The 113,698-nt window shown below is 38.7% G+C and overlaps 2 protein-coding genes across 10 annotated transcripts in view; one reads left to right on the top strand and one right to left on the bottom strand.

Annotated features, from left to right (window-relative positions):
• Positions 1–19,598: 19,598 nt before the first annotated feature.
• On the bottom strand, positions 19,599–58,412 carry CD36 (CD36 molecule (thrombospondin receptor)). Of its 9 annotated transcripts, none has more exons than XM_014963801.1 (14): positions 58,269–58,412; positions 45,358–45,595; positions 36,948–37,108; positions 34,779–34,923; positions 31,908–32,087; positions 31,671–31,762; positions 31,214–31,260; positions 28,762–28,831; positions 26,608–26,795; positions 25,673–25,791; positions 24,078–24,151; positions 23,250–23,304; positions 22,885–23,049; positions 19,599–22,139 (listed from the first exon to the last, which is right to left on the bottom strand). In XM_014963801.1, the coding sequence occupies exons 2-13, from the start codon at positions 45,475–45,477 to the stop codon at positions 22,885–22,887; spliced, it is 1,416 nt and encodes a 471-aa protein (XP_014819287.1). In that variant the 5' UTR covers positions 45,478–45,595; positions 58,269–58,412; the 3' UTR covers positions 19,599–22,139. The 9 variants fall into 9 exon arrangements, with proteins under 9 accessions (XP_014819287.1, XP_014819291.1, XP_014819288.1 ...); XM_014963805.1 differs by having other exon boundaries at positions 45,358–45,592; positions 58,269–58,405; XM_014963802.1 differs by lacking the exon at positions 58,269–58,412 and adding an exon at positions 57,109–57,249.
• Positions 58,413–110,110: 51,698 nt separating this feature from the next.
• The window catches only part of LOC106901112 (guanine nucleotide-binding protein G(t) subunit alpha-3-like), a 28,408-nt gene continuing 24,820 nt past the window's right edge, over positions 110,111–113,698 (top strand). Inside the window, exon 1 of the mRNA XM_014963475.1 lies at positions 110,111–110,228. Coding sequence (XP_014818961.1) covers positions 110,111–110,228 — 118 coding nt within the window. The remainder of the gene's footprint in view (positions 110,229–113,698) is intronic.

Here is a 113,698-nt window from a genome sequence, read left to right as displayed (position 1 = left end):
TACAGAACAGTGTTGATATTGAGTGGAAACTGATCTTTGGAATATTCATTGAATCAAATGTTACTCAGCTAATATTATCAAAGTGATCAATTTAAGGGAAAGTATAGATTTGGACTGGTTTTTAATTTTTTTTTCCTTTTTTTTTTTTTTTTTTTTTTTTTTTTCTATCTAGGAGCTACTGCTTTTTATAAGGTCTCTCTTTTGGTGACAAAACCTTTCTAAGGTCTCTCTTCAAGAGAAAGCGGGATGCAAACTTACAGAGTCTGTTGCAATGCATGTGCCCATGCAGGATCCCTGTGGGTCAGAGCAGTGTCAAGTGCAGGCTCGTCTATGCTGACGCAGAAGCCTTTGGGGGGGGCCACCAAAAAGTGTTGCTTGCTCAGGAGGCCCCGCTGACAACAAGGTGGCTCCCAATGTTACGGGACGGTTGTTGCCTCTGGAATTAATTGTTGCCTCCAGAATTAAGTCTGCAGCTGTAATTCTGTGGGGCAGGCCATAAAAGCAGGTTGAGGCATTGTGGCTTTTGCCTAAAGCAGCAGACTAGGTCGCAGGAGAACAATACTTCTTTATTGTTTGCACTCCAGCCGGCTTGCTAAGCCCTTCTCATGCACCCCAAGGTGGGCTGGGCAGAAGTGACTTCATGCGATATGAGCCCAAGTAAAACAACACACAGATACTCACCAGCAGGTTCCAGATAGATGTGTACACACAACTACATGCATACAGAAAAGCTTTTCTTTCCATGCAGTATTTGCTGATCCATTTAGCTTATTTTAACATTAATTTTTGTCCTTTTACTGTTTCAACATGGGCAGAATCAGACCTCAGGGTCCCAAGACATGAGTAGCTTTTGGGTAGAGCAGTTATCATCTCTGAGAGTGTTATGAAAGACAAGTAGTTTGTCCACAAAAGTCTGTTATTTTAATCACTCCCATTTCTAACTTACCTTTTTCTGTACTATCTCAAAAACAATTTCTTTTTAGTATCAGGAGTGAGTAGCACAGTGTAAGAAATAAAAAATGTGCTGTCATTTAACATGTCTAATCTAAACTAAAGACTGAGATTTAAAGATGCTTTGGCATTCGGAACACTCCAAGATGCAAATTCAACACAGCTGGCTCAGCAGTCAACAAATAATTACTTTACAGTGATAGAGTGTCCCGTATCCCAGGACTCATTATTGGATTCTATATACAGCTTTACAGAGCAAACAACATTCACATATTCTTAACACTGTATCAGCTTCATTACTCCTGATTTGAATGCCAGCCTTATAAACGAACCCGAATGTTTGCTGAGCTCTGTATTCAAGGCGGTTTAGGCCACAGGATTTCAAAATATCCAGCATTTTTAAAGTCCTAGAACTTTTACAAAGGATTTTAGAAAAAGCAAATTAAAAAATAGCCAATGTTGTTGTCAATATGACAATCAGTAATGTCAGTATGAGGATCAGTAAGAAAGACTGTTTTCTAGCTGAGAAGCTTGTACAGCAACATGTACATTGGGGAAAGAGTAAGAAAAAATACATTTACTTAACCTTAGGTTCACAACTCTTTTGGATAGTTGTTCTTTGGCTTTTTGCAGTAGTTCTATTTCCAGTATCTGCGCTCTCTGTCTCTATTTCAAAGTTCTTTAAGAGACTTAAGTTTCATTTCATTTCTCCATTTTAAAGTTCCTTAAGGTTTATACTTGCTTTCAAGTTGACATCTTAGGACATGATGTCCAGGGCATTCTTTCAGGCTTCTTGTCTAAGACCTCAGTAAAAATAGTATTACTTACTGTATTATCTAATGATACCTGCCTAAATTGTTTCAGAAAATGATATAATATTTGGAAAAAAAGCTTACAATATTTTTAAGACTTTGCTTAAAATGACAGAGAGAGAGGAACAGGACCCCAGAAGAAAACAGAGCAGAGCAATGTGCTGTGATCTTTACATGAACACTGTGAGCATTGACTTGCTATGGCGTGTTGTTATATGATGGAAAAGTACAATTATTTCAGTCTTGAAGGTTCAGTTCACCCATAAGTCAAAGTTCACCAAGACTAATGTTATTTCAACTGCTGACAATGAGAATTCGGTGGGGCCCTTTCAAGAGCTTTTCTGCCCCACTCAATTTTTGTTAAAAATTCAACCATTTCATCTTTCAAAAGCTCTTCTTCCTGTACGGTTCTACTCCATCTTTTCTGTGTGGACTCCTCTTTATTCCCTTTCCTTTCCTCGGATGAACTGAGGCTAGTAGTCCCAGAGGGGTTACTTTAATTTAGCTCTTTTAATTACAAACCCCATTCACTTCAATACTCTGAAATATATTACCTATTATAATCTTCAAAAGATGTCACACATTATTGGCTTCATCAATCTGGTCTGTTCCATAGTGTCAATTAACAAACAAAATAAGAAATACTTCCAAGATGTTTGCAGCCTTTTGAGCTTAAGAACAGACATCAGAACCAGATTACTTAGTTGGATGTATGTGTTCACACTCCAAAGATGTTTGGGTAATATTTTGTTCTGGGTATTTTTCAGCACTATATTTATATTGCAGACTCTTCTTGATTTCATGCCTGACAATAAAAATACCCTGACCCAAGGACTTTATTTTGAGGAACTTGTGACAAAGGATGGAGAGAAAAATATCAATAGATTATACTATACAGATCTATTTGACAGATTGCCAGTCACAAATACATTCTGTTAAATTAGCTGTAGGAGAAATCATTTTGTAACTCAGAAAGGTCAATAATAAAAAGAATTACTCCAAGCTATCCAAAACAATGAGCACAAAAAAGTGTTCCTAAGATTGTTTTCTTTAGGGGGAAAGATCAAAGGCCTTTGCCATGGAAGAGAAAAATCACCTTTGTTATCACAGCAACAAACCCAGATGGCTCCTTTACATATATGAGACAAAAGGAGCTCATGAGTTTTCTTCCCTTTTCTAGACTTCTAAGGATTAGAAAGATTTATATTTACCTATATATGGATTTGTCCTATATATGGATCTGTCCTGTGCTGTGTCCTCCACCTAGCAATGTCTGGAGCTGTCTATCAGGAAATGGTTAAAGCAGAGAATAATATGCCTGGTGGATTATTCAGGACTCCAGAAGTAGGGAATAATATCTGCTGCCATTTGGTAACCACCTGGCCCTCTGGAGCACGCTAGTCGTCTCCCGGCACGGGGACTGTTGTGGTACAGTACACACTGGCCAAGGAGCCCTAAATGGAGTTAGAGACAGTTCATTTTCTAGTGTCGTTGGAGACCAGTTAGAGATTAACAAAGAAAGAATTGCTTTGCCAGTTTATTCATTCCTGTCAAGAAGGCAAGCTGTTATTTTGAAAGGAGCTAACGACACGATGGCGAAAACCATATAAGCTGAACAGAAACTTCCCCTGCATCCTCCAGCCAACTGTAAAGTCAGCCAGCAGAAATCTTGGAAATGGTACAAGTCTTCCTGCATTGAGAGCACTCAGGTTTGGATGCCAAGAATAAATCTCACTCTGAGGGAAACCTCTGAAGTAACTGCTGTTGACTGAGCTGTTACTGGCTGTTAAGGCAGAGCTGAGTGTGGCAGACCACGCATGCCATACCAAATGCTCCATGCCCACCCCGGCCCCTTTTACACCAGTTTTTGCCTTACTTGTCCATGTGGGAAGAGAAGGAGATGGTGCAGTCCCCCTTCCTTTGCCTCAGACTGGCAACTCTGGGCCTCTCCTTTGCTTCGCTCCAGCTACTCTGTGCTGTCCCAGAAAGCTGAAACAGTCATAAACACCATTTCACTGGTTGATTAAGTCAGTTCACAGCTGCTCTTCATCACCAGAATTTTGCAAAGCAACCATAGGATCTAGGCCATTATTTTAAGTCCCTTTACCAGGACAAAGCACTAAGTTGCACAAAGGCAGCTTTGGGACTTATTGGCATACTAAAGAAGTAGCATTGCTGGTGGTGAAATAGGTTGAAGGTTGGTGCAATAACCAGGAGAGCTCCAATTTGCAAATAATGCTTGGTAGTGACCTATTTCAGCTGTAAGATGGGAGAACAACTTCTGTAATGCTTTCTGCATGCTGCACACCTGTATTTCAATAAACAAGGCAGTCCTTAAGATACATCATACCTTGAACTTGTAATTTAGCTACTGGAAAAGAGCAGGAAATATATAATTCATGAAAGAACCAGAATTCAAGTCAAGACTTGCTAAACTACCCTGAGTCTCGTGCAATGTCATGAACTCCTTGGCTAACACAGGCATCATCTAACAATTCCCATCCACAGATCCTAGCAAAGACTGGGCAAGCATTTCCTTAAAGACACATTAAACTGCAGCCCAGTCCAACGTACTAGCTTTCTCAGTTCCTTAAGCCAGGTTCCTAGTCAAAACTCCTACTGACATTAGTTACTCAGTTTGGATGAGTGAGGGCTGAATAAGGCCGGTGGGATTTAGCTTTCTGAGAATCGTGCTCAGCCTCCTTTTTCCTGTGTCCAGGGTCTTCTGCATTTGGATTTTTTCTCACCACCTGATCGTGGGTTCTCTATATCCCCTGTTCATAAATGCATTCCAAGTCACTGAGAAGAACACTTATTCTCTGTTATTTGTTTTAGATTTCTATGGCCATAGTAACCATATACAAAGTCAGAATATCACAAACATAAAGTAGTGATAAATTATTCAGAAGGTATATTTAAAAAAAATAACCAGAGAAAAAAATGAGTTCTGTAGTATATAGAAAAAATCAAAACCAAAATCAGAATTAAATAATCCTGTAAAGATTCTGTCATTATCCAGTAAAAGAGAAACTAAAATGCACCCTGTTGTTGAGTTAATTTGACAAATCTCAGTCACACTGTGACAATTTTATCCCTCTCCATCTTCTCTATGGCCCAAACCACTGATATCCCCAAATAACTGGATTATTTCCTCCACAGTGAGTAAAAAGTAAAATAGCTAAACATTTTCTTCACTGGAGGTTCTCTCTTACAGAGAGGGCGACAGTTTTTCAGAAACAGATGCAGCCTTGAACCAAACTGGGGGACGTGCATGACTTTGCAACCCTGGCTGTCCTGTAACTGTGCTGTTTAGTCCACCAACTATACTGACACGGTCAATTGACAGTTTGATGACATGTGACAGTCAGGGCCTATTTGCTGAGTTGAAGTTGCCTTTGAAGTTGGCTAGATGGTGCTAGAACATGTTTCTGCATCGCATTAACAAGCATATGGCTCATATTCTCCTTACTGTTGATCAGAGAGTACTTAAACTTGGTTTTGCAGTGTGCCTCTCCACACTTAAAAACTGTAAAATGAGTCAGTTCTACAGTTCAGCTCTGGACCAGAAACTATCAACAGTGCCTCATTAACTAAATATTGAGTTGATTTTAAGGACAGAAATTAAAAAAAAATATATTAAAAATATTTTCCATGCCATAGGGTACAGCTGCTTGGCAATATACTAATGCTTTGTATCTCTGAAGGTTTTTTTGTCTTCTTTGATGTAGGAATTCGTGCCAGTTGTGCAGTTTAGTTTTTCTTGCTGCCACAAATCTTGACCCTTGGTCTCTCTTCTGTCTTTGCAGGGCGGTTCTGTGTTTTTCTTTGTTTGTTTGTAACTCACTTGGGTCCCCCGATTCAAAGAAACATGTGATGTAATTAATATGGGAGAGCTGTGGGGACAGTGGAGCACAGCCTGAATTTATATTTTCATTTGGCTGGTCAGAAAATTGGTTGCAATTCAAAATGAATGTGTCATCGCAGATCTCACACTCTATTCTGTGGACAGCTACACATGCACAGCAACAGCTGAAATGAAAATGTAAGTCTCACAGGACATTCAACCTCCAATATTTTCAACTTCTCTTATCACCACTGACCCCAAATTGCATACTGGCCTTTTTACGAAGATAAAAAAAAAGGGGTTGAACTGCTGAAAAATGAGTTATAACAAATAATCGCAATGTGTACCAATACAGTCCTTATATTCTGCCTGTAAATAAAGAGTTGCTGGTATTTTATAACTAGTTTTTGGGAAGATGAGTTGGATGTTTGTTGATATGTGCTAGCTGAGTGCTGTAAAGCCTGCAGGAGCAGCAAGCCTACCACTGCATGGTGACTTCCAGCAACACAAGAAAGTTGATCAGACATCAGACATTGCCATGGATGTGGTTGCCTGTTTGAAAAATACCAGGAAGTTCCCTTTTCCCCCCAATCTGAAAACTGAAGAAACAGAGATGGTTTTTTGCAGCCCATGAGCTGTAAAAAATAAAACAAACAAACACACAAACAAAAAAACTAAAAACAGAAAATGAAGGGAACTGATACAAAGAAAAGGCTTTTCTGTTAAGGTAAATATTGATGCAGCTGTTTATTGCCCTGTCTCCCGAGAAAACCAATACCTTTATAAGATCAAAGTGTTTTCAAATAAACATTAACTCCCTTTCTGGAGGAGTAAGTTTCGAATTATTGAGAAGGACCTGTCACATGAATGCAGAACTTGTTGATTCATTTGTGTAGGATTTGCTGCTCTCAGTCCTCCCCCTTGAGCAAGAGAGATGTTGAGCAAGTTCCAGGCCACAGCGTTGGGCTGTTCCATGATGGAGGCTCTGGGCTGGATTTTCAGTGCAACCTGTACAAAAGGGAGGTTTCAATTCTCAAAGAGAGCACAGTGAGATTCCTTTTTGTCCTTTCTTCCGTTTTTCATGCAAAGCCAACCAACATCAGCAAGAGAGACTTAGATACCCATGCCCAAGTTGCAACAAGGGGGCTAGCCTCAAGTTGGTTGAGAGAAGCAGACTAAAATCTCTTCTGATTGAGCAAGGATTGAATTGGCATTTGAGTTAGCCCCATGACCTGTGTTTGAAAAGGGAGGAGGGAAGGAGTCTGTCTCTGGATGTGTTTAACTGGGGTTGCATGTAGTCTGAGAACAACTACAGGCTCATGCTTTGTAATCAGAATAATATCTGCTGTGGAAATCCTCAAAACTCCCAAGAGCTTAGCTAACTGGTGTGCTCACATGTGGGCAGATGAAGCTTAGCTGATTGCGGACAGGAAGTGTCACTGACATGAGGTGGGAGTTCTGCTTTATATGTCCAGAGACAGATGTGACACATTGAAAAGACAGTGCTCCTGAGGCTGGATACCATGGCATACTTAGCAACTTGAAAGATTAATTCCAAAATAAAACCCCAAACCTTCTCTGTAGTGCTGGGTCGCCCTAAACACACCAAATATCATGAGGGAAGACATTCATATGAACTACTTCTTTCAAAGGCTTAGAAATAAGCCTTTGTCATTTGTGGTATATCTAAAGACAAGCCTTACGCTTAGAGGAATCATGACTCACAAGTCCCTCTTTTTGTCCATTAAGTATAAAAGGGTGTAATGTGCTGGTCTAATACCTGTGGTAAGGACATGTAATGCTAGGTGAGATAAGCCTCAGCATAGCTAACCCTTGTGATGACTGAAGAGTCAGGCACTGGAAGGGAGGAAGAGCAGTGACACCAACACCATGGATAAGCTGAAAGACCTCATACGTGCCAGCTCACTTAAGGGCATGCACTGGGACACATGCACAGCAAGTGTCTTGGGTTCACTCCCCTCTTCCCGCAGCTTTGGGTGAAAGGCAATGTACTCTAACTGAAGAGTATCAACCTCCTCCATATTGCACTGTGACAGCACTTAGAGGTCCCAGGCCAGAACAGGCCTGATAGCCTCCATGTAGGTCAGCAAGGCAGGTAAGAGGCAGAAGGAGTCACAGGGCAGGACAGCTGAAAGGCTGCAGTGAGGACCAGGTTGCTTCACTCCAGTGGGTATGCCTGGATGATCATTGACCTCTCTATGCTGCTGGGGAGCTGCTCCCAGGAGCTGCCTCCTCCGCCCTTTCCAGCTCCCAGACCACTACAAACAGAAGAGAACTGAAACCTTAGTGTTAATTCTGACAAAGTAACTCGCATTACCCAGCACACCTCTATGACCACAGATGCCTACCTGATCCAACTTGATTTCAAATTTTCTAATTTAATTGCAGGAAGTGGCCTTTGGTCTTGTGCCTCTGCTTTTAAAAGGATTGCTTCAGCTCCAGTCATTATATGAATGCATGAACCACCCACTTTGATATGGAAATTGTTGCAGCCCAAGGGGATTTCATTAAGTAATTAGGGAGGAGGGCACACAATATCATTTGCTGTAACTGGATCTACAGCACTAATCAATAAGTGACCATATGTGCATAAGCCAGCAGCACTTCAATACCCTTAACATCCCTGTGAAAAAAACAATGCAAGAGGGAGCTCCTTTATCTGTGACACAATCTTGTGGTCTCGGGCATATTTTCATTGCTTAAAAGGATCGCACGAGCCATGCTGTCATATCAAACTGCACAAAGCAGGCAGATTTATCATCTGCCTGTAAAAGCATGGCAACCAAAGAGCTTTGCAGTTCCAAGCCAAGGGCTTGACAAGCACTGTAAGAATAAAACCTGCTTTATATCAGAGCTTTCATAATCAGGCCATGTTTTGCATTTATAGTCCAAGTTCGCTACTCTTAAAGGTCAGTTTTGTTCTGAGTCTGAAAGAAATTCATGGTATTAAGTGCTAATGCAGCTGTAAATACATCTTCCTAGGTTTTTTATTTTATTTTATTTTTTTCCTCCTGTTCTGTTGGCTAAAACCCTAAACAGCTGGTGTTTGCTAGATTGCATTCTTAGGGTGAAGAGTTTGTCCTACACACACAGAATGTGTTCATTCCTCAGGAATCAAGTGACCACACCAGAGCTAAACAATATGTAAAGCATACAATTTATTTTGGACTATGATTTCTCCAGATGCTGAAAGCTGGTGCGTCTATTAACTTTTGACTACAAACCATTGATTTTCAGTAGAAAAATGCATTCAAGAAAGAGCAAAAACTTTTACTGAGAGGCGTTATTTGGAACTTTGCTAAATGCTAATAGCAGCTAAATGCTGCTTTCATACTTTCTGGTTTGCAACCCTCAGCCTCTCAACACAGAAACGAGACAAAGCAGACAAGTATTTAATTGCAAGAAACCTTTCATTAGGGCAAAATGTCTTGAACCAACACTGACTGCACTAATGGAAAAATTTCCATAGAATTTGTGGGAGCTGGACAGGGCCACCTATTTGAAGGCAGACCAGGTCATCATTTGCAGTAGTTCATGCATGGTTTGCAATCCAAACCTGTGCTATTTAAATGACAATCATTATAGTCTAGCTTTGGGTTATACTCATCAGTCACTCTTTTGGTTAGCTGGGTACCAGTAGGCCTCATGATTGATCACCCTGGGGTCACATTTTCAGGGCTCTTTACAACCAGAGCAACCTGAGCCTTGGGCCCAAGATGCAAGGGCAGCTGACTAGTTGTTGTTTAAGACCCACTAAGATTAACAGGAATCATAGGTGTAAGCAGTACTTCAGTGACCACAGCTCTTTAAACATTTGGGGTTTAAATGCCCCATATGTGCAGTTTTAAGCCCTGCCTGAGGGAATTACAGGTCTGAGGCCCACCTGTGAGCACCAAGGCCTGGGGCCATAGCCTGGAAAATGAGTAAAATCTTTTTATCCTGTGATATTACAGTTATTAAAAGGCTTCAATCCTGCCAAGAGATCTGTGACTCTTTCAAAATCCTTTTCCTAATCCTGTAAAGCTCAGAAATCAATGTCACCTGAAAATGCCCGTGCCCTACCCCAGCTGAGGGCTGGGCCCCTTCAGGCTGCCGACACGCCATGGCCACCCAGCCTCAGGCTCTGCAGCTCTCTGCACTGATGTGCCGCCCCGTCCTTTGACCAAACTGTTGGCACATACTGAGTAAATCACTAATACCCCTTCTGGAAAAGCTCTGGACACACATTTTTTGCACTGAAGCATGGAGTTCTTCAAGCAAAGGGGTTGGTGGGTACTTAAAGACGTTATCAGTTGAGTATATGGGGCTGAGTTATGATGGTAAAGTTGGTCAAGAGTGTGATGCCATGCCCAGATGAAGGGCCATGGTATGTGTTGTCTTCTCAAATGCATTTCTGTTGCCTCACTGCCAGTTGTCTGACTTTACCACACCAAGTAGTGAAGGGTTTCAGATAGGGCTGTGCTCGGAGTTGGAAAACAGTCGTTATCAATTCAATGGGTAGTTATCAAGGCAGAAGAAATGGGTGAGGAGGGTGTGACGAAGTACACACTGTCATGGGTGTGTTTGCAGATGATGTAATGGAGAACCCCAGCCTTATCAGGTGGTGCAATTTTACTTTTTGTTCTTATTTATGTGGGTACATGGTAATGATATCACGTGTGCAGCAACTGTCCCCTTTGCAATGTGGCTTTTCGTGTGTTTGCTAATTGTCAAGGCCTGTCTGGAGGAACTGTCAGCAGCCACTGCCGAGGGCTGGAGGAAGCAAACCGATGGGGACAGGAGTAGCAAAAGGCAGGATTTTATATATCAGCAGCTGTGTGTGCTCCCTGGTGAGTCAGCAGCTGGAGATGAATTCATGAGATGGCAGCTGCCTATGAAATTTCCTTTGGCAAAGCCAATAATGGAGAAAGTTTAGTACACATTGCATATCTGTCATTTTAACACGCTTCCACCACCTACTCAGACCTGGAAATGCTCTCCCTGCCCTTCAGGCACTCTGTGTGAAGGCTTAGTCTTCAGCAGGGACACCAAGCTACCACATGCCGAGCTTCAATCAGGCAAGACTTGCTGCAAAACTCATTTGCAGAGCTAATTTGGATAATGGATACAAGTTTCTAACTTATTTAAAATGCAGCAGCACAAAAGCCTTCACTATGGTATCAGCTCCCTGCAGGATCATGTCCATGTCAAGTTCAGTTTGTATGGATAAAACTATTTAAAACTCATTTTTCTTCAGTGAAAGGCAGGTGTGCCAAAAACTAACTTTAGTCAGTAGTCAAAGGTAGAGGTTTCTTGCTTGAAATATGTGAAAAGACCAATGTGGTAATTACATATATATGAAAAGACCGTAAGAGAAACTTTATATTAAATTACTGTAAAAATTAGGATTAAATCCTCACCCTAAAATTGTTACCAGAAACTTCCATAACATACAGTCTCAAGTGGACACACTTACATTCAGTTTCCTTATCATACCAGATGCAGGCCAGTAGACTGAAACCATACCTTCAGGACACCCACACATGCCTGTTACAAATAGAAACAGAGAGGGAAGCTTCAACAAGCCCAGCATTTGGCACCTTGTCTGTTTAGCCACAGAGATAACTTCTGGTATAACATCTTGGTCCTTATTTCTCTGAGCAATAACTTAGAGTCTAGTTCTGACTCTGTCCATGTAATTCAAGCTGTTTGATTTTCAAAAATAAACTGATCATCCATCATTATAAAGGATCTCTTGAGTGTTACAAGAATTGCTTTCACCTAGGTATTAGGATGTCATCTCACTGGGAAGAAAGATCACAGCCCATCACTTGTCAGGCACAGACTCCAACATTTCTCTTTTGGTCAGTAACTATATATAAAAGCAAACATAGTAGTGTACATATCACCCCTCCCACACATCCATGGATAATAATTTCTGGAAATCAGGGTGATCAAACCCAACAAAACTTTATTTTTCCTTCTTTGATGATATATTCAATTTTAATGTGAATTTCAGGGGGGACTCAAAATTTCTCATCTCTTCCCTGAATTACATAAATACCAAAAAAATATTGCAAACAATTATTAAAAAAATTATTATTTTGAGGGAAACTTACTTTTGAGAAATCATTTCAATAGTCTTCTCAAAGAACTTTTATATTTTTAATATTTTTAGCTTTACACAAGATTATGTAAGGAAAAGCATATAATGTGGTGGTTTCTTAATAACCTTGATTTTCTAAATAAAAGAGAGACTGCTATCCAGTCTTCCTAACTCCAGGAAGTATACATGCATTATGATTAAAGACAATAAATACACACAGATGGATAAATAATTTGTTTCCATAAATAATGAACACAGGTGAATAGTGATCTAACCATAATTTCTGCCAGACCTGACCAGCTTGCTGAGGTGCTGGTTCTCAGCAGGTTTTGTATTATTAGCTTGACAATGGGGTTCAGAAATGGCTCATGTCCTGCTCACTCAGAAAATCCTACTGAACACTGTGTAGACACATTTTTGAAGGTAGGCTACAAAGTCAAGTCAGCAGTTTACATTACTTTTTTAGTTCATGTCATTCAGGACTGCTATCATGGGCCCCCTGTTAATTAGATATTAGTGGTGCAAACATGTTATCTCAACTTAAAACTGTCTATCTAGCCACTTATATTGCAATGTGTGTATTCTTCCCAGATAAAACAAAACAAAAACAACCTACTTTCTCTACAACCAAAACATGTGCTGCAAAGAAGGTAGTATATCATTTCATGGTGAGAGCCTTGATTTAGAACAGAAAATCTGGGAGAGAAGATGTAGTCATACTTAAGCAAGTATTTTAAATAAAAAATGACACAAATATATACAGAGCCAATACATTGTAAGTAAAAGTGAGATCAAATGTGCAAGGAGGTCATGGTCAGATGTCCTTATAGCCACAGGAAGTAGAGAGAATCAAGGGTGGTGAGTTTTCTGGATGAAGAACGGGGATATTAAAAAGGAGGACTCTGAGAAGGTGGGAGTTGCTGTGCCTGATGGTATGGTGAGGGGCAGCAATTGGGTTTGCTGAGCACGAAGGTTTGAATACTTTCTTGTGTCCTTCATCAGAGGAGGCCAGCCTTGGTCTCTGAACTGGCACCAGAGTCTGCAGCAGCTGGCAAACATCAAGTGGAGCATCTTTACATTGTTTGCAGGCCTGGGAGTATGTGATCTCTCTGAGTTCAAGCATTTCACCATTTTTTCACATGCTGAAAAGCAACTGTAAAAAACCTACTCTCTATAGAATCTATTTCGTGTGGAAAACACACACTAACATCTATGAACGAATTAGGTAACTGTTGCAACGTTACCAAGCTGTGTGAGGCGGTGACGCAATGCTTATTTAATGCTCCCAGATTAAGGCAAAAAAAAAGAGGCCCCAGCTGAAGTTTCACCGCGTCCAAGTGGATCCACCCAAACCCCGGCGCGGCGGGAGGATGCGGGAGTCAGCCTAGAGATTGCACTGCCATCTAGTGCGCACCGCAGGAACTGCGGGGCCAGGGCTGGAAATTGGGATGCACAGCACTAAACCTGCCTAGAAGTAAGGAAGGTTTTCAGAAATGTTCGATTGGGTTCGTATGTCGTGGCAGTAGGAAATTCTTAATAGGAATCTCCAGTCTCCTTCCTTCTTTTGCTAAAGGAGAAGGAATCAACGTTGCGAGGGAACAGCAAGAGAAATTTGAAAGTCTCACCCCTTCCATTATCCTTTCTTGGGTGTAGGAGAACCCAGGGAAGAGCCCTGGGTAACCCCACCCTGTAAACAGAGAAAGGACAAGCTGCAGGCAAGTCTTGCACAGCTCTTTCAGCTAAATATTTGCTTGCAGATAGAATGCAAATATGGAACTCTTATTTCTCATTCAAAATTGTTCACTGATTGCTCCATGGTTTGCACATCACTCCCACGCTGCGAACAGTGACTCAAGGAGTTGTAAAGCATTGATCTCCGATGCTTCTGGCAGGTGTGTTGCACTCCCAAGTTTTGCGGCGTGGGTGCATGTGGACCAAAATAATCAATATTGTCCAAACTGTAAACATGCATTTTTATATCTAAACATGCCATTCAGGGTTTCAGGCTGCAAGAGAGCATTTCTTCCTGAACACCGTTTCGGAACATACAATAAGTGGCTGTAAAAAAAAAGACAGAAGAGATTAGCAAGAGAAGTTAATAGAAAGCTGCTCCTGAATTATTTAGCTGGGTATTCTTTTCATCCATTTCTCTCTTCTGCCTATGAAAAAGTTTAGGGGAAGTTCCATACAAGGACTCAGGTGTGAAGCAAGAACAGCAAAGTTTTCAAGTACCTGGTCCAAATCTGTGAAGAAGGTAAGTTGGCTGCTCAGCAAGGGAGGATTGTATGCCTGAGATGTGGATATGCAAAGGCTAACTGTCTCAGAGGGATTCTGCCAAAGCCAGACAAAACGTCTTGGTGACCAGCCTGCTACATGTCTTATGTGGCCTCCTGTACTCATCACCTATCTTGATGCTCTGTTTTCAGGCCAGCAACTGTGTTAAAGAGCCCAGTCTCAAAAAATGCAGATATGGAAAGAGATTATAGAATGATCTAACAAGACTCACATGACATGCTCCATCATAATTGAGATTTCCATGAATGATGAGTTGTACGATATGGACTCTATGGGGGTCAAACCTTGCTAAACTAGCAACTAATAAAAAATCAGGTGTCTTGAGAGATATTTATACAGTTAGGCAACTCAGACTGTTCACAGCATCCCTGCTTTCTGAGGTTTGCTTGCTTATACGTGGCACACACCCACACTTGGTAGGGTGTCAGCAGTGAACAGTTTAGTGGCTGGTGTGCAACAAACTCTCTAGTGATATGATGCTCCTGGTGTCCCAACCTGTGCAATGCCCAGAGCTGTGTTCAGCTTTGTAATCCTTCTTGTGGAGCACCGCAGCCATTGACCTGGACACCCCTACCTGCATCTGCAGCTGTTCTCCCTGTCCTGCTTTTCCAGAGCACTCTTACCTTCATTTTTTTTTGCATGGGGGCACTCAAAAATTGCTGTTACGGCTGTTCAGTTGGGTTTTGTCAAAAGTCATTGCCATCATCATGTGAATTCCCTTCCTTCCTTCCTTCCTCTCTCTACATTTCATTCCCCACTTCATAATTTTTACTATAAAGCCATATATTAGGGAGCAAGTAGAGCATAGTAGATAAGAGTTTTTCAGATAGACAATTAACGTTTCCCAGTAATGTAGACACACAAGGCCTCAGCAGCCAATTAGAGCTGCAAAATCTGTTCCCGATTGAAGAATGTGTCAACTCTATTAGCGCATTGAGGGAGGGAAAGCAATGGCAAGATCAGGATGCAACTGCAGCTACTTTAAAAATCGTATTTGGAGGAATGGTTCTCTGGCAAGCAGGCCCTGGAGAGGGTGCTCATCTAGAAGACGCATGTCACTTGTCATCCAAGTTGGCCACTTGGGAACACATTCCCCCTTCTTTTTTCCTTCTCTTTTTTCCCCTTACTCCCCTTGTATATTTGCTCGGGTTTTTTCTGCCCAAATGGAAAAGTTACTGTTGCAGTTGCCGCATACGCCTCAAATAAATCTTTGTGTCTGTAAAACTATTTCATCATCCTTTGTGCAATAGTGAGAACTTCAACAAGTTCAGCAAGACTAAGCACAAGGTCTTGCACATAGGTCAGGGAATCCTAAGAACAAATACAGGTTGGGCAAAAAATGGATTGAGAATAGCCCTGAAGAAAGGACTTGGTGGTGTTGGTTGACGAGCTTAATGTGAGCTGGCAATGTGCGTTTGCAGCCCAGGAAGCCAACTGCATCCCAAGCTGCATCAAAAGAAGTGTGGCAGCAGGTGGAGGGAGGTTATTCTGCCCCTCTACTCTCATGAGACCCCTCCTGGAGTACTGCATCCAGCTCTTAGGTCCCCAACATAAGAAGGACATGGACCTGTTGGAGCAAGCCTAGAGGAGGGCCATGAAGATGACCAGAGGGCTGGAGCACGTCTCCCAAGAAGACAAGCTGAGAGATTTGGGGTTGTTCAGCCTGGAGAAGAGAAGGCTCTGGGGAGACCTTATAGAGGTCTTCCACTACTTAAGTGGGGCCTACAGAAAAGATGAGGAGGGACTCTTTATCAGGGAGTGTAGCAATAGGATGAGGAATAACAGGTTCAGACTGAAAGAGGGAAGATTTAGACCAGGTATTAGGAAGAAATTATTTACTGTGAGGGTGATACGGCACTGGAACAGGTTGCCCAGAGAAGCTGTGGCTGCCTCATCCCTGGAAGTGTTCAAGGCCAGGCTGGATGGGGCTTTGAGCAACCTGCTCTAGTGGGAGGTGTCCCTGCCCATGGCAGGGGTTCTGGAACCAGATGATCTTTAAGATCCCTTCCAACCCAAACCATTCTATGATTCTATGATTTTGCTCTCTTTCGGATGAAGACCAAATATGTGAAAGATCTTGTCAAAGATTTAAACATTCCTAAAAGCATTTAACAGTTCTCAGCTCAGATCTGATCAATCAGAGTTAGTTGCTTAAACCATTTCCTGTGTGTGATACAACAGAGAGATTGAGATGCAAAGTCACATGTATTAGTTTAAGGTAATACCACCATGATTGTTTTAAATTCATTTGTTTGATTTGTTCTAAGTCAAATGTGAGAATTTTAATAAGATGCAATTTTCAGCTATTAGTGAATAATCAGCTATTAGTGAATAAACAGATATTAGATAGTACTGAATAACAGCTATTACCAGCTACCTGGGGGGTTTTGACATGGTGTGATCTATCACCATAGCCCGGGCCACTGACCACTCTAGTGTTTGGGAGCCATGAAGCACAGATTGCAGGACTGGCACTCTTAGCAGATGACTTTGAGCTGAACACACTCTTGAAAGTTTTCCACAGGGATATGAGGCATCGCCATGCTAAACCATCTGTGCAGACTTGCCTTTCTTTATCTTTCTGTAAAACTTGGCCAGACTTCAGGGACCTACAGCGTCTTCACTCATGTAGCCCAGACAAAGCAGCCCCTTTGGGGGCAAAGCAGCATTAATCAGAACTACTTAAATGTTATGACAGTTGGTGCTGCGATGTCTAAAGGGTGCTTGGCCACAGGAAGGAATTTAGGTAAAACAAAGGATTGGCTCTTCACCTGGATTCATAAAATCTGGTAAGCTAAGAAAGAGATCATCTAAATTCCAAAAACTGATTCCATCTTTCTGCTTCCATAAGGAGAAAAAGTATATAGTACTTGTGTTACCATTCCTGCACCTAACTAGAAAAGGAGATCAAGAGTTTCCGCTCCTTGATTTTTTGACTACTTCTGGTTTTAACCCAGTAAGAATTAAAACCAACATAAAGAGTCATCTGTCTCTCAACTAGTATCCAAAGTAGAGCCAAGATCCCCTTCATCTACGTGTATTAGCAATCATCTTCTGCTAGGACTTTAAGTTCATTTGAACGAGTAACCTGAATCAGAACATACTCTCTTCATCTGAATTTGTGTAATCTAAATGGATTCACATAAAAATAGAAGCTTTTGGAACCCCCATATTCCTCATTCTGGCTGATACCTCTAGTCACTAACTTGTTTTTGCTGGAAACGTTGAGTACATCTGTCCGATATGGCTCCTTCAGAATTGTACTAAGTGCCAAATGATCTTATGCAGGAGACACACGTGTACATCCGTTCAGCAAAGCAGGTGATGCTCCTGGGTGCTCAGGGAAGTCTCTGTCAGCTGTCCAGGTTTGATGGCGGTTGAAATAGATTTCCTGAATTAATGTCTTAACTGCACTAACTTGTCATTGAATTAAGGTATATGCTTTGCCAAAAGTTCTTTCTTAGTTCTTTTCCCCATTGCTTGTAGGAAAAAATAGAAATAATTAGAGGGTTCTGGTTCCCCTTTTGTCCTTGTTTTCTGTCAGCGTAAATCCATGAATGTCAGTAGTGTTCTTCAATTTATCCCACTGAAGACAACCAGGCTGAGGCTGTCAAGGCTGCAGAATAAAACGCAGCTGCTACCACATCACAGTCAGCCTACGTATGTGTGTCCCCATGTGCATTAGTTGTAAGGATAACTTCCAATTTCACAAAGCAGACCTGGTGTTTAACCAGTGCAAAGATAAATAGTTGCACTTGTAGCGTGAATGCACAGAGAAGGATATGCTTCCACCTCAGTGGTAAAAACACAGAAAACGTCTGTATTTATATGTCAGTACCCAAAAGTACCCCTACATCTAGCACGTTTTTACCTTTCACTGCTGGTTTCAGGTGCCAATCATGTTTTAGCTTCTATCATGGATAAAACTATCAGTGAAGACATTTATGTTTAGAAGCTTTCACATGTGTGGGCTTTCCATTTAGAAAAATAAGGGAGGAAAAACTGAGGGCAAAAACGAGACTTTCCCAGTGCTACATGCAAATATTCTGTTAGGGCTGAAATTGCAAATTTGTATAAAGTGCATCCAAAACCTAAGTCACATCAAAGAGCACACACACGGCTATATGTAAGTCCTGATTTGTCCACAAATCCTTGGTGTTACACAACTGATGCTGGGCAAGAAATAGGGTCCTGATAAATATGGGTGTGCCTGGTTATATCAAGTACATGTTTTGTAAAACACCAATTCACAGAACTCAGGGGAAACCCCAGCCGTTGCAAAACACTGCAGAATATTAATGGGTATCAAAATCTCTGTCTTAGTGCTGCATCTGAAAACCTGTGATTCAGCAGACACTTAGGATGTGTTTTTTCTCATGCTGCTTTTGAAGTGATGCAGTTATTTCTGGTGATGTCAACTGGGAGTGGAAGCAATAATGAATTTTAGCCAGCAATATTTTTGACTGCCTAAACTGAAATGAAGCAGGAGAACTTGTGAAAAACTGTATGCCCTTTGGGTGGCGCCTACTGCAAAGCATTTGGTTTCTTTTCTTACAGAGTAGAACTGAGAAAGGTCCCAGCCTGGCGCTGGCTGGGTGACCTTTAAGCCCCTGGCTCCTTTGGGTACTGCTGGGAGAGGGTGTCACCACAGACCATCAGGGATATCTGGTATGCAAACAGTAGACAGAGAGGAAAATGAATAGCATCTATTTATAAATGTAGTTTGCATTTGGTAAGCATGAGTCATTTGCCTATTTGAGTTTTAGTTTTATATGGTTACTGGAAAAAAAAGCTGTAAGCATATTTTATTAGTTATTAAATTTATTGGTTTTTTAAATACTGTTGATGTGTACACCCATCAATAAAACAAGTCTTTGCCTAGTCTCACAGTTAAAACATCAGAGAAAACACCGATTTTCTTTCTTTTTCAAGGTGTAGTAGCATGTTTACATTACCTTAACAGACACTGGTAGGTTAGGTGAGAAGAACAGGTTTTAAGAAAGGCTTTGAAAGCATAATTACAGTTAGAGATCAAGAGCTGGCACACCTGCTCCAGGGTGTAAGCATGTGGGCTGTTAGATCTTGGGTCAGATCTGATTTTCACCAGAGATTTTCACCCATAAGGGCCTGGAGTCATTATGGAACGTGAGGTGTGATCATAGCTGGGCTCGCGTCCTGCCTGACCTGCCAGGCCAGCAGAGCCAGCAAAGGATGTTGTAATGTGCTGCTGGATGTGCTAATGCCATCCTGCCAGCACCTCCAGCTGAAGGGAGCTGAAGGCAGGTCTGTCTGAGCTTGGTTTTCTTGGATTGTTTTAGAATTGCTTTGCTGTGGACGTGCTGGTGCTCAGCTCTGGCCACAAAGTCTCCTCCTTTTTGTAATCCAGAGCATAGATGTTGTGTGTCACTGGTATTTATAATACATCACGAGGCAACATGAAACGTGATACACACTTCTAAGCAGCTGTGATGTGCCAGACTACAATGACATAACAAGGTTAGCCGTTAAGATTGGTTATTCATCAGTTCATAAAATCAATCTCTGAGAAAAGAAAACAGGCTCAAAATACCAAGAAAAGAAACACAAGGAGTTCATTATCCAACACAGAAGACTTTATTTACAATTAGACATAAGGATCTCAGAAAGAAGAGTTTGAGCTTTATTTTATTTGTATTGAGTTAATTAACATTTTAAAAAAATGTTTATCCTGCACTTTTTGAACAAGTCTAAATACTTAACATAGCCTTAATAACATGAATTAACAATAACTGCAACCAATGCTTTGGACAAAATAGCTACTAATTGTAATTCAAGCACAGTCTAGATGCTGAACATAGTTTAAAAGTCCAAACCTACATTGAGATCAATGAGATTATACATATGAACAAACATATTCATGTGTATGGAAAATTGGGCCCTGAGACATTTAAAATCATGGCCTGACTTGCTGGATCACTGCTGCTGGAGCACCACTTAGCACTAAACACCACCAGTAGGGCAAATGGTAACTTGCTGACAACGGATTTGAAGCCAAAGAAAATTAAGCTGAAATGCTAGTGTGTCAAAACGGAGAGGAGCATTGCTGTTGCTCCTTTGGTGAAAAGATCTCACATTTACGTTCTGGCACAAAAGAATAGTTTTAGTATAAAAACTTAGTGTCAGATCTTGAACCACAGCAGAGCTGTGCATGCTTCAGAGGAGAGGGTGAATTAATGACTTTAGTGGTCCTCATACTTTTTTGACCAGGCCATAGGACTCTAGGGATGCCTTCAATTTTGTCAAACTGTCCACAGACTAATATGAACACAGAGCATCACATACAACACCAGCAATAATGTAGGCACGAGAGGTCTCTAAAATAATTAATATTTTATTTTATTATATTACATTTTATTTTATTTTATTTTATTTTAATAACTAGCAAGCACTGTGAGTAATCAAATGCATTGGCTCTCTAAGTGAGAGCAGAGCTTCCCTTGGGTGCCCTGCCTTCTTCACATCTCCTGTCCTGTTACTTTGCATTCCCAGCTCATGGCTGGAAAAAGAGAATGTACATGGACCTTGCCTTCTAGAACAATCTCTTGGGTTTTCTGTGACTCATCAGTTCTATTGATAGCTACAAAACTTTTTTCCACAAGGAACAGGGGATTAATAAACCAGCATTTTAGTCTGTTGGGGTTTTCCCTTTATTTCCAAAGGATGAAAACACCTTACTAAAGATACCCAGAGAAAGATATTGTCCTTTACTAGCAAGATAAACCTTCCTGGTTTAAAGTCCATTGTAGCACTATTTCCAAACACGAGGCTATGAGAGGCTGGCAATTTTTGATCTTCCTTTGTCTTTACAGCTGTTTTTTAAGGGGACAAAAGATCCAGGAAGAAGTCTTAAAAATGCTGAATTTAGGCTCTTGTTCTGAATTCAGTGAGTCCACGGGAAAAGGAGAGATCCCACGGCACTCAATATCTGCCCCATTGACTCTCATTTCTATGATATAGCATTCAGATTAAATGAAAAAGTAAGCCATTTATGCAGATGGTAGTGTTTGCTACCTGTCTACAGGCTGATACACCTCATTAAACAAATGGTTGCACAAATTTCTTCGTGGCAGATGGTTTATCAGCAAGGAATTAGGGCTACCTGTTTTCATTTATGTTCTTCAACAGCAAGAAAGTAGAACCTTCTGATGTTTGATCAAAATCATTATCTCAGGCCTTCCTGTGTCTGGAGCATTCTGGAATATTTTCTCTTGACCCTAAAGGGGATGTATGAGATCATTCCCTAAGGGAGGTCTTGGGCAAAGTGAGGTTAGGGCAGAGCAGAGGCTGGTGTTCAAGCAACAGCCAGAAAGCAAAGCACACAGGAGGCAACCGTAAGAGCAGTGGAGCAGGCTGGGAGTTAGGGAGTAAGTTAGGGAGAAGCTCAGATTGATAAACAGCTGTAGAGCCAAGTGTTGATGAGCTCCATTAACACACGAATGACTGTGGTGTATCTATGAGCCATCTCCATATAAAATGTATAAAACACGTATTTTAGTAAGTCTTTTATTAACTTCATGTATTACAGTTAGTAACTTTACATAATAAACTTCACATTCAACACAGTTCACATCCCTGAATAGAGGACAGAGAGCAGTTCTATTGCAGCAGCTTCTATTCCCTGAAGGAACAGAAAGAAACATCGCAATGAGGGCATCTAGAGCACAGCATGAGTTCAAAGGTGTTGTCATTCCCAGTCTGTGCTCAGAGACAGAACATCAGCAAACAGCTTTCATTTGTCTCGCAAATCCCAGAAGAAAAAAAGTAGCAAGTTGCATAAACGTCAGAAAGTGGACTAAAATCCAACTGCATCTCAACTTCAGTCTGCTTGAATGTCATTTAAAATTTGTAACAAGGTTCAAATAATCAAGCATAATTTCCATGGTGGCCTCTTCAGTGATGTCAGAAGTGTGGACCTTTGGAAACATCAGCTTATTTGGGTTAGTGAGTTGGTCTTCTCGAAATGGAAAAGCATGTTGAATTCCATAGCATGTGGACTGCTGTGCCTTGAATCATACCTTTCGTCTCTGAATTTTGACATGCTGCTTGGCTGAAATTTCAATGAAACATTGCCTACCTCTGAAGTCTTTTGTACCTGTAGTGAAATAAGATCAGAATTCAGCTTGTGATAAGGTAAGTCTTCTTAAAAATGTCTCTTTACTACAGCATACTTTTCACCATAACATTCATGTATCTGCACTTCTTTTAAATCACTCCAAAAAAGCATGTGTGGTTTTTTTTCCTTAGATGTCAGTGCATTAATCCACCACTTGGTTATTCTACCCATGATGGGAGTATATTTAGTCCCAGTGGGCTAGGTATGTCCAGGAGATGTTTAGACTAACATGACAGTGATACATGAGAGAGAGAAAGAAGAGAGAAACCCTGTCCAACACTCAATAAAATATGTCATTTACAGTGGGTTCTCTGAACCCCAGGCAGGGGTATGCCCTGGAAGAGCACATAATCTGCAGCTGTGTGGCCTCTGTCAAGGAGAAGTACTAGAGGGCACTTCTAAGCAGTTTCGCAGTCTTTGATAAAATGACTGTTTTCATAAACCCACAACAATCATGTGTTCTGGAACAACAAAAAAAAATGTTGTTCTTCTGATATAGTTCCCAATACTCTCACCTGGGTGCATTAAGAGCATCCTGAAAGATTAAGGTTGGGAAGAGAATTTGAAAACATTAGATAAGTTATCTGGATGATTTCCCACAGAACAAATGCTGAATTTACTAGCACTTGAAAAATAAGAACAGCTAAATATGCAATGATTCTGAACTTCTTGAAACCCTGAGGAAAAGTTACTGTTGAGAACTGAGCGATTAGTGTTTACTTACTTATTTTAATTTCTTTGATCTGCATATGAAATAGGAACCCATGAATGCGATGAACAGCACAGAACCTGCGATTATTAACACCATCTGCAGCACACCCAGCATCTGGACCCGACCGGTGACTTTATTTCTGAACATTTCTGCTTTCTCGTCCCCAATAACAGCAGACTGAAACAGTGAAAGAAAAATGTCAGTGAAAGGGAAGATACAAGCCCTCACTTGCTGAATATATTCTTGGTGTGTGCAAATCACAGCATGAGTTTAATTGCCCAATTTTCAGGGCACCAAGACTGAAAAAGCTATGTCAGGGGTTTTTTTTTTGTTTGTTTTTTAAACAATGAAGATTAATAGACAGAAAATATACTAACCTCATTTAGCCAAAGAAGAGGAAAAATATAAGGGTTTTTAACTTTTGATAAAGCTCTGAAATGAGAAAAAAGAAATACAGTATGTTACCTTTAGTTTGGTGCATAAGCCTAGTCTCTATTTAAACATTTTTCTTGTGTTCTAACTACATTTTAACCTTCCAGATCTACTGTTTTAGTATAGATTTGGACTGGGGAAAAAAAATAAGCCTACAGTTAATAACAGCCATTTTACATATAATGCAACAATCTCTTTCTTTCTAGTTTTCCATACGTGAGTAGTCAGAAAGAAGAAAGCTTGGACACAGCTTGGTGCTGGTGAGAGGGTCTGAAGATCTGTGTGGTGTTCACCTGACAGATTACAGGATCCCCAAATGCTGTCTGTACAACTACATTTTGGCCAATGAAGAGAAAAGAAACAGCTAGAGACCTATCAACCCTTGTGATAAAATCCATCTAGTGACAGAGCACACATGAATTCTCTCTCTCATTGGATTTATTACAGAGAACACATTTTGCCTTCCAGTTCATCCTCATGGCCCCCATTTGGGTTTTGTAAGAGTGTTATTTTTAAGAACATGTTGCCTTGTAAGCTTCTGTGGGGAAATCAAATGTGTGTTAAAATACTGCCTTGCTCAAGAAGGCTTGCTCTTTTGCTGAAATTTATGTTCTCTGAAAAGCTATGTCCTAAATTTTTGCAAGAAAGACAAAAAGGCTTTGGGAAGGTATTTTTCTTCCTTCTTTTCCCAGCCATTTCTACTGACAGTCTCATAGACCAATCAGCCCTCTTGAAAAAACTTTTTTAAAACAAAATATTCAAGTAGTACTTACTCAATCTTTGGCGCAGGCTTCACAAGGAGGTTTACTTGTAACCTTTTCGCAAATTGTAGTGTAAAACCAGTGGTCTAAAACCAGGAAAAAAAAAACCCAACAAACTAAATCCCAACACATTAATTTAAATTTCTGAATTGGATGCCTATGCCTAGAATATAGAACGTGTCATAAAGCACTTTGGTAGTATTTTATCCTTATGTTTTGAAGGATTGCATTATTATGAAACTTTTGTTTCTAAGGGTCTCTCATTTCTCATAAAAGTTCTAATTTTGTGTTCTGATTTTGTGGTTTTACTGTAGTTACTTTTGTTTTCTGAATTGGATGCCTATGCCTAGAATATAGAACGTGTCATAAAGCACTTTGGTAGTATTTTATCCTTATGTTTTGAAGGATTACATTTTTATGAAACTTTTGTTTCCAAGGGTCTCTCATTTCTCATAAAAGTTCTAATTTTGTGTTCTGATTTTGTGGTTTTACCGTAGTTACTTTTGTAATTTGCAATTAAAAAGGGTTAAAAAAAAAGGTTAAAAATACTAAGTCATGAAATGTTTCGTATAGAAATATTTTTAGGTTTTTTTTTTTTACCAGAAATTAGCTAAATTTTCTTTTTTCAATGGAAAGGATGTTTAATTTGCACAGGGCCAGACTCAAACATTTCATATCCGAACAAATACATCAAAACAAAGGTCACGTCTTTTCTTGATCTCTTTCTTTTCCCCTCTGTCCTCCGTTAAAAACAAGATAAGGACTGATCCTTGAAAATATCATATCAGATATAGGAAATTCTGGTGGATATCTCTTTTCCAAATAATGTGAAACAAAGATCTAACTTTAGATCTCCTGCTGAAGTTACATAGCTTAACTGTCAAATTATATGTCTAAAAATATTTTAGTGCAAAATTCTGAATTTTACCTTTTCATCCAAATTCAAATCTAAATAAAATTTTGAAACCTTAGAATTCATCACACAATTCAGAAAAAATTGGTAAATACACTTAAAGTTAAGAATCTGAATCACTGGAACAGAGGTAGAGGTAAAATCAGAGGCAATCAAAATCAAAGTTGTCATAAATTCATTCAGTTTCGGAGTTCTGTTAGACAACCCAAGTCACAAAGACTATATTAGATCTGCTCGAGTCTAGTCTGGTCGGACTTCTAGCATTTTTCTTGGAAATAAACTAATCTATACTTATTTAATTTCAATTGAGATAGTAATTATACAAAAATAGCTAATTATAGAAAATGAAAAAAAATATAGAGGGAACGGACAAACTTCCATAGAAAAGAATTTTCAAAGTACTTGATTGTCATGGAAAAGCTATAGCATACTTCAAAGTTTGCATTTAATACCACATTACCAAAAAGGAAAAATCAAAACTTATTTTCCCGACTTTGAAGGTCAAAGTGAGACAAAGTTCTGCTCTAATATTCCCCTGCTAAAACTGTAACACTTATGTGAGCAGATCTTGCAAAAGGAAGCATGAAAATATTGTATCTTCTGCTCGTCCCTCTGGTAAAAGACCTACTGTACTATAATTAAATTTAAACATGGCAAGTTTAGTGAGTTACAATTATTAAATATTTGGACTTACAGGCTCTACATCTAGAAACGTCTCATGCTCCTTCTCATTTGGGCTCATGCCTTCAACATCATGCAATACAGAATCACTTGCGTGAAGAAAATGCGGGAGAGAGATATATACAGGTTTTCCTATTTGAAAAAAAAAAAACAAACACGTTTGAATCATTGAGCCTGGTTTCAGTGCTCATCTTCTCAGGCCATTTTCCATGCAAATATAGTTTTTTTTATGTAGACACACGGTCCTGATAAAATTGCTAATAGTCCCACCACCCCAAAAAAGCTGATCATTTCTGTAATTCTGCTGCCTAGGAAAATTTGCACAGTGAATTAATTTGTAGTTATAAATCCTGTTTGTCTTCATCCACACTGTGGAGCTGACAGTGCTCCCAGTTTCACAGTGAGGTGAGGACCTAATTGTTGCTGTTTGTCTGCACCATTATAATCTTGTTTTAGTAGAAACCAAGCCTGAAGGGAACCCATGCAGTCCACTCTGCACCAAACGCAGACTCTGTATATATTTATTTTGTTAAACCAATGCTGACCTTAGGCAATGGTGTTTCTCAATCTCTGCATGTGTATATAGTTGTGTACACAAACACACACAGAGTGTGCATGGATTATCACAAATACGAGGACAGGGACTATCTCCTTTTTTAATACAGTGCCTGTAGAATCCTCTTCTTTCCTTTCTATACATACATTCCTGCAGTTTCAGTGTACAATCTGTAAAGCCATGACTTTGCATAGCACTATACAAAATACAGAAATACTATAGTCCTCGTTTTGGGAAATGATGCTATAGAAAAGTGAAAGGTCTCACAGGCAATCTGTGGAAGAATTCACACACATGAACATCCTGGATCTTAGAGTAACACCTGAGCTACAGCATGCGTGTTTTCTCCCCAGGTAAACAGCTTGTTTGGCAGTACCATGTCACTATTATACCTGATTTGCAGGCACTAATGTCTAGGACTCCAGCTACTGTGCAGTTCTTTGATATGACTTGATCTTTACAGAAGCAATAATTATCGCTGACTTCAGCAGGTGATGCAAATGCCTCACGAGGAACTGTGAAACGATAGAGTGGGATTCCCTTCACATTCTGCGTGCCCTGGAAAACTCCGTAGATTGATCTGAATACAAAAGAGGAGAAAAATGTTTGAGTCATTTGGATTAAAAAGCTGAACTCATGGCAATACTCCTTAAGCTTCCCCCAACTGTCTGTCTCTTAAAAGAAACAGATACTCCAGGGAGGCAATGTCCAGGCTCCCTTCATACTGTTGAATAGTTTGTAGGGGTGGTCCTCTGTAATGGAGGATATTCCACACTTTCACAAAAGGATTTGCACAAAAAGGCAGACAAAAATACACAAAACTAACAAATTAATTAAGAACTCTTTTCCCTACACACTTCTGCACTCACTGATATGAAATTTTTGAAAGTTTTTGGACTACAGTACGGATAATTATCAGTATAACTCAGCTCTGCTATAGGTTTTTGCTGAGCTGATGATACTAATCTAAGCTTTATGATGCAGGCAACATTCTGCATACAACCGTGTTCCATTGCATATGAATCAGAATACCACTAAGCTGCGTCTTGCTGATACATTATCAACTGATAGGGAGCTATGGTTGTAACACAATAACGCAGCCAGGGTGGCAGCACTTTAGAATCATAGAATCATAGAATCGTCTAGGTTGGAAGGGACCTTAAAGATCATCTAGTCCAACCATCAACCTAACTCTGACAAAAAAATAAATCAGAAATAGGAAATAAAAATCACTAAACCATATTCCTGAGGACCATGTCAACCCGTCTTTTGAACACCTCCAGGGATGGTGCCTCAACCACTTCCCTGGGCAGCCTATTCCAATGCTTGATAACCCTTTTGGTGAAGAAATGTTTCCTAATATCCAATCTAAACCTCCCCTTTTGTACTGTAGCCAAAGTGCAGTACCACTTTGCACTGCAGCCAAACCAAAGAAAGGTTCTGGGTTTAGCAACATGGACAGAACTATTTTCCGTGATCCTATTTCAGCATGATTTTTGGGTGATTGCTACTGTCCTTCTTCACAGTTCATTGATTGTGGCAATTAAATGGCAGAAACAATCTCTCAAACTGTGTGCAATCGTTCCAAAGAATTTTATCATTTCTCATCTTCATAGAATTCCCTTTTCCATGACTTGTGAAATGCTTTCCACTTGGGGGATACAATTACTTCTTCACAAAAAAAAAAAAAAAAAAAAAAAAAAAAAAAAAAAAAAAAAAAAAAAAAAAAAAAAAAAAAAAAAAAGAAAAAAAAAAAGAACTTTAAGTTCATGTAAAAACACTGATCTTTAAAAACAAACAGTCTGCAAAGCAAATGCCCCTCTTTAAGCCCAGTCAAAAGGAAGCAGCTGTTTCCAGGCAGCAAAATAAATATGAGGATCGAACCACCCAAAGTAAATACACTGTGATGCACTTTAAATCTTTTAACATTGCTTTCAGCGATCCCACTGGAGAACTCAGGGACACTGGATAGCCACAGCAGAAGAAGCAGGCTGAAAAGCCATCAGTTTAGGATGCCTTAAGCAGGTTTGTTTGTTTATAAATACATAAAAATAAAATATATTAAAATATCCTGTGAGAAAACAATTTCAAGTACCTAGTGGAAGACAGTAATTTCTGTTCTGCATAGGGGATGTTCTGTAGAAATGCCAAAGATGGGCCTAACTGGCCCCTTCTGTATCTATGCCTTCTTAGACCAAATAAGGCAGGTTATAGGCTGGGTCCTGGTCTTAGAAGAGGTTCAAGACTTCAAATCCTATGGCCCTCAATGTCTTTCATAGATCTACAACAGCTTACAACAGTGTCAAATATTCCTGAATAATACATCTGCAACTGGCTGAAATAAAATACACATAAATAGACTGCCATTTGACATAAATAAAAATAGAGAATCAGGTTCAAAGTCATGAGCACGGATCATGAATTTATTTATGCTTAGGTGAAACGTTTACGTTGAACTTCCTCAGTGACCTAAGCCCAGGCAGAGCCACTGCAGCTGCCCTCTGAAAACAAAGACCATGTGGGTAGCACACGTGGGACCAGCCTACCTGCAAATGTCAGAGGAGAAGAAGCGCAGTACCTGACTCTTCTTAACAAATGGTGGGAATGATGCCCCATCTGTGAATAAAATAAGAGCTTGAAAGCAATTCCACTTAGAAGACATGATTTCATTTCTAGCTCAGTACTCAGCTGTTACTTTGTTATAAAGCTGCAAACAAAGTAAACCAAATGAGTTATTTATGGGGAAAATATTTATGGAAACTATTGCACAATGACAGGTACTCCACAGATAAGATTGTATTGTTTTTGAAAGCAAGCCAAATTACAGCAGCTATTTTTTTTTTCCCAGATGTGAAGCTGGATGATCAAGCTTATTAAAAGCAGAGGATACAAAAACCAATTCTGTTTAATATGAACCCAAACACCTATTGCTGTTGCTTCAAGGTTTATGACGTTTAAAGACCTAGACCTTTCCAGGGATGCTTGGTTCAACTGCAGTTATGGCACTCAGCGCTTACGTGAAACACAGCTTTAAGCTTCAAAACTGCCTATTTAATAACAGTGCTAAACCTCTTTTTTACCAGAGATTGCTCAACCGGATCTCTTCTTTGTAAGCTGAGATCCTGAGATCGTCTCTATAGATAATGGCAAGAAAGAAACACTTCTAGGGCACAAGCCATCTCACCCCATGGTAGACATGCAGAAGAGGTCAGAGGAGTACCACTTTGGTGATGACTTTTTCTCCACTCATTTTAAAAAGAACACAGAGAGCCAGTTCTGATGCATATTTCTGCATTGCAAACACCCAGAGTTAAGTAAGAGGACTCTCTGCCATTTTCCCAGACAAGGTGGTGTAACAAACCTTTAACCAGAACATTTGTTACTTCTTGCTACAATTTATGTTTAGTTTCTTAGTCAGCTGCCATAACCAAGGGATTGAAAACATCTGTGATATCTTTGAATCTAGTTGGCAAAAGAGAGAAAGCTAAATTGCATACTGCCACTTGCCCACTGCTGACAGAAGCACTTTTTCTTAAAGAAGATCCAAGATCGTCCTAGACACACTATTTCTAAATCTTGGCAGTCTTGGAGAGTTTGCAAACATGAACTCATTTCAAGCCCCATACAAGAACACTGCTTAACATTTTTATCTAGATATTCACTTGGGCTATACATGTTGTGCTTTGGTGTAAAAGCTTACCAGATAAAAGGAATTCTCACACTTACAAGACTTTTTTTAAACCTGCTGCTTCTCTGAACACATGGTCTCTCCTGAGCATTCACACTGAATACTCTTGAAAATCGTGTGGCAACCTTTGCTAACAATGAAAATCTCCACATTTTCACTGTCCTGGAGCACTTAGGCTTGCTAGCTGAGTATGCTTATTCCACCAACTGTGAAAGAATTAAAATTAAATCTGAGAACTGAAAAAGCTGACCCTGGCAAAAAAAGGGTTCAGGCTCCATAAGAAAGAAGGAAAGTCCCAGAACCTAAGAAAATATTGCCTCTTATAAAATTAATTACATAGTTTAAAAAGGAACTAATCCTTCCCGATTCACGAATTTTGCAGTCAGATTCTTGTGATGTATTTGAAATACTTCAAAATACCTTCAATATGCACTGTGTTATAAGTCAAATGATCTATGCCATATAAAGCAGCACAAAAAAGGAAAAAAAGAGATTTTTTAAAAAAAAAAAAAGAGATAACAAACACAACCCAAAAAACTTCCTGTTTTGATAATGGCTGACTAGAAGCCAATAGCTCTTTGCAGATGCCTCTGCCATGACATCTGCCAGCCTCAGCTCAACAGATTTCTGGTGTCCTAACAGCTACATTTTCACCCGCCAGAAGAAAAATATCACCTTGAACAAAAGTATCCTAAAACAACTCATGTGTTTTCTTATGCATTCCAAAAGCAAATTCAAAAATATTCCTCTAGTTTATCCATCCCAAGCTAAACTACTTCTCCATCCGTTTTCACCTGCTAGCTGCCTCCACTTCTCTGAGAGCCTTCCTCCTTACCACCTGAATTTCTTTTCATATATCAGTAAAAAATCTTTTTTGTCCATTCTGGTGCATTTAATTTTATTTTTCAACAATATAAATGAATGTACATTATTAGAATGTAAAGAAAATTTTTCAGCTTCTATAGCAAAGAAAAAGAATATTAGTTACATTGCACCATAAAGACAATCAGTAGAAAGAGAGAGATGGATTCTCTTCTTGTGTCTCTTACACATCTACTCTAGCTGAAGAGGGTGCATATACATCTATATATAAAATACTGTACAATACTGTATAATATATATTATAAAAGACACACATTTAGTCATGTATAGTAGTAGCAGTATGTATGCATTCATATTTATATAGACATCAAATATACAGAATACAGAACTCTCAAAGCCCAGGGGAATTAACTTTAAAATATTATCACATTACTCCCTTACAATATAAAGAAATGTGCTGAAGTTTTAAAAAGCTTTAATAGGCTCACCTGTGCCATTAACCAAATCGCAGTGACCTTCCCAGTATGAAAGATTCCTTTAAAACAAACAAAAAAAATTCACACTCCATGTAGTATAGCATAACCTGTACTGCTAAATATAACTGCTCCAGTATAATCCTGATTCATTAGCAAAATCAGAGGGTAGAAATGTTCATGCATTTATTCAGATAAACTATATGAAGCATTAAAATAGGACAAAAGGGATCTAGCTACTTGAGCATGCAAAACAGAAGTAACTACTTGCATCAAAAAATAATTGTCTTAAATCCATAACAGAATCATGAATAGCTGAAAGACAGAGGCAGTTTTGCTAAGTCCAGTGCTTGATCCAGCTTTCCTTTAATTCCTGAAGATTTTCCATTTATCTATAGTTCTTAGTTAATCATGCCTTAAAATTTGTACCTTGAAAATATGTATGGTCTTTAATTATACAATGCTGTGATACCTTTTGTTTTTATAGCTTTCAATTATTGCTGTTTTTTTAATATCATCTGCCCCAGTATAGACGTTGTAAAGTCCATCCAATGTCTCATTATACTGTAACAGACACAAGAAGAAGGGATAACAGTTAGAAGTACTGAACTAGATTATAGCATTGTCAGATTCTTCTTCCTCACAGCAGCTTAGTTTTCACTCACAGAATGATAACTGAAGGCTTTGCCTCCTCGTTGGGTTCACTTACCGGGTAGAACACTCCCACAACTGGGTCCAAGGGGAAGGGGATCTTGTTTAAGAAGGGATCTTTGTATCCCCACAGTAATTCTTTCACTGTTCTGTTCTGCAGCATCTGTGACTTAGAGGATTTAATCCAAGTGTTTAACAGTAGTTGCATAAAGCCACTTGTATACACAGCGGGTGCAGCCTGCAACAGCAATAAAATTAATGTTTAGCATAAAATTCTGCATGTTCTTTTTATTGAGATCTTATCTTTATCTTTTGACCCCAAGAAGGCTGGTTTCTAGAGTTGCAGCTCAATGTAAGTTAAGTTCTTACTTAAAACTGACAGTCCTTAACAAAACAACTACTGGACATAACTTATACAAAAGCAGATAATTTGTCTTTACTGCTTACATGAGTTTGCTAGATCATCCCTAATCACAGAATCACAGAACAGCTGAGGTTGGAAGGGACCTCTGGAGGACATCTGGTCCAACCTCCCTGCGCAAGCAGGACCAGCAAGAGCCAGTTGCCCAGGACCATGGCCAGACAGCTTTTTAAGATCTCCAAGTAATAGTCTCAACCCCCATCTGTATAACACGGGTTGTACCATTTCTGGTTTTCTACCTCTTTTCTGTCATCTCCATATGTCACATGCTTCAGACTCACTCACACTATAAACATCTAAGTAAATATGTACAAGCCTTGTTACTTATTGGCTTAGATAAGTGGTTTAGATTTGCTGTTAAGCTAACATCAAAACAACTGTACCCTGCACAGACTGGCCAACTGCTCAGTCTCCATTATTTTATTACTTAGAAAGAATATATATTCGCAACAAACAAGTCCTTCTTTCTGAGCAGCTTTAATTCTAAATAATGGATATAATTTCCCAATTCAATGAAGAATAATGTAGCTTTACCAGCAGTAATTGTAATGAGTTTTCCCAGAGGCATAAACACAAAGTCGAGTCCCTAAAGGCAATGAGTAGCTTGTGGAAAGCAAACAGAAATTATCTATGTTGAAGCAGGAAAATTGTAACAATTTTCATAAGTGAATCTGTGTAAAAAAAAATTATTGTCTTAGAGCAAGCACTCAGGCCTTCAGTAGACCACCTCTTTGTACTCAGCGCTGTGGGGATAGGAATGAAAGGGTCTCTTTTCCTTCCATTTTCTGCCCTCCTCAACCCCATGAATCTTCCACTCTTGTCTGAACTTAAACACAGAGCAAGCAGAAAGCATGGATATGACAAGATTATGAGATAGAGGATATATGGGTTGAATCCTCTCAGGGTTAAGAGAGTGTGAAAAACATCTGTCCGAATTCCTTGTGAGTATTTTGATGACAAAATTACAATATAAACAGTAGGCTCTACTAGAGTGAAGTCAGTGCTGTCAAATGAGACACACAGAGTCTCTCTGGGAATTTGGGCTTCCACCAGTTCATTTCTGAACAGAAAAATGGGGCTTGGATCCTCTGTGCCCTTCTCCCCTGACTTGACTGCTTCCAGGCATGTGCCTATGCTTAGACTTATAGAGCTACTCGGTCCAGAGTGTGGGAACTGAGCAGGGTTAGTTAACACTGTGACAAGAAGGACTGAGTACAGGAAACATGAACAGCTTTCCAAGTATAAATTAGGACACAGGCAGAAAATACCTGGTCTGAATAAGGTAATTTGCCTTTATTTATCAAGATTTTTCTCCCTAGAAAATAAAATGCTCAGGTGGAATTCATCACAATATTCCAGTACTTAAAGGGTGGCTAGAAAGACGGTTGAGGCTCTTTCTTCACAAGGACCAACATGGAAAAGACAATGGCAATGGGTACAAGTTGCACCAGGAAAGGTTTTATTTTGATAGAAGAAAGAAATTTTTTAAAGTGAGAACAGTCAGTCACTGGAATGGCGTAGGGTCCCCATTGCTGGAGGTTTTCAAGGTACAATTGGACACAGTTCTAGAAAAATCTTGTGTAGGCTCTCTTTCTCAGAAAAAATGGGATCAGTTGATCCTGTGAGGTCACTTCCAACATGCTCTCTACCATGATTCTGTGATTCATTCTATGATTCTATATCGTGTTAATACCAAGCATCTCTTCACTCTGCCCCTAACACCCACCCTCTCACGGTGATCCTGAACACACACACATGGACACCACAGAGTTAGTGCAACACAGTCAGGGAGCACATCCAGGGCTGAGTATAAATACAAAAACTGTAAACATCAGTCAAGGGCAAACATTCTCAGCCTGTGACAGTGCAAAACCACTGCAATGAAAAGCCTCTAGCACTGCTTTAGGTGGGGACCCCTGTGCTTGTCTTTGAAGAGCTAAGGTAGGACAAGAGAGCTCAGGGGATGCCATTGCAGGGGTGCTGAGGAGCACCATGGGGAGCAAGCAGCTGGGGCAGTGAGGTCACACATACACTGAGCATGGGGTTTAATACAGCCTTCCCTGCAAAACAGGGCTGGGGACATTATGGAAAGAGCACAGTAAATCCAATTTATACTGTTCATGCTGTAACTCACACAGAAAGGGAAGGCATCCACAAACGCTTGATTCAGCCCCACACTAAAATTGACTAGAGGGATGCTTTTTGATACCTCTCATCCAAACTCATGATTTTGTTTCTATTGGCAGGAACAAGTCAATTTTCATTTAACATTAAGATTACCCTGGGAATATAAAGAAACCTCAATATATTTGCAGTAGGTCCTCAGATTTTTTTTTTAAGAGAGCAATACAACTATCCTCAGTGTAGCTGACACTCGTGTCATCTGAGTTCATAGAGAGGAAACCTGTCCTGTGGCAGTTTCACTATTACTTACTCTAACTTCTTCCCTATTTCCACCAGTGTTTCCACATTTGAATGAGGACCTTATGGTCTTGTTTCTTTACTTACAACAACAGCAAGGTTGAGGCACGTGATGGTATCATTTTCTGTCCCAACAGACATATCAGGTTCAAAACGAGCAATGTTAGGCAACATGTAGGATATTGTGCCATCAGAGTTTTCCGTGATATTCTCTTTGGGTAAATATCGCACCCTTGAAATACAAAATAAAAGAATAGAATATTTTTAACATTTGATTTTCGAGACCAATGCATAACCATGCCTGAGAGAAGTTTTTTGAAAAGTTGATGAATATTTTTGTAGGTGAATGTTGAACATTTTATAACCACTGAAAGAATTCTAAACTTTTCATGTGAATATATGTAAAAATTCAATTTTCTGTAAAATATTTTTTTTTTTGAAATATTTCCCTAGTGCCTAATGGAATTTTTTTTCTTGATACTGAAACGAAAACAAATACTTCTTTTTTAGTTTTATTTCAATAATGGACCTTGTATTTTTATATTTTGTTTTTAATTATATTTTGTCACTTTTTTTTCTAAGCTTTCTCATGGTTGCATGTGATTAGAAGGGGACGACTCAGAATCATTAATAAACACTCTTAAATTTTTATTTGGTAGGTCTGTGTTACAACAAAATAGATTATAGGTTAAACCCATAATGGGAGTCAGTTTGATAACATTTCATATGCATGTGGAGATTTATAAGCAGTCTTTCAGCTCCACTGAGATTCTCATAAGCCTCTCAAGCACATGCTGTCAGCAGATCACTAAGGTACAAATTTCTGAGCTATTGCAGTTCTAGTTTTAGCTCAGCTCCTCAAGTCCCCATTCTCTTCCTACCCCCTCTGTAGGGGCAGCATCCACCAGGCATCCTAATTTAGTCTATGCTGTGGGTCCACAGAGCTTATCCCAGCTCCATCCCAGAAGGAATCTTCAGGGTACTCCATAAGATCTTCCAATCTGACCAAAAGGCTCAGAGAACATTTCCCCAGGGTACATACATAGCCAGTGCAGGTGGGCCTTGCCCTAAAAGCAGATGGATCTTGGTTTCTCAAGATTGGTTCGTGTGCATGCCATTTTAATCAATAGCCTGGTGTGCAGAGTACTTCCCTGAAAGTTCAGAGGTTTGTTTTCTAATTAATGTTACTTCTAACTGGAAGCAAAGTACTTAAAACAAGGTTTCCCATTTCCCAACAGAATCCCAGGGGCAGTTGCATTTTCAAGGCCAAGAAAGAGAGAGAGAGACCCAGTGTCATCATGATTCGGGTAGACCCAATATCCCAGGTGAGGATGACTGCAGCAGTGAGAAGAGCAATAGTCAACATTTCTTACAGTCTCATCTAGGCTTCTGGCAGAGATGTGTTTCTGAGAAAACAGGCTGTTTCCTGATTCCTGTTTAACCTTTTCTTACGTCCTTCCAGGCACATTATGAACCAAGGTATTCCAGTAAGAAATAAATAATCTTTTTGGCATCAAAGCTCCTCAGTTTTAGATGCTGCAGTCCAAAACTATCTTATAAATACAACATCCGTCTCCAAAATGGAAGAAAGAAATATCTTATTATTTTAGGAAATCAATTTCATAACAAGGGTGTCAGTGATATCTGGGAATCGGGCGTGATGACTCAGGAAGCATCAACTAATCCTATGTCAACATCATATTTAAAATTATGCAAATAATTAATAGCTTCCCAGAATGGGGATGGACTGCTGCACCTAGGCCCTAGCTAGTACACTCTGAAAAAGGAATGCTTTTCAGAGGAAAAAATTAACAAGGAAAAGCCATAGATTAAAAATAAGGAGCAAAGAAACAAAGCACATTATTAAAATACATATGAGTGGTACATAGGTGATAAAATAATCTCTTGGGTTTAGAGCATCTGACATGTTTTATTCTATGTAAAAAGTTGTCAAACACTGAACAGCAACAAATGCAACGTGTCAGTGTGTTGTTTTGGCAAACACCTTGCTGATCAGCAATCATTTTTCACAAGAGCAAACAGCTTCACACCCAATTACCTATTTCTATATGTGTTTTCCCAATGTGGGACCCAACACAGGAAGTGTTTGCAATTGCTGTGTGTAGCTGCAATTTAGGCATTTTTGTCAAGTATGACTAAAATACAACACTGGAATTTTAAAAACAAATTTTAACTGAGCAGAACTTTCCCTGGCTTCTGATATGACGTGTCACATATTCAGGGGGCTTTGCTTACCTGTATGTGTACGGTCCTCTTTGTTCAAGTTTTGGAGGTGCTCCTTGGTCTAATACCTCTGAAGGATTTTGCACATTGAAAACCCAAAATTGCCTGTAAACTGAACTTCCTGGCACAAGCCAATTTTCAAAAGCAATGGTACCCCTTGCAATGACAGCTTCCTAAAAGAACAAAAATCAAGGCTAAAGTTAACCACAAAAAAAATTAATGACAAGCTGCATTTCCTTTCCAGATGATTGTAGATGTCCAAATTAACAGAAATTTAAAAAGCTATTTTATCATCAGTATGAGGCACATTTTTTGCCAACATTTGAAGGCAACCTGACATTCCTGCTCAATGACAGCAAAAGTGAGTCCCCCTAAAGCAAGTGACCACAAAGCTGATGCTACTGTAGCCAGCAGCAAAACTTTCGTATTGCTGTGGTTGGGCCCTAGTTCACAACTACTTGCCAAATCCACTGTTTATTTGGAAAAAAGAAAATCTTTGAATGACTAAATGATACCCAGCAGTTTTTAGAATCCATAAACTACTTTTCATACATTTGCAAAAATGCAGGGAAGGAAACAAGAATTATCTCTGAGCATTACTCAGGCACTATAGTTTTGTACCCACAGAAAGCAAATAGTATTCTTGCAGGACTGTTTTTTGTCAGAAAACTCTTGTCACCAAAACTGAGATTTTCTAAGAAATATCTCTGGTTTTGATAACATTTTGTTAGGAAAATTTCCCAGATCTAGGGAATGAGGGTAAAATATGGCTATAAGGACAAGACAGGACATCAGGAACCACTCTAGAGTAACCAACAGCTTTGTGTCTGTGGCACTCAGCTATAATATGGTAAAAGTCTGTTCAGTCCTTGGGACTGTACAGTGAGGAGAGTTTGAAGGTATGTTCCCTGTATTGTCAGGGGAATGTCTGCTTTGCTGGTCTACATCAGAGCTTTTTCTGTATGATTTTCCCAAAACCCTGGGATAATGTAGCTATTTCTCTTGGTGGTAAAAATTCAGGAAAGTTTTTCTGTAAGAAGAAAAATCTAGGCTGCCTGGCTCCAACTTATAAAGTGACCTGTTATTAGAGTGGTGCAATATTAATGAGTTAATTTGCACAGCTCATAGAGTCCCAGGAATTAAACGGCTAGAACCCCTCCAGATAGCAAGAAAAGACATTTTATATTACAAGTTGCTAGTTTTTCTTTCTAACTTAAGTTTCTGCCTCTAGAGTTTGCTTAGCAAGCACTATCCAAAAGAAGAAAGATACTACCAATTAAGAACCACTGCAGTTAGAAATTAATACCATGTCCTGGAGAACTCGTAACACAGTCAGGGCTTTGTCTGTGGAAAGCCTGTTTGTATGGTGGAGTTGCAAATGCCTTGCTGGTGGTGTAAAGCACTGGGCTTGTTTTCTGAATATCTGCTATCATTTACATGCATTTGTGTGAGAGGGGAAGGAAGCCTTGGGGCAGCAAATGTGTTACCAGCTTGAGGTCTTGCCCTCAGATCCAACAGCTATAATTCTCTTCAGCCTTGTTTTGCAAACCTCAGGAGGCCAAAGGCTTTATCACAGCTGTGATCCAGCATGGGGTGGACCGCCTCCTTGGTGAAGACAGAAAAGCTTACATGATTTGGGAATCACCTTTGCAGCTTCCACAGATAATTGCTCAAAGAATCTGGGAGAAGCAGACTGATAAAAAGAAAGGTGCAATTCAGTTTGCTCAGAGTCTGCCTGGGATCTGCACTTAGCAGGGTCCTGGGATGGGGGTAGATGCCAGGATTTGAACTCCTGCCTCTATGTAACTGGGGTAGGGAAACGGCTATGGATTCCTGGCAACTACATTGTTAAGAGGACAAACTAATCTCTCTAGAAGTGAACAATGCACAGGCACAGAGGTGAACAGAGAAGTTTCAACTTTGTGACAGTAGATTTTAAAGCAGTGTTACTTCTTACAAGTTTTTCCTTCCATCCCTTCCTCCCTCCCCTTATAACACTCTGCTAGGGGTTATAACAGCCCAGAAGGACGTGCTAACTCCCCCGCCACTGCAGAGTTTGCTCAGAGTGCCTGAGCCATAGGACCTCACCTCCCGTCCTGGAGAGGCACAGAAACAGTCCCCAGCCTGCCGCCAACTTTAGACATTTTGGGCACTTTGAAAAATGTTTATTCTGCAATGATCACATCTTATGACTTTGTTGACTTGGAAGAATCCAAGGAACATATCTCCTCACAGCCTTCTCCATGGAAATTATTTTATTTTTCCAAAGGGTGGATCTTTGCCTCTAATCCTCTCTCTGTTACTTCAGGAAAAGCTAAGAGTGTGCAGGACTTTATACCAGCTTTTTAGTACAACAAGGACAACTTTCTTTGTAGGCTGAGACTGTAGGCTACGTGACCAGCCTTTCCTTGTACTTTCTGTACTGCCCCTTAATACACTTTATGATGTTCTTCCTTATAAATCTAGAACACATTTACAGTCCACCTAAAGAGGTGAGGTGGCTCTCCTTTATTTCTCATGCAAGAATCACTACTACATCCATATTATACCCTTAGGAAATGCCAACAGAGAAAAATTACTTTGGGCACTGTATGAAGAGGTCCCTGGGACCTAAGTACATGGGACAGCCAGGTCACAACGAGTTACTGTGTGGATTTGCAGCTCATGATTCACTCTGTGCTAATGGAACCGTAGGCACTCTTGGGGGGTTGCTTCAGGGGGACACCTGTTCCAACCTGACAGTGCTGCAGCCCAAGGAGCCAGGTGGCTCCCACAACATGAATCAGTTGGTACCTGATTCATGTGCCTCCCCCTTTCTCTGTGCTAGCTCTCACTCCTCAGGAGCTGTTTCTCCCTGCTGGACTCTGAACTGGAGGAAGATTATTTCCCTTTTCCTTTTCTAGATTACCTTTCTACCAGTGAGTCACTTGGCTCGGTGATGTGGGTAGGGGGAAGGATCAGATAAGAGTTAAAACAAGGGAAGCAGCAGGACAAAAGAGGGAGGGGGAGGAAGGGAGCAAGATCATTATTTTCGGTGGCATTCAGCCATTATTGTTAATAACATTTCTCCCACAAAGGAGATGCATATGATTCTGTGTCACATACTTCAAGAGTGCAAATGGTGGATTAAAGCAGAAGAAAATCTAGAGCTCTGTCTTTATTCATATCTTCATTTAATAAAATTAATATCCTCACATCAGCAAGCCCTTGGGTTTTGGCTGTCTGATCACTGGTGAGGCCAGCCCTAAATATTATCCCTCTCTATGGCTCGTCACTTGCATATTTCCCAAGTAACACTGCCATGTTTTGTGATATTATGAAAGGTATGGTAATTTGGGAAACTACTAATTTGCAATTGATAATATGAATCACTTCTCAACTCCCTAGTCAACCTACATCAGCTCTAATATCTTATGCAACGATTAGCTGTTGTTAGCAAAAGTAGCTATACAAAATGTAATTGCTGCGTAGTCAAGTTCATTTCATGACCTAACTGTGCAAGACTGAGTGAAATCAATGGGAACTTTAAACCCTTTTGCTTCTGACACAATTTCCCACCCACTTGTGGTGGGTCAACTGGGAATACATAAATTCAAGAAAAGCTGAGCAGTCAACAGTCAAACTTGCTGTACTTTGTTGCTTTACACTAAATTCAGTCAGCGTGATTACTGATGAAGACATACAAAATTAAGACAAAGTGGCTGTCTTTACAAAGGGGCTGGACAGATGGACAACAGATGCCATTTTCTGGGAACTGAGACGTGTCATGAATACTTTAGGCTGTAACAAAATTGTTACTAGTTCATCTCTATGTGTTGGATGTGTTGGGCTGCATTGGTAACAAATATGAGGAATAGCCATTTATTGTTTTAAAGTGATGATTATTATCTTGTTATTGGCATTTCTATTCAGGCTTTTTTGGATCAAAATGTTTAGTACTTTTTCAGTCTTTGATCATAAAAAATTATGGAAGCCAATCAAGTTTATCTTTGGTAATGCTGGAATATTTGTGATTAGATCACTTCTGTTCTGCTGAGAGCCAGAAGTCGCTTTAGCGTCATTTGTTTACATAAAGAAGTATCATACAAAAGTGAGAAACACAATTTTAAATTAGAAGTGTTTCCTATGCCTCCAGTAGCTGAGGAGATACAATCCAGTCAATGATAAATAACAGGTATGTAGAGAGACAGATGGCTAAACAAAATAGTATCTAAAATTGATAGCTTTATTTCTAAAAATAGCAGAGACTAACCCTGAGGACTGTACAGAAAAAGCACAGCATTGAGGTATTGTGGCAAATCATACACCATTCTGTATTATCAATTCATCAGGAATTCAATATATTAACTAACATTATGTGGCTTCTGTTAACCTCTTGAGCTCACATGCTTTGGTAGAAAGCAAAAGCCCTTAGAGATGTGGTGATAAAAATCTTTCTGGCAAATCTTTTCTGGCAGCTACCAATGGGTTTGAGTGGTTAGACCTAGCTGGAAAAAAAGGCTGATCATAACTGAAATGATAGGAATTTTTGCCTAAATAAATAACATTGTTTTAAGGAAGGGAAAGGCAGAAAGTAGAAATTGAGCCATGTCAAAATATATCCTTCCGAAAATACCAGATGCAAGCTTTCTGATTTGCTGTTTTGAATTCACCTTTCATTTTGATTTTTTTTTAATGTTAGACATGATGTCTAATAATAATGAGAATAGTCATGATAATATGCAACTGAAATGTGTACAGTCAGTTAAAAAAGTATGTTTTGATAGTCACAAACAAAATATTTTTGCAAAGAACTCAGAAACTTTCATGTTTCACTCCTAGCGTATCAAGGAGATTTTTCTAAACCTCGAAGGCTTTCATGGAAAGGGATGTCTCCCCTATGGATAGATTCAGTATTTGGGGAAACCAGGATTTTTGCCCTTAGGTACTGAAATCAAAGGCACGTCTTAAGGGGCAAGTCTGCTTCCCCTGAATAGTACCAGGCCTGAAATATCTTCACACTAATCTCATTCACTGGATCCCTGCCAAGATACTGCCTGTGGTGGTGTCATTTTGAGTATGCTCTTCAAGTAACTGTTTCTAAAAAGATTCAGAAAATTTATATAATGTTGAAATTCTTTAAGCCCTGTCCCCCACTAGAGGCAAGAGTGGAAACAGCTTATCCAAAAAAGATGTGAGACAGAGGTAAAGCAATCTGGGGTTGGAAAACGACAATGTGTTTTCTGTAGAAGAACGGAGTTATGTTACTAAACTGGAACCCATGAAGAAGTCACATCTTGTTGTTCTATGCTACATGGAGTTTGTTTGGGCTGTCCACCCATGGACTCATAGGTGGAGAACAGTACCAGCCTGCAAGGAGGTAACAGTCTATACCCTGAGAGTCTCTGTTAAATTTCTAAGGGCACCTGAGATTGTCTATATTCTTGCAGATGTTTCCTCTTTCCTGCAAAAACAGTATGCAGCCTTACAGCAAAATATATCCTCCAGTGTTTACTCAGGTTAATCTCTCAATGACTGCAATAAAGATATGAGGCTGGTAGTGCTTGGTAAGCTGAAAGGACGTGTGCTTAAGGGAAGTGTGCTCAGGCTTCCACTGCTAGCACAACAAGAACAGTAAGAACTATTGATTGCATTGAATTTTGAAATTGAAGTTGTCCCCATTAATTGGTAGATGCTAAGAAGCTCAACTGGACTTGCTTGAGAGTAAATTGATGATAATGTGATTTGACTAAATCTTGATAACAAGTTAATTTATGAAAATTTGACTTGTTATAGTATGAAGTGTGCTAAAACTATTCTTTCAGGAGAAAAAAAAATAATTCAACATTTGTTTCTCTAATCCAGCAATAATATTTCATAGCAAAATCCATTTCCCCTAGAAATATAGACTTGGACTTATTGTGTCACTGTTAACTTGTACAAAGAACTGATATTTACTCTGAGATAAGATAAGCAGAGGAACAGCTAAGGGTCTTTTTTCAAGCTTTGGACTGTGCAGAATTTAAGACATAATTTTGCTTATAATGGTGATACCTGAAACAGTTTTTTCCTTTTATTAAATATATGTCATTTTGACATTTATTTTCACCAAGTGGGTGAGGACCCCAAGTTCAGGCTTTGCCTCATATAAGTCCAAACGGAAGTAGAAAGGCTTCCAGGCCATATCTGAGAGAACTTCTCACTTGGGTATTTTCCCGTCCTAGAGTCTCGATTCTTGAGAAATTCAAAATGAAGTTGTCATCGAAACTGATCTATTTCTACCAAACATTTCCTTAAAAAATGACATATCTAAAAGTGAAATATTGCCGAAAAAAAAATATTTTCAGTATGCTCTGCTCAGCAGACCTGCCTCCTTTGCAGTCAGCTCTATATTTATCTTCAATACTACTGCAGTGAATAACAAATATTTGTTGTTCTTATAGCCCTTTCATTAACACTGGTAAATCAGAATTACTTAGACTCGATTCCTTCTTGAGCATCTGCTGAACTGATGTCATATTTCAGCTGTTGCACCTTGACATATCTTTTCTGAAAAAGAATAGTCTTAGTTGTCTTAGAGTATCATATTCTCACTAAAGAGTCAGCATGATAAATAGGAAAAAAATGATCTAGTATGACTTGTGATAAGGAAAAATCCCATCCATTTACTTAAATAAATAAAGCCTCTACAAATTTACTCTTTCCTTCTTTATACGAATACTGGTGCAAATTTTCCTCTTTGTATATATCAAACAAGCTGCCTTGAAATTAGTACAAGCATCTGAAACGTGATCACAATGCAGAAAATTATATAGAGGTTGAGGAAAAAATTACTCTGTCTAATACTTTAGCACTAAGAACTCATGCAGGTACAATTTCTTATGTAGACATTTGCAACTCATGCTGTGTAACTGGCTCATTATTAAAAATAAGCAAATGAGCACATAGCACTGCTAATATGTGTAATTTGCTTTGAAAATACTTAATGGCATAAGACAACACTGAATTAACTCAAAGTAAATATTTAAAGTAAGGAGATATACACTTTTAAAACTATGTACTTTCTAGAAAGCCTGCCAGTTCCTCAATACGTTAATCAATTAAGATTATTTGCAAATATAGAGAGTATGACTTATTTGTAAAATGTTGCAAGGTGAGTGGGACATTATCTAGTGAGAATTATTTTTTTTATTTTCTATAGATTTGAAAATTTCATGAAAAATACAGTAAGAATTGGAAAATTCCTCTACATTTAGGTTTTCACTGAGTTTGCTGACAAAATCAAAACGTTATGTAGAACCCATTTTTTTTCAATTTTTTAAAAAAAGTGATGGGAGGATCTAGATAAGGCCTTAACGGAGAGTTTAATGTTTTCTGACAGTTCATATATCCACCTTCTCAAATGACATCAACAGCTGTTGACTTAAAGGCAGTCTTCCAGAAGGGCCTTTGAATAAGTATCTCCAAGATCTCTACAGTCTTCAGCGCCACATCAGATCATTAGGAAGACTAACCATTGGGCAAAGACCTTAAGGCTTCCAGATTTTTAACTGTAGGAGAGCCCACTGCAGTGACCCCAAGGAGACTCCATGGTGGACATCCCAGGGCTTCCATGGACTTTCATTCCAGATTACTCCATGGTTTAGACCTTCAGTTATATACCTTTATCACCAAAGATCTAACAAATTAATTTTCAATTTTTCTTTAAAGACAAAATGAGACTTTAAAGACATAAAATCATCTAAAAATAAGGGAAAAAAAATGCATCTGCAATCAGATGCAAAATTGTGGATGCAAAATTGCATCTACAACACTCTACTTCAATTGTTCTTCACACTCCTTGATTCAAGGAGACATGAAGATACAATCAGATCCTGTAGTCTTGTGGAGCACATTGGCTTGGATCATGTAGTCACAGATGGGAGCTAAATGCATGTAAGTGTAGGATTAGATTCTGCATCAGAATTTTGTTTCGATTATTTGCACATAATGTAAACAGTACATAAATATAAGTGCATGGAGTCAGTACTAAAATAAGAAATAAATAAGAAAAATAAATAAGTGGATTGCCATGGAGAAAAAAATAAAGAAATTAGAAACAAACATCATTAAAATAAAAATTTAAAATGTTTACTTTAAATTACATTACTGAAAACACATCTTGAAAACATATTTTAGCTTTTCATGTGCAGCATGAAAGACAGCAAGCAAGCAATGAAACATGGTAATATAATTAGTATATTAAAAAATATTGCTGCAGCATCTCTTCCCAAGGAAGTTTGGATTGCATATGTTACAAAAACTAGGTTTAATAAAGAAAAGAAAAGGAAAAAAGGAGAAACAGAACACAAGATTTAGAAATATCAATTTTAGAAATAACACCTATTCAATAACCACAAACCATACCTATTTAAAAAAAAAAAAAAAAAGAAAAAACTTGTACCTTCTTTATTGCTTTGCCTATCAGGATGTCTCCAACCGGTATCAGCACTCCTCCAAAGATAGCCAGCACACCACCGATGATGGCCCCAGTGAGAAGACCACAATTTCTGTTACAGCCCATTCCTCTCCTTTGTCAGGGTGCAGACAAACAATGCAAAAATTTCCTTGCTGGAAGGCTTGACAGCTTTGTCCTCACTTCTTGGTCTCAATGGACTCACTGATCTTCCTGAGAGGAGCTGCTGATATAAGGAGAGAGTGAACAAAAATCACATTCCAAAGCTCAAAGTGCAAAGTGCATGATGTGAAGCAGGTAGGAAGATAACACATCAAAAACAGCCAGTCAGTGGCAACCAGTGCCAAAAAAGAGTTGCATATACTTTAGGCAAGCTTTTTTTTTGGCTCTGTTGCATTAGGGCACGCTGACATAATTACTATTCAGCTGCCACTCTTCCTGAGATAAGCACCTTCTCTAACATCTCTCTGTGCCAAAGGAGGAGGTTATGGTGTTCTGCTTTTATCACAGCCTGCAATGCCCATGGCTCCCACTTCAGGCAAAACAAGGACTTTACACCACTAGTTTGAGCTACTTAGGTTGTTTCTGCACTATGCCAGTAAGGAAGTCCTCAAGGTCCACCAGCACCTTGGTGGGAATGGCAGCCTCTCATGAGAGGCACCTACAAGAAGTTTGTCTCTCCAGATTTCTGTCAGTCCACAGTCTACTAATGAAGGGATAAAACTTTGTTTCAGCAACTTGATGACAAAGGCATAGCTGGATTTTCCTTTTGGAGTTGCATTCTTACCATGACCTAGTTTCAGCAATCCCAATTGCTTTACAGAAAGGCAGACTTCTTCAAGTCAGTCTAGGTTTTGATCGTTGAAAGATAGAACACCTTATATTTCAAGCTCATTCAGTCTCAGAAAAAAAAAAAAAGTCTGCAATTACTCATTGGAAAACAACAGGTTTGTTTTTGCTGGTAATTGCTGGTAATATGTGTTAATTTATCTTAAGATCTGGCCCCTAGAGAAAGGTGTTGTAAAGAAAATCAGAATAATACTAGTTCTGAGAGATTTGGTAAACCATAAACTCCAAGTGATATTTTTTCCTATTTGTTACTGTTTATGAATAACTGAGAGAAAGAGTTGCCTAATTTGCAATTTAGTCTTGCTCAAGAATTAATTACATCCACAGAATTTGCAAGATTGTTATTCGTTCAAGGCCTCCAGCTAACAGAAAATCTGCTGGTTTCTATTTTAGAAGTCATTGTCCATTTCCTTTTTATTCTTACTAGTTTCTGTTTGATAACATGTTGTGATCATCTCTAAAATCAATTTTAAAGCAGCTATTAGTTGCAGAGTTAATTATGCATTCAAGGCCAAACACAGAAACCAGAAAGATAGAGTGGAAGGACAACCCAACCTGAATTCCCCTTTTACTCATGAGTACTAAAGGTCTAAAAATCTTCACAAATTTCTAAATAATAAATCATGTGTAGGAACAGCACGTGTTTTGCTCTCATAAATGCAGTTATGAGGTCCTTTTATTAAAAAATAGGCACACACTGACATATAAGGTACCGTGGGCAGCAGGCTAATGATGTGTTCTCCGCTGTTCTTACCAAACTCAGAATTATATCCTATCCGTACCTGAGCCCAGAATTCTCCTTTTATCAGCATTGGAAACCCACCTTTTCCAGGTGGGTTTCTTGCACCAGCAGCAGTTTATGTCTCCCTTGCCATTAACAATGACTATTCCTGTACATTTGAGCTTGTTTGGTATTTTTATCATTTCTCCTTGGATACTTGCTGGCAGATTGACCAAATGACTACTTGCAGTCTCAGAAAAATAAATGTCAGCCACCTGCCACCAGATCATTACTCGTGATTCCCACATCAAAACTTCACCCTTTGATGCTTTACCTGCACATATACAAGGGACCAAGAAAGAAAACAGATTTGGTTGAAGTTCTTGATTTTCACTAGGGACTGAGAAGAGTCTCTTCACAGCTGTAAACCTGGCTTTTCTGCTGGAGGAAGTACACCTTGTTTGAACCACAGGTTGGCTTGGTTGCTTTCCTCTCTACCAGCTCTGTTACTCTGTGCCTTAGCCTAGAACACCAGTAGAAACTCATCAAATGGGTAACATTAAGAAAAAAAAATCCATTTTCCCAAACTTTCAATGCAACTTGTTGCACTTTTCACAAAGATAACTGAAAGATGACTTGGCTGAATTATAAAAACTCCAAGTTACTAAAGGCTCTTTGATATAGTGGATGAATGCATAATGACTACTGACGAACCTCAAAGTAAAGTCAAGTTGGAAATTCATTCTGAAGAACTTTTAAGTGAAAGTCACTAGGACCAACTCTCATATCTTTGTGGTTATGTTCAGATTAGGATCTTTAGTGTGGCAAAATAAGAATTGTAATATGGCTGTGCAACTCATTGGATAAGTGACGTGGCTATTTAAAAATCTGACTGCTATTACACATTGTAGCAAATCTAAGGAGAAGAAGATATTCTCAACAAAATCAAATTATGAAAAGTACATATTTCAGGTTGTTTTTTTCCCCAATGTTATATATTCTAACAGATTTAAAAAAAAAAAAATGTGAAAATCCACATTTTAAAATTTTAAATGGAAATTATCTCTTCCAGAAGTGTTTAAAGAGGATTTTTAGACATTGCCAGACTTTTTATTCTTGGCTTACACACTGAAGCTTTTCAAATTCAACAGAAATACATTTCCATCTAAGTCTGTACAAGGTGTTCCAATGGATTTTTGGTGTGTTAGGTAGACTAAGTATCTCCCATAAACACTGGCAATAAACAGCTAGAATGCAACTGGCTGCTACTTTTGCCAATTGTAAAATATTCACCCTTCTCCCACCAAACACAATGCAATAGCAGTCTAGACATACCTCAATTTATGCAATTCAAATTATCCATTACACAACATCGATGAAGGACACTCACAACATAACACTCAATTTCACATAGAGGTCAACAAGCTATTCTCATCTATCACAACTGAATGTAAAATATGAAAATATAAAATATTAACTAGAAATTTACAGTTGTGTCTGGGAACCCATATTCAAGCAAAAATTATTTACCTTAAGCAGAATAGATGGTACCATAACAAAAATACATATTGTCTATGAGATTACATGATAATTTAAATTTAGATTTGACTACAGGTTTCATAGGAATTTTCACCCCACTCCAGAGTGTTGCATATGAACTTTTTAATATTGTTTCTCATGTCCTTACTAGAATATTGACAATGGAAATGGTCCATTGAAATCTCTGAAAAGTTACCTTTACAAGCAAGTGAATAGGAGGAAAGATGCAAAATGTTATTAAACTTTTTCTTCCGTACTTAATTTATAATCCTGTACATGACAGTTTAAAGCAAGCCCTTATAAAAATCAAAGAATAATATCTGTTCTTCTTAATGATTTCTCCAACTCTAACAGTAATTCTTAAACATTATTTGATATGGCATTACTTCAATTCTGTCAGAGAATCAGGTTTACTGCAACTGCATGGGGAAGAGGCAGTGTGTATAGTTAAAATTAAAATGGGTTTTGAAAATGCCAATTAAGAGTTACAACTCAAAACACAATTATATTTCTTTAAACATAGTTACAGTTTCTCCAAGGTCAGACGGTGGGATTAAAAATTGTGAAATTATTAAAACATATATTTGCAAGGAAGAGGTTATTTCTGCTTTTTTATTAATCTTTGACATATTTTGAAATTATAGTTTGAGCTTTTAATCTGCAATAGCAAATGTCACAAATATAACTTTTAAAAAATGGATTTCTTATAAACCCACATGACTCCACAACTGTAGTTTCAAGAATATTAAATATCAAAAGACAGACTGCAAATGGGAAAGCCAGCAATACTGAACATAAGATATCATTGCTAACATAGTAATGAAGCATTTCACTAATACATGTAAAATTTTGCTTTTTCTTGCAAACAGCTTTGAAAAATCTTGCCATTTTATTTTATATTACAAATAGATATTTTCAAGAGCTTTCCACCAACTGATTTTAAAAGTATTTCTGAGGAAAGCCCTCTGATTTTAAGCGTTGTATCATATGACTCACCTTGAATAAGGGCAACTGACTTTTCAGCTGAAGGTACAAGTACTTAATACATGACTTGCATCAAGTTACAAGAAGACAAGCAGCTAAATCTCCCCACCAAGCACATACCCTCTAAACTCCGGGGGAGTGTTTATATATTCCAAGAGACGTCAGTTCCCTCTTTATCTTTTTGCCAGAAGAAAAAGTTAAGTTGTATTGGTGCTGGGGTGGAGGGGGGAACGTTATTTTTACAGTGTGACTAAAAGCCACTACCTACATCTCGTGGTAATATACTTAGCAGCTGCAATCTTTGTCAAATTTTGATCCAAGTGAGTCAAAGGTCAAGGAGACAAAAGGGTAACTTACTTATTTGGTTCCTGGTCACTTCTCTAATATCCATTTGCTTTAAAACTGCTCATATTAACAAGTTATGACTAAGCAGTACCTACATCTTCTTAAAGAATATTTTCAAATCTGCTTTGCTATGCCCTGCTGTATAAATAAAGCCTTACTACTGCAGTCATTCTCTGTCAAAATACAGCTTAATCATTATGATAGCATATTTTCAAACAATAAAAATCAGGAAATGTCAGAATATTTTTTAAAGAGATTTTATTTCCCATGTTGGATTGCAACATTTCCTCATAAAGTGCTAAGGCTCTTCCTCTTTTACTACTTGTTCAATGAACTTCATCCCAGAAGCTTCTTTATTTTAATGTATCTAAAAATCAGTTATTTTTATGCTGACATCTGTGCAGACCAAAGTGTCACCCCACCACCATGTCTACTAAAAATTAACAATAACGTGTTTGGCAAGCTTCTGCACAAATATTTTTTAAATACCTCCTCATCCCAGGTGAATTAAATGAATGGTTTGTTTTAAAAGTTTTTTTCTGGCAGCAGCAGCATAAGGAAGTAATTTATATTTGGCTTATTTACTTATAAGAGAGAAATGATTCCTAAAAATAGATTCTTACCTCCAGATGTTCAGGGTATAGCACAGAATTGTTTGTGGTCCACATGTTTAGTACATGCTATGTGTTTTGACTGATCATTTTTCTGGTTTTGATATTGTCCTATTTGAAAGTTAAGCTTTTGTGGAAGAAGCCTCCTTCTTTTGATCTACTTCTGCTAAGTAAATCTAAGGTGGATGAAGATTAATGAATTTGAGGTTTTATCTCCTACTAGTAAAAGTGAGAGCCTGGTCCTTTGAAAGCAACCTGTAGCAACCTGTCTTTGTACAAGGCTCACTGCCAGGGAAAGCTGGTGACCCTGAATCACTCCAGTTTTACATCCTTGAAAAGTGGAGTAAATTTGCTTTCCTCTATTCTCTAATTAAAGAATGGAGTTTAACTGCTGAAAGAAGCAGTCCTCCATGCTATGGTTCCCATGCACTACTTCTATGAATATCATTAATAATTATTTATATTGGACTTCTCTTTGTATGATGCTCTCATTCGGGATGCTCCAGCTTTCCTCTCAGGCTGCACTGCCTTCTTCACGTCTCATTTGTCTCTTCTAAAAGAGTTATTCACAGTTATTCACACTCAGTTATTCACACCTGCTCACAGAGATGTTCTCTACCATGCTCATTTTCTCCATTTCCATTATATGGGATTCAGCATGCAACACTCGTAAGGGAGGAAAATATCTACTGTTAGTTTTTTATTTTTTGAATACTAAATGCACCAAAGCAAATGCAATGAAGCTCAGTTTTCAACATATAAATGCTGAGTTGTATCACCTGATTTTGTGACTTATGGTGTCCTGTTATTGACCTATATAAGCAAAATCCTTTCTAGCAGGCAGTGGTTGGCAGTGAAATAAGGGCTTCCAGGTTCAACTGCATAAACCAGATAAAAGTATTTGAAGCTAAGAGAGTTGTGCACTTCTGGATATCAGCGATTTCTGTTTCTTAAATAAACTTAAAAAAAAAAAAAAAAAAAAGAGCACGAAAACAAACGAACAAAAAAACCAACAACCCCAAACCATAAGTACTTAATGGGCCTTTTGAGTTCTCTGGATTCATATCAGAGTTCAGAGGTTATAGGGGAGAAAATACAGAGCAAAGACAGAAAAAGCAAAAAATTATGTAGTTCATTGGAGTTTGCAACAGCAGGCAAACTACCCCACAAGGAGAAACTGTTGAGACAGATAAATAGTGCAAATGACACTCACATGCTTGATAAAAATACAGAAAACCGCAGCAAGCAGAAAAAGACAAATGCAGTTGTCAACACCAAATGAAATCCACTCACACTTCGTGGAATAAACATACTACTGAGAAGAAAATACTGAAGAGACGAGTGTGATTCTTAGCTTTTCTAGACATCTCATAGCAGGACCTTTTGGAAATCACTTTCTTTGGGGTGCTTTCTAAACACAGTGGGAACAAAGGAGGAGAGTTATCATCTTTCTATATGTCCTAAGATTCCTAAACACTCAATGCCCTCCTTTTTTTTTTTTTTTTTTTATGTTAAGATCCCTTCCATCAGGGGATGACATAGCTTTATGGCACATATAATTTGAATTTTGAGGATGCCCACATAAATGTTCTTACATTCCTGTGGTAATTCTCTGATGTAAGTACAGCACAGCTCAGCACAATCTTATGCTCCTGTGTCTACACAGTCATGGCACTCACAGTGTTTCTTCATCTGCCTATTTTAAGACTTGTCAAAACTACTCTTAACATTAATCCCTTGTCAGATGTGGAGATGTTAGCAGATGTTACCTGAGGTTAGTGAGCAAATTAGAAAACTCCTGGAAACTCCTGTCTCTACTTTTAAAAAGAAATCAAAATCAGCCTTCTAGTTGTTAAGCAAAGTGCCAAGCCCTAGGGTAGGAGATGAGACTAATGTTTTCAGCATTCAAAACATGATTTTCTATAATCATGTTTTGGGTAATCTATTTTGGGTAATCATGTTGGGTAATCTATTTTGAAATAAAGGTGTGAGGAATTACATTTGCCTCATTCCTATGGTAACTAAAATCACAGATTTATTGTTTATTGGGCTTATTCTGTTAGCATCATCTTATGTGGCTTCTACACTCCCTGCCCAAAATCCTGTTGCCACCACTCAGTGGTCCTCTGACTTCTCCAATTATTAAGCCCCACAAAAATGGTTGTGTCTTGCTCAGTAGTGAAAAATTTAAAGCATTCAAAAAACCACAAAAATAAGAACATGTGCCTCTTGTCCCCAGACAAGCTCTTTCTGATTCATCACACTCATGTTCACTCGTGCACTTAGTCCAACTGAGGAGAACAATGAAGATGAATCATCAAGAGAAGAAAATGTGCAATATGTCACCAGCTGGATGAGACTTCTGCCCCTCCATTTGTATTGGAGATACCAGGATGTGTTCCTTCATAGGGAGTGAAATTTCATATTCATGAAAGGTAGTTTGATTCTTTATGGAAAGGAAAACCTTCTGTGTATTACGACATCACATAATGGATAAGAAGCAGCACATGAGCTATCCACCCAGACCAGCCTCAACAATTTACTTCAATCCTATTGTATTAGAGGCTCCCCTAGAGTGAACATGGCCTATCTTCAGGTACTGTCTATAGTGGACTTTAATATATAGCACACAAATTATAGAAGTAATAAAATGGAAGTAATATTTTTTTCCTAAATTATATATTCACTGTCTCTGTCCCAGCTACCCTCACTGTTACTACTATTTTATACCACCTTTCCAAAAGGTCATTTTCCAAAAGCCCAGGGATAGAACAGATTATATGGCAGGAAGAGTCATCTCACTTTGAAAGAATGAAGTATCAAGGTATTTCAGTTGTTTCAGTTTTGCTTTCAGTATCTTGTCTCTAAGGTCCTAAAAGAAATAAAAGACATGGTTTCACAGCAATAATTCTTTTCTTGTTTAAAGTTAATTACAAATATTTGTTGCAAATAACTTTAACCAGGTAAAAAGCAAGCCTCTGGCCTAAGGAAGATTAATTGGTTTCCTCTCCTCTCAATGGAGAGGTATGAGCACATCCACAGACTCATCCCGTCTACTTTAAATGCTTATCTGCAGCAAAGATGTATCATATCCTTTGGGGGTACTGCTGTCTCTCCTTTAATTGCAGAGGACCTAAATGACTTGTGTAAATTAGACATCTAAATTTTAGAAGGTTAATGTTAGAACAATTCCACTTCAACTCTCAAAAAAGTCTTTCACTTCCTCCCCTCATCATTGCACCATATCAAAAATACCAGCACAGCTATACAAGGTTCTGCTAAGTGCAAACAAGTTGTGAAGCAAGAAGAAAATACAATGAGAAAACTTCAAAATATTTACCACATGACATTAATGGAAAGTTAGGCCAAAGATTGCAGAATTAGCGTGGCATTTTCTTGGCCACCTTACATCTCAGACTTTTACTGCAGGTGTGTTGGCCTTCAAAACTTTCTAGCGTATGCCCTGAAGCGTACTCCAACCACCCATAGCAAGCAGTCTTCAGCCCCCCGAAAAAAGATCCTCCCAGACATGCATTAATACCTGATTTCTTACCACAAGAACTTGGAAAACTCATTCTGAACTGCCATGTAGCTTCTTCATTACCCACTAGATTCCCAGATGGAGTATTCCCAGCTCTGTGAAGTGTTAGGACCTAACATGCCACCCCTTGTGATTCTCAATGTGTTCTGACGATACGGAAAACATCCTAAAATACCACTGGTTAAAGCCAACTTGGCAGCAGTACAGTGGAAACAGCGTGATATCTTTGGTTCCTTGAAGCGATGAGTTTCTCTGTCAAATTGTAACTAGGTTCTTTAAGGGGAAAATGGGTGATTTTTCCCGGTAGCTGCTTCCGTTCATTTTTTTCCCCAGAAATAGTAATTCTGATCTCTTCTTCACTGACTGATGCATGCATAAACTGCTGCCTTTCTCAGTCCTCTATATAATTTTAAAAATTGTTTTGAAATTATTTTAGCTGGAGAGAGAGGTGAAGAAAGCACAAGAGGGGCAGAGATAGAGCGGATTTTGATTCTTCCACTCCTGTGGGTTCATGTGAGAGTCACACAGAACATAGATAGGAAGGAACTTCGTAGAACTGAACCCAATACAGAAACTGTAATATAATAACTCAGGCTTCTGTGTGAGTCTGAAGCAGTTAAGAGCTATAAAAATCTGTTACCTAAAGAGCTAGGTCAGTCTATTAATGCTAGAGATGTTTCTCACTGAAACCTAAGGAGGGCACAGAGAGGGGGCTTCTATGGTAGGGAAGAAAAATTTTGAAAGCAGACATCTTTTGATAGTCAAGAGAAATTTAATAAATCTTGCTCCTACTTGGATATATTCCATTTCTTGCAAAACTCTTCTTCTTGGCTTAGAAGTCACAGAATAATGGAGTAATTCAAAACTCCTTCACTGGTGCAATACGTGGTTGAGCAATAGTCACCATAGTGAATCATCCCAGACAATGGGAATGGCTTTGATGAATGACTCTGTAGTTCTTACGTTAGCTTTTGCCTACCAGCTACACCATAATTTTCTTGGTGTAATAATTACGAACAGCATACATACAGGGGATTTTTCCAATTAATGAAGAGGTAAGTTTAAGGTCAACTTTTTGGTGACTTCTCAAGAGACGGAGACCTGTCAAATAATTTACACCCTTTTCTTTCAGTTCATATGTTTCAAACCTGACGACATGTCCTTGGTATGAGCAACATTCAGAAGATCATCCCCACGACCGTTTGTCACCTCAAACACAAGGCATTAAAGACAAATCATGAGCCTACTGCCAGAGAAAAAAGCCTGCTCTTCATCAGGCCAACACAAGAAGAAAGCTTTACTTAACCAACCCCATGCTCCCAGCAGCACTTTGAGAATCAGAACTGGCGGTTGGGGCAGTGAGAACAGGAGATCCAGGCCTCTGCCAGTCAGACATATGTTTTCTACCAAAAATAAGCGCAACATAGAAAATCATCTGCAGAATTAATACAGGCCAAAGCCCTTCCCGATTAAGCTTTCTCCCTCGAAGGGAAATCTCAGAGACTACAGCTGTGGCAGAAACACGGAGCGAATGGAAAGACTGTCAGAAAAGCAGTTTGTCCCCTGCAGCTGGCAGCAGAGGTACAGGCTGTGGGGGTCTTCCAGGGTGAGGAAACAATACTCAGACAGCTTAGAAAAAATGTGAACCGACTGCCATCAAGTTTTCACCTTTTGTAGCCTTTCTTTATGTATATGGCAAGCTAGGCTTTATTTAAACTATTTTATTCTACAAAAACATTATTATATACATTCTCCTAGGCTTTTTCTCTTCTTTATTCTACTTGCTAATGCACTACTTGTGTGTATGACAAAAAAAGAAATTTTTCCTTTTTTAGTATTTTTCTTGAGAAGATATTTAATCACTACAATGAAAGTATAAAACATAGATAATGCATGCACACAAAATCCCAACTGAAAAAACAAACAAACAAACAAAAAAAACCCTTGCCACAAGAGATACCTTGGCAGCAGCTGAGGGAAATCTGTGTAGTATTATTTCATATTAGGAAACGTTAACAACTCTGAAGAACAGAGTAGTAGAAAAAAGTACCAGTGGTGAATTCTGTGCACTGGAAGTGAATGAAGCAGGCAACTAACAGATGCACTGAACTTCTCAGATTATGTCATTTTCTGATGCTAAGATATGGCATTATTCTTTCAAATGAAATCATGTTGCAGAAATATTTATATAACTATCAGTTACACAAAAAGTAGTTCCAAAATACAATAATTTAACTGAAGAAACCTACATTTCTGATCATTTTCCTGGTTTGGCCAATTATATAAGTGCTTCTGAAGTATATTTTGAGGACAGAAAAAAATCCTCAAAACTAGACAACTACAGATTACACATTTTTTATGAATAGGATATTTTTGCCAAGTAAAAAATAACAAATCACTGAGCTAATATCATTGTTGTTATAACCATTGTTAAAGAGAATGAAATCACTAAAATACCACAAGGTGTTAGTACATACATGACTATGCTATACATGTTGACTTGATCTCAGAAATTACATTTCAAAATTAATTTAAGATATGTTACAACAGCATCTTTACTGGACATGAATTATAATTTTAAATCTACACAGAAATGCACATGTATGCCTTTTTCCTGTAATCAATAATTACTATAGTATTTTATGTGGTCATTTATAACACATTTATAAAACATGCATTTTATGATCAACCATACACTTGATATTTCTCTTCATTCATATTTATTTTTATAATAAGTGTATATAATCCTTGATGTGATTGACCTTTATATATAAGATAATGATTCACAAATTATTAAACTATGTTACAGTTTTAAATGTGACTATATTAATTTTAAACTGAAGTTTACAGTTAAATATTAGCAATATATTAAATATTATCAAGATTAATATATATTAATTAATATATTAATATACAAGTGAAGTAATTTTATTATCAATATATCTACCTTTTCTAAATTTTAGTAAATGGGTTCTTCTTAGAATTATAAAGAATAGAGCCTGAAGGACATCTGTCTTTGCTTTTAATAATTCCAGCATGTAAGTGCATTTTGTTAGCAATAGGATGCAATAGTGCGCTCACAATAAATGAATACAATGTCCAACTGTGTGCTGAGAAAGTGCATTTAGTTCAGGAGCAGGGTCACATACCTGTGTGGAGGGAGAGCTGCTCTCACTACTCTTGCCACCAGGAACTGGAGGGCTGCAGAAGAGCCTGCTAAGTTAGCTCCTCATTCTCAGAAAAGTCAAGTTGCTGTAGCAACCCTATAGCAACCCTGGCTGCCCAGTGCCCTACGAGTCAGGGGATCTTTCGTCAGCCACAAAGAGAAATAGAAAGTTGCAGAGACCCTTTAAACTCCTTGATAGCTAAACTGTCTCCAGTGATAAGAAATTATAAGACAAAGATAATATTTTTACACTTTGCTCTTTGCAAGAAAGTCCAGCTCTAAGAAATCCTTTCAATGCCAGCCTCTGCTTCTGATCTCCTTGCGCTCTGCAATAGCCTGGCACTTGGAGGGAATGTGTCAGGTCCCTGTTGCCAATCCAGGACAAGCCTAATTGACTTTGCTCTTTGCATAAAATCTTTGCAAACACAGTCTAATCCCAGTTAATTCTCACAACACACTGCAAATCAGGTAAGGAGTTTAATACTAGAGAAAACCCATTTGGGCTTATTATACATATTTACACAAAGCACAGAGAGAGGTCAGAATGAGGAATCACAGCTGTTCAAATTCATGGGGCTCTTTCTACTGATCTAATGATTTCCACAGGCTTTGGTTCAGAATTTTGTTGTCTAAATGAACATCTGAGTCAAGTGACAGTGCTATTGCTTACTCTACCTGTCCTTTGGGATCCTCACTGGATTCCTTTTATCATAGCAGTGATGAAATGTTTAAAGTGCTTTTTAAAAACAATTAAAGTATTAAAGTTTTAAGCACTGTATTATTTTTTTTATTTGAACAGCAGATTGAAGTACCTACTTCTAGAGAGTTACAGCAAATAGCAACAGTGAGCAGCCTGTGTGCCAAGGCCTCTCATAATTAAGATAAAAGCTGTCCCAGAGCGTTAACAGGACCCTGAGGTGAGTCAGTATGAGAGGAGCTAGAAAGCTACATCCCACATTTACTAAATCAAGAAACATCCCATGGTATAAGTCTCTGCCTGGCTTTCTATGAAGTTTCTCCTTCTCTAAAGTTAGTTAGCAAATAAAGCTACAAGGGAAAGGAAGGAAACAAAAATATTCTTGAAATTTCCATTAATATGGATATTTTCTGACCTATCCCCTTATGTAAATGCTGTTGTTCTACCTTTGGTCTTCTTGGAGTCCCGTTGATTGCTTCCTGTGTGGCTTTCGCAGCTGCAGCCTCCAGCTTGTCGACAGACTTCCCTTCTGCCTTCTTTTCTTCCTTTTACTCCTGTTTCCTTCCCCAAGAATCTCCTCCCAACTCCAGCTCTCTGTATATCTCTCCCACCTTCCACCCTATTATCTCAGCAGTCACTCCTCCACCAAACATCTCCTCTGGTCCGTCTCCTCCCCCATTGGATTATCCTCCTGGTTTTTTCCCCACTTCCAGAATTTACAGCTTTCCACCCATTTTGTCCTTGTGCCCTGCCATTAACATTTATGTTTTCCCAAATCTTTCATGATACCTTTTTCTTTCTTCTCCTACTGCCCTTCTTCTCCCACTTCCCTTCTTCTCCCTCTGCCTGAAGTCCTGGTATACAACCTCACACTATCAGTTAGTCAAAAAGCTTGTTGCAACTGAAAGACAATGCTCTTTGGTACACAGATGAATCTTACCTGAAAAGGTTAATTATAAATAATAATTTAAGTTTGAAACCTTAATCCTGTAATGTGTTCTTGTTTGTGCTTCTTCCTAAAGCCTCAGAAGAGTAAACCCCATGGTAATCATGCCATATCTTTTCCCTGCCCAGCTGTCATTCAGCACTCTTTTTGAAGTCCTCCCACTCCTAAGAAAATGAATATTGAACAGCTTCACCCATAGACAAAGAAGAAAAGGTGTTCCAGGTAAGGAAAAGTGAACCTCGCCCTCAACTTACCTGTACCAGGTCAGAGAGAGGATCTGAGATGAGGCTGGGAACAACTCAGACTTCTCTGAACACAGAGGCAGGCACGTGCAGTTGCAGAGCAGACATACTGGACTACTAAAACCAGTGCTGCGCCCTTCCTTCCATCCCACAACAGCTAGAAAGGATAGGGATGTATCCTTTACCTCTTATGCTTTGAGAAGTCAGGACACTCATTAGTGTTTAGCGTTTAAAAACAATCCTTAAAATTACATAGGATGAAGATTACAGTACTGTAAACATGCCATCACACCATGAAACACCCCGGGCATGTTTGTGGCAGAGTGCACACCCTCCGTCTAATTATACTCAGGCTTCTCTGTTTTAGGCAAAAGGTAACAATAGTCACTTATCAGGTTCCCAAAATGGTATTGGAGAGGATTCAGCAGGACACTCCCAAGACTTTTTGGGTAGTAACAGCCACAGGATTACAGACATATAAATGCTTAGTCCCTCCAGCTTCTGGCAACCGTTTCTTCCATGCCACACTCTGCTCTGTTAGTGGGTTTCTAGTTTTTTTGCCAGTCTCTCTTTTAAAATTCATTTTCTCAGCTGCCAGATTCTAAAATGGACTTTTCCCCTTTCTCTAAGCTTTGTTATCAGTGTGTGTGTGCACGTCCTCTCAGGGGATAAACCTTGACCATATCAGAATGGTACTTTTAAAAGTCATGGACACACAGACAAAAATGGCCATCTCAGCATTGCACCCTCACACAAGAGGGAAGATTTTTCCACCATACTGCTGTGTGTGAGAACTGTTTTAACAAGTGTTACGCTTTCTAGGTCTTATTAAACATTGTATTTTCCAAAGCCTGTGTACCCAAGGGAGCATTGCCAGTATCTTCACCAAACACCATGGACCTTTGTCAGCTGGTAACTGTCAGTTTACCTACCATGCATCTATAGTTTTAATGTGTCTGTGATTCTAACATACACTTACCTAAATAGTGTCTGTATGCACCTTCAAGTAATGTGTACCTCCAAAGGTCATCTAGTCCGACCTCCTGACCTTACCAGTCAGCTGGTAACTGTCAGTTTACCTATCACGCATCTATAGTTTTAATGTGTCTGTAATTCTAATGTACACTTCCCTAAATAGTGTCTGTATGCACGTTCAAGTAATGTGAGTGAATCTCCTTATAACAAACAATAACAGGTGAAGTGGAGATGATTTTTTATGGCCTCCCAACAGCTTTCCTGGCAGACAGCTCTTATCCATTAAGCTTATAAAAATCCTAGGAAAAGACAATTTCTTTGCCATTTGGAGACAGCAGATCGGGATACTGTGATTCTAACATACACTTACCTAAATAGTGTCTGTATGCACCTTCAAGTAATGTGTGTGAATCTCCTTATAACAAACAATAACAGGTGAAGTGGAGATGATTTTTTATGGCCTCCCAACAGCTTTCCTGGCAGACAGCTCTTATCCATTAAGCTTATAAAAATCCTAGGAAAAGACAATTTCTTTGGCATTTGGAGACAGCAGATGCGGGTATTTTGATTCTTCACCTGCGTGTAATAAGAAGAATCTTCATCCTAGTATGACAGGCGTGTGGTGCCTCATGAATTGATGACGTTTGTGAGAGGGTCTTTTCTTTTCTTGCATCATAAACATGAGAACATATTTACCTGTGGATATTTTATTTTCCAGTGCCCAAGTAAAATGCAAAAGCCCTCTCCCCTATTCCATTTTTGACCCAACAAATATTTAAGCATTTATGCATACTTGCATGTATACATGAACACACACGCATGTGTATTGTTGTAAATTCAAAGAATGTCTCTTGAGACTTAGCGTGCAGCCCTTTTCCCTCTTGCAGTCTTGCTTATTTCCTTTTTTCATCATGCAAACACCCTGAAAAATACCACCTTTTCCTTGGAAACTTCCATGTGTGTCTCACTGAAATGCACGTGGCTGGGAGGATTTGGGCCTACATAGATCTTTGAAACTGTGTTATGATTCCCCACACAGCCTTAATCAAGCCATACTTTTCATACCATGCAGGTTCCTCACGTGAAGAATGGGGCAGTAATATAGACCTATTTATTTGGCATGTTGCCACACTTAATGCATTGCTTAAACTGAGGTGCTTTCTGAGGTACTACAGCCCTCTTTAATGTGGCTATTGTGTTTCTATGTAGCCTTCCTTGTCTTATGATCCATGAATAGTTTCACACTTTCAGAACTATGCCTCATCTAAATACCATTTTGATGCTTCATGTTTAATTCACATTATGTGCCCACTGCACACTCTATAGACAGGACAAGACCAACTTCCGAAGAGCAGACCAAATGCAAATGTTTAAACTCAACACATCACCTAATTTCACTTCCACGTCCTTCTGGATTACCTGAAAATATATCTTATTTGGATCTAACAACTCTAAGGATCAAAATCCACAATAAACATGTCTTTAACTAGGTATGTGACACCTTCCACTTTGCTGCAGGAAATCTCCATGCTGTTGTTCTCTGTTGTGAATGTGATGTGCAGTCCTGAAACATCTTAGGAGAACAGAGCCAATGCATTTTTTTCCTGCCTGTAAACTTCAGTAATTTTTTTAGGACTAAAAGTTAACAGATCTTAATTCAGAAAAAAAAAAACAAAGCACAAACCAATGAAAATCATGCAGCTGACCTTAGCAATTTTTTTTTCTGCAATATCTGTAGTGCATTCTGAATCAATATGCATTCTGTTGAATGAAAGAAATGAACTGCTATCTGGGTAGGATTCATCTTTCCACATTTCGTTGTCTACATTGTAGACATCTGAATGTCTACCCAAATCCCTTCATTGTCTACAGAGAAAAATATGTCTTTCTAGGACTTGAGTCCTCTCATCCTCACTATATGATAAATTAAAAGTTGGTCTCATTACCTACCTGGCATGAGTGTCTATTCCTCTGCAAAAATTTAGCTCAGAATATTTCCCAATGTGAGATGAAGTTTCTCCTTTCTTCCCAAGCAAAAATAAAGGAGTATTATTCTATATAATACCCCTAAAAAGGCGTGCAAAGATGCACTCCAAAGACCTTGAAGGATTTTCAGAATTTCATAAATAAGTTCTATTCAACTTCATGGGGCATTTGAAGGGAGCAGAAACAAATAAAATAATAATATAAGCTTTATCTGACCTGGTCTTATCCTCATTTTCTAATTGAGACTTATTTGATTCTGGGATTTACTTGCTATTTTCTTCCTGGAAAAGTGACTGCAGTTAGCAAGACTTGATACGGTGACCTAACTTGAATTTAAACAGCCTATAGCCATTGTTCCTGGGTTTTGCTCAGGGTGAATTTCATCACAGTTGAAAGACCTCATCTAACTATTTATTAAATAATTGCAACATGAAATTGTCCTATTCTATCTGATTCATTAAGTTTTTTATCCTCATTTATTCTTATATTCTTTATTCCACCATATTGTAATTAATAAAATTAATTTAATACAAATTAATTAAGAATTAAAACTTGTTGAATGCCCTGTGCTTGCAATGCATGAAGCCTAAGCTTCATGAAGTGATGGTATCCCGGTCAGTGGTTTTCTTCAAGCAGTTTTAGAGACACATAAAGGTGTCATCATATGAATTAAATAATTATGGGTCTTAATTAATTAGATATTAAGATAGAAATTAGTTCAATATTAAGTGTTAGCAAGGAGCACACTAATTTAGACACACTGTGCAATGCTGACTGATATTTGTGAAAAAGTATTACACTGACAAATATTTGACACCCATGTCTTTCTGTATGGCTTCTCTAATAATAAAAGATGTGAGATACTGCAGTACACTGTACTTCTCTTCAGAAACTATAACAGCAAACAGCACTGAACTGGTCTTTGCTGTACATTGCATGAGTAATGGACATTTCAAATAAAACAGTAGGATAGCAAGATTATTTTTTTTTTTTTATGAAAAATCAAAATAGCTCTTGAAGAGTTCAGTGGCTCAGGCTCTGAAATGAGAAATGGACTTTCACAGAGTTTATAAAGAATCAGAGCACTTGAAAGTCGTGTGCTAACAGCTTTCTGTTAATAGAGAGCCTGACAGTCTCTAAAGTCATGAATAAAAATGCAAAGAGAAATTTATACAGTGTTAATACTTTCTAATGCATGTTCAAGGGTTAAAAGTCAGTCTGAATTTAGAAACTACAAAGTGGTGTAGCTCCTTGTTTAATGACAACCCATCCCTGCCAACAACACTCATGTAATTGAGTGTTCACAGTGAATCGGCGCAGAGCCTGCGGGGAAGCTGGGAGAGCTGGCATCGGTGCTGAGACTCGGCGGTGAGACTGGAAACTCTGGCGTCTCAAGGAAAATGTCAGAGTAGGAATTTTTCCAGGTTCGGTTGCCTAGACCTGCTGCCTACATGGCCAGAATTGGTGACAGCAATTGTCCTCTTCTCTGACTGAGCCTAGACACATTTGGAGACATTCAGAAACAGGGGCCAGAACAAGTGACAGGTCACAGAAATCCAAAAGGACTTACATCAGAGAAGTAGTGAAGGTACATATATAAAAGGAAGTGGATAATCAAAAGTTCTGTGTTATTCTTCAATCTTTCAGAGATAAAGCCTATTTATTTCCATGTATTTTCTTTAAGTCTTGCCATGGCTGAAAACAACATCTCTGCTTTATTTCTGTAAACTGAACACTGAAATACTCTAATCTACATGAATCCTAAAGATGTTTTTTTCAGAAGTCACAAATTATACTGGATGCCTTCAAATTTACATAGCTGATTTGTGAAGTCTGCTATTTGTCCTTTGGAAAATTAGATCCCTTTTAGTTGAAATTACCATGTTCCACAAAACAGAGAGATTAGCATTGCCAAAAAACTTTTAAAATAAAAAATTGCTGGTTCCTTAAAAAATGGAAAGTTTATGTTTGTTTATACAGTCTACACAGTGAATAGTTGTTATTTTAGATTATTACAATCTTATCAAATAGCAATTTTTTTAATCATAAAAAAATATTAATCTCAGATCTAGATTTCTCAGCTGGATAGTTCTTTGCCAGCCCTTAAAACTGAAGCAAAAAGTCTTTCTGATATTTTTTTAGTCGTATAGCCCAGAATTTTGCCCATCAGAGTCAGCTGGAGTGTTCCCAGCAGCACACTCATAGTGCTTATCTCCTCTCCTACTAGAACGATTCTTAACATTTGTTTTTCATCTCAGCAGACCTTAATTTGTTTTCTTTTCTTTGGTCTCTCATTTGTATTTTCCGAACACAAGTGCCATGTCTGCAAAACACCTTTTTTAGGAAAGTGTAAGATTGGACATACGTTATGTCTTTCAAACAAGCATTGACTTCCAATACACCCCATATGTGTTTCAGCATATCCTGTCTTGGAACATCTCTGTCTGGGAGTTCTTGATTTACAAAATATATCTTCAAGGGCATGTGAAGGTGCAGCAAGTAAAGCCATAGGCTTTACAAAGGACTGAGAATCAGTTCCTTTCTACTTTAGCAAGCACAAGTTATGTACACTGCTAGATGAAAAAAGGCACGGCATCACAATTCAGGCAACAGGCTGCTGTCTCAAAGAAATGAAACTTACTTTTTTTTTTTTTCTGCTGAAAATGAAAAAACAATGTCAAATTCAAGAAAACTATATTTTTCATAGAGGTATCATTGAGTAGCTCATGACATTTTGCTCTCCATAAAGAGCAAAAGATCTCAATCCCCACATGTAGGAAAATGGGCAAGGAGGGCAAGAGACCACCATGGTTGAGCCATGACCTGCTGGTCAAACTAAGGGGCAAGATGGGGCTACACAGGAAATGGAAGAAAGGAGAGGCATCCTGGGAAGAGTATAGGGACGTTGCCAGGATGTGTAGGGATGAAGTCAGGAAGGCCAAGGGACAGCTAGAACTGGACTTGGCAAGGGATGTAAAGAAAACCAAGAAAGGTTTCTACAGGTACATTAACCAGAGAAGGAAGGTTAATGAAAACGTACCCCCCTGATGAGCAGCAGTGGGGAACTTGTATCAACAGATGAGGAGAAGGTGGAAGTTCTCAACAACTTTTTTGCCTCAGTCTTCACTGGGCAATCTTTCCTTCTAGCTCTCATGTTGATGGCACACAAGTTGGAGACCAAGGTGACAAAGTCCCCCCAACTGTAAGTGAAGACAAGGTACGTGATCAACTCAGGAGCCTGAAGATATACAAGTCCATGGAACCTGATGAGATACATCCCAGAGTACTGAAGGAACTGGCTGACGTAGTTGCCAAACCACTTTCCATGATAGTTGAAAAATCATGGCAGTCAGGTGAAGTCCCTGCAGACTGGAAGAAGGGAAACATTACACCCATTTTTAAAAAAGGTAGAAAGGAGGACCCTGGGAATTACCGACCTGTCAGCCTCACCTCTGTGCCTGGGAAGATCATGGAACAGATCCTTCTAGATGCCATGCTTGGGCACACGAAGGACAGGGAGGTGATTCAGGACACCCAACATGGCTTTACTAGGGGCAAGTCCTGCCTGACCTTCTATGATAAAGTGACTAGGTCAGTAGATAACGGACAACCTATGGATGTGATCTATCTGGACTTCTGTAAGGCCTTTGACACGGTCCCCCACAACATCCTGATTGCCAAATTGGAGGGGTACGGATTTGATGGGCGGACTGTTCAGTGGATAAGGAACTGGCTGGATGGTCACATCCAGAGGGTAGTATTCAATGGCTTGAAGTCCAAATGGAGAGCAGTGACAAGTGGTGTCCCTCAAGGGTCCGTGCTGGGACCGATACTGTTTAACATTTTTATCAATGATATAGACAGGGGGATTAAAGGCACCGTCAGCAAGTTTCCAGACGACACCAGGCTGTGTGGTGTTGTCGATACTACAGAGGGCTGGGATGTCATCCAGAAGGACCTGGACAGGCTAGAGAGGTGGGCCCAGGTGAACCTCATGAGGTTCAACAAGAGCAAATGCAAGGTTCTGCACCTGGGACAGAACAATCCTCACCATCAGTACAGGCTAGGGGGTGAGGTATTAGAAAGCAGCACTGAGGAAAAGGACTTGGGGGTGCTGGTAGACAAGAAGCTGGACATGAGTGTGCAGTTGCAGCCCAGAAGGCCAGTCACATCCTGGGCTGCATCAAAAGATGCATTACTAGCAGGTCCAGAGAGGTGATTCTTCCGCTTTACTCTGTTCTGGTGATTCCTCACCAACAGTATTGTGTGCAGGTCTGGAGCCCTCAATATAGGAAAGACAGGGACCTGATGGAGTGGGTCCAGAGGAGGGCCACGAGGATGATCAGGGGGTTGGAGCACCTCTGCTATGAGGACAGGCTGAAGGAGCTGGGGTTGTTCAGCCTAAAGAAGAGGAGGCTCCAGGGACACCTAATAGCAGCCTTCCAGTACCTGAAGGGGGCCTACAGGAAGGCTGGGGAGAGCCTGTTTACAAAGGCCTGTAGTGACAGGATGAGGGGCAATGGCTTTAAGCTGGAGGGGAACAGATTTAGATTGGAGATTAGGAGAAAGCTCTTTATTGTGAGGGTGGTGGAGCACTGGAACAGGTTGCCCAGGGAGGTGGTTGAGGCCCCATCCCTGGAGATATTCAAGGTGAGGCTCGACGATGCCCTGGGCAACGTGGTCTAGTTGGGGTTGTCCCTGCTGACTGTGGGAAGGTCGGACTAGATGACCTTTGGAGGTCCCTTCCAGCCTGGACAATTCTATGATTCTATGATTCTATGACCAGCTTCCCAGCCTTTGAATCTGAAGCTAAACTCAGTAGAAGACATACTCTAAAAAAGTAAAGCCACTCAAAACACATTGTTTTAAAACTCAGCTCACAGGTATATCATCAGAGGATGTCACTAATATGCGAATTTACTATTTACAACTTTTCTCTTTTAAGCTTTTATATACAAGTTGTAACTTCAACAATCTGGTCATTACATTTCTGAAATAAAGGCTCCTTTAACAAGATACAAAATGCCTGAACTGTTTTTGCTTCCTTGAGGGGCCATTCCCTTGTGAATTGACCAGCATTGAGAATTTGATCTATTTATATCTTGAACATTCTTTTATTTAACATTTGTAAACTTAAACAGCTAAATGAACTTTTCCTTTATGGGATATGCAGACTTTCTAATTAATGAGAAACTCAAATAACAACCTTTATTCAAAATCCTCTGATATTTGCATTATTATCAGGATCAGAATGCAGAATCTGGTGTGAAGAGTGGAAATGGCTGTTATCTTGTGCTCAAGGACTATCTGCCCTACTGGGCAGCTGTAACAAACCCTGATCCTTGTTAAGTTAGGAAGATACTGAACAAAATGTCACCAGAATGCTTCTTGCACTTTGTGAGGACTTGGAACCACACATGCCCTTTGGGCCTCTAATGGCTCTGGCAGTAATTGTGGGAAGAATAACAGCCGATGTGATGCCGGAAAGTTAGAAGTCAAGAGCAAAAAACATATTGAGATTGAGACAGATCTTGACGTTGCACAAGTCACATGTAAATAAGTGCCAAGAGTGACTATTCAGAGGCCAGTAGCCCAAAGATACTTGGCTTCTCTTTACATTTTTAATCATTTTGTTCCAGGCAAGTATAAACAATACCTAATTGTAGGAAAGTTGGGAGGCAATTTTCAACTCCAAAGAGTATGTAAAAGGGTAAAGGAAACTCTGATGTTAATAAGGGAGGACTAGACTTAAGGACTATCTGAAAAGCCTCCAGGGACTTTACAGCAAATAGACCAACAACCTTCAAGGATGACTATGCTGTGGAAGGAAATTGGGAGAAAATTAAAGATTCAAGAAAGAATGTAGAAAATAACAAACTAAGTAAGTGTGTAAGTTGACCTTGGCTGGCCGCCAGGTGCCCACCAAGCTACTCTATCACTACCCCTCCTCAATGGGATAGAGGAATAAAATGCAATGAAAGGCTCATAACGACATGGAGATCACTTACCAATTATCACCATAGGCAAAACAGACATATCGTAGGGAAATTAATTTAATTTATTGCCAATTAAACAGAGCAGGATAATGAGGAAATAAGAATAAATCTAAGTCCAACCTCCCCCTCCCTGCTTCTTCCCAGGCTGAACTTCACTCGCAACTCTTCTGCCTCGTCCCCCTGATTGGCACAAAAAGTTACAAAAAACTTGTCATAGAAACACTATACAGTAAAAAAAAAAAAAAAAAAAAATTACTGTGGACATAGGAAACAGTAAACCAACAGAAATACTTCAGGTAACTTTGGCTTTTATGAAATCACTATTGCCCGATTGGCTTATCATTTTGTTGTCGATTTTACCATGTTTGACATGGTCAAATTCCTATTTATAGACACAAGTGTAGTATGAATATCTCAGCTTTCATTTCTGAAAAACAAAAAAACCCCAAACATTTCTAACTATTATAGCTATAGCAAAAAACTGAAGGAGAAAAAAAAAGCTTATTTTTGCAGTAAAACTAGTCTCCTAATTCTGTCAAGGTTAACTTGTTAATCCTGGGGGAGTGTGGTGAGGTTGTGTGTGTTGAAATTTTCCAATTTTTATCAATGTTTGTGGGAACTTTAGTAACTATGTCTTAAATGTTGAAATTTATCATTATTATTACATAAAATTGAGAGCAAATAATTTTACACTAGATTCCCTCTTTTGCATAACTCTAAAAAACAGAGTGGTAATAATTTAAGAACTATACACAGAAAGGAATCCGGCTTTTACCCCGTGTTTGTAAAGAAATGAAAAAGGAATGACAACAATCACTGCTGTCTTGGCAGTTCTTAAATAAAGCATATATGATTATTTAAAATACTTTATTACAGGCTTCCAAAAAGTGCCTGGAGAGGCAGATTCCCTTCTTTGGTTTCACCAACGACCTGTTACATTTCAGTGGGGGGTTTCCACTTCCGTTTTTAAACTCAGAGGACTTTTGCACACCACCTCTGAAAGTCCTTGAAGACAAACTGCTTTTCCTACAGATTTCTAATCACACAAACGCAGGAAATTGTTATAATAAATGCTCTATAAACAGCCTTGTTTTGATGGATTAGTATTTCTGATTCTTCTAACATTCTAACACTTATTTTCTGGCAATAATTTAACAAAACGTAAGAAAATTTTCTGGAGATTGCAGCTACTTCAATAGAATCTTTTACTTTTAAATTGTTCTGAATAAAGTTAATTAAATCCAATTAAAAGACACTGCTTATGAGGAAAATGTTCTGTTGGTGATTTCCCAGTGTCACATGGTTTCTCCACACAGAGAAGTACGTGAACAAAACAAGGAACACAGTCCTTGATCATAACGCAGACAGGCCTGACCTTGTCTCGGTCATTTGGATAAGATAAAATGTGAGGGAGGATTTTTTTGTGCATTGCCTATTTCTAGCGTCTTGTCACCCATCTAGCAATTAGAAATTCTGTCACTTGCAATTGTTGCCTAAATCAGTAATTACTTCAAACCGCATAAGTGACAACATAGTCCTATTTAAAAAGAATAATTCAAAAGCTGTTGAAGACTTGATGGAAAAACAAACCTATAAACAGAGTAGCTGAAAATAAAAATCTTCAGTATAGGCTGTGTTTGTATGTGGAAAAAGCCCTTCTAGTAGCAATAAAACTGCTTTCAAGAAGTATTAACTTATACTTTAATTAAGCAAGTGTATTCATAGATGTATTGTCACAAGACAGTTCATACTTATTTTGGTGATAATATAACTTTGCAACTGTCTTGAAAAGACTAGTTTGCATCCATATATGGTAAATAGATACATGCATATTTTCTTTGTACAGCCTGGTGCTTTGCTAAGAGGCAAGGGAATGAACGTGACTTTGAAGTTAACGTCTTTTTGTCATGTCATGAGGACTTCAAGAAGTATCTCTTTTCCATGACATACCACTGCCATCATTACTTTTTTCAATTTCTCCTATTGTATTTGTTTAATTAAAATAAGGCTTATCTGAACTGGTCAACAGTTTTAAATATATTATTACACTCCAATGTGCCCATATTCTGTAAATTATTTCTCCTCACATGCCAAGTTATGTCTTCAACTCAAGAGAGAAGTTGGGCTGAACTGACAACTCTGACTGATGACTGCTTTAAAGATTGCTTTCCCAATATCTGTGATGAAGAAACCACTGGAGTAAGTGAGGTTGAGCAGATAGGAACAAAAACAGGCTTAATAAATTCTTTCTCTCTCATAATCAGCATAAAAAGTTAATGTTAATTGGCTGCTCCAACACAGTTTAAGGTTTTGTTTATCTGCAGCTGGGGTCACCTCTGAATACATATGAGTTAAGGAGATAGGAGGTGGAGGTAAGAAATGGCATTTAGTTCTCCGTAATTTATTTATATTTGAAAAAAGCTGAAATCTCAGTTATGTGAAAAGTCTGTTCTGTATTGACGTGTGATAGATAAAGAGAAGCTAGGTGCTTTTTTACTTCAGCAAGATCTGAGGGCATTCGGTAAGGTTAAAATTTTTATTTGGGATGTTTGCGATTTCTATGTTAAATTAAGCAACCCAAAATCCAAGTAAGCCCATAAGCCCTGTTTGTATAGATGAAACTCAATGCAATAAATACAATGACCTTTTGAGAAATATGCCAATATGTCTTTGTGTCCCTTGTGTGTAGGAAAATACATTTTGTTGGAGCAGAAGCTTCAATCCACAATAGTAAATCCAACACTCAGTGCAGTGAATAACTGACTGGGATTTGTCCAGTCTGAATATCAAATTAATGCACTGAAACAAATCCTCACTTTATTGATTTAAAAGATCAATTGGAAGGCAAAGTCCTGAAACCTTTTCTGTCAACAGGAGTTTATCTGAGAAAGGATATAATAAAAAGAGTTCAAAGTCTCTCAGAATTGAAACATAGTCTGGAAAAAATTGATCACAAATGATTAACAGGAAAATTCTCTATCTGAGCCAGGACAAGTACATGTTATCCTACAGTATTCCATGTCAATGTAGGTATTTCTTAGGTTATTCTGCTTTACATAGAGTAGAAGGTGTTAAAAATACAGTGTAGAAAAGTTCTGGAACACTTCTCTTTTGCAGTTCTGGTCTTAGAAATAAATTTAAACAGTAGATGATTAATCCAATGGCTAGAATTCAGTCCAAATTATACAGGTAGAGGATTAAGATAATATTGCTTTATTTTAAGTCAGTGAGATACAATAATTATAGTAATTTTACCAACAATTCAAAGTGTGCAGAAGAAAAAAATCTTAACTTTAGAGCTGCAACTAGAATCACTGAGTAGAGCTCTTCTGGTTGGGGGCATCTGCCAGGTTCTCAGTTTCCCAGTGGAGATGAGTAACTTTCTGGGGAAGTGTGCCAGCACCACTGGAAATGCGGGGCACGTTTCAGACCATAGGAAGTGCTGCTGGGCACCAGTCCAGATAGGCAGGTAGAAGGGAGGAAAGAAAGAGGAAAAGGTGCAGAGGAAAGGCCCAGCTACAAAGAAAGGTATAACAAACTCAACTGGAAATTAACACACTTTACCACTATTAGACTAATGCAAGCATGGACTTTAATAAAACTCTTATCAAAAAAATACAAGAATCCTCAGCCTTTACACGTAAGCACAGTGGTTTTACAGCCAAAGACAGCAGCTACTATGAACAGAGATCTGAAAGGGAAGGGCTGCACAGAAAACTTAAGAGGGAAGGAAACCCAGAGCAATGCTAAGCTTGGAAAGGTTTGATAAGGTGATAAAAATAGGCAGTCATCTCCTGTCAGTAACCATGTCTTTTGCCGAGGTGAACTTGCACAGCTATTCTAAAATCTTGGATTCTTGTTTTTGGAATATTTTGACTTGGCTGTATGAGGGTTAAGTCCCAATTTCCCCTCTGCTGTTCTACAGCATGGTGTTTTGGACAGTAAAGAAGAGGACTGGGACAGGCTGAGAAAAAATCTTTGATCTCCAGTCTCTAACCACATCTTTAACCACGGGGCTCCTACACAAAAGGAAAAGTACTTTTGCCAAGAGCACAGCAACCTGGCACCTGGGCTTTTGTTCATCCCATTCGTTAAGGTGCATATCCCAGCACAATGAATCCCACTCCTACAGCCTCTTCTGGAGCCTGAAAGCATCAAGATTTCATTTATAATTTTATGACAGAATATGAAGAACTGCCTCTGAGACTACTTATGTTCCTTCTTCTTAACTTTTTACCTAAAATTTAAGTAGCTGAAGTTCAGAGGAACTTTATTTCAATTGTTAATTGGTTTGAATTTTTCTTAGAAGACTGATCATATTTTAAAATAACTAGTCTTTCAGGTCCATATGCAAGTATCTAACCCAGTAGTCTGTCACTAGTCTTACATAGTAGTCAGATGTTGTGGTTTGGACTGGGCTGGCCACTGAGACAAATTACAGATGCTCTCTAACTTCTTTCCCATGTAGGAGTAGAATGAGAGAAAGAGACACTTATGAGTTTAAAAGAAACGAAATTATTTTAATGAAATATAAATAATAAAATAATAAAAATAAAAGACAATACAATTAATAAGAAAATAATGAAATATATACAATACATACAAAACCAGTATCAAGCTCCCAGGGTGACAATGACGTCACTGGGAAAGTCCCAGTCTGCACTCAGAGATGCACAGGAGCTGAACTCAGGAACTGGATTCAAGAATGCAAAGATCAAATGCAGACAAACAGACAGAGTCATCTTGATGCTGGCCATTGAAAAAGAAGCTGACCCCTTTGGTCCCTCAGCTTTTATAATGAGCATGATGCAGATGGGATGGAATACTCCTTTGGCCAGTTTTGGGTCACCTGTCCTGTCCACTCCTCCCCATGGGATTGACCCTTGTATGCTTTTCTGCTTCTGACCCTCCAACAGGGCACATAACAAGGTTAGCTTGGTTTTTATACCAACAGAAGCCTCTCTGCATACTATTCCTTGGTATTCACTATAAGCATGGCCTTATCATTCTGGAACCAGATGCTATCTGAAAAATACACCATTAATTTCAGAGAGTTCAGTTAGTTAGAAGAGGCTTAGCTGAAAAGTAAAATTACTGAAATTAAAATTGGGTTTGCTTTTTCTCAAACCAGGACACCAGAAAATGTCTGGTTTGACAGCTGTGAAGTCTGTTCTAACATAAGCCAAACAAATAGGTAAATACCAGGGAAGAGTTAATAAAAGCCTCCCCTTTGTCAAGAAAGTCACGCCTCAGAGTCTTCTTTGAAGAGCAGAGCAAAAGTGGACTTGGCAAATCCTGTGCATGCAGTCACTTCAGTTTGAAAAAACTGTTTAACACAATCATGCATCAAATGTTTCTGAAGAAACCAAAGTGGCAAAGCATGAGAAGGAAAATCCTTTAATGAATGAAGAACTGCACAAAAGATAGGCAACAGACAGCAAGTTTTAATGATTTTAACAAAGCTGGGAGATCAGCAGGGGAATTCTGCAGAGCTGTGTGCTGGGGCTAATGGAGGTCAGCAAAATTTAAAAGACTAGGCAAAGAGGAAAAATAATGAATTGACAAATTTAGTGATAATAAAATGTTATTCAGGGAGGAAATATGAAAACTGAGTGTGAAGAATCACAGAAAATTCTTATGACATTAAATGACTATGAAATAAATTTTCCTGAAAATATAACTGAAGCTACGCATGTAGAAGGAAATAGTCCTAAAATTGCTGGAATCCTGAGGTCTTATCAGCCAGGAATTGGAGTGATGAGAGATTTTGGACAGAATAAGCAGTTCCATGAGAATGTACTCTGCGTAACAGTCAGAACAGCAAACATAATGTTGGGAACTGTTTTGAATTCTTTATCCTGCAAGATAGTCTGCTGATGTAAGACATGAGAGAGTTCTGTAAATTAGACTAATAGCTCTCTTTCTATACCCTGTTAATTGTGTTTTCTCCCTTACTCATAGCGGTTAATATTGTTTTTACCTATCATCTCCCATGTTTTTGGTTTCTATCTACATAGAAATCTGGCTTTATCCAATGTATCTTATTATTTCACAGTAGCATATTTTCCTAATATTTTCTTTATTCTCGTTTGTATTGCAGTAATAATCCCCTGGTTCTCTTTGCCTCCTTACGGGAATGATGTTCTGTTAGTTATTTTCACTGACCTTAGTGAATCATTCTGAGTTCACATAGTCATGTTTCCTCTAGTTTTAATTCCTGAAAAGGATCTTAGGTTTTCTGGCCAAGACAACTGACTGCTATATCAGTCCCCGAAGGGAAGGATGCTATAAATGTAGCATGGACATTAATAATGAAGTGGGGTGACAGCATCACCAGAAGCTCTTTCAGACCCTGGCTATGCAAAATATCCTCTGGGCTTTTCCCACTAGAATATCTTCTCCCACCTGCCATCATCTTGCCTTTGAGATCCTTGGTGCCCAATACTTGATTCTTACTCTGACCCCAGAAATATTAAACAAACATCTGAAGGGTCAAAAACAGGAAGAAACACTAAAGAAGGGAGTGGCAGTGTGAAGTACATAAAAAGGTACATGATTGGCTCAGTTTTAGGAGAAAAGGGAACTTCCTTATAGGCTTTCCTATACTGTGGGAGACCTGATTAAGTTTCAGCTTCTCCACAGATGTCATGAGTGACATTTGGGAGTTGCTCAGCTCCATACTTTCAAAAACATTTAAGTGTTGCAATCTTACAAATTCGTGTTTAACATCTTATGTGTCATAGAATCAGAGAAGAGTTTGGGTCAGAAGGGAACTTTAAAGGTTCCTAAAAGTCCAACCCCCCATACAATGACCAGGGACATCTTAGAATCATAGAATCATAGACTCATCTAGGTTGGAAGGGACCTTAAAGACCATCTAGTCCAACCATCAACCCAACTCTGACAAAAAAATAAATAAGAAATAACCAATAAAAATTATTAGACTATATTCCTGAGGACCATGTCTACCCATCTTTTGAACACCTCCAGGGATGATGCCTCTACCACTTCCCTGGGCAGCCTATTCCAATGCTCGATAACCCTTTCAGTAAAGAAATGTTTCCTAATATCCAATCTAAATTTCCCCTGGAGCAACTTGAGGCCATTTCCCCTTGTCCTATCTCCTGTGACTTGGGAGATGAGACCAACCCCTACCTCTCTACAACCTCCTTTCAGTTGTAGAGAGCAATAAGGTCCCCCCTCAGCCTCCTCTTCTCCAGACTGAACAATCCCAGCTCCCTCAGCCTCTCCTCATAAGACTTACTCTCCAGACCCCTCACTAGCTTTGTTGCCCTTCTCTGGAACCACTCCAGCACCTCAATGTCTTTTTTGTTGTAAGGGGCCCAAAACTGGACACAGCACTTGAGGTGAGGCCTCACCAGTGCCAAGTACAAGGGGATGATCACCTCTCGGGTCCTACTCACCACACTGTTCCTGATACAAGCCAGGATGCTGTTGGCCTTCTTGGCCACCTGGGCACACTGCTGGCTCATGTTCAGCCGACAGTCGACCAACACCCCCAGGTCCTTTTCTACCAGGCAGCTCTCCAGACATTCATCCCCAGGCCTGTAGCGCTGCATGAGGTTGTTGTGACCCAAGTGCAGGATCCGGCACTTGGCCTTATTGAACCTCATCCTGTTGGTCTCAGCCCATCGATCCAGCCTGTCCAGATCCTTCTGCAAAGCCTCTCTACCCTCCAGCAGGTCGACACTGCCACCCAGCTTGGTGTCGTCTGCGATCTGACTGAGGGTGCACTCGATCCCCTTGTCCAGATCATTGATAAAGATGATAAAGAGAACGGGTCCCAGTACCGAGCCCTGTGGAACACCACTCGTGACCGGCCGCCAACTGGATTTGACTCCATTCACCACCACTCTCTGGGCCCAGCTCTCCAACCAGTTTTTAACCCAGTGCAGAGTACACCCATCTAAGCCATGAGCAGCCAGTTTCTCCAGGAGGATACTCTGGGAAACGGTATCAAAGGCCTTGCTAAAGTCCAGGTAAACAACATCCACAGCCTTTCCTTCATCCAATGTGTTCATCCAAAAAGTGTTTAAAGGTACCCCAGTCACCACTAGCTTAGCTAAATTAATCTCTCTGCTCTTTGGAGAAAGTCAGGAATCTGGAGAAACAATTCAGATCTTAGGAACTTTAGTTCTTTTCTGCTTTCTATAAACTGCGGGGCGGGGGGGGAGCTGAAGTGACTAACCTCCTAACCTCACTGAATCCACTAAATGTCTGGATTTGGGCCCCAAAACCTCTTAGGGGCAATTTCTTTCCTCACACTAGCACATGGGAAAAATTTATACCTGGGTTTAAGAAGTGGAATGGCTGGGACTAGAGCAGAGAACGAGTGCTGTGTATGTATTTAAGGATGAAATACTGTAACATTTGGCAATGAGGCCAGGGCCCTATCTCTGTGTCTTCATCAAGGAGAAAAGACACTGGGATTTTTTTGAATATATGAGGGCCTCATCTTATAATTTCTTTTCAGAGTTTTCCGCTTCATTTACTCTAGTGCTGAAACCTGCTTCTTTTCCTTCACAGAGCTGGAACACAGTATCCAAGTTAAAGCATGCATGAACTAAACTGTTCTTACAAAAGATACTAATAATAGTTAAAAAAGAAAAAGAAAAAAAAGTAGAAAAAGGAGTGTAATCCCAGTAATTAAGTACTTATTATAGTTATTCATTAAGAAAAAATAAATAAATATTTGTAGTAAGAATATTGCACAAAATATTGTTTAATTAACACAATGCCCCCTAATCCAGAATTGCAGGGTGTGGACCAAACAATCCACACTATCCAGGCTGCATGTTTTGCACCTTCACGACGTTCAAAGCATTGTCTTGGCAAATGATACAGAATTTGCAATCCTGATTCAACTCTTTTTAAGGACAGTAGTGAAAGCTCCCACTGTTTTGTTGGGTTTTTTTTGCTTTTATTTTAATTTGAGTGGTTTTTCTTTTGTGTGTTTCATAAACTGTAGCAATGCCTACAGCTAAAGGCAGAAATGGCAACCTGGCACCTTCTAAGGCCGTGCTTAACATTGAAAGCCTTGGAGGAACACAATAATCACCTGTGTTACTTTTTACAATGAGGTGGCGTCCCTAAACCCTTCTGTATGCAATGACTCTTTCATAAAGTTCCAGCTATGAAAAGTATGCAGATTCAAGAGAGACAAAGAAAATAATTAAAATCTTGCAGCAGTGCAGGTCAAGAGCTCCCCATGGGCCAGGGCAGGGGCTGATGAGGCTGGACTGGAATGGGGACCTGGGCCATGGGCAGAAAGGAGGAGGCCCCAGGATGGTGTGGATAGGGACCACCCAGGCCCATGGGTGCCCTCAGAATCCTGATAAAAAACAACTGCAGACCTCCACAGACCTCATCCTGGTTTAGTTCCAAGATTTAGAGATGGCCCATCCTCTGTACTGCATCAACCAGCCTCTGTGCAAAGCGACACTCCACCGTTCCTCTCCCATCTCATGCTTGGGAGCCTCTCCCTTTTGTTCAAATGGACAGAGGAAGGGAAACAAGACTGAAACATCTTCTGGAAACTTTACAACCTCAACAACAAGTGTGAGGTGCGAAGAAAAAAGAACAGAATTGAGCGCAAGGCTCTGAGTGATGAAGATGAAGGATCTTGCCCAGCCAGAACAGCCTTTGTACTTAAACCTCAGTAAAATATTCAGTCTCATTTGCCCCCTGTGCTTCAATCATCATTCAGTTGGCAGAATGATTCTGAAACACACACAGACTTTTAGTTGCTCACTCCTGATATTCCCTAAAATTAATTTCACACTGGGAGACTTTACAGGTAGTATAATGATACATATCATTATAAACTGTTTCTGGGTTACACTTAAAAGTTTTTTGTTATCTCAAAATCACACCTCAGAATTCATGCTAGTAATCTAATAAACACCAGCCTTTTAGCAGCCACATGTTAGCTTTGACAGTGTTGTTTTCATACACTGGCTGGGATGTTTGTCATTCTGCTACAGTTTTAAAAAAAGAGAGTTACATAAATCAAAGACCACTTTATAACCACTGAGGCTGAAAACATTCTACTTCCAGCAACAATCCCACTTCACTCTACTTTGACTTGACTTTGACATGGAAAAGTATTTTTGCATAAAATTGACTAGTATTCACAAACAAAACTGCCATATTTTGAGGAAGGTCAGAAAACTTGACTGCCCTGACATAGGCATCGTGTAAAACTTTTCTGTTTCATAATTAGCTATCTTCTGTTACTCATATCTAAATGTCATATTTGTGATCTCCCCCAAAGACTTCAAATCAAAACCAACATAAGTGTTTTTTTCTCTCCACCTGTTTCAACACATACTTTGGGTGGTTATGGATCATTCCATAGTTTCTGCTAGATCAAATAGATAAGATAAATTAAATCCTGTGTACTGGTGACTTGAGTTCTTCACCTGTGCTGTCAACATACATAGGACTCGAGTGCCCAGGTTAAAAAATAATAATCAGAACATTTAAATTACAGCTAGCATGCAGCATGGCTTACACTGCATCCCAGCTCTGTTTTCAGGACACATGGACTTTCTCCTAAGTCACTGCAAAAGGCTGAATCTATGTGTGACTTTCCAAATATGATTTACAATATCACAAATATTTGAGGCACAGGAGGGAAGCTGTACCAACTACATCATGGGGAGCTGGGAATCCTCAGGAGACAGCATTGAGTTTAGAAGTTTTAGAAGCACATATGAGGAAACAATCTCTGGGGTGAATGAAAACAGAGCAAATTGTAAGAGGAAGTATCAGAAAAGGCATAAAAAGATAACTTTTGCATTATGAGTAAGACTCGTGACAGGTAAGCCACCAGTGAATAGTTACTTAAATACAAAACTACTTACAGACACAGTCAAGGAAATCCTTCACTCAAAGTTGATCATTTAGACATCCTGGCTTAACTGCAAAAAGAATGTAAGCTTAAAATCAAGGAGAAATTGCTTTTAGGGATCAGCCTATACCTAGTGTTGGCTTTCAGTCAGATGGGCCATGGCAGAAAGTACACAATGGTGGCCAGTTCAACACTTACAGACCCAGAGAAGAACAAACCCTCTCTGGAGCTTTTGCATGACATCTAATTAGACACTGATGGACAAAGACTATAAAATGAATATGCTATTTTCACACCATTGTCGTCTAGAGAGACTCATTACAAGGTCTGAATTACTATACAGGGAGGAAGAAAACCACTTATACTGTCACATATAGGAGGATGTATAGCAGCCTACTGCCCTGATGGAATATGTTGGAATGCCAGAAGCTAAACTCCTTCACTTGCTTAGAAGCATAGTATCCTTGCTCAAGATGAGTGTCTGTCTGTTGTACACCAAGATCCTGAAAACTCTTGGATTTGTGTGAACATCTACAGATCACCTAAAATTAATTCAACGCTAATCCATCATAAGTACTTTTCCATATAAACATGTATGTAGATGTGTCTGCCTCAGTGATCTAAATAGTCACGCAGGATGGGGCAATTGTAGATTTCATTATCTCTGCAAGAAGAGTTTAAATTCCCATCACCAAGAAAGCCTTAACTACCAGTTTGAAACAAAAGTAACAAGTGTGATCATGCTTATCTCACTGTTTCCCACCCAGCTCCATTATTTAAGAGGTTGCAATGTCCTTATAGTGCTCATTTACTGTATATCTTATCTCTTTTTCCCTTTATGTGGTTTGTTACTGTGCCTGTAAGACTGTCCTTTGGTAATTTATAGTTTTTCTGTTATACTATACTGTAAGACTAAATCCAACAGTTTCCTGCATTGGTGGAAAACTGAATTTTACAGACTTTGATCTACCCTCTGTTATTCCAACTGCTTTCACAAATCAGGGATCTAGATTGCCTTGCCTATTATTTTTAGGGTCCTGAAGCAATAAAATAGCAAATAGTCGGTGACCTCACTGAATAAGCAGTACAACATTTTGAGGATTTGTTATGCTGATAGTGTTTTATCTCTGTGTTCTCAGAGAGCATGTTTTTCAACAGAGGCAAATTGTACTGTTCATTTAGTCACTTGCTCAGTTATTTGAAAGAAAACCTTTTTTCCAACACACTCTGGGAACTTGCTGGGCTATGTCACAGTCTATTATTTTCAAACAGTTTTGTGGATAATTGAGATTCCCTCAGGATCTACTCTTGGAGAAGGTCAATAAAGAAATAGATATATAGTACCCTTCTGGAAAATGCACAGTTTGTAGAGAAAGTAATCTGTTTTAATATAGAAAGACTATATCTTTCAATATAGATATTCCACCTTTGCAGTTTTTTCAACCAAATATCTTGATGCCTCAGTGAAATCATAGTTTTGGCATTCAAATTGCAATTTTTTCCTACCTTTATACATGGTCTTGATATTTGAGACTAGATATCTCAGATGCCTAGTGTGAATGGATTCTAGTCTGCCTAATTAATAGACATAAACTCAGGCATACAGTCTCTTTGAGGTCATCTTCAGTCCGCACAGACACCTGTAAAAGACTGTTATGAGCAGCTACTTAAAAGTTACGTGCTTTTAAGCAGCTGCTTAAAAGGCACGTGCAAGTTCTGAAGCTGAGAAGACTAAACTACACCTTGGTAGCTCCATTAACTTTTTGCCATTTCCAAAGCCCTATGCTGGCTTCCAGCTTTCAGCTCAATTTCTTTCTCTGAGATCAGTCCAAATTCATTGTAAATTTTCTTCATGTTTTGGCAAACTGTTATTGCTTGCTGTTCTTCCTCATCATGCTCAGGACAGCAGCCTATGACAGTAGAAAACAAAGTCTTCTTATCAGTACTTTCTATTCCATCATCAATAACCTTCCCGTATTCAGTTCTTCCTTCCTGGCCTTTTGTCTTTGACAAAGACCACAAAAGAATAATATCTGTTTTTTGAAAACCTTAATTTTTTATTCTTAGTGTCTAGCAATACCAATAGATTATTGTAGCCTGACATGCTCTTTTTTCTTGCACACATTTTTTATTATTTATAAGTAGGGACATTGCAACTAATAGTAATTTACTTCAACTCCTCGTTTTTCTAAATATTTTCTATATATCAATTACTTTTTTTGGGAACATGCCATTTTTTGAAACAGAAATGCATCATCAGATGTTAGTGCAAATATCCACCCCAATTCTCCTTTGCTAGTAATTATGTTTATTCCCTTTTATTCATGGAGACATGGAGAAAAAACTGGTCACCATTCTCTTTACTACATTACACAGTACCATATTTTTATGTCTTTCTTAGTCTTCTTGACCAAGTGCATTTAGCCTTTCCATAGTGATCACGCATTCTCCTGTCAGTCTTGTCTCTCCTCTGGACTTTCTCCAGCTTGTCTGCATTCCTCTTAGCCTGATTATAGTCTTCCAAACTTCAGTAACACCACATAAAAAGTATATTACTTCCTTTGTAATACACTCTTGTTCTTAAAACATCCCAGAATAAGAATGGTTTGGGGTTTGGTTGGTTGTGGGAGTTTTTTACTCCTGTATAAAAGTATTGACCCATACTGAGATCTTTAAATTCTTCATAAATACTATGCTTTACTGACTTTTAAAAAAAATCAGATAATTTCTGTAGTTTAGTAGGAGTTTGCATTGCAATCTTCTTTACTATAGTATTTATAGTCCTCTCAAAGGAGAAGTACAGTTCTTTTGTTGGATAGGATAGATAAAATAACACTTGTTGTTTGCTGTGGTTTTTAGTTCACAGCCCTCTGTCTCTCTAGACAACTGACCATACATCCTCTACTATTTATTTCTCCTTTACTGCTCCTTCCCCACCCTCAAACATACTTGTATCTCTGCCTACCCGGTTGAATTTTCGTATCTCAGCCTTGGCTGGATGAAATAGTGGTGAAGAAGAGGACTACAGGGCCCCTTCACCTAACCTCAATGTCTCCTTCTTTTCCCCAGCTGTTAAATCTGCTCAGTGTTCTTGTTTAACCAAATAAAAGTCTTCTCATTTCAGGACACATTTAAGCATTTGCAGGTCCAGAAAGCTTGTTCTACGGTACATTCCTGACAGCAGACAAGGAGGTCAAACCTTTCTAAATCCCTAAACTCCCATTTGCGGAAGATCACCATGTAGTCAGCATCTTCTCATGAGGAACATGCTCCCCATATGCTGTTACAGACTCACTCAAAACTGACCTGAATTCAGGGCTTGATGGAAGAACCACCCTAAAAAAGGATTACCTTTGCTGCCTTTTGCACAACCCTGTAGCTTTGCACATTACACAATGCTACAGCTTTCTGTACTCAAAGAGCAAGACTGTTGCCTGCTGAGAAAGACTTGAGTGCATCCTCCCAAGTCTTCGTCTAGAGTTTTAATTCTCTAAGAAGTTATAGTCAAACTATGAAGTCAGCCCAACTAGAGTCTGGGTGAGTTTTCTTCTATTGATATGAACACCAAATAGTAAACTCATTGCTTTTGTAACCTTCTGTGAGATCTTTAGAAAGAATATGCTTCATTAATTACTATTATCATCCTATGTTCACTAGAAGGATGAGTAGAGAAATTATAAGTGCTTTTAAAAACAACCAATTTCTTTGAAGGGAATAAATTAAGAATGGTAACTTATAAATGCAAAGTCGAAGTGGCAATAGATCTAAAGAGGCCACAGTCCAAAGGATCTGTCTAAGAGGCAAGTGGTTATACACATTGCAGCTGTGGGTTACAAGTGTTTAGACGGTGATGGTCACACATTTGTTAATTAAATGGTGAGACAATTTATGTCAGATGGTCAGCTTGAACAGCATTTCTGAGTGAGTGTCCCTTCAGCAGATGTACAGCCTACTAACTGCTGCAATTCAGAACTGAAAAATGAGCTTCTCCTGGGCAGCAAAGGGAGGAGGACATAGAGGTGCCTCTTTTGTAACAGAAGACCTCCTAGAAAACTTGTTCTGCATGTACATACAAAAAGAAGACTTGAGCATTCATTTCTTCATTGGCTGTGTTATTTTAAGCATTCCTTATCTGTCACCACGTAGTTGTTCTCAGTCCTTGATCTGTCCCTTCTGCTGAGTCATTACAACCCAACACCTTTTTTCCTGGGTTAGTTTCCATTTGGATATGTTCCCTAATACGGTGAACTTGAAGTAGTACAGAGGGAACACACAGGATGGTAAGAGTGTAGGAGCTGCTTAATTAGTTGCTTAATATCTAAACATGTCCTCCAGCAGCTGGACAGGCAAGTTAACCCCATCCTCATAGTGAGGTTTGCAACATAATATTTGTAGGGCTTCTTCAGAACCAAATGAAAACAATAAGGAGTTTATATACATCTCCTGGGAGGATACCCGCATTCTGACAATTCATTTTAAACATGACTTCATCACTCACTGTTGATTAAACTGTAGTTTTATCACAGCTCATATAAAGGGCAACATTTTGTTGCAGCGCTAAGGGTCAGATATGGGAAGAGATTTTGAAAGTATTACCACCTGTTTCCTATTTCCACCTAGGAAACAAAAAAAGCCACACCTATATATGTTGTAGAGGATTGTCTGAACGATTATTTTCACAAGGCCAAACTTCTGCTTATGCTGCCTTGGTTTGTCTATCAGCTCAAATTGCTCAGCCCAAGTATACTGGAATCCAGGATTGAACTGACTCAGCAATAATTTGTGAGGTGAAATACAGCCACATTAGACAGAGTCAAAGTTTGATATAGTAAAAATGACAGCTGTCAAAAATGTTATCTGCAGAGCAAGAGGATTTATAGTAAAAAAAAAATAAAAAAACAAGATAAGTGGAAGTATAAATCAGAGGAACTTACAAAAGTTCTCAGAAAAACAAAGACTGCAATAGAGGATAGGATTGAGTTGTTAATGGTATAGTGTTATTTAAGCTAAATTATTACTGGTAGTACTCCCCACCTCCTTAACTACAGTGGCATGATAGCGATGAAAAATATTGTCTTCTCATTTATAGCTTTGAAGGAACACACAGGATTATGTAGACACAGAAGAGACTTGGGCAACTTGTACTGCATAATCACTCAACTGCATTGCTTGATCATGAAGTGTATGGATTAATATTTGTTTGCTGGAACAGGCAGAGGAATTCATAATCAGATCAAACTGTAGCTAGTGCATCTTCAACTTTTTTTTTTTTTCCACAAGCTTAGGCATGTGAAACTGTCATAGGTTCAAACAGGGAGAGGTTGCCACTATGAACTCATAGTACCTTCTTACTACTGTTTAACTCTTGCATTTGTATTTAGTATAGTGTGCTCCTATAGGCAGTGATCTGGAAGCAGTCTTTGTGGTGATTGGGATAAAAATTTCAATCATAGAATCATCTAGGTTGGAAGGGACCTTCAAGATCAACTAGTCCAACCATCAACTTAACTCTGGCAAAAACCCCATCACTAAACCATGTACCCCAGCACCATGTCAACCCATCTTTTGAACACCTCCAGGGCCGGTGCCTCAACCACTTCCCTGGGCAGCCCATTCCAATGTTTGATAACCTTTTCAGTGTAAAAATTTGTCCTAATATCCAACCTGAACCTCCCCTGGCACAATTGGAGGCCGTTTTCTCTAGTCCTGTCACCTGTGACTTGGGAGAAGAGACCAAGTTGCTTCAGCCTTTTTAGTATCATCTGCAACCAAATTGACTCTCCCATTCATCAGGGAAAACACATCTCTAAACTTTCTTTTTCTACTTCCATGCTTGTACAATCCCTTCTTGCTACATCCTTGGTTCAGTTTAGCTCCAGTTGAGCTTTGACTTTTCTGATGTTTTCACTAAATGCTTGAAGTACACTCAGATGTATTGCTGTCCTTGTTTCCAATTCTATGCTTTGTACATACTAGGTCATTAAGAAGTTCTTTGCTTTGCCAAGCTGGAATACCATCAAAATTCTTACTCTTTTTATAAAAGTGTTGTGTGTGCAAACGTTCTCGAGCTCTCAGTAACTTTTCTTTAAAATTTACCCAGATTTCTGGAGGGTGTTTCCCCCTCGTTGCAGCCTCTCATTGGATTCTGCTTGGAAGTTCCCTAAATTAGCTGACGTGAATTGTCCTGAGGTCCACAAGCCTAACTCTTCTCCTCCTCTTCCTCACCATTCTTTGGATTTTGAACTCAAATTGTTGCTACAGTGCAAACTACCATCTACAACCACATTTACCACCAATTTTTGTGGGCAGAAAGTCAAATATCAGGAAAATTTCACAACTGTCCCATGCCAGCCAAGGAGAGAGATTAGGAAACAAAGTATAGAATTACAAGAGTAATTTTCTATTTATGTGCATGAAGTGTCCCTTTCAAATTGAGGCACACCAAATGAGATCTTACACATAGTTCGTATACCTTTCAATCATTCAGGTACAATATGATTTGACCAATCAATACTTAATACGTACATACTAATATTTTTAAAAGCAACTATTTATGTCTTGTGTCAACATGCATCTGCTGGATCTGTATGTCCCTGGAGTTAGCCTTGCTATGATTACCTATCTCATGGGAGGGTTTCACAGAGGTGTTGGAGTGTCTGGTGTTATCTTAGTTGGCTTTAAGATTCCAAGAAATAAGGGTGTTTACCTTCAGGGTGGGGATTGTCCTCCTCATTGCAATGAGCTGTGGCTCTTTAGGTATCCTGACTTAACCATGTCTATGCAGTATTCAATGTAAACTATATATCTCTTAAAGAAAGAAAGTTCATACAATTTCATATGATATAGAGTCATTTGTACAATAGTTAGGGAACGAGATTTTCTGAACATTGACCTGTCTTTTTCTCCAACATTTATACTAGAAATTTTTCTCCAACATGCTCTAAAGATTTCTTGGATTGTTTGCACAATCCTGTCTTCCCCTCCCACCAAAAACCTCCCATGGGGACATCAGCTTGTGATCAGGACTTCTGCACTGATTGTGATGCCATTTGCCCACATTTCAATTTCAACTTTGAAGCATATAGCAACTCTCACTTTAGGCACATCAATTTCTGTTGAGATTGTGTTAGAAAGGGCAAAGATCATGCTGACAGACTGAAAACTTGCAACCTTGTGTTGCCCCGAAAGAAGCTCTTTCTGGTAAGTACCCATCACACCCAGCCTGTCAACTGTGCCACTGCCCATGCTATGACAACACTTGCAGGAAAGTCATGAAAACCTGCCAGAGCTTTGTGGAATCAGATTTTCTGTTTCTGGTGCTCTTCCTTTCTCTTAGGGATTCAAGAAGAGTGCCACTGTTTCACAACATATTCTCTGCTTTGTGGGTAGTGAAGTATGGATACACGTTTATTTCACTTCAACTGAATGGCACACAGTTACTAGTTAAATTCACCTCCACATGTTTTCATAATTTCATCATCATTCATTCCTCTCTGTTTATTGTGCATGCCTTAGATAAAGTACCACCTCAGTCTTTAGCTCTAAACTAGCCCTATCTTAGAGCCAGCCCTCAGGCAAAATGATGATTATCCTCCACTGGTGCACTTGCAGCAGGTTGCTTCAAAACTGACTTGTAGCCAAAGACATGCCAACTCCAGATGCCATTGGACTTTCACTTTTGCTTTAATCCAGCAACACATATTTGAAGATACATACATTTTACTGAAAAGCAAATGCGTTCTACTGAAGCCCAAATTACTCTGCTATCTTCACAACTAATCGCATTAAATTCTGTGGCTTCCAGTATTCCAGGGATCAGTAGGTTAAGCACAGTTGAGGCTCACCAGGGTGCCTCAGCTTCAACCAGGATCTCTTGGTTCAGAGCCCAAACAGCTTGTACCAGCATCAACGGCAAATCTCCAAACTCCCTCCCTTTGCTGTGAGAGCAGTGCTCCCCTGCCTTTTTGACTGTGATTGCACTGAACATATTGCTACATGAAGGAAAATTAGGTAGCTTTAAATTTTACAGTGGCACAGAGAACATGATAGCTGTCACTGTGTTTTATCTCAGGTCAGAAAAAATAATCTAGCAAGGGGAATTTCAAATAAAACTTTTTTAATATTTAACTAAGCTTATCAGGAATAGGGGAACTGGCAAGCAATAAGGTGCACTTCGAATATTGCTTGTTATTTTTACATGACTTTTATTACTTAATCATATAAATAACATTTCACTCTTGATCAAGAAAAGGTAAGACCATTTATGTGGATAAAAGGTATTACATTCTATTATTGAATATTTTATCTGCTGCAATTATTATTATGGCAGATACACACATATAAAGTATCTGCCATATAAGGGGCATAAATTACGTTTTATGTTCATGAATAACGAAAAGGAAAGACAACTGGTTTATCACTATTTGTCAATAAATGCAAGTCGGGTATGGATTTTTTTTGACAGGGTACTGTAAAAAGGGTGCATCCAATACATTTGTCAAAATCATATTATTTAGAATTACAAACTTTTTCATTATTGAAGTGAATTCTTAAAAAAAATATATATATAACTTAATGTATATACAGTCAAATTCTGAAAAATCTGCTATGGTGAAATGGAGGTGAACTGCTGCAAGGGAAAGCTGGGCTGAGAGCAAGGCAGACGGTGAGCTGAGCAGCCTGAATGTGCCCAGCAAACCCAGGCATTCACATACTTGCTAGATAACTGGAGAGCATTTTATAGCATCAGCATTTTCCCAGTGTTCTGTTACAGCAGAAAATTATCAACTGCCATGAACAGTTCTTTTAAATTATTAATCCAGTGTGTTCTTTGCTTTGCAAAGTAACACGTGTAGATTAGAGTACTCAAAGGTTTGTCTTTAGATATTTTGTTTGTAGTATCAGGACATGGCCAGAAAGACCCCTTTGCATTAAAAAGGACAGAGTAGATTTCGTGAAGCTACATGGACCAAAATACTCCAAACCAAAGTTTTGTGATTTACTTAATATTAAATGTATGAGGCTAAAGAACTCAGTTCTTCAGTCCCCAAAGCACAATAATCTTTGTCTGTGACTTTCTGCAATTAGCAAAGGCTGTTCACAGACATCAGGATTTGTCCGTGAATTTTCTATTGGCTGTGGTGGGTCATAACCAGTAAGTACTGTTTGCATAAGAAACTATGGAGAACATAACATGCACTTACTGCTGAGTCAGAGGTTTTGAAATGTGTAATCCAGCAATTGCACGAGTAGCCTTTATTCTGAATTAAGAATTATTTTAAAAGAACTCTGGATTGAAATTCTTCTCGCAAAATGGAACTGTTCTTATTATCTTTTAAGAAAGTGTGATAACTGGCTGTTGTGGCCAGTAAAGAAGCTTTCTTTCCCTGCAGTGCTTGGTAGAAACAGGTTTTCTTTACCAAGTCTCCAGCCATGCATCTGGGAGCAGTACAGAACTGTCAGCTGCATTTTGTGCAGTGCTGCCGGGAACAACGTGCCAACATTTGTATAAACACTTTGTCCCTGTTGTTTTACTGGGAAAAAAAAAAAAAAAAAAAAGTCATGCAGTTTCCAACTGTGTCTAAAATTGAGCCTTCCTGCATCTTGAAGAGCAATTACATTTGTGATTTAAGTAAGCAGGAAGTGGAATCTAATCACTGAGCAATCAGGGGGAGGACCTGTGCTCTAGTAACATGCCTGAGTTTTGCTGAGCCAGAGCTGTGGGAAATGCAGAAGTACCAGAATAACACGTCCTCTGAAACACTATCTGTAAGACCATGTGATAGCAAGAATTACTACAAAGAGCGATCTACTCGCCATGTCGTAGTAAAGTGATTACTATCAGGACTTGCATCCCCTTACACCCACCTATAGTATAATCAGTTTCTCAAATTAACTGTTATAGTTATAAAGCATGAGAGAGAAAATAGACATAACTGAGTACTCTCTGACTGTTTGTTACATATACATAAGCGTGTTATGGCTAATTAAATATCCTCTGCAACTCTTGAAGCTTGGTATTGCAGACTCCCAGTAACCCAATTGATGTTCTTGCTCCTTAACAGTTAAGTACACAGAAGGATATTCTACACTGACACAGAGCAGGTTTGGAATAGATTCCCTAGAGTCAGTAGAATACTACCATTATAACATTGACTCAAAAGTCAGGACCAGGCTCCCATTTTTCAACTTTAGCAAAGCACTGCTAAGTTTTCCCTTGGTGTCTGCTTTCCTGACTTGTATTTCTTGCTTGCATTACAGACAGAGGCCACAGGAATATATATTTTCAAACAAAAGCTTCATGTTGATCACTGGTTTGTGCATTTTAGACTGTAATTGTCCTTTTTTTGTGTGTGTGAGAGTGCTTTCAAATACTACTATGAAACGTCAAAGCATAAGAATCGTAGCAGTCACTGTACCAGTATTCAGAAAGCATCTAAAAAATGTTAATAATAACATATCCCCTTCCCCAAGCTTTGTGTTCTCTCAGAAAAGTTCCAGAATCTCCTGCCAATGATAGAGTCTTCTTTTAAAGAGAAGAACAAATTTTTCAAGGTCTGTTTGATGCATTTATTTAGGGTCTTTAGGAGAAAATGTTGCGCAAATGCCAAAAAATCAGTGGAAACTGAAAAACTGGTGATTGTATTGGAGAGAGGACCATTTCTCTGAATAGTGAAAGAATAAGTGGCTGCAAGTCAGAGTGCTCCTAAGAAATGTGAAGAGGCATAACCACATGCCTCTTGCCACGTTAACAAAAAGAAGGAGCTCCGGTAAGCAGCCCTCTGCAAACAGAAAGACCAACACCCCACACCAGTGACCGCAAAACGAACCTGGAAAGTATAGCTTGAGAGCGTGCCCTCAACAGCTGGGCATAGGTTTTGGGATTGGGTGCTTTGAGGTGTTATATGTTTTTTATTTCACCAAATCACAGCAGCTACAATGCTGGTATAATGCAACAGAAGAGAAATTCACATACACAATAATGAAAATTCATTTGATTCAACTTGGCAACTTAGTGGGTAAAAAACCATCTGTTACTGTTGTAAGGAAGGTTTCGAAATTCCAGTCCAATAAGAATTAAAAGATTAAATTCAGGAATTGTTACCTGAAACATCAAAATGCAAATGTTCCTAAACAATTTACTCAGAAGAAGATAAACCTGGTTCTGCCCGTCAGTAATTACATTATCGTCAAAGTTCCAAAATTATTTTGAAGACAAGCACAAATCTACATTGCTTATTCAAAAACGCTCCTAAAGACAGATTGTTGAGAAATAAAATTCTTCCACAAAGTGTCTAAGTTCTCCAGAAACTTCAGATGACTTCACTGGCTTTCATGGTATATATCTATGCAAATGAATCAGAGATGAGCTGACACTAAATATTAGCCTGTAGTGGTGTATATCCAGTTTCTATACAACTAGAACTCTAAAGTTTATTAAAAATCATAAACACACATCTTTTCAGTATAGTTTATGAACAGTTTTTGTCATTGTTATGACTTTTATAATAATGAAATACAGCACTTACTAAAAGTAAAACCACCAGAGCAACTGTGTTTTTCTAAGCAAAAGCCATTTAGCCTCTTTCAAAAGAAGTTAAAGATCTCACCATGAAATTACATTGCTAATAGAAGACATAGCCATTGCTCGAGTGAAACAGTAGAATGAAGAACTCAGACAAGCAGCATTTGAGATTACCACTTTCACAAAGCATCTCAGGAAATACCTAAAATTATTCACAATGCAGGCAAGAAAACCCTAATGAGAAGGAACAGCCAGAGGTAGTGTTTAGTCCATTAAAAGGAAATTCCCCAAACACGTTCCTTCTTAGAAAATTATCTCCAACAGTTGTGCATAATGGGTAAGAAAATTTTAGAAGCAGCATTCACTAATAGAGAAAATCACAACCAACATAACAGCAAATAATCTATGAGAAGTGGAAGTCCTTGACCCTGTATGCTTCTTCCAAGAACCGAGGCACAGTATGTAAAGTGTATTGAAAATGAGGAAATGTATTCTAAAAAAACATTGTTAAGCATTCCTGAAAAAATGGGCGGATGTCAGCCATGTCCATGACAATAGCCATGACTACATTACCCAGTCTTACTAAAATCTATTTAAGTTTTAAAAGAGTGGGGGAAAGGTGCGTTCTGGTTTTGAAAAATGTGCAGTGGTGTGTTCTTTCAGTGACAGCAATGAGCCATCAGTACAGGGCATAAATTTGTCTACTCCTACTGGGAAAGAGAAAGAGGACCACCTTCCAGATCATTGCAGGAGTCCCCAAATAACTCAGACAACCACGTATAAAAGGGAGGGTCACTGAACGAGAGAGATATCTCTCATTCTCTCCCAGAATGAGAGAGATAACTTCTAACTACTCCTGGGTATGTCCTCAGGTGTGTCCCTGTGCTGATGAGCAAACTCCAATAAACCTTATATTTTATCTCTTTTAATCCTTACACCCTTTTCTTATAATATACACAAATCTCAGACTCAGAGCTTGATCCTGAAGGGCAGAAGAAGAGTGTTGGCACAGCCAAGAAAGGAGGAGAGGTGGCTTGACATTTTGGGAGACAGTCGCTGAAAAGAGGTGTAGCAGGAACAGGTTCTAGACAAGGGCTCCACGGTACAAAATGTTCCAAATGACAGAGCACAATGGTTTCCAGTTTTTACAGAAGTACCTGATGAGTTTCCAAAAAGGAAACACTCATCAGATTGGATTAATACCAATAAACATGTTATTGACATAAAGAAAGGTGTGTTAGCTCACATTGAGCTTTGCCTTGCTAGAAATAGATTGTACTTGAGATAAATCAATGATAGCTTGAGTAGCTGCCTACAACCATTTCTGTTAACGCCTTTCTGAGAAACTTAGGAATCACAATTAAGGTGCACAGTAATATTAACTCAGTCCTATAGAACACTGATTTAGTCATGGGCAAGGTAGGCAATGGTTTAGGAAAGCAGATGTAGCAAAAAAAAAGAAAAACAGCTGTCCTTCTCCCTTACCTGTGTTTATGATACTGGAGCCTTGCAAAGATAATTTATCTTTCTGTGGCAAGTGGGCTGGTGCATAATGCTGAGAAGCGGAGGAAGAGGAGCTCCTCCCAGGCATCAGGCACCAGCCCACCATGCTTTTTTTCCATGTAGTCTCTTCCCTCCTTGTAGTGGGAGCTGCTCAGCCCCATCCAACCTCCACCCACTCCCCAGATCTATTTCTTAGAGTAGCAAAATTCAGTCTTAGCTCCAAGGTTTGACTTGTCTCTGTTGCGTATATTCAAGGTGGGGAATTGCTGTGCCATGTAAGTCTAGGGTCTAGGAGGTCACTGTGAGACAACCCTAGAGGAAAAATACTTTTGTCTCCAGAATCAACAAAGATGAATCTTGTGATTCGAGGTTTAATATCAGAGATTTCCTATGAAATGCTTTATATAACGTGTAAAAGGGAAGATGCAGCACAGCATGAGGTGGGGGACAGTGTAACCTGCTTTTTTCTGAAATCTTCCCCAGAGGATTACATTTACCTGCCTCAGGGTAGCTTCAGACATTTCATTTAATTTCATGTTTCCACTAGAAGACACAGGTCATCTCTTACTTAGAACACTACTTCTAAAACTCACCCTAACAGAAAACTTTCTTCATAAATGTATTTGCTATAGATGTGTTTGTGTGTCTAACTCTGTTTCAGTACTATTCCAAATAAGTGAAACGACTAGGCTTGAGGGATTTCAAAAATTCCTTCTCAGTACTGCATAGTATATTGCTTCCCCACCTCTATCTTTCTTACTATGAAGTGTGTGGGATTAGTTTAACAGTATTTTTGTTTTAGAGCAATGATGGGTTTGATTTATCCTTTAAACTTTCAGCTTCAGTCAGATATGTTATAAAATCCAGTAAAAAATTCTGATTTCAGCTTTAAAATTTTATATTTTCTTTTAAATCTTATGTCTGAGCAAAAACTTCAGATGCAAAACAGGGGAAGGAAAAGATTTTGTAGCATCCAGAGAAAGAGAGAGAGAGACAGAGACAACCTCTATCAATTTGAGGTTGGGGAGTGTGGTGATGGGTCATGGCTTGACGTGCACACATACTTTTTATATTATTCAAACATAAGCCTTGGAAGGTCTTAGGAGGACCTGCAAAGTGTATCTTCCCAAGAATTTAGTCATATATAGCCTTTATCGTCCCTGACTGGGAGGGCCCCATGCTGAGTTCATCTGGAAATGCCACTTAGGAGGATGTGGAGAGCCCATAACCAAGATGATGATAGCATCCCAAATTCTGCTGCTGCATTGGAGCTCTCTAGTGGAATACATGCTGTAGAGCAGCCTCCTCCTCTTTTGACAGCCTAATGAAGCACACCAAAATATTGGGTTTGATTATTATTCTGAGACCCCATGAAGATAAGTGATATACAAAAAAAAGGTTGGCATGTTCCACAGCATTCTCTTTTTCTATATCTATTTAACCTAACTCCCCTAAAGCCCTCAACACTGTAATCTGGAAGAGGAGCAATCTGCTGGGATTGAAGGTAGGGCCAGCGTATCATGTAAATTGACTTATATTTTTAGAATTTGGTCTACCTGGACAGAGATAAACATCAAACCCACAGGATCAGACTGAAGAAGATTCAAAATCCTCTGTTTATCACGTAGTTTTGCTGGTTACTTCAATATTAGAATCATTTGAACGGGCACCACTAATGGTCCAGAGAGAAATGAAATGGGACTGCTGTGGTTTCGGTAAATGAGATAAACAGGAGGTGATTAGCACTCACCATCAGCCATGAGGGATACTGTTGAATTGTCATCAATTAATGAAACAATTGTAGATGGGAGGGAAGGGACATTAGGAGCTATAAAATTCCTATATTGCCATAAATACAAGGATGTTTCAGCTCACCACCTGGTTTCATGTCACCACCTAAGCGATGTTCTAATTTTTTATTAAAGGCTCAACAAAAGAAGGAAACAGACAGAAAATAGCTAAACAATTTCCTTACCTTAATAGCTGTTTTGAAGTCTTAGAGTCATGCTTAAAAAACAAAACATCCTAGGAATTTCTGAGGTAACGTTCCATTCATAGGTAATAAGGTAATAAGGCTGACCCAAACTTACTGGCTCCTATTGTGAAAATCACACAGGGTAAGACTAATATCACCTACTTTGGTGCCAGTGATAAACCCAAAGAGCAATTAAGAAGCTTGAGGTGAAGAAAGGGAATCCTGATGTTCACTCTCCAGCATAATGCAACCCTGAACCCCAGGCTCAGATGGCATTTATATTTTATGCCATAAGGTCATTTAAATTATCTTGATCAGGGCAGCCACAGAGATTCCCACATAATTCTAATCACAACTCAGACTTTAAAATGCAAGCTTAACTTGCAAAAAAGAAGGGAGAAAACCCTTCTTCTGCTGTTTTTACCAGTTGGTAAGTGCTGGATAAAAAAATATATGTATTCTTGAGTACCCAACCACTAACTTCCAGAACCCCCTTACTTTATCATCTCCTTCTTACCATCTACTGTTCTTTGTGGGAAAATCTAAGCTAAATTTCGCTCTCAGCACCAATTTGGAGAGTTCAGCATCTCTCCTGGAGGTGACAGCCTCCTGTCAATGACTGTGCCACTAACCTTGCAGTCCAACTTCAGCACTCTGACTCACCTCACGGGTCCAGGTAAGCCCTCCTATGCACTAGGGTGGCTAATTCAGATGCTCAGAGTCTGCATTTTGAATCTGGATCAGATCAGCCGCTGCACACTGAGGTAACTAGGCTCTCCTCAATTATTTTAGATGAATTTCGTACACAACTTTCTATTTCTTTGATACTGTTTTATTCACTGTGGTCTCCCTTTTGAGTCCTGGAGTCCTGCTAAAAGCAGTGCATCACTGGGGGCTGCAGGAAAAATCCTCAGCCTAGAAAAAGTTTTTGAAATCCTTGTCATTTTCTTTAAAGTAAATAAACAGCTATGTTTTTATCTGGAATACATCATTAAGGCATGTGGTATATTTCAGCGTAACATTCAGGAAGGAAAGGGAAACTATTGTGAAGATCTGTGCAAGCAGCCAAAAAGACTATTTGAGGAAGAATGGGTCATTAAGAAAGCTAAATATGTGTAAAAGCACATCAGGATTCACATGAATGAGGAGAGAAACCATATTGTTGAAACAAAATCTTCAGTTTTGCCCTCATTCTTATAAATACATCACAAGTAATGAAATGAAGGAGTACATAGGACATCAAAAGCAGTTCCATTCTGCGTCTCTTGGTTAAATGTGGCTGGATTTAGTGTGCCATAACAGTCCCTGGCAGAAATTATTCCCATTTGTTCCTATAAAACAAAGGGATTTCCATAACCTGCACGTACCTGCAAGCTTGTCCCAGTGCTTAACTACCAGTACAGTTAGAAGGTTTTCATAAGATGTAACAGAAACCTTCTTTGTTATAGATTATGACTACTATATTTTTTTGCATCTGACCTCCGTTCTCTCCAAAAATGCGTGTTTGGTATTTTTAGACTGTCATGACCACTTCAACACTTCATTTCCTTGTTAGTCGATTTTCCAAACTTAAAGAGAATCGGGTATTTTGTTTTTCAGTCTGACCATTATTTCCATAAAGAAATTTTTTCCTAATGCTTAATACAACTTTGCTTTGCTTTGTTACTTACCTTTAAACTCCAAAACTCCCTTTTATTCTTTATTAATTAATAATGGAAAAATGCATGTAAACTGTCAAAACTGTTACAAATAAAATCATTTTCAAGGTCGTACTTTCAGATTATACATATTACTTTAGACAAATATGTCAGAAAAAATTTGCTGTATATTTCTTGCAAAACTTTGGGCATATTGGAGGTCTGTTGCCCATTATATTCACCTGGTGTTTGCTTGCAAAGTGGTAAGGTAAAAGTATGCAATATTTTTGTCTAGAATGCCCCTGAAATTTTCGAACAGAAAATGTGTAACAAGGAGAAAGAAGGATATTTCTAGGCTTTTGCCTCCATTAGGTACTTCTTTACTTGGCTCTAAGAGGCTTCTCTACAGAGGTGATGGAACCAAGCACTGTCTCGTACGAAACTGCTATTGTATTTCAGCAGTGTAATATTATCTCTGGGAAGAACTCTCCTTGACTATGTAGTCTTGGATATTATCAGCTAAAATTCCTTTCAGGTATGCCTGCTGTGACAAATGTGCAACTCTAAGACAGGATCATATTCAGAAGATGTCTGTAAATCCACTCTCTTCTTTTGTTTAGTATATCTGGAAAACTGAGGCTTTCAACATTTTCCTGACCTTAGAGCTATGTTTCCTTTTTTTTTTTTTTCATATATCTTCCATGTACACTCACACAGACTCAAAACAATTCAGAACTTGGTCTGTAGTAAAACAGATGTTTTTCTGTTGTACACTACAAGTCTGTGAAGTCAGACATACAGTAGCCAATTTTGTTTGTTTGTAGAGTTAATTTGTATTTCTTTTTCTGCTACAGAAAACAGTTCTTTATTATTTCATTTGTTTTGGTCTGGATTTTTTCCACTTTGAAAGCAGTGGGTTCTGAACAAATGGTTCAGACTGCGGGAAATCCTTCAGCAGGGAGAAATTATTCGAGAGATGGATTTAATTCTTGATTATGAATTGGATATAAACTTTGACATAAACATGTCCTTTCAAAAGTGAGACCTAGATGGATGGTTAGACTATAAAATTAATCTAGTAAAGTGATATTAAATATGTTATCTCACATACTGAATAGGGAAACAAACCAACTACCCCACACACACAGAAAAGCTCTTGTCAACACAAAGATGCATGTGGCTATTGTCACAGAGACATTCCCTGTCTCCCATTGCTCTTCATCACCATGCCCTCATTTTGTGTTCATAGAACAACCACTGAACTATTTTAATGAAATATGTATTTCTATTAATAAAATTATTTCATCTTGTCACTCCTGTTCCAGTGTGTTCAAAATTTTTAATAGCTTTGGCCATTTTCCAACTTTCTGTCAGTTTTCCAAACTTTTTTTGGAGTGACTCATGAGATTCACATGGACCTTTTGCCCAGCAGGTCTCGGAGTTTATCAAGGTGTCTCCAGAGCGACTGCTGCTAACCACTGCAAGCAACCCCCAGTAACAACTCAACTTAATGCACTGAAGTCTGGAAAGGCTCCGAAATTCAAGATCTCTACGCGGTGTTTTCTTAAAATGAGGAATTGAACTTTGGCTCTTTGAGTCTCACTGGACACTGATGACATTTTCATTTGTTCAATGACTTTGAGAAAAACAGTTCATTCTTAGCTTCTGTGGTAAAGAAATCTTTCACCAGATACTTGCATGGGAGAGGGTCACAATGCAAATTCTCCCTGGAGAAATGATGAATTTGGAATTGGAGCGGTGAAAAAAAAGAGAGTTCTGATGCAAAATATATGCTTCTGATGAGAACCATGCTGAGAAGAACCTTTGTGAGAACTACAGTGAGAGCATGGTGGATGGAGATACAAGAGATTCCAGCATTCTTGCTGAAGATTTTTAGCAGCAAAGATGAGGCCTCTATACTATATGCTGCAAGTGTGAGAGAGGAGACTGAACTCTGCAAATGCCTATTATTTTTCATTGCCTGTAAAAATGACAGAAGACCAGTCCGGATGTAGACTTTTACACTGTAGGCATCTGCAGAAAGTTGCAACTAATGTCAACAAATGTGTTCCAACATTGTAACAGCAATGACAGAATGTAGTTTTATCAAGCAGTCAGGGTTCTGATGAATTATCAATACAGAACACACAAAATAATAGTGAACAAAAATTTTTACTTATATCTATTTTTATTGCCTCTACACAAATGTACACTTTTAAAAGAATATGATACAATCTACAAACATTGTTTTCATAGATACAAACTTGTGCAAGCAGGATGCTCAAATGGCATCTTGAACTATCAAATGGTGACAAAATAAAAGAGGATCTTTCAGTTCTTTTTCACATAGTGTCACATAATTAGAAATGCCTCTGGAGAACATGATGAGCATTTCCCAAAGTACACACATCACAGAAATATCCTCTTCTGTCTCTGTCTCTTGGGAACCTTTTAAAATTTACATCTCTTCCTCCTTCTCTTACAGTTCTCACACAACTCATAACATTTTTACCTTTGGCCACTGTGACATCTCTGATATATAAAAAAAAAAAAGACAGGAAAATGACAGTATTGCCCACACTGTAGGTCTCTATTCACAATGATTTATCATTTGTTTTCCTTTGTTATTTGGTGTTCTTTTCCCAAAAACTCTCTCCAGTCTTGGATCTTGGAAGTGACAAGACATTTTCACAATTTACTCTTACAACACAGGGTCATATGTTCCAGGAGGAGGATATGGGGAGGATGCTGGGCAGGTGGCTGATCAGCACCTTGACCAAAAAATGCTGGTTGTGGACAATGATGCAATCACAGAGGCAGACTAATTATTTCAACAGAGTAGCAGGGAGCTCATCATTGCTTATTCACTCCTGAAGGCACCACTTATTCCAGATGATAACCTCAAGCATTCCCCACAAATCAGAGAAGGGTGCTATGAAATAAACAGGTGGACAAACTAGGAAAATAGGCTGCTCTGATTCTTGCTTTATAGTGCTGAGGGCTGCAGCAGGAGTGTTACAATAATATTATGCTGGTATCACATAACATACTGGAAAGACTTCCTCTAAAGTTTGGAATACATCTATGATTTCAGTGGTTCTTCCGCTGTAAGCAAAACTCCCATCTCTGATGCTGCAGATTTGTGCATGTTGTGGGCACAGAAACCACCTCAGCATGTTCTCGTGCTCTAACATTAACTTAGCAAGCAGAGGAGCGTGTGATGCAGAACAAGGCTTTGAGAGTCAAGATTCAGAAAGGCTGATCATGAGAGAGCTTGCAAACACTTTGTCCTTTACATCATGTCAGCTTCAGAATGGTTTACACTTGTAGTAACAGAGAACAATTATCACAGTCCACCTCAAGCCTGTGTTAATAAACTGTCACAGCCTTCAAACCAAACAGGTTGTAAGTAATCTGCTTTCAGTTGTGCCAATTTTCTTTGGCAAGCCAAGCCTATTAATTGCCTGGGGAATGTCATGAACACACCAAATTCTTTACTGGGACTGTCCTAACAATTTATAAGCACAGACAATCCAGTTCCAGGATAATTGCCAGGCATTCTTGATTTATATAGCTGCTGCCTATAAATTCAACTGATAACGGAGTGTAGGGGGCAAATACTGAGTGAGGAGACTTATTTCTTTCTGTCACATGCCACAGGGTAATCCAAGAGAGCTGGTCATCTGGAAAAGCAACCTGCATTGCTAAGCTATATGTGTAGGGAATGGTTTAATTACGAAGTGGAAATGTGAACTGAATATGGGGTTGAATATGTATCTGAGAAGTTCAGTCACAACTGCTTAGAGTCCAGTCCTGCAGTGTTTGCAGTTCAGAGGGACTTAAAAACTGAGCAGGCACAAATGAAATCTAAGACCCAAGCAGAGGACCACATTGAAGCACGAGGCACAACTGCTCAGCCAGCAGGACTGTGACAAGTACGTGACACCCCCCTCCGCAGAGCTGGAATCACACAGGGCAATGCATGGACTCCAGCCAACACTTCAACCCAGAGATGACTTTCCATCAGGGTGACTGGAGCAGCAGAGGGCATGTAGATAAATAAAGAGCCTGACAGAGTTGTGCAAAATATCAGTAACACAGCTTGCCAACTGCTCAATGCTTTAAAATAAGGGATGAGTCCTACAATGTCTTCTGGAGGAAACCTCGCCCTGCACCTCATGAAAGTACTACCACTACAGATTCAATGGCAAACAGGAAAACACAAAATCAATTGCCAGAAAAAAACCCAAAACATTTGGGACACAGGACATGATAACATGGGATAACTCAAGTATCTTAAACAACTGCAGCCCTACCTTGCAGATTCTCTAATGAGAAAAATACTCCAATAAACAAACGGGAAAACACAGTCACTGTCCAAAGAACTTTCAGATTCTGTTCTGCATTTCAGTTAGGAACAGCCTCAGAAAAAGCCAGCTTTGAGACATAACAAATGCTGGAAAGAGAAGAAATTAAGGAGAGACATTTGCACAAAGTATCTGCAGATGCCAAGAAAACAAGATCTCAGGAGACTAGAAAGTAATTCTACTTAAGGTTACAACTTTGAGAATAAAACTGGAAGGATAATATTTAAATCTGGAAATGTGGTTTTGGATACTAAAATAATCACTCTTGAAGGCATAAATTAATGTACTGCCTGAAAGTATAGAGGCGTTCCCCATCTCAATGTCTTATTCTATAATTACCAAATGAGGGTCACACTTCCTTTTAGGCAGCTGAAGTTGGACACCATCGAAGATGGAGACCCACTCCCAGCTGTGATCTGTTGTGGAACAACACTTAGACACTATTGGCATTCACAAAATATCTGGTTATTATTGTAGGCTCTTCCATTTCACTTGCATCTACATCTTGACCTCATTTCTTATGAGACCTGAGGATTCAGAGGCTTCCTTTTTTCCCCATCAACTTATTGTATGCGGGTGGAGTTCTTAACATATGTGTTTAGGATCTCCTGTCTCAAATGTCCAGGGAGTCTGATCTGTGCTCATTCCATGCAGGAGAGGAGTAAAAACATTTTGTTTTTGTTTTTCCTTCCCTCTCTAAGAACAGGACATTTTTGGGGTGGAGGCCGGCCCAGCTCAGGAAGAAATGCTCAGCTTTTAAGTTCCTCTTTAAGGGGAGTGGGAGCTGAAAAGAATGAGATAATTTCCATTTTCCCTTGAATTCTTCCCAGGACAATACATACTTTTCTAGGGGAAGTGTCAGCTAGAGCTGTATTAATTAGAACACTGCTTTATAAGCAGAATGGAACAATACTAAAACATCATTAATTCTTGCAATCCCCAAAGAGTGAAAAGTCCCAGTACTTCCTCTACATGCTGCTATCACACAGTATTTCAGGATACCATCAAGACAGAAACTATTTTAGGCATCTTGGTTGAAAACATTTCAAAGTTAAGCAGACCTGACCACAGAAGAAGACAATGTATAGGACTCAGTGGGGGGCTAAAATGGTTACAAAGAAAATGAGAGGCAACTTTGCTCCGCTGGAGAAAAAACTTTTGTTATAGAAGTTATACTGAGCAGGTGACAGAGTTTTCTCAGAATAATTTCAATATCATAGGCTGATTTCCCTAGGAAATCTCTCTCTGTTTTGCCTTACCACATTTTGCTGCTGTGCTCCAATTTTTAATTCATCATATCTAACGCAGAGTTACAGTGAAATGTATCTTTAAAAAATTTAGCACCATCATCCTCTCTAAAAACCTACCAAAATAAGGATATTATATAGTTATTATTATGGTCTGGAGTGTGAATGAAAGAACAGATATCATACAGCAGATGTTAACCAGCTTCCGTAAGTATGTAGCATAAGAATCCGTATAGAATTAAGCAGGTCTCTTCAGATGCAGTGCATTGTCTCAGCAGCAGAACAATCTTTTCTAAAGACTTTTGTATAGGAAATACTACAACATGGCAACAGCTCTTATGGAAAAGAAATTTTGTGAATGCAGTCTTCACGCAGCATAGTTCAGTTCAGCCAACACCCTGGAAATCACTTCAAGCTCTGAAACTACCTATGCATGTTCTCTTCAGTGTTCAGAAATGAGATTTTATCCAGCTGCTGCACAGCTATGTTACAGCACAGAGCTACTCATATTCTGCTGAAGGGACTGCAGTCACAGGCAGGCTTAGCTGGAAGAAGTCTGCCAGATAAAAGGGAAGGAATTCCAGTCTGCTGGGAAAAATGCTCGTTCGCTTTTTTCATATTTTTCCTCACATGTTAGTTTGACAACAAAAGGAAAGGTTAAAATCTCTGTTATTCAAGGAGTTCTACAAGTCAAATCATAATTATGTTTACTTTTACTCTTCGTTCATTTCTTGCTCTGCAAGGCAGTGTGGGACTTGGCTTAATATATAGGTCTACTGGGAATTGGAAATGTTCAGAGTGGAATGTTGACAAAATATTCCCCATTGTTTTAAGCTTTTTTTTAACGTGCTATGTTTGTTGACTGTTCACCTTGTACTAGAAACTAAATCCTTTTAGCAGAGATAGCAGGCATCACCCTTTTCTTTTTTTTTTCAAAAAAATATGAGAGGCACTTTTTGCAGGAGTGAGTCTGAGTGAGTGTCAGACACTCCAGTGGGAAATACATAAGAATCCGTTCAAAGACCTCAAATTATTTTTTTATTATAATGCGTTACATTCTGACTGTTCTTTTTAATTTTCTTGGGTGAATCAGCAATAAGCCAGGAGAAAATTTAAACTCACCATACCAGAGGGATCCTTTGTTAGTCTTTGTAGAAAGGTCAGACCCTGAGATATTTGCTGTCCTCATATGGGGAAATCAGCAGCGCTCAGCACAGTGCATAGCTCTTTCACATATATCTTTCACAGACATCCCTTAAGCATGGTCTGAAGTCAGAGAGACCGAAGGGTTTGGGCTTCTTTTATAGCTTTGCACTGAATGTTTCTTTTTCACTGGTGAGCCAAATCTATACATCAAGTTTGAAACTTTTGGAATGACCGGTTCTCAATCTGAACATAGTAGCTCAGCCACACACCTACTGTCACAAAATTGGCATAGGTTCGCTGAGAGTATAGCATATGTTCAGCTGAAGTATTTGTAAACGTGCCAAAATTATGTGAGTCTTATCTGGACTGATATTCAGTCAGCGAGCCCCCACCCGGCACTCAATAATCTTTGCTCACGCAATGTCATAGATTCCATTGCATCAGCGTGTGGTGCAAATATAGAACCAAGGATAATGAGAGTACTGAAGCTAGTACAGTCCATGTATCTCATAGTGAGTCTGACACTATCACAAAAAACAAAAAGCAAACAGAATTATTGGATATGTCAATATTTTTGGGAGAAATCTGTCTGATGGTCGAAAATGAAAAAGTTCTTTATTAATTTAATATTCTTTCTTGACATTTTTAATGTTGTTTTTTCTACTTTCTTTTCATCTCTGTAAGCAGTAAAAACGAATGAACGCATCATTCCTTTTCCCTTTTGTGTATAACTAAATGATTTTGCAAATGTTAGTGTCATTCCTGTGACACTACTATAGAGCTAAGAGACAAGATTTCCTTTTTTCTTCTGCTATTTGATAAAGTTTCCTAGAAAGAAGATGATAAACTGGGGAGTGAAGACAGGGAGGGGAGAACCAGAAAATCTTAGACTGAACTCATTTATATCCAGTGCAGAAAAAGGAAATGGAAAGATTAGGAAGGAGCAGAGCACATAAAAAGACAAGAATCTGAATTTTATCATTTTTTAATATTTTGAGAAAAAAAGGAAAAATTTCAACTTAAGTAAGCTATCAATGTATTGTTTACATTTCAGTGGTTTTCACAGAAACAATATTGTCTTCCCCAAGAAAAACTTGGAGAAATTTGTGGAACCTGCCTCTTAAGAATAATATTACTTATAAAGAAATATATTCAGCCACTGAGCTGAAGATCTGGCAAACAAATGTCTTTTCCACATGAATACAGTTTACATGGACATTCTAGTTTGATTGACAGGTCTTTAAACTAGATGTGAAGGGGAAGGGGGGTGATAACATCAGACCTGTCCTTGAGGCTCCTGGGAATCACAGACAAAACACGGTGAAGGAAGGCCACCTGAAGAGCAACATAAAGGAAATGGAGTTATTCCAGCCAGTAAGTCAGCCCCATCGGACGCCCAGCTGAAGTGTCTTTACACAAATGCACGAAGCATGGGGAACAAGCAAGAGGAGTTAGAGATGTTTGCACGCCTCCAGGGCTACCATCTTACTGGCATTACTGAGACGTATGGAAAATGCAGTTGATAGTTCACCACACAAACACACATATCTAGAATGCTAAATTCACTTAAGTGACTGTTGAAACATCTATGCTAGAGGTATTTTAAATTCTGATAAATCATGTAGACCTGATTATTATTTTTCTAATTGAAGCAAGAGGATAAGCAGCAGGATTCATCAATAAATGGAATCTGAAGTAAACATGGATGAATTAGGCACCAGGACTGCAAGATGCTTACCTTTCATATAACAGAATATTTAAATTACTGCGGAATCATGTGGTGCATACAGAAAAGGCTTAGCAATGGATACATAATAGGAATAATATTAAAGAATTGCTAGATCATATACTTGAGTTGCTCTGAGTTTAATGCTCGTATGTTTTTACAGGGATATGCTTTCAATTGTGCTTGAAAAGACTGAAGTAACTTGTTAACTTTTTCCAGCAGCAAACAGTGCTGTTGCCCAAACACTGAATTTCAGCTGTGCTTGCGTACTCCTCTGGGTTAACTTACTTAACATGAACTTTGGACAGTGTCATTAGCGGGTGGTACCCATCAGAGCAGGGCTGCCTCTCAGGCAGACCTCACTAAGGCAGAGCAATGGGCCAACATGAACTTCGTGAAGCTTAAGGGCAAATGCAGACTCCTGCAGCCGGAGCAGAATAACTCCATGAAACATTAAGAGCTGGGAGCTGACTTGAGAGAAAATGGCTTGGCAGAAAAGAATCTAAATGGTGGACAGTAAGTTGAGCATGAAGAGCAATATGCCCTTAGGCAGGGCCAGCCACATCCTGGGCTGCCAGAAGAATATAGCTATCAGGTCAAGGGAATCCCTCCACTGAGCTCTCCTGAGGGCACATCCAGAGAAACGTTTCTAGGTTTTGGATCACTAATTTAAAAAAAGAGATTGTCATTAGCCAATGAAGATTAGAAGGCTGAAGCACATGTGGAAGATGGTGCTGGATTTGCTCAGCCTGGCTAAGGAGAGGATCTGACTGTAGTTTTCCAGTAAGAAAAAGGGGATTTGACAGAGTTAAATTCTCCTGAGAGTCAACAGTCATGTGCTCCAGCAGAGGCAATTCCAACCATGTTCTTCACACTGAGTGTTTAGGCACTGTAACAGGCTTTTCATCTTTGGATATTTCATAATTTAGCAATGCAAAGCCCTGAGAAACTTTAACTTTGAACTTACCTCTGCTTTGAGATGAGGGTTGAACTAGAGACCTCTGGAGGTCCCTTCCAACCTAAATTTTTCTATTATTTTATTAGAGAAATCTCACCTAATTTTACCTTAACTTTAATTTATGAAGCTGGTCTGTGAATTTCTAAGACCTCAAGGAATTTGACATGACACTCTGCAATGCTTCTTTCTTAAAGAACCTCTATATTTAAATATAAAATAATTTCAGTAAAAGAGCACTTTCCTGTGTGTCTGGAGAAGAGGGGATTAGGAAAAGATGAGCCATCCTTGCTGGTAAATGATATCTCTCAGGTGTCACCTGACTTTCCTGTCAGTGTATTCTGTTTGGACTCCTCTAGCATATGTATCTGAAGTATAAACAGGCCTCCCTCCCATAACATCTCAACCTTCTCTGTCAGTAAATCCAATGGATCCCACTTTATAATTGTGCACATTCACAAACAGAACTACTGCTTCTCCAGACTAGAACACGAGATCAATCTATGAACTTGATCTGCAACCATGAATTTCAATATGTTCCCCTGCTGAGAGGACAGACAGTCCAGAGGAGTTTTTCTGATTAAGTCACCTTATCTTATACATATAAGAAATCTGAACAGAGGATAGTAGCGTGGTAAGTCTAAATAGTCATCTCTCCATTGGATCTTGAGGCCAGATTCTTAAAGGTAGTTTGCTCAAAGGAGTATGTGTGGATTCCCCAGTAGGAAATTGAGGAAGACTGAGCTCTGACTACTGTTAAGTCAAGAAGATCGGGCATGTCATATATGTTCACTGGCAGAACACAGGGCAGTAGTGCTACAGGGAAAACCAAAGAAGCTGGGGAATCTGCTGCCAGCAACCCTGGAAGGTCTGCTTCCATCATCAAGACAGAATGATGAATAACAGAAGTAATTCAGTCTCCTGCTGTCATTTCTATAGACATTTACACTAGTATGAATCTGGCTGATGATACCATTTTGATGATTGTCACATTTACTTGGTCTATGTCAGGTATCTTGTTGCTAAGGCCTGAGATGATTCTTTAGAGGAGCTAGATATTTATTTTGACAATTTTTTGTGGGCTTCACATTACAGTCAAGCTTCAACAGTTTCAGTTTTGTGACAGTCACAGTATCTTGGAAGCGGATCAGAGTGGCAAGAGGAGATAGCTTGAGAAACCCTCCATGGCCAATCTACTACCCAAACATTCTCCAACTGCTACACTTCACTGCTAGGTGAGAAAGCCAGTTCTGAAGTCAACCCTAGCAGCTTCTTCCAGGTCCGTCCTACATTCTTGCGAGTCAGAGAGATGCAAAGTTCACAGAAAGATTAACGTCCATCTGGTATATCACTTATAGCAGTCGAGCTGTATGGGTACGCCTACACTGCACAAGGCAGATGATAATCTAAACTGTAAACATCACACAGCGAAACACGGCCGTTGTAGACATAGTACCTCAGATCCACAAGCATTTCAGCCCCATGATGATGGCTGAGCACCAGATGTAATAAACCTTGACTCTTAACAGGTTTCAAAAGCTCTGGCTTTGTTCCAAGTTAATGCAGTTTGCCATGGGTCCAAGCTAATACCAGTGATGACCGGGAGCACATAAGGAGTCTCTGTACCTGCTTTGTTATGTCTCTAGAATATTGGTCATTCAGCAGATGTCTCTGCACATCAGTAGTTACAAAAGTCTCGATGGGTTTGTCAACGTTCAGGGTACAAGGGAAACTTCGGATTTTTTTCACTATAATGTTGACAGTGGGCAACAGAGCAATTCAGAGATGTTTTGTTTCTTCTTGTGCATCGGAAGCAATTCAGTAGCCAACTGAAGGAGCTGAAGTGTTTCCTTTGATTGTAACAGGCATTGTGCTGAAGATTTTCAGGCTTCCTTTACTTAGGAGCATACTGAAGGAAATGTATTGAACGTTCCTAAATTTAGAGAATTCTATTCTTACTAAAACTTCCTCCTATTTCATCAATGTCATTCCTCTAAATTTTATCAGGGAAAAGGGAAAACGTTAGTTATAGTGAAATGTGGAAAAGATGAACAGTTTGTAAATGCAAGGACCTTGGAAGAAAATAAAAGAAAAAACCTTAGATGGTATGAATTTCCTAAGGTATCCCTCTTTCTTTGAGTCATTTTTGAAGAGTGACTTTTAGAAGAAACTTAAACTGAAAACCTATGTTAATTGAAAGATTCTATTAACAGAACAATCCATATTATTTGCCAAACAAAAAATCCCAAACCAGTACACCTTTAATGTAAGTTCCAAAACAAACACTTGGAATTGGAATCCAGAATCCCAAATCTATAACTTCTGAACAGATCATTTGAAAGAGCCTTTCAGAGAGTCTCCTTTAACTCTTACTAGTTACAGAATGCCTTTAGTGTACACTTTATATTATCAGCACCACCTAGAGTGCATCACTAGGAACAACTCTAATAACATAAAACTAATTTGCTTTACAAAGCGTGATTGCATTTCAAAGGAACATTTTCCAGGCTTATTCTCTTTCAAAGGCTTCCAGATGAAATATACATGTCTGGTATAATAGAAGAGAGGCAGGGAGAGACCATATCTTTATTATTACACCAAGAAGAGGCAGAGAAAAGATACCACAGAACATTTTAGATTCAGCTGAACCCTGTAAGGCAGTGTCAGTTGCTTCTGGCTCAGCCATCAGCAGAAATTTTCGCAATCAAAGTATAGTTAGTGATGATGATGATGATGTCCAAAGCAGAACAGAATCCTGTTCGCTCTCTAGAGAAACAGAAACAGATTGGTGTGTTTTTTCAGTAAACTATTTAGTTAAGAGTTTGAAGGCAGAAGTGAGCAAATTAAACGGATAAGATATTATAGATACTACATGTTTATGAAGCAATTCTTTTTTAATCTTTATTTCTATCCACATTCTGTTTACAAACTGCTTGTATCAGACACCTATGTATTTAAAGCCAATTCCTGTATGTACTCATCATAAAAACAAAAAATGTTATGAAACTTATGATATGGTATGCACATTTGATTTTCCATTGCTTTCCATCTAGGTAAAATTATTTAAAGCTTTCATCTTGTTTTATTTATACTCATTTTCTTCCAATATAACTGAATAAGACCTAGTTTGCCATTACACTATTCCAGTTTCATACTGTAAAAATTAAATGCAAACTAGTTATACTAGTACACGCCTGGAACAACTCAGTAGTGAAATGGCCCTTGATCTGGAGACAATGTTCATCGCTATAATTTGTGACCATATCATTTAATTTGTAAATTCTGTTAGTGTTCTGACTTACTTCTCAAATCCACTGAAATCCATGGAAGCACTGGACTTGCTTACTGTTTGGACACCTGGCACTGAGATCACACTTCTGAAGTTGCTTATTTTCATTTTTTAAACAAACCAGTTGTTACTATGGCTGCATAAAGAACTTATTTCAGCATATGTTAAAGAATAAACAAAGTAGGCTTAACAACACAGAGCATTTTCTTGCACTGTAAATGTATATGCAAAAATTCAGTACTGATTATTCATTTCTGGCATAGCAGTGCAGGGGGCCTGAAAACAGGGCTTCCTGCTCCACTGATTGAGAAGCACATACTGAAAAAACACAACTTCCCATCTTCATTGCAGTGTGTGGTATTAATTTTTAAGTTTGAGAAGACACTCACTGTTGAATGGACAAGCAAGGACCTGTCCTTTCTCGGAAGGCAGCTCTCACCAGCTCTGATGGCACAGAACTCATTAGTATCACTGGTGATCCTTATTCCTCTCACTCCCATCTTCCCCACCCAGCACCATTTGCCTTCCAGTTAGACCTGGGGTCCACCTACTTCCGTTGTGGGAAAGCTGCTTTTCTACGGGACAGGATGAGTTAAATGCTTTACTTCTGACCCCCTTCCTAATTTATCTTCTGACCTAAAAATATGTCCAGCATCACTCAAACTGACCTGTATGCTTATATTTCCCTTCAACATTATTTCCAGGCTAAATCTTATAAACTGACACACCATAAAGTCACAGTTAATAATTACTAGTTAATAATTTCAAAATTGTAATATCATGTTTATGTTTGTATGTTTTATGTATTTTAAATACTTTATAAATTAAGTGCAATATTACAATTAATTATAGTATTGCACATTAATAAAAGTTATTTTATTGAAATTCTGAATCTGAAGTGGGGGATGAAAAAGAAAGTATTTTAGATCTTTTGGTCCTGACAGTTATCCTAGTCTTGCCCACTAACACAATATTACAGTAAAGTATATTTTCTCAGTATACTGCTGACACCACATGCCAAGTGATATTTCCAACATATTGCATAAAATACTTCTTGATAATTGCATTATCAAGAAACTAGGAATAATTTATTACATCAGTGAGAGAATCTTACTTGTGTCCTTTTGTACACAAAATGTTGTGGTGCTGTCAGCCAAAACTTACAACTGCTAATTATATCACAGAAAAACGGAAAGGACTATGATATTCATCCAGAAATGGCTGCACAAAAGTGTCCCAAAGATGTTACAAATTGCAGTAAGTTGCTCATTGCCATCACAAGAAAATAAATGCACTTACCCTAACATGAAAATGCAGCAAACATTCTGCATCTTAATTAATAATTCAAAACAAAATATATCTTAACTATATAAATCCAAACTCTGACATTTTCAAATAAAGAATGCATATATTTAAAGCTATGACCACCGAGAAAGATTAAAAATAAATTATGCAAATATTTCAGAGACGCATAAGCCAGTTTTTGCTTCAGGGCACCGAGACTGATTCACAAGTGAAATAATTTTCCTTGAGCCGAGTTATTACAGATTTTATTATTTCAAGATATTCTACACATTTTTTTCAAGCATGTGAAGCTGGAACCTGTCTGAAGAAGGACAGAGATCTATTGGGAGCTTGGTTTTGCTCTTGAGTGGATTATTTTAATTCTATGACATCATAATAGTATGTTTTTGCATCCCTATATAAATCCTTGACTGTAGCATCTCCAGATCATGTGACAGGTGAGAAGGGAGTGTTTGTTTTGAAGGCTGAAGATAGAGACTGAATGGGATTTCTAAATTTTCTTGGAGAACAGGCTGTTGTCGTTCTTCTGAATTAAAGCAACTACTCTGATAAGAAGCACATCAGCTGGACAAACAGAGGATTTTTAACACCTCAAGATGGGCAATGGAGCCAGTTCTGAGAGCAAGGAATCGGCCAGGAGATCCAGAGAACTGGAAAAGAAACTCCAGGCAGATGCAGAGAGGGAAGCCAGGACAGTCAAACTACTACTGTTGGGTAAATAGAATAAAATTTGCTCATAATATTTTTCCACTCAGAGGTTATTTTGCTCTGGAATTACATTTCGGTGCAGTGAATTTCCCACCTCTCACTATTTTATTTGAAGAAGACAATCTTCTAATATAGGCACAAAATTTTTTCTAGTTGTCAACTCTCATGAAGCAACCAATTAAGTCACAAGGAACAGGCTGGAAATGGCCATGTCACTGCATGTATTCAATTTTAAATATTATAAATCCTTGACTTTAAAAAGATTTGAGAAAATAAGAACCTGCTGTTAGAATAAATGTTATGATGCTTACTCACACAGCATGTAGCACAGACTTATCTCTTTTATTTTTTTTCCCCCTGGATCTATAAGCATTCATTTGCAGCAGGATTAAGTGAGGTAATTGGTTACACTGAAAATCCATGGGTGTCACAAGGTATTGATATTGTTTATTTTCCAAACTGCTGCACTTCATTTTTTACAGAAGCAGAAAGTAACTTATAAGGGCCTTTTTCAATGTATAAAAATTGTATTGTGGAGAATGGAATGGAAAGTCATGAAATGAGACGAATACAGATTAATTTTCTCGCAGGCTACTACTTCTAATCCACACTATCATCAATTTATTAACAGCAGCAGGTGTAATGGCAAAAGAATTTTTTTTTCTTGATACAGCTTTATTCTTTTCTCTTTTATTTCCATGGTACTGCGTAGCCTACAAGAAATATCCAAGAGCACAATAACACTCCCACGGTCTCAATATTTTTCTTCTAACAGTACAAGGCCTGCTATGAGAGCTTATACTGGTTTCACCAAATGAGTAGAAAAACAGCCTTTGATCATTGAAATGTTGCTATTTTCATTGTTACTGCAATGCTTACAAATGTTTTTAAACTGACATTTATTCAGATTTAGCTAGATCCCTTCACTAAAGTACATCAGCTTAACTCTGTTGTATCATGCAAAAAGTCTATTTATACCTGTTGAGAATCTAACTATTATTATTAATAAAGAAATAAGAGAAAACCACAAGCATGCAGGTTTCTGAAATAGTAAAGCGGCAGTTTGATGTGCTTTACACACCATCAGTATTCCGATTGCACTTTACAAAGCTTTTCAGTCCAGTGCAGAACATGAAGATTTTCTGTGCAACATTAATACAAAATATTGCCCCTACTGAGACAAGCTTGTGTTGGTCAAAAACTAGAATAATATTTTCATTTGAACTTTCATAAATTTTCAATACTTTCTATATACTCTTACAAGAAGGAATTGGCATTTCGAGTTAGAGCCATGGTCCATCTACTTCAGCAGCCTGTGTCTGGCCTTATCTGACACTGATCCATGAGGAAGATGTAATAAATTCTTTAAGCAGAATTTACAGGATAAAGAGGAATTTATAAGATAAGCAGTTTCATGATGTATTTTGATCTTCAAGCCTTCATGTCTTGGCAGTAGTACTGGAGGCTGTCTTGCACCAGGACACAAACTAAATTACCCCTCCCAGAACACGTGCATGTATATAGTATTAAGAACTTCAGTATTTAGTGTTTCCCAATGCATATTATCAGTCTTTTTCTGACACTATTAATATCACAGTCTCAAGATAACCTTAGTAAAATACTTTGAGATTAATCACAAGCTATGTGAAAAAGACTTCTACACTCTTTTCATGAGATAAGAGGATCATCAGGATCTGAAATACTTTTGTTGAGGTCTTCTTTATAGCATATGTTTCTATAATATCTTCCTTTATTCATGTCACACATGATAAAGACTCAAATTTGTCAGTGGGCACTGTTTTGGAAGATTTTTTCTTCTGGGAACTGTTATGACAAATCACAAGGATCCAAGAACTCGGTAAAAAAGCACATTGGGGAAAAAAATTACAGACGTAACAGCTTGAATTTTCTTGTTCTTAAAAAAGCAAGAAGTGAATTAAACATGAGTCTGTTTTGAGCCTATTGCACAGCTAGAGTGAAAGTGTCTCTTGAACACCTGGAATCATAGTTGATGAAGCAACACGCATAAGGGGCACCATATAGCCCCTTCCACTGTCAGACCATGAAATGGCCAGATAAGAGAGGATTAAATCTACAATGTTCAGATCTGGGCCTGTTATCTTTCCATACCTCTGAGGTGATCTCAGAAATTATTCAAATTTTATACTTCACAAATCAAGGGCAGCTCCATTCAAGCAAACCAGCCTAAAATCCTGGTCCTGGGTTTCTGTTCACTCTATTCAACCATATGTTCCCTCTGTATTACAGACCAGATGTCACCGTTGCTTCTATTGCAGTAGGCAATTCGGTATAAAATACTCAGAAAACAAGAAATTGATATATATATCATATTTTTTTCAGTGTGATCATTATGCACTTAGCCTTAAAATGTGAAAAAAAAAACCCCAACAACATATTCTGACCATTTCCTGAGAGGATTATTTAATATCTATACTGGTCTCTACCACCTCCAATAGGTCCCTTTGCAAAAAAGAAATTGCATCCAGAAACCAAAAACACTACATTTGTTTATGTTAAGTTCCATGCCCTGGGCCAACACATTAGCTGTGTTGAGGTGATAATTTACGGTTTATATGACATGCACATGAAAACTGCACACATAAACTGGGGGAAGGGAAAAATGATGCCACTTTCTGAGATTCTTCACAAGTAGTCCAGGAACCAGAAGGGTTAAGTCCTCTGTGTTGGCATTCCTATGTCATCAAAGCCACCCGCACCTGCCCAGCTTGTCTGCAAATCTAGCCTCTATATATTTATATTTCCCAAAAATCAGATTAGTTTATCAGCCCGGAGCAAACTCCAAGGTGAAAGTTTTCTTTCCTTTGTAATAATTAGGGCGGTATCTTGCCTACCACATCACACGCAGTTTATATACTTTTTAGGAGGCCAGTTTGCAATTTGTTTGTGTGCAAAGTACAGCGCACATTTGAAACGTGGCCAAAACAGCTGAGGGTCACAGTGATGTTTCACAGAAATAAGAACTTCGGTTCTGTTTAAATAAATAGTAAAACTGTGAACTTATTTATTTTCAAAGTATTACTCCACGGCATCACTCTACAGTTTTCACTGGCAAAACAAAACTCACCTTCATTTGAGCAGGTCATCCCCAGCTCGCTTTACTGAGAAATACTCACTTTTTGGGCGTTATTCATCCAATTTAATTTAAGCATCTGCTTAAGGGTGACAAAAACAGAATCTGTTTGTTTGTTTGTTTGTTTTAGTTTTAGCAAATAGTTTTCTCCACTGGCTATAACAGGCCTCTGATAAGTGGTCTGGAAGTAGAAGTTTATAGTACAGACATCTAAAACCAGTTAAATTAATCAGTTACTATAATAATTAAGTAAGGTTTAAGTTCCTGCTCTTGACACCTGCATTAGAAGGAAAGACTTTGAGCACAAAGATGGCCCAATAATCCTATTGACTGGAATACACTGATTTTATTTTTTTATTGGGGG

The sequence above is a fragment of the Calidris pugnax genome, unplaced genomic scaffold (genome assembly GCF_001431845.1).
Source record: "Calidris pugnax isolate Ruff unplaced genomic scaffold, ASM143184v1 scaffold44, whole genome shotgun sequence".
Classification (NCBI taxonomy): domain Eukaryota; kingdom Metazoa; phylum Chordata; class Aves; order Charadriiformes; family Scolopacidae; genus Calidris; species Calidris pugnax.
The sequence above is the reverse complement of the archived record's forward strand: the minus strand, read 5'-3'. Positions and strand labels throughout refer to the sequence as shown.

Coding starts and splice junctions, on each gene's coding strand:
- CD36 (XM_014963801.1), bottom strand. CDS start 45,477: ATGGGCTGTAACAGAAATTGTGGTCTTCTCACTGGGGCCATCATCGGT. Junction 34,924..36,947: donor AGAGGACCGTACACATACAG/GTAAGCAAAGCC, acceptor TTGTATTTCAAG/GGTGCGATATTTACCCAAAG. Junction 32,088..34,778: donor GCCTCAACCTTGCTGTTGTT/GTAAGTAAAGAA, acceptor TTGCTGTTGCAG/GCTGCACCCGCTGTGTATAC.